Consider the following 144,179-nt stretch of genomic DNA (forward strand, 5'->3'; position numbering starts at 1 on the left):
ATCTTGTCTCTGACTGACAGGATACTGAAACATGAATGACCAGTCAGTGACAAGAGCTTAAAAGCTGGTAGGGAGAGAGGCAGGAGGGCAGAGGGGCTGGAGGGCAGAGAAGCAGGAGGGCAGGGCGGGCAGGGCCCACCCATCTGCACTTACAACTCATTAGCATACAGTTTAAATTATGGTTTTCTCTAAAACAGCAACACAAATGTCTACAACCTAGGTAAAGATTTACTCAGCATTGAATCGTCTTTACATAGGTGCAATTAGTATGGGGTGCAAAAGCCTGCTGACAGGTTCTAGTTAACTCCCAAGTTGCTGCAGCATTAGCATAACTCAGCATTCCTCATAGGCACACACATAAAACAAAAATGGACAGACATTTAAGACATACAAGTGCACTAGTAGCGCGGTGCAGTAGCACTGTCTTCTCCTGTCATGGAGCATGCTAGATGAAAGAGTGTGTCCTGGCTGGGTATGGATGCCCTGGATCTACTGCTCAGGGCCCTCACTAGTCCCATGCTCTCTGTCCTCTGTAGCGCCGTTACATTTGGTACTAGCAAGCTCTCTGGAGAGACCTTCTGGTAGGTCTCCCAATCTGGTCAGTAACTCTTTAGGATCTCACTATTCCTCGCTCCAGTTTCTTCTTACTGTGGATCATCACTTGGCAAAACACTCTATCCAAGAAGCACAGTCCTGTACCTATCAATAAGCCCTACCTCTTTGGGCTAGTCCCAACACTTAACTAATTCTGAGCCTGCTTTGTGTTGCTGTGCAGAACTTCCTTACATCACACACTATGGGTATTATATTAACAATACTTATCACACTCAATACATTACACAGGCAAACACCACGTTGCAATACAATTCACATGAGACAAAATATACAAAGACGCATGACCTAATACACAGAAAGCAATTGGTGTCTTCAGGGCCAGGAACAAGACTACACAGTCCATCAGCCTTACACACTGACCATAAGTTCATGTGTAGGCTGCAGACACAAAATTCCCAAGTCATCATATTCCTCTGACAGTGCTGTGGTATGGCAATAAAATACAACTGCATATCGAAACATACAGTGAAAAATTATAGGGGCAACATACCCAGCATATTAATCAAAACCTAACAGCCAAGAGGTTGGCTACAGTCCACCTTCACCCTCTTCCAGTATGACAAGTTTCTCACACAGGCCAGTTTTACCAAGGTCTAAGGGTCAGGAAAGACCAATGCTTCATAAAGTGCTGCCTGTTAGTGCAAACAAAATAAAATGGAAACATAACTATTACAAAATCTTTAAGCTCTCTTGGGACCATAGGTCTTTATCACATTAAAGTTATAAAAAATTGGTTTAACTGGGCCTCTTGTCCCAGGTTTTAAGGAACGTGAAAGTGTTAAGCAACACCTGAAATAGTTAAACCCCCTGAAAAAAAATAAATTGTGCATAACACTTAATTCTTAAAAACTATATAGGCTGTGGTTCCTCAATACCGGTGATTTTCACGCCAGTCTTGATGCTGGAGTCGGATGCTCCTGATTCACCTCTTAATGAATCGGGATCACCTGACAAGTGGCATGTGCCTGGACTACGATTTTAGGCATATGTTACACCACAGCTTGTCATCAATTAGACAAGCTGTGTCTTCATAACTGAGAGCACTGGTGTGAAAACGCTGAAAGTCAAAAAAAATGTTGCACAGCTCTGAGTTGCTAAAAAATATTATGAGTTGTCAAAGTTTTATTTACGCCAGTCTTCTGACGTAAAAGTTTTTATGAACTAGGGGCTATAGTCTTTTTTATTAAACAAGAGTAAATATCCAATAAAACCATAGTGTGTAGAGACCAAACAGAGAACAAGGGCGACATCTGCTGGTCAAACAAGGATATTACATATGTACATGAATCAAACATAGTAACATAGTTATTAAGGTTGAAGGAAGACTTTAAGTCCATCTAGTTCAACCCATAGCCTAACCTAACATGCCCTAACATGTTGATCCAGAAGAAGGCAAAAAAAAACCCATGTGGCAAGGAGTAAGCTCCACATTGGGGAAAAAAATTCCTTCCCGACTCCACATACGGCAATCAGACTAGTTCCCTGGATCAACACCCTATCAAGGAATCAAAAACACATGGGCTACTTGCATAGTGAACAAGTTTGTAGAAACCTGTTCACACCACCAAAGAACTTGAAAACACAAAAACGCACAGAGAGGTCAAAAATACTCTGTTGTAAAAAAGTCACAGTAAATAAGCAAGTGCTAGTCAAAAAATGAAAAAAATACAGGGTATTTAGTTAATACGTTTTTTTGCAAAAAAATGTATGTTAAGCTGCTCCACCAATCGCCAAGGTATACCCATAATGGAGCAGTCCTATGTAATGTATATAATCCCTATCTGATGTATTTAAAAACCGGATCATCTGTATAGTACCTGTATAACCAGGGTTCAGAGAGAAAAAATATACATGTGGACATGCAGGATGGAACAGCAACAATGCAAATGACCCACAGAGGAGTGGTGGACTCCCCAGTCTTGTAGAAACAAGAGAACAATTATAGAACCAAAAACACATGGGCTACTTGCACTGTGAACAAGTCTGTAGAAACCTGTTCACACCACCAAAGAACTTGAAAACACAAAAACGCACAGAGAGGTCAAAAATACTCTGTTGTAAAAAAGTCACAGTAAATAAGCAAGTGCTAGTCAAAATAACGTATTAACTAAATACCCTGTATTTTTTGACTAGCACTTTGCTTATTTACTGTGACTTTTTTACAACAGAGTATTTTTGACCTCTCTGTGCGTTTTTGTGTCCGGAGAGATGTAGAAAGATGGTCGGCTGTCATGATCCCAATGGCAGGGGATCACAAAAGGACAAGCGCAAAAACAAAACAAGCTCTAGGGTGATGGAACCTGAGCTGACCGCGATCCTGAACCTAAACACACAACTAGCAGTAGCCGGGGAACGTGCCTACGATGATTCCTAGACGTCTCGCGCCAGCCGAAGGATTAACTTCCCCTATTAGAAGAAACACAGACCTCACTTGCCTCCAGAGAAACACCCCACAGAAATAGCAGCCCCCCACATGTAATAACGGTGAAATGAGAGGAAAGCACATACGTAGTTATGAAAATAGAATCAGCAAAAATGAGGCCCGCTAAAGCTAGACAGCAGAGGATACAAAAGTGAACTGCGCGGTCAGCGAAAAACCCTTCAAAAAAAACCATCCTGAAATTACTTGAACTCATGTGCCAACTCATGGAACATGAGGAGTAATTTCAGCCCACTAGAGCCACCAGCAGCAAGGAATCACATATCTGCAAGCTGGACTAAGACAAAAATTAAGCAAAACGTGGAACAGGAAAATCAAAACTTAGCTTGTCCTGAAGATAACAGACGCAGGGAGCAGAGGTAAAAAGACACGCTGATTACATTGATAGCCGGCGAGGAAATGACAAAAAAGCCAGGTTAAATAGGAAACTCCCATAACCTGATGGAACAGGTGGACACCAGAGACCGCAGAGAACACAAGTCACCCAGTACCATCAGTAACCACCAGAGGGAGCCCAAAAACAGAACTCACAACAGTACCCCCCCCCCTTGAGGAGGGGTCACCGAACCCTCACGAAAACCACCAGGGCGACCAGGATGAGCCCTATGAAAAGCACGGACCAAATCGGCAGCATGAACATCAGAGGCAATCACCCAAGAATTATCCTCCTGACCATAACCCTTCCACTTGACCAAATACCGGAGTTTCCGTCTGGAAACACGAGAATCCAAGATCTTCTCCACAACATACTCCAATTCACCCTCCACCAGCACCGGAGCAGGAGGCTCAAGCGAAGGAACAACAGGTACCTCATACTTCCGCAACAACGACCGATGGAACACATTATGAATAGCAAACGATGCCGGGAGATCCAAACGAAACGACACAGGGTTAAGAATTTCCAAGATCCTATAGGGACCGATGAAACGAGGCTTGAACTTAGAAGAAGAGACCTTCATAGGAACAAAACGAGAAGACAACCACACCAAGTCCCCAACAAGAAGTCGAGGACCAACGCGGCGACGGCGATTAGCAAACTGCTGAGCCCTCTCCTGGGACAACTTCAAATTGTCCACCACATGACTCCAAATCCGATGCAACCTATCCACCACCATGTCCACTCCAGGACAATCAGAAGGCTCCACCTGACCAGAGGAAAAACGAGGATGAAACCCCGAAGTACAAAAGAAAGGAGAAACCAAGGTAGCAGAACTAGCCCGATTATTAAGGGCAAACTCGGCAAGCGGCAAAAAGGAAACCCAGTCATCTTGATCAGCAGAAACAAAACACCTTAAATAAGTTTCTAAAGTCTGATTAGTTCGTTCCGTCTGGCCATTCGTCTGGGGATGGAATGCAGACGAAAAGGACAAATCAATGCCCATCTTAGCACAGAACGTCCGCCAAAATCTAGACACAAACTGGGATCCCCTGTCAGAAATGATGTTCTCCGGAATGCCATGCAAACGGACCACGTTTTGAAAAAACAGAGGGACCAACTCAGAGGAGGAAGGTAACTTAGGCAAGGGTACCAGATGAACCATCTTAGAAAAGCGGTCACACACAACCCATATGACGGACATTTTTTGAGAGACAGGGAGATCCGAAATAAAGTCCATGGAAATGTGCGTCCAAGGCCTCTTCGGGATAGGCAAAGGTGACAACAATCCACTAGCCCGAGAACAGCAAGGCTTAGCCCGAGCGCAAACTCCACAAGACTGCACGAAAGAACGCACATCCCTCGACAAGGAAGGCCACCAAAAAGACCTGGTCACCAAGTCTCTAGTACCAAATATTCCAGGATGACCTGCCAACACAGAAGAATGGACCTCGGAGATGACTCTACTGGTCCAATTATCCGGAACAAACAGTCTTTCCGGCGGACAACGATCAGGTTTATCCGCCTGAAACTCCTGCAAAGCATGTCGCAAGTCTGGGGAGACAGCCGACAAAATCACCCCATCCCTAAGGATACCAGTGGGCTCGGAATTTCCAGGGGAGTCAGGCACAAAACTCCTAGAAAGAGCATCCGCCTTCACATTCTTTGAACCTGGCAGGTATGAAACCACAAAATTGAAACGGGAGAAAAACAGTGACCAACGAGCCTGTCTAGGATTCAGACGCTTGGCAGACTCAAGGTACATCAGATTTTTGTGATCAGTCAAGACCACCACACGATGTCTAGCACCCTAAAGCCAATGACGCCACTCCTCAAATGCCCACTTCATGGCCAAAAGCTCCCGATTACCAACATCATAATTCCGTTCAGCGGGCAAAAATTTTCTAGAAAAGAACGCACATGGCTTCATCACTGAGCCATCGGAGCTTCTCTGTGACAAAACCGCCCCCGCTCCGATCTCGGAAGCATCAACCTCAACCTGAAAAGGAAGCGACGTATCTGGCTGACGCAACACAGGAGCAGAAGAAAACTGGCGCTTAAGTTCCTGAAAGGCCTCCACAGCCGCAGGAGACCAATCAGTAACATCAGCACCCTTTTTAGTCAAATCCGTCAAAGGCTTACCAACACTAGAAAAATTAGTTATGAAGCGACGATAAAAATTAGCAAAGCCTAAGAACTTCTGTAGACACTTAAGAGATGTAGGCTGCGTCCAGTCACAAATAGCCTGAACCTTGACGGGATCCATCTCAATAGTAGAAGGGGAAAAAAATATACCCCAAAATAGAAATCTTCTGGACTCCAAAGAGACATTTAGAACCTTTTACAAACAAAGAATTGGCCCGCAGGACCTGAAACACCTTCCTGACCTGCTGAACATGAGACTCCCAGTCATCAGAAAAAACCAAAACATCATCCAAATACACGATAATAAATTTATCCAGATATTCACGGAAAATATCGTGCATAAAAGACTGGAAGACAGAAGGAGCATTAGAAAGTCCAAAAGGCATCACCAAATACTCGAAATGGCCCTCAGGCGTATTAAATGCGGTTTTCCACTCATCACCCTGCCTTATCCGCACATGATTATACGCACCCCGAAGATCAATCTTAGTGAACCATTTAGCCCCCTTAATGCGAGCGAACAAATCAGTCAACAATGGCAAAGGATACTGATATTTGACTGTAATCTTATTCAAAAGACGATAATCTATGCAAGGCCTCAAGGAACCATCTTTTTTGGCCACAAAAAAAAAACCTGCTCCCAAAGGGGACGAAGATGGACGGATATGTCCCTTTTCCAAGGACTCCTTAACATAATTCCGCATAGCAGTATGCTCTGGCACTGACAGATTGAACAAACGACCTTTAGGGAATTTACTGCCAGGAATCAAATCTATAGCACAATCGCAATCCCTGTGAGGAGGAAGCGAACTGAGCTTAGGCTCCTCAAAAACCTCCCGATAATCAGACAAAAATACCGGAACCTCAGAAGGAGTAGATGAAGCGATAGAAATCGGAGATGCATCATCATGAACCCCCTGACATCCCCAGCTTAACACAGACATTGTTTTCCAGTCCAGGACTGGGTTATGAGTTTGTAACCATGGCAGACCAAGCACTAAGACATCATGTAAATTATACAGTACCAGGAAGCGAATCACCTCCTGATGAACGGGAGTCATACGCATGGTCACTTGTGTCCAGTACTGAGGTTTATTCATAGTCAAAGGTGTAGAGTCAATTCCTTTCAAAGGAATAGGAACTTCCAGAGGTTCCAGACTAAACCCACAGCGATTGGCAAATGACCAATCCATAAGACTCAGGGCAGCGCCTGAATCCACATAGGCATCGACGGAAATGGATGATAATGAACAAATCAGCGTCACAGACAGAATGAACTTAGACTGTAAAGTACCAATGGCAACAGACTTATCAACCTTTTTTGTGCGTTTAGAGCATGCTGATATAACATGAGCTGAATCACCACAATAAAAACACAATCCATTTTTCCGCCTATAATTTTGCCGTTCACTTCTGGACTGAATTCTATCACATTGCATTATCTCAGGTGCCTGTTTAGAAGACACCGCCAAATGGTGCACAGGTTTGCGCTCCCGTAAACGCCGATCAATCTGAATAGCCATAGTCATGGACTCATTCAGACCTGTAGGCGCCGGGAACCCCACCATAACATCTCTAATGGCCTCAGAAAGGCCATCTCTGAATTTTGCAGCCAGAGCGCACTCATTCCACTGAGTAAGCACCGACCATTTCCGAAATTTCTGACAATATATTTCTGCTTCATCTTGTCCCTGAGAGAGAGCCAATAAAGCTTTTTCAGCCTGAATCTCTAGGTTAGGTTCCTCATAGAGCAAACCCAATGCCAGAAAAAACGCATCCACATTGAGCAACGCAGGATCCCCTGGTGCCAATGCAAATGCCCAATTCTGAGGGTCACCCCGCAGGAAAGATATAACAATCTTGACCTGCTGAGCAGGGTCTCCAGAGGAGCGAGATTTCAAGGAAAGAAACAACTTGCAATTGTTCCTAAAATTCAGAAAACTAGATCTATCTCCAGAAAAAAAACTCTGGGATAGGAATTCTAGGTTCAGACATAGGCGTATGTACAACAAAATCTTGTATATTTTGAACCTTAGCAGCAAGATTATTCAGGCTGGAAGCCAAACTCTGGACGTCCATGATAAACAGCTGAGGTCAGAGCCATTCAAGGATTAAGAGGAGGAAAGAAGCAGCCAAGCTGCAATTAAGGCTAGGCAGCAAACACTGAGGAGGGGAAAAAAAAAAAAAAAACTTCCTCAGACTACTTTTCCTCCTACTTCAGCCAAAACGATGACCAATTTTTTTTTTGGCCGGCTATACTGTCATGATCCCAATGGCAGGGGATCACAAAAGGACAAGCGCAAAAACAAAACAAGCTCTAGGGTGATGGAACCTGAGCTGACCGCGATCCTGAACCTAAACACACAACTAGCAGTAGCCGGGGAACGTGCCTACGATGATTCCTAGACGTCTCGCGCCAGCCGAAGGATTAACTTCCCCTATTAGAAGAAACACAGACCTCACTTGCCTCCAGAGAAACACCCCACAGAAATAGCAGCCCCCCACATGTAATAACGGTGAAATGAGAGGAAAGCACATACGTAGTTATGAAAATAGAATCAGCAAAAATGAGGCCCGCTAAAGCTAGATAGCAGAGGATACAAAAGTGAACTGCGCGGTCAGCGAAAAACCATTAAAAAAAAACCATCCTGATATTACTTGAACTCGTGCCAACTCATGGAACATGAGGAGTAATTTCAGCCCACTAGAGCCACCAGTAGCAAGGAATCACATATCTGCAAGCTGGACTAAGACAAAAATTAAGCAAAACGTGGAACAGGAAAATCAAAACTTAGCTTGTCCTGAAGATAACAGACGCAGGGAGCAGAGGTAAAAAGACACACTGATTACATTGATAGCCGGCGAGGAAATGACAAAAAAGCCAGGTTAAATAGGAAACTCCCATAACCTGATGGAACAGGTGGACACCAGAGACCGCAGAGAACACAAGTCACCCAGTACCATCAGTAACCACCAGAGGGAGCCCAAAAACAGAACTCACAACAGTCGGCACAATGGCAGTAGGCTCAGCCAAGGAGCTAGGCGGTACTGCACTGGTGAAGTTGGAGCGGAAAGAGAAGTTGAGTTATATAGCATTTTATGATGGGCCTTTAGTGGGTTCAGTGTGTACGCCCTTAAAGGAAAAGTTAACTTATTGTTCAGAGTTTGCACTTAGTAGAATACCCGGCTGGGTACTGAGAGTTATTTATAGTCAAAAATGTTATTTAACCCCTTAGCAACCGCCGATACGCCTTTTAACGGCGGCCGCTAAGGGTACTTAAACCACAGCGCCGTTAATTAACGGCGCTGTGGAAAAAGTGAATAGCGCCCCCCAGAGTCGGATTTTCTCCGGGGTCTCGGCTGCCAGGGGTAGCCGAGACCCCAGAGAACATGCTTCGGGGGGGTTTGTACCGACCCCGCATTTGCGATCGCCGGTAATTAACCGTTTACCGGCAATCGCAAAAAAAAAAAAATGCGATCTCTTTTTAATTTCTCTGTCCTCCGATGTGATCGCACATCAGAGGACAGAGAAAGGGGGTCCCAGATAGCCCCCCGATACTCACCTATCTCCCCCGGTGCTCCTCGTGGCTCCCGGTGGGCGCCGCCATCTTCAAAATGGCGGGCGCATGCGCAGTGCGCCCGCCGGCCGGCACGGGAGACTCTTTGGGGTCTCGGCTGCGGGGGGTAGCCGAGACCCCAAAGAACATGATCGGGGTCGGTTTTACCGACCCCTGTTTTGCGATCGCCGGTAATTAACTGTTTACCGGCGACCGCAAAAAAAAAAAAATCAAAGTGTAATTCTCTGTCCTCTGATGTGATCGCACATCAGAGGACAGAGAAATAGGGGGATTCGGGGACCCTATCATACTTGCCGGTGTCCCTGAGTCCTCCTGCTGCTCCTCCTGGCCGCCGGCATCTTCTGGGGAAAAGAAAATGGCGGGCGCATGCGCAGTGCACCCGCCATCTGTCTCCATCTGCCGGCTGGCAGGACAAGAGCAGTTGGGGCTAAAATTAGGGTTAGGGCTAGGGTTAGGGTTAGGGGTAGGGCTATGGTTAGGGCTAGGGTTAGGGTTAGGGTTAGGGCTAGGGTTAGGGTTAGGGCTAGGGTTAGGGTTAGGGCTAGGGTTGGGGTTGGGGCTAAATTCAGGGTTAGGGTTCTTTCACACTTACATCGGTACTGGGCCGTCGCAATGCGTCGGCCCGACATACCGACGCACGTTGTGAAAATTGTGCACAATGTGGGCAGCGGATGTAGTTTTTCAATGCATCCGCTGCCCAATCTATGAATCTATGTCCTGGGGAGGAGGGGGCGGAGTTACGGCCACGCATGTGCGGTCAGAAATGGCGGACGCGACGTACAAAAAACGTTACATTGAACGTTTTTTGTGCCGACAGTCCGCCAAAACACAACTGATCCAGTGCACGACGGACGCGACGTGTGGCCATCCGTCACGATCCGTCGGCAATACAAGTCTATGGGCAAAAAAAACGCATCCTGCGGGCACATTTGGAGGATCCATTTTTTGTCCAAAACGACGGATTGCGACGGATGCCAAACGACGCAAGTGTGAAAGTAGCCTTAGGGCTAGGGTTAGGGTTGAGGCTAAAGTTAGGGCTAGGGTTGGGGCTAAAGTTAGGGATAGATTTGGGGTTAGGGTTTGGATTAGAGTTGGTATTAGGGTTAGGGTTGGCATTAGGGTTACGCTTGGGATTAGGGTTAGGTCTGGGATTAGGGTTAAGGTTAGGGTTGTGATAAGGGGTGTATTGGGATTAGGGTTAGGTTTGAGGTTAGGGTTGAGATTAGGATTAGGGGTGTTTTGGATTTAGGGTTTTGATTAGGGTTATGGTTAGGGTTGACATTAGGGTTGTTTTGGGGTAAGGGTTGTGATTATCGTTAGGGTTAGTGATTAGGATTATTGATCGGATTGGGATTAGGGTTAGGGGTGTGTTGGGGTTAGGGTTGGAGCTAGAATTGGGGGGTTTCCACTGTTTAGTTACATCAGGGGGTCTCCAAACACGACAGCCAATTTTGCGCTCAAAAAGTCAAATGGTGCTCCCTCCCTTCTGAGCTCTGCCGTGCGCCCAAACAGTGGGTCACCCCCACATATGGGGCATCAGCGTTTTCGGGATAAATTGGACAACAACGTTTGGGGTCCAATTTCTCCTGTTACCCTTGTGAAAATAAAAACTAGGGGGCTACAAAATCTTTTTTGTGGAAAAAAAAATATTTTTTAATTTTCACGACTTTGCATTCTAAACTTCTGTGAAGCACTTGGGCATTCAAAGTTCTCACCACACATCTAGATAAGTTCCTTGGGGGGTCTAGTTTCCAAAATGGGGTCACTTGTGGAGGGTTTCTACTGTTTAGGTACATCAGGGGCTCTGCAAACGCAACATAACGCCCGCAGACCATTCTATCAAAGTCTGCATTCCAAAACGGCGCCCCTTCCTTCCGAGCTCTGCCGTGCGCCCAAACAGTGGTTTACCCCCACATAAGGGGTACCAGCGTACTCAGGACAAATTGGACAACAACTTTTGGGGTCCAATTTCTCTTGTTACTCTTGTGAAAATAAAAACTTGGGGGCTAAAAAATCTTTTTTGTGGAAAAAAAAATATTTTTTATTTTCACGACTCTGCATTCTAAACTTCTGTGAAGCACTTGGGCATATAAAGTTCTCACCACACATCTAAAATGGGGTCACTTGTGGGGGATTTCTACTGTTTAGGCACATCAGGGGCTCTCCAAACGCGACATGGCGTCCGATCTCAATTCCAGACAATTCTACATTGAAAAAGTAAAACGGCACTCCTTCTCTTCCAAGCTCTGCGGTGCGCCCAAAAGTGGTTTACCCCAACATATTGGGTATTGACGTACTCAGGAGAAATTGCACTACAACTTTTGTGGTCTAATTTCTCCTGTTACCCTTGTGAAAATAAAAATTTGGGGGCAAAAAGATCATTTTTGTAGAAAAAATGCGATTTTTTTATTTTCATGGCTCAACGTTATAAACTTCTGTGAAGCACATGGGGGTTTAAAGTGCTCACCACACATCTAGATAAGTTCCTTAAGGGGTCTAGTTTCCAAAATGGTGTCATTTGTCTGGGGTTTCCACTGTTTAGGCACATCAGGGGCTCTCCAAACGCGACATGGCGTCCAAGCTCAATTCCTGCCAATTCTACATTGAAAAAGTAAAACGGCGCTCCTTCACTTCCAAGTTCTGCGGTGCGCCCAAACAGTGGTTTACCCCCACATATGGGGTATTGGCGTATTCAGGAGAAATTGCATAACAAAATTTATGGTTACATTTCTGTTTTTACACTTGTGAAAATAAAAAAAATGGTTCTGAATTAAGATGTTTGCAAAAAAAAGTTAAATGTTCATTTTTTCCTTCCACATTGTTTCAGTTCCTGTGCAGCACGTAAAGGGTTAATAAACTTCTTGAATGTGGTTTTGAGAACCTTGAGGGGTGTAGTTTTTAGAATGGTGTCACACTTCATTATTTTCTATCGTATAGACCCCTCAAAATGACTTCAAATGTGATGTGTTCCCTAAAAAAAAGGTGTTGTAAAAATGAGAAATTGCTGGTCAACTTTTAACCCTTATAACTCCCTAACTAAAAAAATTTTTTTTCCAAAATTGTGCTGATGTAAAGTAGACATGTGGGAAATGTTATTTGTTAACTATTTTTTGTGATATATCTCTCTGATTTAAGGGCATAAAAATACAAAGTTTGAAAATTGCAAAATTTTAAAAATTTTCGCCATATTTCCGTTTTTTTCATAAATAATCGCAAGTAATATCGAAGAAATGTTACCACTAACATGAAGTACAATATGTCATGAAAAAAAAAATCTCAGAATCAGCGGGATCCGTTGAAGCGTTCCAGAGTTATAACCTCTGACAGTGGTCAGAATTGCAAAAATTGGCCTGGTCATTAAGTACCAAATTGGCTCTGTCACTAATGGGTTAAAAATATTTAATCTTGTTTTTGTTTGCAACGTTCAAGTGTCCTCACCTCCCTTTTCTATTTACTTGTTCTAAGCATTCCAAAAATTTGTATGTCTTTTGCTGTATTATATTGTTGTTCTTCTTCCTAGTCCAGGAGTACTGGATTTAACCAAGGGGGGGGGGGGGGAGTGCAGCGCCCCAGAGACCTGGTCGTTGCAGTATAGCGCTCTGCCGCTAAGGGGAGCAGCGGTACGTCTGATGGCACTAAGGAGTTCTCCTGACCAGGTATCACTAGAACACATTACACTTCACACTCTGGCCACTAGGGGGAGAAAAAGGCTTTATTTATTGGGCCACTCCTCACACTGGTAAAGCTAGGGGCTGGGGAGGAAGTTAGTCAGAAGCTGACTGGGTTGGAACCATGCAACATCCCGTGGCAGTGGGTGTTGCAGGGAGAAGGCACAGGGGGGCCCCTGTCGGGCGTGGGAACCTGGCAGGTGCCTAGCGAACAGAACAGAATGTAACGGAACCGCGCCTGCACACCCTGCGGCGGTATCCTAAGAAAGAGACACGAAGGGAAGGATATTGTGGAAACGTGTAAACGAGATCAAGCACAAAGGAGAGCCAGTAAGAGTCGTGCCGTGAGAGAGAGAGAGGCAACATCTTACTGAGGCGCGTAGTCGGTGGCCGGAACACCGTAGGAGTAACTGACTTCAGGCCTTACTTCAAATTCTGCTGGACAGTTAGTCATAGGCTGGCTGTCTACCTTACTACACCTACGAAGACATAGGGGGCAACATTGGGAGAGGGGCGTCTCTAGGGTCCCGGAAGACCTCCAAGCCTTCCCGTCATACGGGTGGCGTCCTAGCCAAAACATACCTGGGGGACGTTAGAAACTAGTAACATCTGGAACCAAAGAACGAGAGAGAGAGCTGTAGAGAACGAACGAACGAGAACAGAAGTTGTGAGGACTATTCCGAATGCTCAGCAGGATAGGACTACAACACACAGGCGCTATTGGTAGGCAACGATTTCCATCTGTGAGGGAAACTCTGGATGTGCCCATTGGACCGGCCGGTCTCTGAGAGCCCTGTTAAACGTACTCTGGATTGAGGATCCTGAAGCCTTCAGTAAAGAGGTAAAGAGACTGCAACCTTGTGTCCTCGTTATTGACTGCACCTCACACCATAAACATCCACCTTACTGGGAAGCCCTGGGGACATACTTCACCTGTGGGAAGGTATACCATCTGGCTGCCATTCCATCACCCCAGCGGATCCCATAGCAGCGTCGGTCACCCTGACTGAACACCACAGGTGGCGTCACGAACTCCTGACAGACTGTTTCACTATCTTCATTGGACGCCCCTTAGCAGGGTCGCGGACCGGGTTTAGCCACCGTGACAGCCTCAGAACCGAACGAGAGAGGCCCGGTACCGAAACGCGTGGCCCTGTGTCTGGGGGCGCTCCAATAGGACTGCTCTATTATGGGTATACCTTGGCGATTGGTGGAGCAGCTTAACATACATTTTTTTGCAAAAAAACATATTAACTAAATACCCTGTATTTTTTTCATTTTTTGACTAGCACTTGCTTATTTACTGTGACTTTTTTACAACAGAGTGTTTTTGACCTCTCTGTGCGTTTTTGTGTTTTCACAAGGAATCTAGTATATATAACCTATAACATTATACTTTTCAAGAAAGGCATCCAGTCCCCTCTTAAATTTAAGTAATGAATCACTCATTACAACATCATACGGCAGAGAGTTCCACAGTCTCACTTCTCTTAGGGTATGTGTCCACCTTCAGGATGGCCGGCGGTTTTCACGGAGCGGCGAACTAGCTCCGCCCAAAGCTCCACCCCCTTCTGGGGACGCGATGATGCCGGATGTGTTCATTGCACACATCCGGAATCATCGCACCCCCACACATAGGGCCCTGTGTTATACCTTGCGGCGGCGCAGCGTCGCCGCAAGATATACGGACATGCTGCGATCTTAAAAGACGCACCCGCTCTAGTTCAGCTATGTCTTTCTTATACACCAGAGACCAGAACTGTGCACAGTATTCTAAGTGTGGTCAAACTAGTGGCTTGTATAGAGGTAAAATTATGTTCTCCTCATGAGCATCTATGCCTCTTTTAATGCATCCCATTATTTTATTTGCCTTTGTAGCAACTGCCTGACACTGGCCACTAAATGTGAGTTTGTCATCCACCCATACACCCAGGTCTTTTTCATTGACGGTTTTGCCCAAAGTTTTAGAATTAAGCACATAGTTATACATCTTATTACTTCTACCCAAGTGCATGACCTTACATTTATCCCCATTAAAGCTCATTTGCCATTTATCAGCCCAAGCTTCTAGTTTACATAAATCATCATGTAATATAAAATTGTCCTCCTCTGTATTGATAACCCTGCAGAGTTTAGTGTCAAATGCAAATATTGAAATTCCACTCTGTATGCCCCCTACAAGATCATTAATAAATATGTTTAAAAGAAGAGGGCCCAATATTGACCCCTGTGGTACCACACTGCTAACCGCGACCCAGTGCAAGTGTGCTCCATTAATAACCACCCTTTGTTTCCTATCCCTGAGCCAGCTCTTAACCCACTTACACATCTTTTCCCCTATCCCCATTATTCTCATTTTATGTATCAACCTTTTGTGTGGCACCGTATCAAAAGCTTATGAAAAGTCCATATACACTACATCCACTGGGTTCCCTTGGTCCAGTCCGGAACTTACCTCTTCATAGAAGCTGATCAGATTAGTCTGCCATGAACGGTCCCTAGTAAACCCGTGCTGATACTGGGTCATGAGGTTATTCCTCTTCATATACTCCAGTATAGCATCCCTTAGAATACCCTCCAGGATTTTACCCACAATAGAGGTTAAGCTTACTGGCCTATAATTTCCGAGTTCAGTTTTTGTCCCTTTTTTGAATATTGGCACCACATTTGCTATATGCCTCATCACTACCTACTTCATTTAATTCTCTAAATGCTTTCTTTTCGTCACTTATTGCACCACTTAAAGCTCTATTTAGCCATATTGGTTTCCTCCTATTTCTAGTATGTTTATTCCCATACGGTATATACTGTGCACAGGTCCTATCCAGGATGCTAATAAATGTCTCCCATTTTCTTTGTGTATTTTTATGTCTCAGGATATCATCCCAGTTAATTGCACCAAGATCATCTCTCATCCGTTGAAAATTTGCCCTCCTGAAGTTTAGTGTCCTTGTAACCCCTCTACTGCACATCTTATTAAAGGATACATGAAAACTTATTATTTTGTGATCACTATTCCCCAAGTGACCCCCAACCCTTATATTTGATATGCGGTCTGGCCTGTTGGTTAATATTAGGTCTAGCAGTGCCCCCCTTCTTGTTGGGTCCTGAACCAATTGTGAAAGGTAATTGTCTCTCATAGTTGTCAAAAACCGATTACCTTTGCTGGAACTGCAGATTTCCATTCCCCAATCTATTTCAGGGTAGTTGAAGTCCCCCATAATAATGACTTCTCCTTGAGTCGCAGCTACATCTATTTGCTTTATGAGGATATTCTCCGTTGCTTCCATTATTTTTGGAGACTTATAACAAACCCCTATCAGTAATTTATTATTTTTTCCCCCTCCCCTTATCTCCACCCACAGGGACTCTATATTTTCATTAGATTCACCTATATTATCACGCAGGATGGGTTTTAAGGACGATTTTACATATGGACACACTCCTCCCCCTCGCCTATCCATTCGGTCATTTCTGAACAGACAATAACCCTGCAAGTTAACAGCCCAGTCATGGCTCTCATTCAGCCACGTTTCAGATATCCCCACCATGAGATAATTATGCTCCAATAACATTAATTCTAATTCGTCCATTTTGTTGGCAAGGCTTCTGGCATTAGTATACATACATTTTATCTATCTCTCTGCACCTCTATTCTTTCTTAAATTAATAATTGATCTAACCCCACCCCCCATGCCACCGCCACCCCCAACTACCTTATTAATTCCCAGGTCTCTATCTGCACTATCCTATATCTCTATCTTCCCCTCCTATAAATTGAACACCTCCCCATTCCCTAGTTTAAACACTCCTCCAACCTTCTAGCCATTCTCTCCCCCAGCACAGCTGCACCTTCCCCATTGAGGTGCAGCCCGTCCCTAGCGTAGAACCTGTAGCCAACTGAGAAGTCGGCCCAGTTCTGCAGGAACCCAAACCCCTCCTTCCTACACCAATTCTTGAGCCACTTATTAACCTCCCTAATCTAGAATATCCAACAAATGGATCCAACCCAGACCTGAGAATAAGAATATACAAGAAACAAAAGAAAAAGCACAGGCCATATATAATGGGGATCACCAAACGGCACAGATTTGTACAAAAAACACAGCTTTATTAAGGTATAACACGGGAAAAAGACCTTAAAAACATTTAAAAACACATAGAAACTCATGCCTGAAATAGGGCATATGCCTGTGAACAGGTAAAGGGTGATCTCCTAAATTTATAGCTCTGTCCTAAACAACCCTGGCTTCAGTATCCCGACGCCTGTGTGAGTCAAGCCGTTGAAAGGAATATGTCACTGCATGACCGCTTATACTTTCCTGTGCGGGCTCAGCCTATTTGTATTTATATTTGTGTCTACTTTTGCTGTGAGTGCGACCTTACAGCATTTTGTTGTTAGGCACCGGTCATTTCTGGTGTCTATATATTTGTTTTTGTGAGAGGGGCACTGTAGTGTCCAGACTGGTGCTTTATGCCTGTGGCTTTTCCCCAGACATTTCTTGGCTTTGGTATGCCGATGCCTGCTACAACTAATTCTCGCCGCTTAATATGATACCTCTTGCTGGGTTGATCTATGTGTGGACTCGGCCCCTTCATTTCTATTCTTATGGGTATTGCCGCTATTTGCCTGGGTTCCCCGGCTATCTGATTACATCTGCTGTTGCTAGGTACCTACTACTTCCGGTTTCAGTATGTCGGCGCCTGCACGGTGGACAGTGAGAACTTGAGACTGCATCTTCATTGCTGTGTGCTTGTTACTACTCTGTTTTAGCATACTGACGCCTGCGCAGATCTGACCGCTGGGATTATTATGCCATCAGACTCCGCCGGTCTGTCTGTGCGGGCATGGTGCAGTACTGTTCATTGTTGTGTATTGTTGCTTAGCACCAGTGGCTTCCGGTTCTCGGGGCGCCGACGCATGCGCAATGGATCATGCTGGACGCCTTCTGATTGTCTCTGTTTCGCCATTCCCTGTTAGACTTTCACAGCTGCGTCCACTTATATGTCACACTATAAGGTATTTATGCATGGGTATTTGGAGCAAAAACCATACCCCTGATGAAGCCACCGTAGTGGCGACACGCGTCGGGTACTTGCTCTTTCTATGCCTGTCAGCACATTTGGGTTACTATACCCGCTGTTTTCCTGGGGGAATGATTCATGTGCATGATTTGTTAGCCCTGTATGTAGGTAGTATGTTCACTCGGAGTGCCTTATTTCGGTAGTGTGTTGGTATGTCCAAAATCTTGGGGCATGTAGGGCTATTGTGCTTGTTTTATTTTGCACTATCTGAGGAATAGGAGTGTGATAGAGGTTTACTTCTGTGCCTTATCCGTCTGCATATATCTGAAGTGACGATATTGTGTATACACTACCTTAAGCTTTAGAGCTTTATATCCAGCTCATCCAGAGCTCCTGTACTATACTGCATGTATTGTCACCATAGTATTTCTATATGTGTCTTATAGGATGTACAAGCGTTTATTTTGACGCTTTACACATTGGGAAATATGCTGTCCATATAGTGTCTTTAGGAGTATCTGTTTATTCATGCCCTGTATTTTTTCCCCCTTTACCTGTTCACAGGCATATGCCCTATTTCAGGCATCAGTTTCTATGTGTTTTTAAATGTTTTTAAGGTCTTTTTCCCGTGTTATACCTTAATAAAGCTGTGTTTTTTGTACAAATCTGTGCCGTTTGGTGATCCCCATTATATATGGCCTGTGCTTTTTCTTTTGTTTCTTGTAACCTCCCTAATCTCCCATTGCCTTTCTGGTGTGGCATGTGGTACTGGCAGTATTTCGAAAAATACCACGTTGGAGGTCCTTGCTTTCAGCTTGAAGCCTAATTCCCTGAAATCATCTTTAAGGACCTTCCACCTACCTCTAACTTTGTCATTTGTGCCAATGTGCACCATGACCGCTGGGTCCTCACCAGCCCCTCCCAGTAATCTGTCCACCCGATCAGCGATGTGTCGGACTCGAGCGCCAGGTAGGCAGCACACCGTTCGACGATCCCTGTCTTTGTCCTTTGTGTGACAGATTGCTCTATCTGTTCCCCTAATAATTGAGTCCCCACCTACCAGCACCTGTCTGGCCTGCCCTGCTCTCCTATTTCCCTCCTTACTGTAGCAGTCACTCCTCCGGCTTTCAGAGGACATGCCTGGCTGCAGCAGTGCTACCCCTGTACTGGCACCAGGGTCAGCGTCAGCACCCGGCGCACCCGGGCAAGTGCCGGGGCCCTGGCGAGACGGGGGGCCCACTCACGCTGTCATAGATACATCTGGCCGCTTGCCCGCTGATTTCCCAGCCGCCGACCCTTTAATTCTGCGGGTACGGCGGTTTTACAGGAGCGGACAGCGGGAGCTGGCACAAGCATCTTCTCACACAATCAGTGCAAGCAGGCAGACACATAGGGGTTAAGAACGCAGCCAGCGTGACTGTTTGTGAGCAGAGAGAGCACGTTCTCCTGCTCTTCTCTCCCGCCCCTGGCTGCACTGCTGAACTTATCAGACAGATTCCGGAGGAGCTCCTACCCACGCCTGAGTGAGTGCAATGATATCGCTGTATTCTGGGGTTCTGGGTGAGCTGGGCGGCTGCAGGTTGCAGCTGAGCTGCTGAAGTATATACACTGTACAGTACCTCTCCCCCTGTATATATATACTGTACAGTACCTCTCCCCCTGTATATATACACTGCACAGTCCCTTTCCCCTGTATATATACACTGTACAGTACCTCTCCCCCTGTATATACACTGTACGGTACCTCTCCCCCTGTATATATACACTGTACAGTACCTCTACCCCTGTATATATACACTGCACAGCACATCTCCCCCTGTATATATACACTGCACAGTACCTCTCCCCCTGTATATATACACTGTACAGTACCACTCCCCCTGTATATGTACACTGTACAGTACCACTCCCCCTGTATATATACACTGTACAGTACCTCTCCCCCTGCATATATATACACTGTACAGTACCTCTCCCCCTGTATATATACACTGCACAGTACCTCTCCCCCTGTATATATACTGTACACTGCACAGTACCACTCCTCCTGTATATATACACTGCACAGTACCACTCCCCCTGTATATATACACTGCACAGCACCACTCCTCCTGTGCTGTATATATACACTGCACAGTACCACTCCTCCTGTCCTGTATATATACACTGCACAGCACCACTCCTTCTGTCCTGTATATAAACACTGCACAGTACCACTCCTCCTGTCCTGCATATATACACTGCACAGTACCACTCCTCCTGTCCTGTATATATACACTGCACACTACCACTCCTCCTGTCCTGTATATATACACTGCACAGTACCACTCCTCCTGTCCTGTATATATACACTGCACAGCACCACTCCTCCTGTCCTGTATATATATATATTGTAGGGGTTCCACTCACTCAGCTGCGACGGCTGACACTCAGGAGGCAGGTTCCTTTAAAGTTCACTGGGTTTATTACTCCATAAACCATATGACAAAACAACAGAAAGCAAATAGCCTTTGGTTCAGGCAAAGAAAAAACAAGTGTCCAGTTCATCCGGCTCAGTCCTGAAGCCGTAACACACTCAGGAGGGTTTCACCTCCACACATATCTACCTGTGTTAAGCATTAGGCTTTCTTTTATATGTCTAACCACACCCAGAACCCATCACATGACCAGACATGTGGTTATGACATCACCACAGGTCCTGAAACACATATAGGTAGCTATGGTTACATCACAGTAGCAAGCCATCTATAAGGGACATATCTCCCATCGATTAGACATCCTTTAGCCACGCTACATACCTCCCCCCTCTGCCTAAAGCCGTGGGGCTTGGCACTTTCTCCCACTAGACAAGGGATTCTTGACAGGGCATCAGCATTACCGTGCAGCTTTCCGGCCCTATGTTCCACATGGAAACAGAAGTCCTGCAGGGCTAAGAACCAACGGGTGACCCTAGCATTTCTACCCTTCGTTTCCCTCATCCACCTAAGTGGGGCATGGTCGGATATCAGTCTAAATTTACGTCCCAGCAAATAGTACCGTAATGTGTCGACTGCCCATTTTATGGCCAAGCACTCCTTTTCAACGACGAGTAGTTCTTTTCAGACGAGGACAGCTTCCTACTCAGATAGAGAACAGGATGCTCCTCTCCATGTAGTTCTTGGGAAAGGACTGCTCCCACCCCAACATCTGAGGCATCTGTTTGAAGAATAAACTCTTTCTTGAAGTTTGGGGCCATCAGAACGGGTTGCTTACATAAAGCCTCTTTCATTTCTTGGAAGGCTGAATCTGTTTCTTCGGACCACTTAACCATTACTGATTTTGTCCCTTTTAGCAGGTCAGTCAGAGGCGCCGCCATTGTGGCGAAGTTTGGGATGAACCTCCTGTAATATCCCACGATTCCCAGGAAGGCTTTAACTTGCTTCTTGGAAACTGGTTTTGGCCATGTTTGAATTGCCTCCACTTTACTGATTTGGGGTTTTATTTCTCCATGACCCACTATGTATCCAAGGTACTTAGCTTCTTCTTTACCCAATGCACACTTCTTCGGGTTTATTGTAAATCCGGCCTCTCTTATAGCATCAAACACCGCTTGGACTTTCTCCAGATGACTCTCCCAGTCCGGGCTAAAGATGACGATATCATCTAGGTACGCAGCAGCGTATGCCTTGTGGGGTGCAAGGACTCTATCCATAGCCCTTTGGAAGGTGGCCGGAGCTCCCTGTAGGCCAAATGGCATCCGGACATACTGGAAGCACCCATCTGGTGTAGAAAATGCCGTCTTCTCCTTGGCTTCCTGTGCCATGGGGATCTGCCAATACCCCTTCGTCAAATCCAAGGTGGTTATGTACCTGGCGGGCCCAAGCCTTTCGATGAGCTCATCAACGCGGGGCATGGGATATGCGTCGAACTTAGAGACCTCATTCAACTTCCTATAGTCGTTGCAAAATCTCCACTCCCCATCAGGTTTTGGGACCAGGACAATTGGGCTCGACCAACCGCTCTTGGATTCCTCAATGACTCCAAGCTTCAACATACGCTCCACTTCCTTGGAGACTATTTCTCGACGGGCCTCAGGAATTCTATAGGGCTTCACGTTCACGCGCACATGGGGCTCTGTCAGGACCTCATGCTCTATGACCTTCGTGTACCCAGGCAACTCGGAAAACAGGTCCCTGTTTTTCTGGAGTAACTCCCGGCATTGCTGTTTCTGGGACTCCGATAGCGTCTCCGCTATAGTAACCGCTCCAACCTCATCTTCTGGGTTGCTTAACAACGATGGAGTTACTGTCGGCTCTCTATCTTGCCACGGCTTGATAAGGTTGACATGGTATACTTGGAATGGTTTCCGTCTTCCTGGTTGGTGAATTTTATAGTTTACTTCACCAAGTTTCTCGACAACCTCATATGGCCCTTGCCATTTGGCCAAGAACTTGCTTTCCACTGTCGGAACTAACACAAGAACTCGGTCTCCCGGATTGAATTGCCTCACTCTTGCAGACCGGTTGTAGACCCTGGCCTGAGCTTCTTGTGCTTGGAGAAGGTGCTCTTTCACGATAGGCATCACCTTTGCAATCCTCTGCTGCATCAGGGCCACATGCTCAATGACGCTTCTGTGGGGCGTGACTTCGGCTTCCCAGGTTTCCTTGGCTATATCCAGGAGTCCTCGTGGATGTCGGCCATACAGAAGCTCAAACGGTGAGAAACCTGTGGAGGCCTGTGGAACTTCACGAATGGAAAACATCAAATAGGGTAAGAGACAATCCCAGTCTCTACCGTCTTTCTCTATAGCTTTTCTCAGCATGCTCTTCAGTGTCTTGTTAAATCTCTCAACAAGGCCATCTGACTGGGGATGGTACACCGAGGTCCTCAACTGGGAGATTTTCAGGGCTTTGCATAGTTCCCTCATCACCTTGCTCATGAAAGGTGTCCCCTGGTCAGTCAGGATCTCCTTCGGCAGACCTGTCCGGGAAAAGACATGGACCAACTCGCGAGCTATACTCTTTGAAGAAGAATTTCTCAAGGGAATTGCCTCAGGATAGCGTGTGGCATAGTCCAGGATGACTAATATATACTGATGGCCCCGGGCTGATTTAACTAAGGGACCGACCAAGTCCATGGCAATTCTCTCGAATGGCACCTCAATAATGGGCAGTGACACAAGGGGGTTTCGGAAATGAGGAGTGGGAGCAGTTAGCTGACATGTAGGGCAGGACCTGCAATAGTTCACTATTTCCCGGTGGCACCCAGGCCAATAGAACCTCTGCACAACCCGTTCCTGCGTTTTTTCCACCCCTAGGTGTCCACCCAAGATGTGTGAATGGGCCATGTCCAACACCTTCCGTCTATATGGACCCGGCACTACCAACTGCTCTACCAACTCCTCCCTTATTTTCGTGACCTGGTACAACAACTCCCTGCTCATTAGAAAATGGGGAAATCTTGTGTCTGCCCCCGGCTCCTGTACCACCCCGTCAATAACTGTGACATTATTAAAGGCTTCCCTCAGAGTGGGGTCCCTATGTTGGGCAGTCCCAAAATTTTCACCGGATACCTCTAACTCCAGAATGTCAGATGCAGGGGACACTTCCTCCTCATCTCCAGCCAGGACACAAAAAGGAAACCTGTCTGACTCTGGGTGTGGCACCACCCTTCCAGGGTTCACTGGTTCCCTACTCTTGCTAGGGAGCTCAGAACCTTTCCCCCACAAATCCCAAAACAAACAGAAATCCCGGCCAATAATTATAGGGTGCAACAAGTCCTGAACGACGCCGACTATGTGGGACTCCGTGCCACATGTCGTTTCAATGTTCACACTGGCCACAGGGTAGTCCTTTGCATCACCATGTATGCACCGCACTCCGACCTTCTTTCCCGGGAGCAGGTGGAGAGGAAAAGTGGCCCTCACCAGGGTCACTAGGCTCCCCGAGTCTAACAGTGCCGTTACTGCTCGACCGTTCACCTTTACGGGACACGCTTGAGGTCCCTCGTTGGGCGGAGAGTTCACACTGCAGGCTGGATACGCATAGTATGAACAACGGCGTCCCATGCTACAGTCCATCTGCTCAGTGGTCTGGGAACATCGGGCAGCTATATGTCCTGGCTTGTGGCACCTCCAACAAACAATATCACCCGTAGGGACCTTGGGCACCACCTCCCCCGCCCTTGGTGACCTTGGACGCGCCACCCCTTTTTGGGGCTCAGCTTCCTTCTGGGACCCCCAGTATGGCATGGGCTGCCTCCTGAAGGAGCCTTCCAACCCTTGGTATCTCTCAACCAGTCCGATCAGCTCGTCGGCATTCTGGGGATCACCCTGGGCAACCCAAGTCTGTATAGGCCTCGGGAGGGAATGGACAAACCGATCCATCATCACCCGTTCTACCATTTGAGCAGGCGTAGATGACTCTGGCTGCAGCCATTTCTGGACCAGGTGCAACAGATCAAACATTTGGGAACGAGGTGGTTTGTGCCGGTGATAGCCCCAGGAGTGAACTCGCTGTGCCCTGACAGTCAGTGTCACCCCCAAACGTGCGAGAATCTCGGCTTTCAATTTGTGATACTCTTTGGCATCCTGCAAGGTCAAATCATAGTACGCCTTCTGGGGTACTCCTGTCAGGTATGGCGCAAGTACCTCTGCCCACTGCTCTGGCGGAAGTTTTTCCCTCTCAGCGACCCTCTCAAACACCGTCAGGAAGGCCTCAACATCATCCCCGGGAGTCATTTTCTGCAATGCGCGTCTTACCGTCTTTCGGACGTGGGTGTCATCAGCCAAACCTGGGGTTGGGGCGCTCGCCTTGCCCTGGATGGCGGTTGCCAGAAGCTGCATCTGCTGCTGGCTCTGTTGTAACTGCTGCCGTTGCTCCTGCTGGCTCTGTTGTATCTGCTGCATCAACAGCCTGTTGGTCTCTTGCTGCCTTTGCTCCTGCTGGACCAAGTGTTTCAGCAAGTCCTCCATTTTCTCCGGCAATGCTTGCTGGCTTGCAACAGCCTTGACCCAGGACATTCAAAAATAAACTCACTTCTCCGCTGGGAACGCTGCTCGCATGTCTACCACCAATTGTAGGGGTTCCACTCACTCAGCTGCGACGGCTGACACTCAGGAGGCAGGTTCCTTTAAAGTTCACTGGGTTTATTACTCCATAAACCATATGACAAAACAACAGAAAGCAAATAGCCTTTGGTTCAGGCAAAGAAAAAACAAGTGTCCAGTTCATCCGGCTCAGTCCTGAAGCCGTAACACACTCAGGAGGGTTTCACCTCCACACATATCTACCTGTGTTAAGCATTAGGCTTTCTTTTATATGTCTAACCACACCCAGAACCCATCACATGACCAGACATGTGGTTGTGACATCACCACAGGTCCTGAAACACATATAGGTAGCTATGGTTACATCACAGTAGCAAGCCATCTATAAGGGACATATCTCCCATCGATTAGACATCCTTTAGCCACGCTACAATATATATATATATATATATATACACACTGCACAGTACCATTTCTCCTGTCCTGTATATATACACTGCACAGCACCACTCCTCCTGTCCTGTATATATATATATATATTCACTGCACAGCACCACTCCTCCTGTCCTGTATATATACACTGCACAGTACCACTTCTCCTGTCCTGTATATATACACTGCACAGCACCACTCCTCCTGTCCTGTATATATATACACTGCACAGCACCACTCCTCCTGTCCTGTATATATACACTGCACAGCACCACTCCTCCTGTCCTGTATATATATACACTGCACAGCACCACTCCTCCTGTCCTGTATATATACACTGCACAGCACCACTCCTCCTATCCTGTATATATATACACTGCACAGTACCACTTCTCCTGTCCTGTATATATACACTGTACAGTACCACTCCTCCTGTCCTGTATATATACATTGCACAGTACCACTCCTCCTGTCCTGTATATATACACTGCACAGCGCCACTCCTCCTGTCCTGTATATATACACTGCACAGTACCACTCCTCCTGTCCTATATATATACATTGCACAGTACCACTCCTCCTGTCCTGTATATATACACTGCACAGCACCACTCCTCCTGTCCTGTATATATACACTGCACAGTACCACTCCTCCTGTCCTGTATATATACACTGCACAGTACCACTCCTCCTGTCCTGTATATATACACTGCACAGTGCCACTCCTCCTGTCCTGTATATATACACTGCACAGTGCCACTCCTCCTGTCCTGTATATATACATTGCACAGTACCACTCCTCCTGTCCTGTATATATACACTGCACAGCACCACTCCTCCTGTCCAGTATATATACACTGCACAGTACCACGTCTCCTGTATATATGCACTGCACAGTACCGCTCCTCCTGTCCTGTATATACAGTTAGGGCCAGAAATATTTGGACAGTGACACAAGTTTTGTTATTTTAGCTGTTTACAAAAACATGTTCAGAAATACAATTATATATATAATATGGGCTGAAAGTGCACACTCCCAGCTGCAATATGATAGTTTCCACATCCAAATCGGAGAAAGGGTTTAGGAATCATAGCTCTGTAATGCATAGCGTCCTCTTTTTCAAGGGACCAAAAGTAATTGGACAATGGACTCTAAGGGCTGCAATTAACTCTGAAGGCGTCTCCCTCGTTAACCTGTAATCAATGAAGTAGTTAAAAGGTCAGGGGTGGATTCCAGGTGTGTGGTTTTGCATTTGGAAGCTGTTGCTGTGAGCAGACAACATGCGGTCAAAGGAACTCTCAATTGAGGTGAAGCAGAACATCCTGAGGCTGAAAAAAAAAGAAAAAATCCATCAGAGAGATAGCAGACATGCTTGGAGTAGCAAAATCAACAGTTGGGTACATTCTGAGAAAAAATGAATTGACTGGTGAGCTTGGGAACTCAAAAAGGCCTGGGCGTCCACGGATGACAACAGTGGTGGATGATCGCCGCATACTTAATTTGGTGAAGAAGAACCCGTTCACAACATCAACTGAAGTCCAGAACACTCTCAGTGAAGTAGGTGTATCTGTCTCTAAGTCAACAGTAAAGAGAAGACTCCATGACAGTAAATACAAAGGGTTCACATCTAGATGCAAACCATTCATCAATACCAAAAATAGACAGGCCAGAGTTAAATTTGCAGAAAAACACCTCAAGAAGCCAGCTCAGTTCTGGAAAAGTATTCTATGGACAGATGAGACAAAGATCAACCTGTACCAGAATGATGGGAAGAAAAAAGTTTGGAGAAGAAAGGGAACGGCACATGATCCAAGGCACACCACATCCTCTGTAAAACATGGTGGAGGCAACGTGATGGCATGGGCATGCATGGCTTTCAATGGCACTGGGTCACTTGTGTTTATTGATGACACTAGATTGTGGCCCGATTCTAACGCATCAGGTATTCTAGAATATGCATGTCCCCGTAGTATATGGACAATGACGATTCCAGAATTCGCGGCAGACGGTGCCCGTCGCTGATTGGTCGAGGCAACCTTTATGACATCATCGTCGCCATGGCAACCATTATGACATCATCGTCGCTGTGCCCGTTGCTGATTGGTCGAGGCCGAATCAGAGACGCGGGATGTCTACGTCCTTTATGACATCATCGTCGCTGTGCCCGTTGCTGATTGGTCGAGGCCTGGCGGCCTCGACCAATCAGAGAGCCGGGATTTCCAGGACAGACAGACAGACAGACGGAAAAACCCTTAGGCAATTATATATATAGATAAGAGCAGACAAGAGTAGCCAGATGAATTCTGAAGTGTACCGGGATATACTTTCAGCCCAGATTCAGCCAAATGCTGCAAAGTTGATTGGACGGCGCTTCATAGTACAGATGGACAATGACCCCAAGCATACAGCCAAAGCTACCCAGGAGTTCATGAGTGCCAAAAAGTGGAACATTCTGCAATGGCCAAGTCAATCTCCATATCTAAACCCAATTGAGCATGCATTTCACTTGCTCAAATCCAGACTTAAGACGGAAAGACCCAAAAACAAGCAAGACCTGAAGGCTGCGGCTGTAAAGGCCTGGCAAAGCATTAAGAAGGAGGAAACCCAGCGTTTGGTGATGTCCATGGGTTCCAGACTTAAGGCAGTGATTGCCTCCAAAGGATTTGCAACAAAATATTGAAAATAAAAATATTTTGTTTGGGTTATGTTTATTTGTCCAATTACTTTTGACCTCCTAAAATGTGGAGTGTTTGTAAAGAAATGTGTACAATTCCTACATTTTCTATCAGATATTTTTGTTCAACCCTTCAAATTAAACGTTACAATCTGCACTTGAATTCTGTTGTAGAGGTTTCATTTCAAATCCAATGTGGTGGCATGCAGAGCCCAACTCGCGAAAATTGTGTCACTGTCCAAATATTTCTGGCCCTAACTGTATACACTGCAGAATTTACAATAGCTGTCACTCATGTAAGAAGTGAAATATGGCATTTTACTATACCTATATTTCTCTGCCATATCTGTGCATCATAAATCGTGGTATGTGTTAAAGGGGCCCACTGAGACTCTTTGGCCCGGGGCCCTCAAAAACCTGGAGCCGGCCCTGACTGGCACCCCCCTCATCTGCCAACTTAGCAAACTTATTGGGGTGTGCCAGATCAGGACTAGCCAAACAAAATAGAATATATAGGTTAGGGGTGTAATTGCAGTTGATATCAGGCCCTGGGGCCTTCAAGGGGATGGGGTGGGATAACTTTGACTTCTATAAGAAGATTAAAGACCTATGATTGCTGGGGGTCCTGATGCATATAAGCTTCAAATTACACCACTGTAGAACAAGTAGTACAGTATATAAACAACGCAGAGTACTATTACAAAACTGTCATGGGAGCAAGCAAAGTAAGTAGTGCAAGTTTAAATGCACCGTAAAACCTAGCAAAATACAAGTATGTACAGCAAATAAAGTCTACAAACCCATAAATTCCAAGAAACCCAGACCTGATGGCGTCGTTACTGAAGACCATTTAATTTGTTAGTAACTATTTAACCCCCAAGGGTGGTTTGCACGTTATGGACTGGGCCAATTTTTACAATTCTGACCACTGTCCCTTTATGAGGTTATAACTCTGGAACGCTTCAACGGATCCCGGTGATTCTGACATTTTTTTCTTGTGACATATTGTACTTCATGATAGTGGTAAAATTTCTTTGATATTTCCTGCATTTATTTGTGAAAAAAAACAGAAATTTGGCGAAAATTTTGAAAATTTTGAAATTTTCCAACTTTGAATTTTTATGCAATTAAATCACAGAGATATGTCACACAAAATACTTAATAAGTAACATTTCCCACATGTCTACTTTACATCAGCACAATTTGGGAACCACAATTTTTTTTTGTTAGGGAGTTATAAGGGTTAAAATTGACCAGCAATTTCTCATTTTTACAACACCATTTTTTTTTGGGGACCACATCTTATTTGAAGTCATTTTGAGGGGTCTATATGATAGAAAATACCCAAGTGTGACACCATTCTAAAAACTGTACCCCCCAAGGTGCTCAAAACCATATTCAAGAAGTTTATTAACCCTTCAGGTGCTTCACAGGAATTTTTGGAATGTTTAAATAAAAATGAACATTTAACTTTTTTTCACAAAAAATTTACTTCAGCTCCAATTTTTTTTATTTTACCAAGGGTAACAGGAGAAAATGGATACCACAAGTTGTTGTACAATTTGTCCTGAGTACACCAATACCCCATATGTGGGGGTAAACCACTGTTTGGGCGCATAACAGAGCTCGGAAGCGAAGGAGCGCCATTTGACTTTTCAATGCAAAATTGACAGGAATTGAGATGGGACGCCATGTTGCGTTTGGAGAGCCACTGATGTGTCTCAACATTGAAACCCCCCCACAAGTGACACCATTTTGGAAAGTAGACCCCCTGAGGAACTTATCTAGAGGTGTGGTGAGCACTTTGACCCACCAAGTGCTTTACAGAAGTTTATAATGCAGAACCGTAAAAATAAAAAATCATATTTTTTCACAAAAATTATCTTTTCACCCCCAATTTTTTATTTTCCCAAGAGTAAGAGAAGAAATTGGACCCCAAAAGTTGTTGTACAATTTGTCCTGAGTACGCTGATACCCCATTTGTGGGGGTAAACCACTGTTTGGGCGCATGGGAGAGCTCGGAAGCGAAGGAGTGTCATTTGACTTTTCAATGGAAAATTGACAGGAATTGAGATGGGACGCCATGTTGCGTTTGGAGAACCACTGATGTGCCTAAACATTGAAACCCTCCACAAGTGACACCATTTTGGAAAGTAGACCCACTAAGGAACTTATCTAGAGGTGTGGTGAGCACTTTGACCCACCAAGTGCTTCACAGAAGTTTATAATGCAGAGCCGTAAAAATAAAACAAAACTTTTTTCCCACAAAAATGATTTTTTAGCCCCCAGTTTTGTATTTTCCCGAGGGTATCCGGAGAAAATGGACCCCAAGATTTGTTGTCCAATTTGTCCTGAGTACGCTGATACCCCATATGTGGGGGGGAACCACCGTTTGGGCGCATGGGAGGGCTCGGAAGGGAAGGAGCGCCATTTGGAATGCAGACTTAGATGGAATGGTCTGCAGGCGTCACATTGCGTTTGCAGAGCCCCTAATGTACCTAAACAGTGGAAACCCCCCACAAGTGACCCCATATTGGAAACTGGACCCCCCAAGAAACTTATCTAGATGTGTTGTGAGAACTTTGAACCCCCAAGTGTTTCACTACAGTTTATAACGCAGAGCCGTGAAAATAAAAAATCCTTTTTTTTCCCACAAAAATTATTTTTTAGCCCCCAGTTTTGTATTTTCCCAAGGGTAACAGGAGAAATTGGACCCCAAAAGTTGTTGTCCTATTTGTCCTGAGTACGCTGATACCCAATATGTTGGGGTAAACCCCTGTTTGGGCACACGGGAGAGCTTGGAAGGGAAGGAGCACTGTTTTACTTTTTCAACGCAGAATTGGCTGGAATTGAGATCGGACGCCATGTCGCGTTTGGAGAGCCCCTGATGTGCCTAAACAGTAGAAACCCCCCAATTATAACTGAAACCCTAATCCAAACACACCCCTAACTCTAATCCCAACAGTAACCCTAACCACACCTTTAACCCTGACACACCCCTAACCCTAATCCCAACGCTATTCCCAACCGTAAATATAATCTAAACCCTAACCGTAACTTTAGCCCCAACCCTAACCCTAACTTTAGCCCCAACCCTAACTGTAACCTTAACCCTAGCCCCAACCCCAACCCTAGCCCTAACTCTAGCCCTAACCCTAGCCCTAACCCTAGCCCTAACCCTAGCCCTAACCGTAACCCTAACCCTAGCCCTAACCCTAACCCTAGCCCTAATGGGAAAGTGGAAATAAATACATTTTTTTAATTTTTCCTTAACTAACATTACCACATTTTGAGAGCTATAATTTTTCCATATTTTGGTCCACAGAGTCATGTGAGGTCTTGTTTTTTGCGGGACGAGTTTACGTTTTTATTGGTAACATTTTCGGGCATGTGACATTTTTTGATCGCTTTTTATTCCGATTTTTGTGAGGCAGAATGACTAAAAACCAGCTATTCATAAATTTCTTTTGGGGGAGGTGTTTATACCGTTCTGCATATGGTAAAATTGATAAAGCAGTTTTATTCTTCAGGTCAGTACGATTACAGTGATACCTCATTTATATCTTTTTTTATGTTTTGGCGCTTTTGTACGATATAAACCATTTTATAGAAAAAATAATTATTTTTGCATTGCTTTATTCTGAGGACTATAACTTTTATTTTTTGCTGATGATGCTGTATGGTGGCTCATTTTTTGCAGGACAAGATGATGTTTTCAGCGCTAACATGGTTATTTATATCCGTCTTTTTGATCGCGTGTTATTCCACTTTTTGTTCGGCGGTATGATAATAAAGCGTTGTTTTTTGCCTCGTTTTTTTTTTTGTCTTAGGGTGTTTACTGAAGGGGTTAACTAGTGGGCCAGTTTTATAGGTCGGGTCGTTACGGACGTGGCGATACTAAATATGTGAACTTTTATTGTTTTTTTTAATTTAGATAAAGAAATGTATTTATGGGAATAATATATATTTTTTTTTCATTATTTAGGAATTTTTATTTTATTTATTTTTTTTACACATTTGGAATTTTTTTTCCGTGTGCTCTTAACCACCAGGTCCATTATTGTCCTGACCACCAGGTCATAACACCAGGTATCACCAGCACACATTACACTTCACACTCCGGCCACTAAGGGGAGCAAAAGGCTTTATTTATTGGGCCCCTCCTCACACTGGTAAAACTAGGGGTTGGATAGAAAGTTAGTCAGAAGCTGACTGGGTTGGATTCAGGCAACATCCCGTGGCAGGGGGTGTTGCAGGGAGAAGACACAGGGGGGTCCCTGTCAGGCGTGGGAACCTGGCAGGTACCTAGCGACCAGAACAGAACGTTACGGAACCGCGCCTGCACACCCCGCGGCGGTATCCTAAGAAAGAGACACGAAGGGAAGGATACTGTGAGACAGTGAGAAACAAGTTCAAGCACAAAGGAGAGCCACTAGAAGTCGTGCCGTGAGACCGAGGCAACATCCTACTGAGGCGCGTAGCCGGTGGCCGGAACACCGAGGGAGTAACTGACTCTACGCCTTACTTCAAACTCCGCAGGACAGTTAATCATAGGTTGGCAGTCTAACCTAAACACCTACGAAGACATAGGGGGCAACAGTGGGAGAGAGGTGACTCTAGGGTCCCGGAAGACCTCCACGCCTTCCCGTCATACGGGTTCGTCCTAGCCATAACATACCTGGGGGACGTTGAACTAGAAACATCTGGAACATATTAGAAAGAACGAACGAATGAGAACAGAAGTTGTGAGGACTATTCCGAATGCTCAGCAGGGTAGCACTACAACACACAGGCGCTATTGGTAGGCAACGATTTCCACCTGCAAAGGGAATTCTGGAAGTACCCATCGGACCGGCCGGTCTCAGATAGCCCTGTTAAGCGTGCTCTGGATTGCGGATCCTGAAGTCTTCAGTAAAGAGGTAAAGAGACTGCAACCTTGTGTCCTCATTATTGACTGCACCTCACACCATCACCATCCACCTTACTGGGAAGCCCTGGGGACATACTTCACCTGTGGGAAGGTATACCATCCAGCTGCCATCACATCACCCCAGCGGACCCCACAGCAGCTTCGGTCGCCCTGACCGAACACCACAGGTGGCATCACGAATCCCTGACAGACTGTACCACCTTTATAGGACGCCCCTTAGCAGGGTCATGGACCGGGTAAAGCCACCGTGACAGCTTCAGAACCGAACCAGAGAGGCCCGGTACCAAGAACGCGTGGCCCTGTGTGTGGGGGTGCTCCACTTCCAGGAAAGGAATGTTTTTTGTTATCATTTTTTCCCAATTATCTAGTTTGCCAACGGTAAAAAATTTTCTGGTCATAATCTTATAAGTCCCTTTGCAACTTTTTCATTTTTGTTGTACTAATTTGCTGCTCCCATTTTTCCAAGTCTTCACCGACCCCCTGATAAAATTTATCTAATTGTTTTGTGCCCATTTTGGCAGCCATAGTAAAAAATAAAGCCAAAATGCTCTGTGTGAACATATGCTAAAAGGGAGGTATAATTTTCTTTTCATTTTTATTTTGCATTATATACATGTAATTATGAAGGAAATAATGTTTCTTAGCATTTTTCCCTTTAAAATTTTTAGTTTGGTTTGGTAGTCCGTGCTGTTCCCATTTAATTTTAGCTTTTTTCATCCATTTCAGCTTTTCTCTCATGCCCCCAGACCTGTTTGTTGGGTCCAGCAGAAAAATATTCGTTTTTCCCATTGACTTGCATTGGATTTGCTATTTGGTACAAATACACGGATATTAGAAATTATTCGTGACGATTTTCCCGAATCCAAATATTTCACTATTCGATCATCACTAATCCCCACCTATCAAACAAGTAATCTAATCTCTTCACAATCTTCAGCTCTTAAAAAGCTTTTAGGAATCAATAAACGCTCAGTATAAACTCCTACCACTCTCCCTACACTACTTTCACTTTCCCTGCTCTCAAACTACTCTCTCCCTACGCTGTTTCCGACTGCAATGTGCGCAAAATGGTGCCGGCAGCCTTTAAATATTCCCTATGACTCTGGAAGGCCAGCCAATCACAATATTGCCACACCAAAGATGGCGCCGGCATCCCAGCATGTTTATTGGCTGCAAATAAAGCTCCAAACATGCTGGGCGGGTCACTCAAATATACTGAGGCGATTACCTAATTACTCGCTGAGTAACGAATAGCCCATATGCCGCACTATTCGTGCGAGTAACAAATAGTGCCGAATGTCTTCGCTCATCACTATCTACAAAGTACTGACTTTAGGGGTCTGAATAGTTATGCACACTGAAGTTTTCAGTCATTTTGCCCTATATGTTGTTGCTTCACAAAAAAAGAAAATAAAATGTTCACAGTTGTAGGCATGTTCTTTACATGAACTGATGCAAACCCTAAAAAAAACAAACTAAAATTTTAGGTTATAAGGTAGCAAAACACGAAAAATGCCAAGGGGGTTGAATACTTTCTCAAGAAACTGTATATATTTTAATTGTGGATGTCTATATTTGTTTTTATTCAGTGAATTAATTTTAATATTTACCTCCCCGTTGTACATCCCCTGTCAGAAGAGGTAAAACTAAACTTATACCTCACACGACACGAGTCTTTGCGGCACTGCAAGCAATCTCCGCCAATATCAATACCAATACCTCTCCGCTGCACTACACTTTGTATTGTCAAAGGATCCAAGTAGTGATTGTCCACAGTGGTAAACTCCCTGGGATGTTTATTAAATGGACTCGGCCTAAAATGACAGTATGAACTAAACACTTTGCTTGGGAAATCAAATGAAAGTATTGCACTTTTTTGAGGTGTGGCAAAAAGCATACCTCTTGTATTATTTTACTGGGAATATTTTAGGGGGTTTCTTATATTCTGGTATTGCTCAGCCTCTGCATACTTTGCCTGGAGCATGAAAATAAAAATACTTGGAAATGTTTAAAATTTCCATTAGTATTTCCAGCTCTTATAAAACGTTTAAAAAACATACCGTAATTTATTTTCAACCGTTTAATATTGGGACATTTACCCCAGTTCCAGACTAGGTATATTTTCAGATTTTTTTGTACAAGGAGTTTAAAAAGCTGTAACATTTTTTCTCGTTCAGATGTTCAATTCATTTTTGCATCATTTTTTGTGATACGTGGGGCTTCAATTTCATTTTCCTGGCATGTTCTTTTTTTTGTTCTTTGCTGATATTGGGCATTATTTGTTCGAAAATAAGGGAAATTAGTGTTTTCCCATGATTTTTATTATTTGTAGGACCACAAAGGACCAATAAAATACATTTAAAATCGTGTTTTACATTTTGTAATAATTATATTTAAACACTGGACACATTTTTTATAGGGGCAGAGCTAGCAACAGCAATTTGGATTGGCAGTGACATTTTCGTTAATTTTTTAATGTATTTTTTACTTATTTTTTTGCTTATTTAACTTCTCATTTATTTTATGTATTGCACCTCCTATAAGGTAATAAAAGACCTTTCAGGGGTATTTCAATAATCAAATATTTTTATTTCCCTGAGACTGATGTATTGGCCCCAGTTAGAAGGTAAATGCAGCTTGCTGACTGGATAGCAGAGCTGTCTCCTGTAGCTCAGCAGCTCCTGCTCCCTCCCTATACACAGTACTCACATGACCTCTGTGTACAGGGGAGGAAGTGCCATCAGCGCTTCCTATTACTTCATACACAGCGCTTGTTTAGCATTGTGAATATAGTGATTGAGAAGACACAGATGGTAATACACTGTCTGTGCCTTTTCTACGGGACTTCGGCTGGTATAGATAGTTCCCAAAGCTTTGCAATCTCATGTAGCTGTGCTCCTGTGCAGTGACATTTTAGAAGAGCCGGTCAGCCCAGACGTTTAACCCCTTTACCCCCAAGGGTGGTTTGCACGTTAATGACCGGGCCAATTTTTACAATTCTGACCACTGTCCCTTTGTGAGGTTATAACTCTGGAACGCTTCAACGGATCCCAGTGATTCTGACATTGTTTTCTCGTGACATATTGTCCTTCATGACAATGGTAAAATTTCTTTGATATTACCTGCGTTTATTTGTGAAAAAAACGGAAATATGGCGAAAATTTTGAAAATTTTGCAATTTTCCAACTTTGAATTTTTATGCAATTAAATCACAGAGATATGTCACACAAAATACTTAATAAGTAACATTTCCCACATGTCTACTTTACATCAGCACAATTTTGGAACCAAAATTTTTTTTTGTTAGGGAGTTATAAGGGTTAAAAGTTGACCAGCAATTTCTCATTTCTACAACACCATTTTATTTTAGGGACCACATCTCATTTGAAGTCATTTTAAGGGGTCTATATGATAGAAAATACCCAAGTGTGACACCATTCTAAAAACTACACCCCTCAAGGTGCTCAAAACCATATTCCAGAAGTTTATTAACCCTTCTGGTGCTTCACAGGAATTTTTTGAATGTTTAAATAAAAATGAACATTTAACTTTTTTTCACAAAAAATTTAATTCAGCTCCAATTTGTTTAATTTTACCAAGGGTAACAGGAGAAAATAGACCCCAAACATTGTTGTACAATTTGTCCTGAGCACGACAATACCCCACATGTGGGGGTAAACCACTGTTTGGGCGCATGGCAGAGCTCGGAAGCGAAGGAGCGCCATTTGACTTTTCAATGCAAAATTGACTGGAATTGACATGGGACGCCATGTTTCGTTTGGAGAGCCCCTGATGTGCCTAAACATTGAAACCCCCCCACAAGTGACACCATTTTGGAAAGTAGACCCCTTAAGGAACTTATCTAGATGTGTGGTGAGCACTTTGACCCACCAAGTGCTTCACAGAAGTTTAGAATGTAGAACCGTAAAAATAAAAAATCATATTTTTTCACAAAAATTAAATTTCCGCCCCCAATTTTTTATTTTCCCAAGGGTAAGAGAAGAAATTGGACCCCAAAAGTTGTTATACAATTTGTCCTGAGTACGCTGATACCCCATATGTGGGGGTAAACCACTGTTTGGGCGGATGGGAGAGCTCGGAAGGGAAGGAGCGCCGTTTGACTTTTCAATGCAAAATTGACAGGAATTGAAATGGGACGCCATGTTGCGTTTGGAGAGCCCCTGATGTGCCTAAACATTGAAACCCCCCACAAGTGACACCATTTTGGAAAGTAGACCCCTTAAGGAACTTATCTAGATGTGTGGTGAGCACTTTGACCCACCAAGTGCTTCACAGAAGTTTATAATGTAGAACCGTAAAAATAAAAAATCATATTTTTTCACAAAAATTAACTTTCCACCCTCAATTTTTTATTTTCCCAAGGGTAAGAGAAGAAATTGGACCCCAAAAGTTGTTGTACAATTTGTCCTGAGTACGCTCATACCCCATATGTGGGGGTAAACCACTGTTTGGGCGGATGGGAGAGCTCGGAAGGGAAGGAGCGCCGTTTGACTTTTCAATGGAAAATTGACAGGAATTGAGATGGGACGCCATGTTGCGTTTGGAGAGCCACTGATGTGCCTAAACATTGAAACCCCCCACAAGTGACACCATTTTGGAAAGTAGACCCCCTAAGGAACTTATCTAGATGTGTGGTGAGCACTTTGACCCACCAAGTGCTTCACAGAAGTTTATAATGCAGAGCTGTAAAAATAAAACAAATACTTTTTCCCACAAAAATTATTTTTTTAGCCCCCAGTTTTGTATTTTCCCGAGGGTAACAGGAGAAAGTGGACCCCAAAATTTGTTGCCCAATTTGTCCTGAGTGCGATGATACACCATATGTGGGGGAAACCACTGTTTGGGCGCATGGGAGGGTTCGGAAGGGAAGGAGTGCCATTTGAATGCAGACTTAGATGGAATGGTCTGCAGGTGTCACATTGCGTTTGCAGAGCCCCTAATGTACCTAAACAGTAGAAACCCCCCACAAGTGACACCATTTTGGAAAGTAGACCCCCTAAGGAACTTATCTACATGTGTGGTGAGCACTTTGACCCACCAAGGGCTTCACAGAAGTTTATAATGGAGAGCCGTAAAAATAAAACAAAAATTTTTTCCCACAAAAATTATTTTTTAGCCCCCAGTTTTGTATTTTCCCGAAGGTAACAGGAGAAATTGGACCCCAAAATTTGTTGTCCAATTTGTTCTGAGTGCGCTGATACCCCATATGTGGGGGGGAACCACTGTTTGGGCGCATGGGAGGGCTCGGAAGGGAAGGAGCGCTGTTTGACTTTTCAATGGAAAATTGACAGGAATTGAGATGGGACGCCATGTTGCGTTTGGAGAGCCACTGATGTGCCTAAACATTGAAACCCCCACAAGTGACACCATTTTGGAAAGTAGACCCCCTAAGGAACTTATCTAGATGTGTGGTGAGCACTTTGACCCACCAAGTGCTTCACAGAAGTTTATAATGCAGAGCCGTAAAAATAAAACAAAAACTTTTTTCCACAAAAATTATTTTTTTAGCCCCCAGTTTTGTATTTTCCCGAGGGTAACAGGAGAAAGTGGACCCCAAAATTTGTTGCCCAATTTGTCCTGAGTGCGATGATACACCATATGTGGGGGAAACCACTGTTTGGGCGCATGGGAGGGTTCGGAAGGGAAGGAGTGCCATTTAAATGCAGACTTAGATGGAATGGTCTGCAGGTGTCACATTGCGTTTGCAGAGCCCCTAATGTACCTAAACAGTAGAAACCCCCCACAAGTGACACCATTTTGGAAAGTAGACCCCCTAAGGAACTTATCTACATGTGTGGTGAGCACTTTGACCCACCAAGGGCTTCACAGAAGTTTATAATGGAGAGCCGTAAAAATAAAACAAAAATTTTTTCCCACAAAAATTATTTTTTAGCCCCCAGTTTTGTATTTTCCCGAAGGTAACAGGAGAAATTGGACCCCAAAATTTGTTGTTCAATTTGTTCTGAGTGCGCTGATACCCCATATGTGGGGGGGAACCACTGTTTGGGCGCATGGGAGGGCTCGGAAGGGAAGGAGCTCCATTTGGAATGCAGGCTTAGATGGAATGGTCTGCAGGTGTCACATTGCATTTGCAGAGTCCTTAATGTACCGAAACAGTAGAAACCCCCCACAAGTGACACCATTTTGGAAACTAGACCCCCCAAGGAACTCATCTAGATGTGTTGTGAGAGCTTTGAACCCCCAAGTGTTTCACTACAGTTTATAACGCAGAGCCGTGAAAATAAAAAATCTTTTTTTTTCCCACAAAAATTATTTTTTAGCCCCCAGTTTTGTATTTTCCCAAGGGTAACAGGAGAAATTGGACCCCAAAAGTTGTTGTCCTATTTGTCCTGAGTACGCTGATACCCCATATGTTGGGGTAAACCCCTGTTTGGGCACACGGGAGAGCTCGGAAGGGAAGGAGCACTGTTTTACTTTTTCAACGCAGAATTGGCTGGAATTGAGATCGGACGCCATGTCGCGTTTGGAGAGCCCCTGATGTGCCTAAACAGTGGAAACCCCCCAATTATAACTGAAACCCTAATCCAAACACACCCCTAACCCTAATCCCAACAGCAACCCTAACCACACCTCTAACCCTGACACACACCTAACCCTAATCCCAACCCTATTCCCAACTGTAAATGTAATCTAAACCCTAACCCTAACTTTAGCCCCAACCCTAACCGTAACTTTAGCCCCAACCCTAACTGTAGCCTTAACCCTAGCCCCAACCCTAACTTTAGCCCCAACCCAAACTGTAGCCCTAACCCTAGCCCTAACCATAGCCCTAACCCTAACTTTAGCCCCAACCCTAGCTGTAGCCTTAACCCTAGCCCTAACCCTAGCCCTAACCCTAGCCCTAACCCTAGCCCTAACCCTAGCCCTAGCCCAAACCCTAACCCTAGCCCTAGCCCTAATGGAAAAATGGAAATAAATACATTTTTTAAATTTTTCCCTAACTAAGGGGGTGATGAAGGGGGGTTTGATTTACTTTTAGAGCGGGTTTTTTAGCGGATTTTTATGATTGGCAGCCGTCACACACTGAAAGACGCTTTTTATTGCAAAAAATATTTTTTGCGTTACCACATTTTGAGAGCTATAATTTTTCCATATTTTGGTTCACAGAGTCATGTGAGGTCTTGTTTTTTGCGGGACAAGTTGACGTTTTTATTGGTAACATTTTCGGGCACGTTACATTTTTTGATCGCTTTTTATTCCGATTTTTGCGAGGCAGAATGACCAAAAACCAGCTATTCATGAATTTCTTTTGGGGGAGGCGTTTATACCGTTCCGCGTTTGGTGAAATTGATAAAGCAGTTTTATTCTTCGGGTCAGTACGATTACAGCGACACCTCATTTATATCATTTTTTATGTTTTGGCGCTTTTATACGATAAAAACTATTTTATAGAAAAAATAATTATTTTTGCATCGCTTTATTCTCAGGACTATAACTTTTTTTTTTTTTGCTGATGATGCTGTATGGCGGCTCGTTTTTTGCGGGACAAGATGACGTTTTCAGTGGTATCATGGTTATTTATATCTGTCTTTTTGATCGCGTGTTATTCCACTTTTTGTATGGCGGTATGATAATAAAGCGTTGTTTTTTGCCTCGTTTTTTTTTTTTTTTTCTTACGGTGTTTACTGAAGGGGTTAACTAGTGGGCCAGTTTTATAGGTCGGGCCGTTACGGACACGGCGATACTAAATATGTGTACTTTTATTGTTTTTTTTTTATTTAGATAAAGAAATGTATTTAGGGGAATAATATATATTTTTTTTTTCATTATTTAGGAATATTTTTTTTTTTTTTTTTTTTTACACATTTTGAAATTTTTTTTTTAACTTTTTTACATTGTCCCGGGGGGGACATCACAGATCAGTGATCTGACAGTGTGCACAGCACTCTGTCAGATCACTGATCTGACATGCAGCGCTGCAGCCTTCACAGTGCCTGCTCTGAGCAGGCTCTGTGAAGCCACCTCCCTCCCTGCAGGACCCGGATCCGCGGCCATCTTGGATCCGGGGCTGGAGGAAGCAGGGAGGGAGGTGAGACCCTCGCAGCAACGCGATCACATCGCGTTGCTGCGGGGGGCTCAGGGAAGCCCGCAGGGAGCCCCCTTCCTGCGGGAAGCTTCCCTATACCGCCGGCACATCGCGATCATCTTTGATCACGGTGTGCCAGGGGTTAATGTGCCGGGGGCGGTCCGTGACCGCTCCTGGCACATAGTGCCGGATGTCAGCTGCGATAAACTCCTCCGTGAGCGCCGCCGATCGCGCTGGACGTACTATCCCGTCCGTGGTCATGGGGGCCCACCCCACCTCGACGGGATAGTACGTCCCATGTCAGAAAGGGGTTAAATTCTATGGGCAGTAGGGATGAGTGAACCCAAACGGTATAGTTCGGTGTCCGTATGTCCGGTTTCCTCTTCGGATACGCGAGTATAATAAAGTTTGTTGAAAGGCTGCAGCTTTAATTAGAGTGTTGTGCCAAAAAGCCACTGTGTGTACCCTGTAACCCCCACCCCTGCCCCTGAGAGTACAGGCTTAACTCTGTGCGTACTCTGCACCCTCTGCCTGTGGGAGTATTGTGTCTTTAATCCTTCAAAGTGCAGGAGCGGTGGACTGGGATCAAACAGGAGACAGATGAGTAGTTTGTGCCGTGAACCTCAAACCCGGTGAACTTCCAGTAGTGTGCGATAACAGACAAAATCTCGAAGCAGCTCTGGGCCTAGCCAGTTTATCACACATCCCTTGCCCGGCGCATGTGCTGGATTTGGTGTTGCAGAGTTTCCTGAAAAACTACTCACACATGTTGGAGCTGCTGCTGAAAGTGCAGGCAGTTTGTGCGCACTTTTGGCGTCCTCACCTGTTCTGTCCCCACATGAGGCGAATGGAGGTGTGGTTGATTAATAAGTGTTGTGAGAGAGAAACGTACCTCCGCATTTCTTCGATGTGAGGCAGACAGGACCAATGCTGCTCAGCGTCCAGAGAGATGATGCACTCCAGGGATTGTGTAATCCAGACTTGTTTATTTTGTAGATCTGGACATACAGCGTATAACTGGTAATACAGAACTTCTCCAGAAATGCAGGGTAGACCAGGTACAGTAAGATGTAGCACCAAGTGTGTCTGCAAGTGTGAGCAGCATGAGAGAGTGGTCAAAAGACTGATGCCTTCCTAAGCCCAGTTCAAAAGCACGTCCTCTCACAACAGAAAGTAAACTGGAAATGGCTGCCAGAGGAAGAGAAGATTTGACCCCTGAACCGGATGTAAGACATGCCCACAAGAAATACATGAAAAACAAGCTGCCATACAGAAAAAGGCCATTGAGTGGCAGCAGAGTAAAATATAACAACATACATGGAAACTGAGGAATATACATGGAACAGCACACTCCCCGTCTGAAATTCCGTAAGGGATTTCACTATATCAATGTCCTTAAAAAGTCCAACAACCTAGAAAGTGAAACCAAACATGCATGTAATGCAATAATAACTTTAAACAAGACATTAAGTCAGTTCCTGAGATAATCCAATGGAAAACCCATCTTCGGATCAGAGAAGCCGCACTAGGCCAAACTATCTCTGACCCACTGTAATCCAATGGGCAAATAGTAGTGCAGTGTTCTGTTGGTAGTTTATCCTACCGGAATGTCCTCGATAGTGAGTATTTTTTGCAGACGTGCCAACCTTGACAGTCTTTGTCTCCATGTGGCTTGTGATAAGATCTCGCAATGTGGACTAACCTTGCAATAGTCTTAATGAGTTTCATCCAATTGGAGAAGCGTTTGAAGCACTGGCAACCGAGGGAGGAGGTTCATTTAGCGTTCGTGGCCAGAGCACTGACCTCGGAGCGGACTTCTGGATCATCGTCCGGATCCTGGATGCTGAAGAATTCCTGAACACATTCACTTCCCTTCTGTTCCAGCAGAAACTTTGGACCTGAAAGCCAAGAAGAGTTAGCAAAGGAATTTATAGACATAGGTCTAGTGGCATGGTCGGCTGGATTAAGTTCAGATGGGATATAGTGCCACTGTTCAGGTTTGGAAGACCTTCTTATTCTCTCAATGCGGTTACTGACGTACACGTAGAAGCGCCTTGTTTGGTTGTAGATGTAACCTAAGACAACTTTACTGTCACTGTAGTATTGTACGTCATCTATGTGAGTGTCCAGCTCATGCTGAATAAAGTCTGCGAGTTCTACTGCAAGCACAGCCCCACAGAGTTCCAGCCTGGGAATAGTGTGGTCAGGCTTGGGAGCCAACTTAGCTTTGCCGAAAACGAACCCAACATGATCTTGATTGTCAGATCCCGTTACCTTCAGGTAGACAACAGCTGCAATGGCCTCCGTGGATGCATCCGAGAACACATGGAGTTCCGTCCTAGTGCTAGCAGCAAGTGAGATTCCAGCGTAGCATCTCGTTATATGGATTTTATCCAAGGCACACAAAGACTGCTTCCAGGTTTCCCATTTTGGTTCCTTATCAGGAGGTAGAGGGGTATCCCAGTCCTTGACAGTTTCGGACAGCTGTCTCAGAAGGGATTTATCTTGTATAGTAATTGATGCTACGAATCCCAGTGGGTCATACAGGCTATTTACCACTGACAGGACACCACGTTTAGTGAATGGTTTGTCTGCACAGTTGATTTGGAATCCGAAGGTGTCGGCTGACAGGTTCCACCTCAGGCCTAAGCTTCTCTGCACAGGCGGACGGTCTGGTCCCAGGTCTATGTCCTTGAATCCAGGTGCGTGGTCGCTTGACTCAAAGGCTCTCATGACAGCCGGGCTGTTTGAAGCAATTTTGTGCAGTCTAAGCTTAGCTCGGTACAGCATATGTTGGGTCCTTTTGAGTAGGTCGATTGCAGCTTCTTCTGTAGGTAGAGATTTTAGTCCATCATCTACGTAGAAGTCTTTCTCTACAAAGTCTCTGGCGTCTGTTCCATACTTGGACTCTCCTTCTTGTGCGGTTCTCCGCAGGCCATATGTTGCCACAGCGGGTGAAGGGCTGTTCCCGAATACGTGCACCCGCATGCGATACTCCACCATCTCTTTGCTGGGGTCATTGTCCTTGTACCACAGGAACCTGAGGAAATTCCTATGGTCCTCTTGGACTATGAAACAGTGGAACATCTGTTCAATGTTGGCGGTGATGGCAATGGGCTCTTTCCTGAACCTCATCAACACTCCTACTAAGTTGTTTGTCAGATTAGGACCTGTGAGGAGGACATCATTGAGAGATACGCCTTGATGTTTGGCGCTTGAATCAAAGACAACTCTAATTTGTTTAGGTTTCTTCGGGTGATATACTCCAAATGAGGGTAGGTACCAGCACTCCTCATTTTCCTTTAAGGGAGACGCTGGCTCCGCATGGTTGTTATGGAATATTTTGCCCATAAAGGTGACAATGTGTTCTTTCATCTCCGGTTTATTGCTTAGCGTGCGCTGGAGAGAGTTAAATCTGGACAAGGCTTGTTCACGATTGTTCGGGAGCCTTACCCTGGTAGCTCGGAAGGGTAAGGGGAAAACCCAGTGATTGGTTTCGTCCTTAAGGAACTCATTGTCCATTATCCTGACAAATTCCTTGTCTTCCATAGATGGGGCTACTTTGTTGTCATCCTTAGTGGTATGAAACACCAATTTTCCCAAGTCGTCTGCATAGGGAGAAGGGATAACATCAGGCAGCTCTACGGAATCTGGAAGCTTTTCCTTCACCTCATAGTGATGAGGACATGGTTTGCAGAAGGTAGTGCGCCCGTCTCGGCGTACGTACGTCTTAAAGGAGTGGACTCCTGTTTGGTCCAGGCATACATTTCCTATGACTACCCACCCCAAGTCAAGTCTCTGGGCGTAGGGGGCGTAGTCAGGACCATTACACTGTTGGCGGACCTTATGTATCCTCAAATTGTCTCTGCCGAGCAGAAGTAGGATTTCAGCATCTGTGTCCAAAGGTGGGATAACGCTGGCTAGGTGCCTTAAGTGTGGTTGGTGGAAAGCAGCTTCCGGGGTAGGGATCTCATCCCTTTGGTCTGGTATTTGATCGCATTCAATTAGCGTAGGTAGGGGTATTTCTACGTCTTCATTGACAGGAGAAGCGATGAAACCTTGTGCTCTTCTGCCGCTAGTCTCTATGCGCCCCGAGCAAGTATTCAGAGTGTAGGGCGTTGCTGGTCCCTTGATTCTAAAGGCTTCAAAGAACTTAGGTCCAGCTAGGGATCGATTGCTCTGATCGTCAATGATGGCATACATTTTTACAGCCTTCTCTGGTTGCCCTTCTGGATAGACTCTGATTAGGCATATCCTGGCACAGCATTTAGCACTTTGATTCTCCCCACATACCTCTGAGCATGAGCAGGACACAGCTGTGGTGGACTTGGCGTGATTCTGTGGCTCCCCGCCATGGTTTGTAGCGGGACCAGAGGTAACTGCGACTGCTGGATCGCTGGTGGCTGAGCCTGGGTGCAAGGCTGATGGGTGTCTGTCGCTATGACACTCTTCACACTTAGTGGCAGATTTACAGTCCTTGGCCATGTGTTCTGATGAAGCGCAGCACTTGAAACATACCCCAAGTTCGTTGAGGATTTTCTTGCGCTCCTGCATGGTTTTGGACCTGAAGCCTCTACATTTGTTCAGTGAGTGTGGTTTTTTGTGAATGGGACACTCACGATTGAAAGACTTATCCCTCGACGGAATAGTGTACTGCTTGTCGGCAGGTACTGCAGGTGATGGCAGGTTAGTCTTTCTGGCGCTTACACTGTTCCTTGAGTCCTTGCGTCTATGTGTGACGCTTTCATACCTTGATGAAGGTGTTGCTGGAGCTGCAGTGTTAGACTCCAGGAAGTCGAGGCTAGGGTCGTTCCTCATTTGGCCTTGTTCGTCAATGAACTTGCAGAACTGAATGAACGGAGGAAAGGTGACGTCATGTGACCTTTTATACCTGGAGACGCACACTGCCCACTTCTCTTGCAGACTGTGTGGCAGCTTTGAGATGATCGGGTTCACCCCGTGGGCAGTGTCCAGGTAGCACAGTCCAGACAGACGAGGGTCTCTTTTAGCAAGTTCCAGCTCCATAAGCAGGTCACTTAAATCCAGAAGCTTGTGGGCTTCCTTAAGGTTGATCCTTGGAACGTTCTGCAGTCTCTTGAATAGGGACTTTTCTATGGCTTCAGCGCTGCCGTAGGTTCTTTCGAGTCTCTGCCAGGCAGCAGCGAGACCTGCTTCAGCTTGCCCCACATAGACGGTCCTAAGACTCTTGATACGGTTTGTGGATTCAGGACCCAACCATTTTACCATGAGGTCGAGCTCCTGCTCCGCGGATAGGTTGAGATCAGCAATGGCGGCCTTGAAGGTTGCTTTCCAGGCTCTGTAGTTCTCTGCACGGTCGTCGAATTTTGAGAGGCTAGTGCTGATTAGCTCCCTGCTCACCATGAACCTGGCAAACTCGGACATGTCTGATCCTTCACTCCTTGTTACCATATTAGCTTGTGGTGCCCCTCGGGCATATAAGCTGTGTGGCGTGGAAGGGTGAATTGTTCCCGGGTAGAATGATGTCGCTGCAGGGTTGAGCTGTGGTTTATCCTCTAGAGATTCCGATGACTGCTGCTTGAACTGTGGAGGCGGGCTGGAGTGTGCCTTGTGGTCGTCTTGCGATGATGATTGCTCCTGAGGGGGTACATCACGGCGTTGGTCTTGGGTCTCTGTAGGGGCTGTGGGCGATACTGGCACCATAGGTTGGGCTGACTTGGACGTTTCCGCAATGTTGGGTTGAACGTCACTGGAGAAGGTGTGCGCTGCAGGTATCTGTTTCTGCACGTAGTCTCTGGTACGAACAGCTGGGTCGTCTTCTTCCTGTGGTGGCAGGCAAATTGGGTCGAGGTTTTGCTTCAATGCTTGCTCGAGTATTTTTACTTCGGCTAATGCAATTTCTTCCTCCAGTTCTGTTTGAAGAATCCTTGCTTGAGCCTCTGCTTCTGTTTGAAGAATCTTTGCTCGAGCCTCTGCTTCTGCTCTCTTCGCTTCTGCTTCTGTTTGAAGAATCTTTGCTCGAGCCTCTGCTTCTGCTCTCTTCGCTTCTGCTTCTGTTTGAAGAATCTTTGCTCGAGCCTCTGCTTCTGCTCTCTTCGCTTCTGCTTCTGTTTGAAGAATCTTTGCTCGAGCCTCTGCTTCTGCTTTCTTTTCGGTGTATGAACGTCTTAGTTTGGACCGCTCTGCATTTAAACGGGCCTCTAGGATTCTGTCGCTGAGGGCTGAAGTTCTTGAGCAGGATGATTTGTATGACCGAGCAGAGTGTTTAGACGAGGCTGACCTGTGCGATCTAGTTTCTTGCAGATGGGTGATACGAAGCTCCGCTTTATCTTTGGCGTCTTGCACGGCGGCCTCCCTTTCTCTGTCTGTGGAATCTGCCTTGCTTAACTCTGATAGGGCTTCGTCGATTTTAGATTCTTTTAGGAAGGCAGCATACTTCGCGGACAGTCTCTTGTATCTGCCGTGGGCCACGTCTAGCTGTCTTATAGTGTCCTGTAAACCCGCTGCATCATTTTTGTGGCGTTGGACGCTTAACATAAGGGAGGTGACTCGTTCCCATAGGTCATTAAGGTTGTCATTGAACTCATCCCTTGTGGAATGGTAATTCTCGAGGACCTTTAATGTTGGCTTGATGGAACGTACTGGTCGTGCATCTGGGTCTGCTGCAGAAGCAGGCTCTGCGTCCTGATCTTCATAATGGACAGTATCAGGTTGTATTTGCTCTGTTTCAGCATTGGGGAACTGCGTAAGGTCCTTTTTGGCCATTTTGATTTAAGGTGCGCTGTCCCTTTAAGAAACTGAACCTTTGAATTGGGGGCTGGAAATTGCGGTGCAGCTTAGTTGCGACCCCCTGATAAGATTCCCAAGGTGTTGTTGGAAAATTGTGGGGTTCTGCGGTCCGACGATCTGCAGCAGTGTGGTATAATACACAGAGAGTCTTTATGTACAATGCAGTCTGAGGTGATGCTGCAGGAGATTTCTTAGCAGAGCAGGGCTGCAGTATGTGAGCGGGCAGAGAGCGGGCACGTGAATAGTGATATAAGGGTGATTCTGGCCGGGCTTCAAGGCAGTCTTTCGACTGTTCTGTCCCCACATGAGGCGAATGGAGGTGTGGTTGATTAATAAGTGTTGTGAGAGAGAAACGTACCTCCGTATTTCTTCGATGTGAGGCAGACAGGACCAATGCTGCTCAGCATCTGAAGAGATGATGCACTCCAGGGATTGTGTAATCCAGACTTGTTTATTTTGTAGATCTGGACATACAGCGTATAACTGGTAATACAGAACTTCTCCAGAAATGCAGGGTAGACCAGGTACAGTAAGATGTAGCACCAAATGTGTCTGCAAGTGTGAGCAGAATGAGAGAGTGGTCGAAAGACTGATGCCTTCCTAAGCCCAGTTCAAAAGCACGTCCTAGTCACAACAGAAAGTAAACTGGAAATGGCTGCCAGAGGAAGAGAAGATTTGACCCCTGAACCGGATGTAAGACATGCCCACAAGAAATACATGAAAAACAAGCTGCCATACAGAAAAAGGCCATTGGGTGGCAGCAGAGTAAAATATAACAACATACATGGAAACTGAGGAATATACATGGAACAGCACATCACCCTGTTGCTGCTCGCCTGTCTGCGCAGCAGTGCCACTTCTGCCTACCCACTCACCGGCTGATATGCGACGTACCAACAAGTATTAGGTTTTGCGTGTGCACAGTTTCACTAAAACACTCTCTATGTGTACTCTGCGTTTTTATACAGAAAAGATATATATCTTTGTACCGTATTAGTTTTTATAATATTCAACTGTGTCCGTTAGACGGATGTGAATCTAAACTTATTTTTCTTCTGTTTTGCAACCATGTCTGTGATAGTACTGTGCCAAAAGCCACTCTGTGTATTCTTTAACCAATATCTATGAAAGTAGTGTGCCGAAAGCTACTGGTCCGGGTTCTGGGGTCAAGTTCGGATCCCGAACAGGACTTTTTAATAAGTCTGGCCAAAACCAAACATCCATGGGTCCGGATGTACATCCATTATTACAGGATGTACATAAATACACTCATCAACATGGAAATTGCGACACCAAGAAGGAAAAGTCATAGAATTGTGAAAGTTACAGGATTAGTAGAAACATTAATGATGCACAAATTATCAAAAAGATGGAAACCACATTTTCAATTTATTAAGGATTGAGTCCGAGCACGAAGCTCAGAAATACACGCATTTACACACCTTGGCTGCTAGCTATGGGATTATTAACCCCTTCATGACCAGATATATTTTCATTTTTGCATTTTTTTGCTTGCTGAGAATGATGTTTTTCAAGACACTATGTTTTGATCTCTCGTTATTACATTTTAATGGAATGTTGCGTCAAAACAACGTAATTCTGGCGTTTTGCCTTTTTTTCTCATTATGCCATTTATTGATTGGGTTCATTTTTTAATGAAGATGCAAATACATTTAACCCCTTCCCGACCTGTGACACAGCGTATGCATCATGAAAGTCGGTGCCAATCCGACCTGTGACGCATATGCTGTGTCACAGAAAGATCGCGTCCCTGCAGATCGGGTGAAAGGGTTAACTCCAATTTCACCCGGCCTGCAGGGACAGGGGGAGTGGTAGTTTAGCCCAGGGGGGGGTGGCTTCACCCCCCCCCCCCCCCCGTGGCTACGATCGCTCTGATTGGCTGTTGAAAGTGAAACTGCCAATCAGAGCGATTTGTAATATTTCACCTAAAAAACTGGTGAAATATTACAATCCAGCCATGGCCGATGCTGCAATATCATCGGCCATGGCTGGAAACACTTATGTGCACCCACCCCACCGATCGCCCCCCCAGCCCCCCGATCTGTGGTCCGCTCCCCTCCGTCCTGTGCTCCGCTCCCCCGTCCTCCTGTCCGCTCCCCCCGTGCTCCAATCACACCCCCCGTGCTCCAATCAAACCCCCCCACACTCCGATCCCCCTCGCACAGCGATCCCCCCCCCGTGCTCCGATCCACCCCCCCGCACAGCGATCCCCCACCCCGTGCTCCAATCCCTCACCCCGTGTTCCGATCCCTCCCCCCATGCTCCGATCCCCCCCCCCCGTGCTCCGACGCCCCCCCGTGCCCTGATCTTCCCCCCCCCTTATACTTACCTCCCGGGATCCGGCCGTCTTCTTTCCTGGGCGCCGCCATCTTCCAAAATGGCGGGCACATGTGCAGTGCGCCCGCCGAATCTGCCGGCCGGCAGATTCGTTCCAATGTGAGTTTTGATCACTGAGATATAACCTATCTCAGTGATCAAAATAAAAAAAATAGTAAATGACCCCCCCCTTTGTCACCCCCATAGGTAGGGACAATAAAAAAAAAAATATATATTTTTTTTCCACTAAGGTTGGGGTAAGAACTAGGGTTAGGGTTAGGGGTAGGGTTAGGGGTAGGGTTAGGGGTAGGGTTAGGGTTAGGGGTAGGGTTAGGGGTAGGGTTAGGGTTAGGGTTAGGGGTAGGGTTAGGGTTAGGGCTAGGGTTAGGGGTAGGGTTAGGGCTAGGGGTAGGGCTGGGGTAGGGTTAGGGTTTCGGTATGTGCACACGTATTCTGTTCCTCTGCGGATTTTTCTGCTGCGGATTTGATAAATCCGCAGTGCTAAACCGCTGTGGATTTATCGCGGATTTACCGTGGTTTTTCTGCGCATTTCACTGCGGTTTTACAACTGCGATTTTCTATTGGAGCAGTTGTTTAACCGCTGCGGAATCCGCAGAAAGAAGTGACATGCTGCAGAATGTAAACCACTGCGTTTCCGTGCAGTTTTTCTGCAGCATGTGTACAGCGATTTTTGTTTCCCATAGGTTTACATTGAACTGTAAACTCATGGGAAACTGCTGTGGATCCGCAGCTTTTTCCGCAGTGTGTGCACATACCTTTAGAATTAGGCTATGTGCACACGGTGCGGATTTGGCTGCGGATCCGCAGCGGATTGGCCGCTGCGGATTCGCAGCAGTGTTCCATCAGGTTTACAGTACCAAGTAAACCTATGGAGAACTAAATCCGCTGTGCCCATGGTGCGGAAAATACCATGCGGAAACGCTGCGTTGTATTTTCCGCAGCATGTCAATTCTTTGTGCGGATTCCGCAGCGTTTTACACCTGTTCCTCAATAGGAATCCACAGGTGAAATCCGCACAAAAAACACTGGAAATCCGCGGTAAATCCGCAGGTAAAACGCAGTGCCTTTTACCCGCGGATTTTTCAAAAATGATGCTGAAAAATCTCACACGAATCCGCAACGTGGGCACATAGCCTTAGGGTTAGGGTTGGAATTAGGGTTGTGGTTAGGGTTATGGCTACAGTTGGGATTAGGGTTAGGGGTGTGGGGGGGTTAGTGCTGGAGGTAGAATTGAGGGGTTTCCACTGTTTAGTCACATCAGGGGTCTCCAAACGCAACATGGCGCCACCATTGATTCCAGCCAATCTTGTATTCATAAAGTCAAATGGTGCTCCCTCAATTCCAAGCCCCGACGTGCGCCCAAACAGTGGTTTACCCCCACATATAGGGTACCAGCATACTCAGGACAAACTGCGCAACAATTACTGGGGTCCAATTTCTCCTGTTACCCTTGTGAAAATAAAAAAATGCTTGCTAAAACATCATTTTTGAGGAAAGAAAAATTATTTTTTATTTTCACGGCTCTGCGTTGTAAACGTCTGTGAAACACTTGGGAGTTCAAAGTGCTCACCACATATCTAGATAAGTTCCTTGGGGGGTCTAGTTTTTAAAATGGGGTCACTTGTGGGGGGTTTCTACTGTTTAGGCACACCAGGGGCTCTGCAAACGCAACGTGACGCCCGCAGACCATTCCATCAAAGTCTGCATTTCAAAAGTCACTACTTCCCTTCTGAGCCCCGACGTGTGCCCAAACAGTGGTTTACCCCCACACATGGGGTATCAGCATACTCAGGAGAAACTGGACAACAACTTTTGTGGTCCAATTTCTCCTGTAACCCTTGGGAAAATAAAAAATTCTGGGCTAAAAAATTATTTTTGAGGAAAGAAAACGTATTTATTATTTTCACGGCTCTGTGTTATAAACTTCTGTAAAGCACTTGGGGGTTGAAAGTGCTCACCACATATCTAGATAAGTTCCTTTGGGGGTCTAGTTTCCAAAATGGGGTCACTTGTGGGGGGTTTCTACTGTTTAGGCACACCAGGGGCTCTGCAAACGCAACATGACGCCCGCAGACCATTCCATCAAAGTCTGCATTTCAAAAGTCACTACTTCCCTTCTGAGCCCCGACGTGTGCCCAAACAGTGGTTTACCCCCACACATGGGGTATCAGCGTACTCAGGACAAACTGGACAACAACTTTTGTGGTCCAATTTCTCCTGTAACCCTTGGGAAAATAAAAAAATCTGGGCTAAATAATTATTTTTGAGGAAAGAAAACGTATTTATTATTTTCACTGCTCTGTGTTATGAACTTCTGTGAAGCACTTGGGGGTTCAAAGTGCTCACCTCACATCTAGATAAGTTCCTTTCGGGGTCTAGTTTCCAAAATGGGGTCACTTGTGGGGGGTTTCTACTGTTTAGCCACATCAGGGGCTCTGCAAACGCAATGTGACGCCCGCAGAGCATTCCATCAAAGTCTGCATTTCAAAACGTCACTACTTCACTTCCGAGCCCCAGCATGTGCCTAAACAGTGGTTTACCCCCACATATGGGGTATCAGCGTACTCAGGAGAAACTGGACAACAACTTTTGGGGTCAAATTTCTCCTGTTACCCTTGGGAAAATAAGAAATAGCGGGCTAAAAATCATTTTTGAGAAAATAAATTTTTTTTAAAATTTTCATGGCTCTGCGTTATAAACTTCTGTAAAGCACTTGAGGGTTCAAAGTGCTCACCACACATCTAGATTAGTTCCTTTGGTGGACTAGTTTCCAAAATGGGGTCATTTGTGGGGGATCTCCAATGTTTAGGCACACAGGGGCTCTCCAAACGCGACATGGTGTCCGCTAATGATTGGAGCTAATTTTCCATTTAAAAAGCCAAATGGCGTGCCTTCCCTTCTGAGCCCTGCCGTGCACCCAAACAGTGGTTTACCCCCACATATGGGGTATCTGCGTACTCAGGACAAACTGGACAACAACATTTGTGGTCCAATTTCTCCTATTACCATTGGCAAAATAGGAAATTCCAGGCTAAAAAATCATTTTTGAGAAAAGAAAAATTATTTTTTATTTTCATGGCTCTGCATTATAAACTTCTGTGAAGCACCGGGGGGTTTAAAGTGCTCAGTATGCATCTAGATAAGTTCCTTTGGGGGTCTAGTTTCCAAAATTGGGTCACTTGTGGGGGAGCTCCAATGCATAGGCACACAGGGGCTCTCCAAACGCGACATGGTGTCCGCTAAAAATTGGAGCTAATTTTCCATTCAAAAAGTCAAATGGCGCGCCTTCCCTTCCGAGCCCTGCCGTGTGCCCAAACAGTGGTTTACCCCCACATATGAGGTATCGGCGTACTCGGGAGAAATTGCTCAACAAATTTTAGGATCCATTTTATCCTACTTCCGGACCGCGTGCAGCGTCTGTACTTCTCGCTGCCCACGCCTATCATTGGCATCCCCTGATGAGCCCCGCAGGATCTCCTCCGGGGTGAAACGCATCGGGATGAGACATTGTCTCTTAAGATAAGTGTATCGCTTATGTACACATATGCTGTTATGCTGGCGGTCTATTATGATTTTTTTCACTTTTTTTTGCTGCATTACATTAATCATGCAGCATCATGGTGTCATTTCCCCTGATTATACATATTAATGCTTTGGGGCTTTGCCTGCATTGATAGTGATGCGATTGGCACAGGTGGTTTGTGACAGCCTTTGGTGATGCTTGTGCATATGCGATGATCCTAATAACATCTTTTTGGCAGTGACGCTATGTATGGATCAGTTCACTGAGGGCTCTGCTCTGGCAATGATGCCAATATCCGTTGATATCTATAGAGCATCATATCTCTGGCGATGATGCCCTCACATATATCTGAATAGACTGACTTTTTTCTGGCGTCGATATCACTGTATATGATATCTGGATCATGATACGCTCTGGCAACGATGCCCTCGCATATGCTATGACTCTGTTTTAATTTTTCTGGTGGTGATGCCATTAAGCTTTGATCAGCTTATTATTTATGCTCTATTTTTGAGACACGATGCACTTATAAATATTCATATAATAGAATAAACCTATTATCTGTCTAGCACCGATGCCAGTGTGCACCAAAAAAAAGGGACTGAACATTGTCCATCATTTACGTTCAGATGTTTGAATGAATTTATCTTTTTCTTGTGCTGATGCCATTGTGCACTATAAGGGATTGACCTAAATATCATTAATAGCCATGTCCCTATATATATATTTTGTCTGGCATCGACACCATAAGATGTATCAAGACTCTTCTGTTTACTAATAGATGACTACTTGAGAATTTTTCTTATACTCCACCTGTATCTACCTCTGAGAAGAGTAAAGTGTGTTATCAAACAGTGTTTATACCTTATCTTTGTAAATCACCTTATCTTCTAGTGATTCACATTAGTAAGAGTCTTGGTAATCTCTTAGAGTCTATTATAATAAGCTCACCATCACTATCAGCAGTCAGTACCAGCTACAGCATTTTAGTGTACATTTACACTTTTTTCTGTTTTTTTTTTTGTGGTGTTTGTTTGGGTGGTGGCTTGTGGTAGGGACACCTACTAGGGTTATCAGGGTCAGTCGACGTTGAGCGGGGGCGCCATTTCGTATCCCAGGGTGCCAACCTCCGCTGCAAGGAAGGGTACAGCTTAGGGTGAGGCACCACTATCATCCCTAGTCCTTTCCTTATTATCATATATATTTTTTCTGCTCTATTTTTTTTTATGAGCTTATCCTGACCCTAGGATCCCTACTTTTTGTCTATAGGTTATAAGTGGTTCTTTATTTATATTTAATTTTTATTTATTTACAATAAAAATATATTTTTTAGGTCTTTTTTGTATTTTTTGGGTTTTTTCTATTTTATCCTATTGCCCATGTGAAAATGAAAAAATTGAGGCGAAAATAAAATTTTTGTGAAAAAAAAGTACTTTTTCATTTTTACGGATCAATTTGTGAAGCACCTGAGGGTTTAAAGTGCTCACTAGGCATCTAGATAAGTTCCTTGGGGGGTCCAGTTTCCAAAATGGGGTCACTTGTGGGGGAGCTCCAATGTTTAGGCACACAGGGTCTCTCCAAACGCGACATGGTGTCCGCTAACTATGGAGATAATTTTTCATTCAAAAAGTGAAATGGCACTCCTTCCCTTCCGAGCCTTACCATGTGCCCAAACAGTGGTTTACCTCCACCTGTGAGGTATCAGTGTACTCAGGAGAAATTGCCCAACAAATTTTAGGATCCATTTTATCCTGTTGTCCATGTGAAAATGAAAAAATTGAGGCTAAAAGAATTTTTTTGTGAAAAAAAAGTACTTTTTCATTTTTACGGATCAATTTGTGAAGCACCTGGGGGTTTAAAGGGCTCACTATGCATGTAGATAAGTTCCTTGGGGCGTCTAGTTTCCAAAATGGGGTCACTTGTGGGGGAGCTCCAATTTTTAGGCACACGGGGGCTCTCCAAACGTGACATGGTGTCCGCTAAAGAGTGCAGCCAATTTTTCATTCAAAAAGTCAAATGGCGCTCCTTCCATTCCAAGCCCTGCCGTGCGCCCAAACAGTGGTTTACCCCCACATATGAGGTATCAGCGTACTTAGGACAAATTGGACAACAACTTTCGTGGTTCAGTTTCTCCTTTTACCATTGGGAAAATAAAAAAATTGTTGCTGAAAAATCATTTTTGTGACTAAAAAGTTAAATGTTCATTTTTTCCTTCCATGTTGCTTCTGCTGCTGTGAAGCACCTGAAGGGTTAATAAACTTCTTGAATGTGGTTTTGAGCACCTTGAGGGGTGCAGTTTTTAGAATGGTGTCACTTTTGGGTATTTTCAGCCATATAGACCCCTCAAACTGACTTCAAATGTGAGGTGGTCCCTAAAAAAATGGTTTTGTAAATTTCGTTGTAAAAATGAGAAATCGCTGGTCAAATTTTAACCCTTCTAACTTCCTAGCAAAAAAAAATTTTGTTTCCAAAATTGTGCTGATGTAAAGTAGACGTGTGGGAAATGTTATTTATTAACTATTTTGTGTCACATAACTCTCTGGTTTAACAGAATAAAAATTCAAAATGTGAAAATTGCGAAATTTTCAAAATTTTCGCCAAATTTCTGTTTTTATCACAAATAAACACAGAATTTATTGACCTAAATTTACCACTAACATGAAGCCCAATATGTCACGAAAAAACAATCTCAGAACCGCTAGGATCCATTGAAGCGTTCCTGAGTGTTCTAAAGGGACACTGGTCAGAATTGCAAAAAACGGCAAGGTCTTTAAGGTCAAAATAGGCTGGGTCATGAAGGGGTTAAATATCAGAAAGGAGTGGTGTGGCACGAGTGCAATAGGTTTGCCATCACTGATATCTATCTATATAATCATCTAGGAGTCAGTTCCGTCTGTTTGTCTGTCTGTCACGGAAATCCATAGTAAATATAGGTAAACTGACTGAACAGCAATCTAGTCTGAACTGGTGCATAACCAAAAAAGACTTACATAGCAAATAGATCAATGGCTGCACTCAACTGTACTAATGCAAGGAAATGTGCAATACATGAAATGTGAATAGCATAATGGCTTGTGAAATCTATGAAAAACACATGACATGAGATGCTTAGCACAAGATTTACATAGTTACATAGTTATTAAGGTTGAAGGAAGACTTTAAGTTCATCTAGTTCAACCCATAGCCTAACCTAACATGCCCTAACATGTTGATCCAGAGGAAGGCAAAAAAAACCATATGGCAAAGAGTAAGCTCCACATTGGGGAAAAAAATTCCTTCCCGACTCCACATACGGCAATCAGACTAGTTCCCTGGATCAACGCCCTATCAAGGAATCTAGTGTATATACCCTGTAACATTATACTTTTCCAGAAAGGTATCCAGTCCCCTCTTAAATTTAAGTAATGAATCACTCATTACAACATCATATGGCAGAGAGTTCCATAATCTCACTGCTCTTACAGTAAAGAATCCGAGTCGAACTAGTGACTTGTATAGAGGTAAAATTATGTTCTCCTCATGTGCATCTATGCCTCTTTTAATGCATCCCATTATTTTATTTGCCTTAGTAGCAGCTGCCTGACACTGGCCACTGAATATGAGTTTGTCATCCACCCATACACTCAGGTCTTTTTCATTGACGGTTTTGCCCAGAGTTTTAGAATTAAGCACATAGTTATACATCTTATTACTTCTACCAAAGTGCATGACCTTACATTTATCCCCATTAAAGCTCATTTGCCTTTTATCAGCCCAAACTTCGAGTTTACATAAATCATCCTGTAATATTAACTTGTCCTCCCCTGTATTGATTACCCTGCAGAGTTTAGTGTCATCTGCAAATATTGAAATTCTACTCTGAATGCCCCCTACAAGGTCATTAATAAATACAGTTAGGGCCAGAAATATTTGGACAGTGACACAATTTTCGCGAGTTGGGCTCTGCATGCCACCACATTGGATTTGAAATGAAACCTCTACAACAGAATTCAAGTGCAGATTGTAACGTTTAATTTGAAGAGTTGAACAAAAATATCTGATAGAAAATGTAGGAATTGTACACATTTCTTTACAAACACTCCACATTTTAGGAGGTCAAAAGTAATTGGACAAATAAACATAACCCAAACAAAATATTTTTATTTTCAATATTTTGTTGCAAATCCTTTGGAGGCAATCACTGCCTTAAGTCTGGAACCCATGGACATCACCAAACGCTGGGTTTCCTCCTTCTTAATGCTTTGCCAGGCCTTTACAGCCGCAGCCTTCAGGTCTTGCTTGTTTGTGGGTCTTTCCGTCTTAAGTCTGGATTTGAGCAAGTGAAATGCATGCTCAATTGGGTTTAGATCTGGAGATTGACTTGGCCATTGCAGAATGTTCCACTTTTTGGCACTCATGAACTCCTGGGTAGCTTTGGCTGTATGCTTGGGGTCATTGTCCATCTGTACTATGAAGCGCCGTCCAATTAACTTTGCAGCATTTGGCTGAATCTGGGCTGAAAGTATATCCCGGTACACTTCAGAATTCATCCGGCTACTCTTGTCTGCTCTTATGGCATCAATAAACACAAGTGACCCAGTGCCATTGAAAGCCATGCATGCCCATGCCATCACGTTGCCTCCACCATGTTTTACAGAGGATGTGGTGTGCCTTGGATCATGTGCCGTTCCCTTTCTTCTCCAAACTTTTTTCTTCCCATCATTCTGGTACAGGTTGATCTTTGTCTCATCTGTCCATAGAATACTTTTCCAGAACTGAGCTGGCTTCTTGAGGTGTTTTTCTGCAAATTTAACTCTGGCCTGTCTATTTTTGGTATTGATGAATGGTTTGCATCTAGATGTGAACCCTTTGTATTTACTGTCATGGAGTCTTCTCTTTACTGTTGACTTAGAGACAGATACACCTACTTCACTGAGAGTGTTCTGGACTTCAGTTGATGTTGTGAACGGGTTCTTCTTCACCAAATTAAGTATGCGGCGATCATCCACCACTGTTGTCATCCGTGGACGCCCAGGCCTTTTTGAGTTCCCAAGCTCACCAGTCAATTCATTTTTTCTCAGAATGTACCCAACTGTTGATTTTGCTACTCCAAGCATGTCTGCTATCTCTCTGATGGATTTTTTCTTTTTTTTCAGCCTCAGGATGTTCTGCTTCACCTCAATTGAGAGTTCCTTTGACCGCATGTTGTCTGCTCACTACAACAGCTTCCAAATGCAAAACCACACACCTGGAATCCACCCCTGACCTTTTAACTACTTCATTGATTACAGGTTAACGAGGGAGACGCCTTCAGAGTTAATTGCAGCCCTTAGAGTCCATTGTCCAATTACTTTTGGTCCCTTGAAAAAGAGGACGCTATGCATTACAGAGCTATGATTCCTAAACCCTTTCTCCGATTTGGATGTGGAAACTATCATATTGCAGCTGGGAGTGTGCACTTTCAGCCCATATTATATATAAAATTGTATTTCTGAACATGTTTTTGTAAACAGCTAAAATAACAAAACTTGTGTCACTGTCCAAATATTTCTGGCCCTAACTGTATGTTAAAAAGAAGAGGGCCCAATACTGACCCTTGTGGTACCCCACTGCTAACCGCGACCCAGTCCGAGTGTGTTCCATTAATTACCACCCTTTGTTTCCTATCCCTGAGCCAGCTCTCAACCCACTTACACATATTTTCCCCTATCCCCATTATTTTCATTTAATGTATCAACCTTTTGTGCGGCACCGTATCAAAAGCTTTTGAAAAGTCCATATACACTACATCTACTGGGTTCCCTAGGTCCAGTCCGGAACTTACCTCTTCATAGAAGTTGATCAAATTAGTCTGACATGAACGGTCCCTAGTAAACCCATGCTGATACTGGGTCATGAGGTTATTCCTCTTCAGATACTCCAGCATAGCATCCCTTAGAATGCCCTCCAGGATTTTACCCACAGTAGAGGTTAAGCTTACTGGCCTATAATTACCGAGTTCAGTTTTTGTCCCCTTTTTGAATATTGGCACCACATTTGCTATACGCCAGTCCTGTGGCAGAGACTCTATTATTATGGACTCTTTGAAGATTAAAAATAATGATCTATCAATGACTGTACTTAATTGCTGCAGTACTCGGGGGTGTATCCCATCCTGGCCAAAAAATGTGAGCCCATCCACCAAACGTCAAGGTAATCTCAGATCGGATGGGTCCCTGACCTGACTGCCTAGTGTGAACACTTACCTCTGGCTAATAACATGGTAAAGCCTGCATTTATAGGAAGGTCAGAACCAACTATGTACTATTTTTTCTGACTTGAATGCCCCGCCCTTCACCATGCTGTGATTTAAATTACATCCAAACACAGTTGGTTCCGACCTTCCTATAAATGCCGCAAAGCATTCTTGGGACAGGAGCGTCGCGAGGGGTATCGCTAAACGCCTGGGCTGGATCCGGGGGCCGCCAGAAGGTGAGTATATAACTATATTTTATTTTAGTTCTTTTTTTAACAGGGATATGGTGCCCACATTGCTATATACTGCATGGGCTGTGTTATATACTGCGTGGCCTGTATTATATACTATGTCTCTGTGCTATATACTACATGGGCTGTGCTATATACTACGTGTCTGTGCAATATACTATATGGCTGGGCAATATACTACGTGGCTGTGCTATATACTACGTGGTTGTGTTATATGCTACGTGGGCTGTGTTATATACTGCATGGCCTATGTTATATACTGTGTGGCCTGTGCTATATACTACGTCTGTGCTATATACTATGTGGGCTGTGCTATATACTACATGGCTGTGCAATATACTACGTGGCTGTGCAATATACTGCATGGGCTGTGTTATATACTGCATGATCTGTGTTATATACTGCGTGGCTTGTGTTATATACTACATGGGCTGTGCTATATACTACGTGGCTGTGTTATATTCTACATGGCTGTGCTATATACTATATGGCTGTGCTATATACTACGTCGCTGTGCTATATACTACGTGGCTGTGCTATATACTACGTGGCTATACAATATACTACGTGGCTGGGCAATATACTATGTGGCTGTGCTATATACTATGTGGGCTTTGCTCTATACTAGGTGGCTGGGCAATATACTACGTGGCTGTGCTATATACTACTTGGCTGTGTAATATACTATGTGGGCTGTGTTATATACTACTTGGGCTGTGTTATATACTTCATGGGCTGTGCTATATACTACTATACATATTCCAGAATACCAGATGCGTTAGAATCGAGCCACCAACTAGTATGAGATATAATTTTGGATATTGATATTAAGTTTATTGAAAGAACGGTAACCATTTAATCTATATGTCATTTAATGCTATGGCTGGTTGATATAAACTCAAGAATGATGCAGGACCCTAGAACATTTTTGCATTACAATTTTTACTGGCCCCAACATTGGAAATACAATTTGCATCATATTGCTTTTAATTTTTTCTGTGTCCAAAAACTTTTTTCCTTCTACTTTTGAAATGTGCTATTTAACTATTTATATTTGTGGATTTAATTTTCTCTGCTTTGGTTACCTTACGGATATTATGCATGATATCACATAACTGTATGCGGCTATTTTGTCTTCTGTTGTATAGTTTATTGTATATCTACTATATAATTGTCTAAGGGTCACTTCCGTCTTTCTGTCTGTCCTTCTGTCTGTCTGTCTGTCACGGATATTCATTGGTCGCAGCCTCTGTCTGTAATGGAAATCCAAGTCGCTGATTGGTCGTGGCAAAACGGCCACGACCAATCAGCGACGGGCACAGTCTGGAAGAAAATGGCCGCTCCTTACTCTCCGCAGTCAGTGCCCAGCGCCCGCATACTCCCCTCCAGTCACCGTTCACACAGGGTTAATGCTGGCGGTAACGGACCGCGTTATGCCGCGGGTAACGCACTCCGTAACCGCTGCTATTAACCCTGTTTGTCCCCAAATTTTTACTATTGATGCTGCCTATGTGGGCTGTGTTATGTACTGCGTGGGCTGTGCTATATATTACGTGGCCACTGTTATATACTGCGTGGGCAGTGTTATATACTACGTGGCTGCTATATACTGCGTGGGCAGTGTTATATACTACGTGGGTGCTATATACTACATAAGCAGTGTTATATACTATGTGGGCTGTGTGATATACTCCGTGGGCTGTGCAAAATATTATGTAGCCACTGTTATATACTGTGTGGGCAGTGTTATATACTATGTGGCTGCTATATACTGCATGGGCAGTGTTATATACTACGTGGCTGTTATATACTGTGTGGGCAGTGTTACATACTATGTGGCTGCTATATACTGCGTGGGCTGTGCTATATATTACGTGGCCAGTGTTATATACTGCATGGCCTGTGTTATATACTATGTTGACTGTGTTATATACTGCGTGGCCTCTATATACTGCGTGGGCTGTGTTATATAGTACGTAGCTGTTATATACTGCGTGGCCACTGTTATATATTGCGTGTCCTGTATTAACGCATCGGGTATTCTACAATATGTATGTATATAGCAGCCACATGGTATATAGCACAGGCCACGTAGTATTTGTCTTCTATATACTACATGGCTCCTATATACTACGTATACTCCGCAATCCCGGGCGGGACATTAGTTGTCCGGCAGTGGTTGGGAGGTGTGCTGCAATATCAGCCGGTCAGCCTCATCCCGTACCCACAGAGCAGCCTGAGCACAGCACACCACATATTGGCTGCTCCGTGCGCACAGGACCTGTGAGAAGGTCACAGGGGGGAGGAGTCAGGGGTCACATGATCGGGACCTCCGTGGATTGCAGGACTCGGCTGTGCTGGTTGCCAACTTGCCATCTATGGTGCTGCTGGATGAGGTAAGTAAGCTGCCTGTTATGTGTGAGGTCAGGAGGTGTTTACAGTGTGGATGTAGCAGAGCCATGTGTGTACGAGGTGTACGGAGCAGAGCCGTGTGTGAATGAAGTGTATGGAGCGGAGCTGTGTGTGTATGAAGTGTATGGAGCAGAGCTGAATGTCTACGAGGTGTATGAAGCGGAGCTAAATGTGTACGAGGTGTATGGAGCGGAGCCACATGTGTATGAGGTGTACGGAGCAGAGCCATGTGTGCAAAGTGTACGGAGCACAGCCGCGTGTGTAGGAGTAGCTATGTGTGGTCATTATACGGTACGAAGTATCATGTGCGGCCAATATACAGTATGGAGCATCATGTGTGGTCATTATACAGTATGGAGCATCATGTGCAGTCATTATACAGTATGGAGCATCATGTGTGGCTATTATACAGTATGGAGCATCATGTGCAGTCATTATACAGTATGGAGCATCATGTGTGGCCATTATACAGTATTGAGCATCATGTGTGGCCATTATACAGTATGGAGCACTGTGTGGCCATATTTTGTTGTTTATAATTATTCTTTATGAAACAGTGTGATCAGCAGTGCTAAATGGGTGTGGTTGGGCCGTGGATATGGGTGTGACTAGTTATGAATGGGTGTGGTCACAGGCGTGGCCTAAAATTTGCCGCGGCGTGCTGCGCGCCACAAACTTTGGCCCTCTTTCCCATCTTCAAAAGTTGGGAGGTATGTATATACTATGTGGCTGCTATATGCATACATAAATACATATTCTAGAATACCCGATGCGTTAGAATCAGGCCACCATCTAGTTGGTTAATAATAATTAAAAATCACTAGTACAGTAGATGCTGTACAAGCACTTGAGAACTTCCTATAATCCATGGAGGCTTTCAGTTTCATTTCTCGGTGAACACTCAGCCTAGGGAGGGGCACAGATTTTTAGAGGAAAGAAAGACAAACACGTTTTGCAGCATTCACATATTTAGGGGAAAGACACTAGAAATGGACGGCAGACGACAATCAGATCAACACAAAGAAATGGTGACACGACCAAAAGAGCCAAGAAGCAGGGGAGGTTCTGCTCGTAGTTCAGTTCAGTCAGGAAATGCTGCAAAAATGAAGAGAGATTCAGAGAAACCTGAAAAATATCCATCATCCGAAGTGGACAACAGAGGTGATGGACATTCAGGTGGTAGGAAAACCCTACAGAAGTCACCAACGGAAGAAAGGAGAAAGAAATATCCTACAGAAGAAAGCAATCATCCAACTATAAAATCAACCAGAAAACAAAGAGACACACCAGCAAAGAAAGAGAAAGACAGGGAAACATCACCAGAAGGTAGTAACATGATAGACCAACTTACAGACCATGTCAAGAATTCTCCAAAAGAATATAACGGATTTAGTGAAACTACACATGATAGAGCTAAGGATAAATCCTCTAAACCACTAGACAGGCCACAAAAATCAAGATATCCTAAATGTAAATCCCTTGATGAAATATGTGACAATGGACAAGTAAAAGTGGTTTCGGGAAAAAAAGTATGCGATAAAAGAAGTAAAGAAGAAACAAATGATGTTTCAATTTTAGATAAGGGAAATACAGAGCCCAAAGAAAATGATCTGAAAACTGCTAGCTCCAGAACTCCGAGGAGAATGAAGGATTTAGTTCATGGAAAATTGAGAATGAAAATGGAAGATATTTCAAAAGCAGCAGAGAAAGTCAATAAGGTTGTGAGCATTATACTGAAATCTAATGAATTCCAAGGTGATCCTCTGTTTAAGGATATAAAGAAATTATCCACTGGAAGCTACTATGAGCGCGTCAAGGTAAGATGGGACCTATTTTTAAAAGTCAGATGCAACCTGTTTCTAGCGGGAAACATATAACATGATGCTGGATTTCTGCATTGTATAAATAGTTTGCTACATAACTATGCTGTTCCACCATTAGACCATATATATCACAAATGCGGTAAATACAGAAATCAAAATAAGTCCTTATGTTAAAATGTAGATTTACCAAAAATAAATATAATTGTAAATGTAATGTAGCATTTTATGGCAGGATTAACAAAATACATTTTTTTTAAAAACTTTTAAAAAGGTATAGTGTGTGAATATTTAACCCCCTCATCCCAGCCCCTTACATGTAGTATACAATAAAAGCAGGGGTATAACTATAGTGGGTGCAGGTGTTGCAGTAGCACTCTGACACTTTATTATTATTATTATTATACATTTTTATAGCGCCATTTATTCCATGGCGCTTTACATGTGAATACGGGGCAAATATAGACAAATACATTAAACATGAGCAGATAACAAGGCACACGAGTACATAAGGAGGGAGGACCCTGCCCGCGAGGGCTCACAGTCTGCAGGGAGATTGCCTTGTGCAGGCATGTACTATGGAGGACAGAGAGTGAACTTCAATCCAATATTGCAGCCAGCATGCAGCCAGCGGGTAAGGAAAGGGTGAATCAAAAACCCAAAAACCCCGCCTCCATGGCTGAAGATTGTTCCCTCCAAATTCAGGTGACAGTGTCCCTTTAAAGACCCTTGATAGTTGGGGGCGCTGTTGGAGATTGTCAATTGGAGCCCACAGGCGTCAAGTTATGCTACTGCATGGAAGCTATGAAGCTGTGTGGTGCATAGGCTATAGCGTCAGATTTAGGTGGGGGGATTAAGGGAGTATTGGTGGAGCAGTGATCAGGGAAGTCTATGGCTGAATCAAAAGCAGGTAGTGGGGGGAAGGGACCGTGGGCTGAATGAGCAGCAGTTAGGTATAGTAATCAAATGTCAGGAGAGAATCACAGTCAAGGGAACGGCCATCTTGAGGTTAGCAGCTGAACGTGCTGTATTCTAATGTGACATGTTCCCAGATTCCAGGCTGGTTGCTAGGCAGTGACTGAGGCTACAGAGTAAAGCACAACATGTAAGGCTACTTTCACACTAGCGTCGGTACGGGCCCGTCGCAGTGCGTCGGGCCGACATACCGACCCATGCTGTGAAGTAAAAGCACAACGGAGGTAGCGGATGCAGTTTTACAACGCATCCGCTGCCCCATTGTAAGGTCCGGGGAGGAGGGGGCGGAGTTCCGGCCGCACATGCGCGGTTGGAAAAAGCGGACCTGACGGACAAAAAACGTTGCAAGCAACATTTTTTGTCCCGACGGACTGCAAAAACACGTTGCATCCATCGCACAACAGATGCAACGTATGGCAAACCGTCGAAATGCGTCGTTAATGAAAGTCTATGGAGAAAAAAACGCATCCTGCAGGCAACTTTGCAGGATGCGTTTTTTCTCCAAAACGACGCATTGTGACGTGCGTCGAACGACGCTAGTGTGAAAGTAGCCTAAGACCGATATCAGCTTACTCTCTGGCAATCTGGTAAACCAGTTTACATGAGAGTGGTCGTTTATAAAAGGTCACATTTATAGTAACACATAGTGTATATAGATGAATATGTTATATAAGACCTTCTGGCTAACACAGTGCAAGTGTGTTTTTATATACCGGTATTTATATACTAGCTATTGAATCCGTTCTACGCCCGGGTGGCGAGCATTTATATTGGTATATGGTCTCCATCCTGGCATGTGCTGCTCCATCCTGCGTCCCCATCCTGTCATGCACTGCTCCCATCCTGCGTCCCCATCCTGTCTTGTGCTGCTCCATCCTGCGTCCCCATCCTGTCATGCGCTGCTCCCATCCTGCGTCCCCATCCTGTCTTGTGCTGCTCCCATCCTGCGTCCCCATCCTGTCATGCGCTGCTCCCATCCTGCGTCCCCATCCTGTCATGTGCTGCTCCATCCTGCGTCCCCATATGGTCATGTGCTGCATCCATCCTGCGCCCCCATCCTGTCATGTGCTGCTCCCATCCTGCGTCCCCATCCTGTCATGCGCTGCTCCCATCCTGCGTCCCCATCCTGTCATGCGCTGCTCCCATCCTGCGTCCCCATCCTGTCATGCGCTGCTCCCATCATGCGTCCCCATCCTGTCATGCGCTGCTCCATCCTGCGCCCTCATTCTGACATGGGCTGCTCCCATCCTGCCACACTCAGCTCTGCTACATCTGCCACACTCTGCTCTACTACTTCTGCCACACTCTGCTCTACTACTTCTGCCACACTCAGCTCTGCTACATCTGCCACATTCTGCTCTGCTACATCTGCCACATTCTGGTCTGCTACGTTTGCCACACTCTGCTCTGCTACATCTGCCACACCCTGCCTGCTACATCTGCCACACTCTGCTCTGACCCGCTCGGCCCCACTGCCTCTGACCCGCTCGGCGCCGAGTGCTGGGGGGCCTGAGCAGGCGGGACACCGGCGCGCTGTGGGGGTCAGGTGCCGGTATCGCCGCCAGCTCAGGCCCCTCAGCACTTACTATATTCACCTGTCCTCCGTTCCACCGCTGCGCGCCGCTATCTTCCCGGTCCTCTGGCTGTGACTGTTCAGTCAGAGGGCGGCGCCGGCACGCATTAAGCGCGTCATCGCGCCCTCTGAACTGAAGGTCACAGGCCGAGGACCGGGAAGATGGCGGCGCGCAGCGGTGGAACGGGACAGGTGAATATAGCTCATACTCACCCTCCTGGTGGTCCCTGACTCTCCGGTGGAGATCGCGGTGTGCGTTCAGTGTTAACGCATACCGCGATCTCCCGGGAGCGTCACTCTGTGAGGCCCAGACTGCGCCGGCGCTTGCGCAGTCTATAAAGGCTTCGTACAGAGTGACGCTCCCAGCGGTATATTATAGATATATTTGCATATATTTTTATTTTTGTGCCGGGGGAGTACAAAGATATCATAGGATTCTAAAGCCAAAGTTCTAATTGTCCCTCCCCCTACATCCTCTATAAAAATATTAAAAAATGGTGTGGTCAAAGCACATAGGTGCATTTGCAGGGCATACCTGACTACTTTAACCCCTTCACTCCCAAGCCCGTTTTCACCTTCCTGACCAGGCCAATTTTTTTCAATTCTGACCACTGTCATTTTATGTGATAATAACTCTAGAACGCTTCAATGGATCCTGCTGATTCTGAGACTGTTTTTTTCCATGACATATTGTACTTCATAATAGTGGTAAAATTTGTTCAATATGACTTGCGCTTATTTGTGAAAATATTGTGACCCCCGGCTTCAGCCGTCTCTGATGTCTGGTGATGTCACGTCAACTTCCGGAATTGTTAGCTGACTCGGCATCACCGAGGCGGGACACAGTCTCCCTGAGTAACTGGGCTGTGGGCAGAGCTTCACCACATGTCACAGCTCAGCATCGTGCAGGTTCTCTCCCCCACTGCTTTGATTAACAGAGCTAAGTAAGCCCTCTATGATATATTATACATACTGAACAAAAGTATAAACAACACTTGTTTCTGCTCCTATTTTTCATGAGCTGAACTCAGAGATCTAAGACTTTTTCTATGTACTGTATACAAAAGGCTTTTTTCTCTCAAATACTGTTCACAAACTTGTGTAAATCTTTGTTAGGGCTCATACTCAATTGTGCGAGAAACGGACGAGTGCAATCCGATAAAAAAAAAATCGGATTGCACTCGGACCAATGTTATTCAATGGGTTACATCTCCTCTATGATTTTTTTTGCATGCTGCGATTTTCTGCGTATCTTGGACGAGACTCGCCAATGCAAGTCAATGGGTGCGAGAAAAAAATTGCACGGCATATGGATCATCCGTATGCCGTCCCTTTTATACAGATACCTTACCATTCTGTGGCATAGAACACTGTAAATGGTCCTGTAAATGATTGTAGAAAAATAGTTGCAGAGAAAAAAACACATTGTATACGCATGTCATACGGATGTCATACAGATGCTATGTGAGAAAAATCGCATTGTACTCACATGACACTTGCATGACACTCGTCCGTTTTCTTTGGTCCAGATTACGAACCATTTTTTTTCTCGCAAGTGGGTATGAGCCCTTAGTGAACACTTCTCATTTGCCGAGATAATCCATCCACCTCACTGGTCTGACATATCCAGATGTTGGTCAGACAGCATGATTATTGCACAGGTGTGCCTTAGGCTGGCCACAATAAAAGGCCGCTCTAAATGTACTGGTACAGTACCTGAGGCCGCTCCACATGACCCCTGGTTAAAGGGGTTGTCTCAACAACATTTTTAGTTACAACTGTTATTTTATTTACATTTTTCTCAAGAACAAGTGGTTTTCAAATTATGTTTTTTTATAGTAATAATAATTTTTATTTATATAGCGCCAACATATTTTGCAGCGCTTTACAGTTTTGCACACATTATCACTGTCCCCGATGGGGCTCACAATCTAAATTCCTTATCGGTATGTCTTTGGAATGTGGGAGGAAACCGGAGAACCCGGAGGAAACCTACACAAACACGGGGAGAACATACAAACTCCTTGCAGAGGTTGTCCTTGGTGGAATTTGAACCCAGGACTCCAGCGCTGCAGTGCTAACCACTGAGCCACCATGATGCCCCTTGTGTGTATTCATGCGGTACAGAAGAGTGGCTGAGCATGCACAGTGTTAATGATTTCCTATTGCAAGTGTGGCGCCCCAGGGTCTTGGTCGTCACAGTAACATTGCTTTCCTTATGGGGAGAGTGATGTTACGCTTGAAGGCAAGGAAGGATAACTTTCACCAGGTAAACACAAGCATGCAACATGTTCACACTCCAGGCCACCAGGGGGAGCTTTTGATCCTATTTACTAGGTGACTCCCCATATATATGGTAGTTTTGGAGGGACAGTTAGTCAGTTAGTGCCTGACAGCAGGCTGGAGCAGTCTGAGGCAGGAAGAACGCATGAGGGGCCGTGCAGCCACGACATAGTGCTGCAGCTCCTGGACAGAGACAACACTGAAAGCAGAACATATTACAGTGAGCGTGTAGGAGAGCGAAGCACAGGTGTGGACACCAGGGGGAGGACAGCAGTGAGCAGACTGTCTCCCTGGCAAAGTGCAGACATCGGTAGCTGGACCACCGAGGTTGTAAGGGACTCTAAGACTTACAGCAGAGACCGGCAGGACAGCTGAACTGCAAGTTACCTGTCCGCCACACACACCTGAGACACAGTAACACATAGAGCCCGAGGCGTGCTAGAGTCGCTGTAAAAAGGCTTGAGTCCTATCCTATATGGGGGACAGAGAGAAGAACTGTGAGGACCTTATCTGAAGCCATAGGCAGTAAGGGACTACAACACCACCGCGCTAGAGGAAGGCTTTTAACTCCACCTGGTAAAGGGAACTCTGAATTCACTTCCAAGCCGGCCGGACCCTGCCTGCCCTGTGATCTGGTACCCTTGGCTGTGGCTGCCTGAAGTCTTCAGTAAACCAGGTAAAGAGACTGCAAATCTGTGTCCTCGTTCCTTACTGCACCATTCACCATCTTCCATCTACACGCCGGGAGCCCTGGGGATATACTTCACCTGTGGGAAGGTATACCATCTAGCTGCCATAACAATACCCCGGAGGACCCCTTAAAGCAGCGTCGGTTACCTTGACCGAATACCACAGGTGGCATCACGAGCATAAACTTTATTCAATCTCCCCTTTTACATGGGCGCCCAGAGCCACGGACTGGGTCGCCACTGTGACATCCCCCTGTGAACACCAGACCCGGTACCGGGTACCCCATGGCCCTGGCGGGCGACTCACAAGTACTGTCTAAAGCTGGCACGATGGCCGGAGCACACACAATCACGTTTTTAGTGTCCCTGCGCTTTTCCAATGTTGATGCAGAATTAGAGAGAGCTGAGTTTGGTCCATACAGTTTCCTATGTTACAGAATTGTAATGTATCCATAATAATCAGATGCCATACTAATGTTCCGTATGGCATCTGATTTCTTTCTCACACCCATCCGATTACAGATGCAATTTTTTCTCATGCTGAATACAGCTGAGAAAAAATATCTGCAGTGCCTCAATAATTAACATTGGTCCGAGTGCAATACCTTTTGTAATCAGATTGCACCCATCCGGTCATGTGAATGAACCCTAAAGACATCTAAAAATAGGGCGTGCTAAAACACATCAGCAACAAAACCAGGCATTCTTGCACAGGCTTTAGGAATCAAACAAATCCTTTGATGAGTAGTCAAACTTTTTTTTTAATGTGCCAGTCAATTTATTCTTTATTAACATAAGTGGAAAAAAACAGCATTAAAATATAGCAACAATTTTCCAGGTGTATGGCTACCTGATCCCGTTACTGTACAGTACTGTTTGCAATTGGAGAGGGTCATTGATAAAACAATAATGAAGCTAAAAGGAAACAACTGCAATCAGTGCATTGCTATCATCCCACCATAGATGCACAAGGCAAATGTAAAGAGACATAAGTATGATGATCTCAGTGCTCTGTTATTGAGGTAATCTTGTTACAATATTTCAAGAAAAACATGATTTTATTATTATAACTTTTCCAGGAGAAGTAGTTACCACGTTGAAGAGAGTATTGTAGGGCATCATTTTAATGACTGTTTATGCCTTAGACTGCCTTCAAAAATCTGACATTGATGGTCTGGTCTCCTGACTTAGGCCGGCTTCACACTTGCGAGTTTTACGGACGTAAGAGCGCAGAAACTACGTCCGTAAAACTCGCAAAAAATACGGCACAATTATTCTCTATGCCCCTGCTCCTATCTGCCGTATTTTACTGATCAGTATTATACGGCTTTCTACGGCCGTACAAAATCGCAGCATGCTGCGTTTGTCACCGTACTGCGCAAGAAATACGCCAATGAAAGTCTATGGAAGCGTGAAAAATACGGATTTCACACGGACAAGCAGTGTGACTTGCGAGAAATACGCAGCGCTGTTAGAGAGAAAAGCCGGTAATTCAGTGCGGTGTACAGTAAAATCACACTGACAGCTTACAGTAGAATAGGTAGAATAAATGTGTACACATAGAATAGGTATATATATATATATATGTCAGTGAGACACATATATGTATATATATTAATATTTATTCCAGCGCTATACAGCTTGAAAGCCGGTAATTCAATTACCGGCTTTTTCTTTCTCCTTCCTAAAACCCGACATGATTTGAGACATGGTTTACATACAGTAAACCATGTCTTCTCTCCATTTTTTTTGCAGATTCCACACTACTAATGTCAGTAGTGTGTATCTGCAAAATTTGGCCGTTCTAGCTCTTAAAATAAAGGGTTAAATGGCGGAAAAAATTGGCGTGGGCTCCCGCGCAATTTTCTCCGCCAGAGTAGTAAAGCCAGTGACTGAGGGCAGATATTAATAGCCTGGAGAGGGTCCATGGTTATTGGCCCCCCCCTGGCTAAAAATATCTGCCCCCAGCCACCCCAGAAAAGGCACATCTGGAAGATGCGCCTATTCTGGCACTTGGCCACTCTCTTCCCATTCCCGTGTAGCGGTGGGATATGGGGTAATGAAGGGTTAATGCCACCTTGCTATTGTAAGGTGACATTAAGCCTAATTAATAATGGAGAGGCGTCAATTATGACACCTATCCATTATTAATCCAACTGAATGAAAGGGTTAAATAAAACACAAACACATTATTTAAAATTATTTTAATGAAATAAAAACAATGGTTGTTGGAGTATTTTATTCTACGGCCAATCCAGTCACTGAAGACCCTCGTTCTGTGAAAGAAAAAACATAATAAACCAACAATATACTTACCCTCCGCAGATCTGTAACGTCCAACGATGTAAATCCTTCTGAAGGGGTTAAAACATTTTGCAGCAAGGAGCTTTGCTAATGCAGGCTGCTCCTCGCTGCAAAACCCCGGGGAATGAGTCTAAATATAGATCAATGAGCTATATTTAGCTTCATTTGCGGTGAGGCGCCCTCTGCTGGATGTTCATAGATCGTGGGAAATTTCCTAGAAAGCTCCCAGGCTTTCTAGGCAAGTTCCCACGATCTATGAACATCCAGCAGAGGGCGCCTCACCGCAAATGAAGCTAAATATAGCTCATTGATCTATATTTAGACTCATTCCCCGGGGTTTTGCAGCGAGGAGCAGCCTGCATTAGCAAAGCTCCTTGCTGCAAAATGTTTTAACCCCTTCAGAAGGATTTACATCGTTGGACGTTACAGATCTGCGGAGGATAAGTATATTGTTGGTTTATTATGTTTTTTCTTTCACAGAACGAGGGTCTTCAGTGACTGGATTGGCCGTAGAATAAAATACTCCAACAACCATTGTTTTTATTTCATTAAAATAATTTTAAATAATGTGTTTGTGTTTTATTTAACCCTTTCATTCAGTTGGATTAATAATGGATAGGTGTCATAATTGACGCCTCTCCATTATTAATTAGGCTTAATGTCACCTTACAATAGCAAGGTGGCATTAACCCTTCATTACCCCATATCCCACCGCTACACGGGAATGGGAAGAGAGTGGCCAAGTGCCAGAATAGGCGCATCTTCCAGATGTGCCTTTTCTGGGGTGGCTGGGGGCAGATATTTTTAGCCAGGGGGGGGCCAATAACCATGGACCCTCTCCAGGCTATTAATATCTGCCCTCAGTCACTGGCTTTACTACTCTGGCGGAGAAAATTGCGCGGGAGCCCACGCCAATTTTTTCCGCCATTTAACCCTTTATTTTAAGAGCTAGAACGGCCAAATTTTGCAGATACACTCTACTGACATTAGTAGTGTGGAATCTGCAAAAAAAAAGGAGAGAAGACATGGTTTACTGTATGTAAACCATGTCTCAAATCATGTCGGGTTTTAGGAAGGAGAAAGTTAAAGCTGGTAATTGAATTACCGGCTTTCAAGCTGTATAGCGCTGGAAAAAATATTAATATATATACATATATGTGTCTAATGACATATATATATATTTATATATATAGACAGTATATATATATATTTTTTTCTTTTTGGGACACATGGATCATTTCTATAGCGGTATGTTGGTTTTGCAAGCCTGCGAGAAAACCACGCAGTACGGATGCCATACGGATTACATACGGAGGATGCCATGCGCAAAAAACGCTGACACACCCTGCCTACGGAGGAGCTACGGACCACTATTTTCGGGACATTTCAGCGTATTACGGCCGTAATATACGGACCGTATTTTCATACGCTGAGTGTGAAGCCGGCCTAATATTCAACAGTTTCATAGGCATACATGTGGCTGCTCAGTTCAGGTCAGGAGACACACGGCCATTTTGGGCATCCCAGTGATGTATTCGGTCCATAAATATCAGGTGTGTGAAATCAGTCTTGGGCCGGGGTCAAACTTGCGAGAAAATCGCACGAGTCTCTTGCATCAATACCCGGCACAGCTGCCGGCACTCGGACCAGAGCGCTCATCTGCATAGAAATACATGCAGCTGCACGCTCCAGTCCCGAGTACTGCCGGGTATTGAGACGCGAGACTCGTGCAATTTTCTCACATGTGTGACTCCTGCCTTAGTGTACTTTCACACTTCCGTTGGTACGGGGCCGTCGCAAACCATCGGCCCGATGTACCGACGGACGTTGTGAAAATAAATGCACAACATGGGCAGTTTTTCAATGCATCCGCTGCCCATTCTGTAGTCCGGGGAGAAGGAGGTCGAGTTTTGGCCGCGCATGCGCAGTCGAAAATGGCGGACGCGACGCACAAAAAAAGTTACATGGAACATTTTTTTGTGCCGATGGTCCGCCAAAACACGACGCATCCGTCGCACGACGGATGCAACGTGTGGCCATGCGTCGCAATGTGTCGCTAATGCAAGTCTATGGAGAAAAAACGCATCCTGCGGGCAACTTTGCAGGAAGCGTTTTTTCTCCAAAATGACAAATTGCGACGGCCGTCACACGACGCAAGTGTGAAAGTAGCCTAACTCAGATTTTGCTTTTTCCTATGACCTGACAATAATCATTATTTCATTCACAGATATCAAAGCCAAATGAATTTGATATAATGTTAGAAATCTCCGTACCATCTTACAATACAATTCTTCTGACAAACCTTGACAAGAAAGGGTCTTTCTACACATTAGCCTTTAAAGGTCGAAGTCCGCCAGCCATGGAAGAATATATCGAGGAAGGAAATATTTCAGCCAATGAAATAATGAAAAAATTTAGAGGTCTTATTAAGCAAATAATTGGCAAGGCCGGTAAGTCAAGTCTCTGTAATGTATTCCTGTATAGTCACTGTTAATCACATGATGTACATCTTTACAATATATAGTCGCAAAGAAGTTAAGAGCAAATTTATATTAGCTGTTTTTTCAGAGGTTTTTTTTTTTAAATGCATGTTTTCCTTAATTTTTCTTGCATTTTTTATGGCGGTTTTGGCATTCTAGATTTGTTTCTTGTGCATTCTGATAAAATTTAGTGTTGAAAAAAGTCCTATTTCATAGAATCAGGTTTTGGCATTAAAAAATGCAGCAAAACATGATACCTGCGTTTTTGGTGCATTTTTTTTCAGTGTTTTTATCACCACCCATTCAAGTCAATGGCTGAAAAACACTGAGAGAAGTGACATGCTTTATGTCCAAAAAATCATGCAAAGCAGAAAGTACTGGTGACAAAAAAACAATGTATGTGTGTGAGATTTCTGAAACATCATACGCTTGGCTGGTATTGTAAAAAGCAGATGAAAATTAGCATAAAAAATGCATTAAAAACGCAGCAAAATCTCCTAGTGTGAACTTAGCCTAAAATGTTTTCAGATCCTCCGAAGTTACTATACATATACTGTATGTGCATAAGTACTCACCATGTTATGTGGCATTCTGGCCACATCAGTTACAGCATGACATTGACACTTTATTATTGCATTCTTAGGCCATGTTCACACTATGCGTTTTTAACTGCGGAACCGCCGCGATTTTGCCGCTGCGGGTCCGCAGCTGTTTTCCATGCAGGGTACAGTACAATGTACCCTATGGAAAACAGGAACCGCTGTGCCCACATTGCGGAAATGCACTAAAAAAGCCGCGCTGAATAGCTGCGGTAAAAAAGAAGTACCATGTCACTTCTTTGTGCGGAACTGCAGCGGTTCTGCACCCATAGACCTCCATTGTGTGGTCAAACCCGCAGTAAAACCCGCAGACGAAAAAAATATCTGCGGGTTTTCTGCGGTTTGTGGTGCAGAACCGCTGCAGCAGGAAGTGCGTGGGCGGAGTGTGGCTGCCCCCCCGTGCCCCAATCCCACCCCCCCATGCTCCGATGCCACCCCCCGTGCTCTGACGCCCCCCCGTGCCCTCATCTCCCCCCCTTATACTTACCGGGCCTCCCGGTGTCCGTCCGGCCGTCTTCTCCCTGGGCGCCGCCATCTTCCAAAATGGCGGGCGCATGCGCAGTGCGCCCGCCGAATCTGCCGGCCGGCAGATTCGTTCCAGGCACATTTTGATCACTGTGATAACCTCACAGTGATCAAAATAAAAAAAAAGGTAAATGACTCCCCCCCCCCCCTTTATCACCCCCATAGGTAGTAACAATAATAAAATAAAGAATTTGTTTTTTTTTTCCCCACTACAGTTAGAGCTAGGGTTAGGGTTAGGGTATTTTCAGCCATTTTAACCCTAAAAAAACTTCCTAGAAAACACACAGACTCTGCAGAGAAAACTGCATAAAAAACCACACTAAAAACCGCATCAAAAAACGCATCAAAAAACGCACCAAAAACGCACCAAAAAACGCACCTGCGTTTTCTGCCAAGAGCTGTGGTTTTTAGTGCAGAAAAAACAGCAGGGAAATCAGGAACATGTGAACATGGCCTTAGTCAGTGCAGACATTCCTGAATTTAACAAATCTTAACTATGTCCTGGAAGTATTTTGCTGTGTTCCGGGACATAGTGCACCGGTGCATGCGCACTAATGGTTTTCGGCTTTGCCCACAGTTGGGCAAAGCATACTGCGCATGCGCAAGGCAAGATTGCTTTGCAAACGCGTTAACTAGGGAGGAAAGCCAATCAACGGCAAGTCAATTTCACCACCAGAATGCGGCCAGCGGGAAAAAAAGGAATACTTTTGAGAAGTATAATTTTAACCCCTTCATGACATATGACGTAAACTTACGTCATATGTCAATTCCTTGACCTTGTTGCAGGCTTGCACGCCAATCCTGGATCTTTCTCCGCACATGATGGCTGATTTAATCAGCCATCATGTGCCTCTAATAGCCGTGGTTGGAGCATAGGTCCACCCTTGGCTATTGCCCTTTTAAATCCCACTGTCAGTTTCTGACAGTACCATATATGATGCACCAGCAAGGAGGCACGTCGTTCCACGCTCACATCAGCGCATCCTTGACATGATCTTGGGGCGTCAATAGGATGTCTTGACAGCAGGGAGTCTGCTGATGAAACCCTTGCCTGTCATTACGATCCTCCTGTGAACGTTAGCCCGTGGCTGGTATTCATATGAAATCATGATTTTTGCTATACGTAGCAGTGCAGATGCACTGTTGTGTCTAGCACAGGCAATAAGACAATTGCAGCTTTCCCTAAGAGGACTAACAAATAAAGTGGAAAAAAAAGTTAAAAAAAATAAAAAAACATAACAGTTCAAATCATCCCTCTTTTGCCCCATTAAAAATACAACAATATAAAAAAAGACACATATTTGGTATCGCTGCATTTGTGAAAGTCCTATCTATCAAAATCTAGACTAAATTAATCCAATCAGTAAACAGCATAAAGAGAAAAAAATGAAAATGTCAAAATTATGGTTTTTGGGTTGCGACAACATTGCAAGGAAATGTGATCAAAACATTGTATCTACCCCAAAATTATATCTGTAAAAAGAAAAGCTCAAGGCGCAAAAAATAAGCCATCACCAAGCCCGATATCACCAATAATGAAAACATTAGAAGTCTCAGAAGATGGCAGCAAAAAAGAAAAACATTTTGCTTTCCAAATTTCCCCTAAAAATTTAATGACTTAAATAAAAGAAACTATACATCTTTGATATCTGAGTACTCATACTGACCTGGAGAATCATATTGCCAGGTCATTTTTACCATATAGTGAACATGGTAAATGTAAAAACCCAAAATCAATTTCTGAAGTTGCACTTTTTCTGCACTTTCAATGCACTTGGAAAATTTTTTTCTATTTTCCAGCACACTATGCAGAGAATGAATGGTGTTATTCAAAAGTACAACTCATCCTGCAAAATATCAATCCCTCAATACATACGGCTATGTAGATGAAAAAATAAAACAGTTATGGCTCTTGAAAGCAAAAACAACAGAAAATGACCATGTCTTGAAGGGGTTAATCAATATCTCACTGAATGAAAGAACAATTGACAACATTTCCATAAGACTGTTTCAATAAACATTTTTTTTAAGTATTGTTAATTATATAACTTTCATTACAAAATCTTTGTTTTTTCTTAAATTAGTTAATTCAAAAATGAATACATCTCACAACAGAACAACTAGATCTAGCATTCTGTATGACCTCCATGATATTTTAAGGACGGCATGCAATTAGCAAGTTGACAACATAGTGCAACACCTATATTTTTACATTCTTCAAGAACAACCTCTTTTAGATCCTGGATTCTGAATGGAGAAAGATGCTTAACTTGTCTCTTCAGAGGGCACGTGCCTAGGGCACCGGGCTGCAGGGGGCGGCACCAAGACGGGGAAGAACTTTTTTTCTTCAACCTCCCCTCCATTAGACAATCCAGGAAATCTGTTGTCTTTTTGGAGGGGTCGAGGGTCGGGCTCAGGAGCGCCCTTCCATATTCATTCAGGAAGTGGTGCTGCAACTTCCGGGGTCATAGAGGTCTCTGCATCCGAGGCAGAGCCAGCGTTAGTGGCAGGCAGACAAGGGAACTGCCTAGGGCACCCGCTCCCCCAGGGGCCCCTAGCCAGTCGCCTGCCACCAGTGCCAACTCCCCCCTGCCTGTGCCAACTGTTGCCCCCAGCCAGTGCCAACGCATTCAACTATACCGGCATCTTTGACACTGGTACAGGTCAATGCAATGATGGAGGAGAGCGTGTCAGCTGATGCTCCCTCTCCCATCATTCGCCTCTGACACTGTGGGTGTGCGATGACGTCACATCATCGCGTACCTGCTGTGTTGCTGGGCAGACTGCAGCTGCCGAGACCTGAGCAGGGAGCAGCGCGGGGCACGAGGAGAAGTGAGGTTTGTTTTTTTGTTTTTTTTATCTATCAATGAGTGCTGGACTGTGGGGCCAATCTCAGGGGGGGCTGTATTACATTCTATGGGGCGCTGTATTATATTTTATGGGGGGGCTGTATTACATTCTATGGGGTGCTGTATTATATACAGTACAGACCAAAAGTTTGGACACACCTTCTCATTTAAAGATTTTTCTCTATTTTCATGACTATGAAAATTGTACATTCACACTGAAGGCATCAAAACTATGAATTAACACATGTGGAATTATATACTTAACAAAAAGGTGTGAAACAACTGAAATTATGTCTTATATTCTACGTTCTTCAAAGTAGCCACCTTTTGCTTTGATGACTGCTTTGCACACTCTTGGCATTCTCTTGAAGAGCTTCAAGAGGTAGTCACCGGGAATGGTCTTCCAACAATTTTGAAGGAGTTCCCAGAGATGCTTAGCACTTGTTGGCCCTTTTGCCTTCACTCTGTGGTCCAGCTCACCCCAAACCATCTCAATTGGGTTCTGGTCTGGAGGCCAGGTCATCTGGCGTAGCACCCCACTACTCTCCCTCTTGGTCAAATAGCCCTTACACAGCCTGGAGGTGTGTTTGGGGTTATTGTCCTGTTGAAAAATATATGATGGTCCAACCAAACGCAAACCGGATGGAATAGCATGCTGCTGCAAGATGCTGTGGTAACCATCCTGGTTCAGTATGCCTTCAATTTTTAATAAATCCCCCAACAGTGTCACCAGCAAAGCACACCCACACCATCACACCTCCTCCTCCATGCTTCACGGTGGGAACCAGGCATGTAGAGTCCATCCGTTCACCTTTTCTGCATTGCACAAAGATATGGTGGTTGGAACCAAATATCTCAAATTTGGACTCATCAGACCAAAGCACAGATTTCCAGTGGTCTAATGTCCATTCCTTGTGTTCTTTAGCTCAAACAAGTCTCTTCTGCTTGCTGCCTGTCCTTAGCAGTGGTTTCCTAGCAGCTGTTTTACCATGAAGGCCTGCTGCACAAAGTCTCCTCTTAACAGTTGTTGTAGAGATGTGTGTGCTGCTAGAACTCTGTGTGGCATTGACCTGGTCTCTAATCTGAGCTGCTGTTAACCTCAAAAGCAGAGGTGACTCTTGGTCTACTTTTCCTGGGGCGGTCCTCATGTGAGCCAGTTTCTTTGTAGCACTTGATGGTTTTTGCCACTGCACTTGGGGACACTTTCAAAGTTTTCCGAATTTTTCGGACTCACTGACCTTAATTTCTTAAAGTAATGATGGCCACTCGTTTTTCTTTACTTAGCTGCTTTTTTTCTTGCCATAGTACAAATTCAAATCAAGCACAACCCCTTTTGTAAATCCATTTGTCATGGTTTCGTAATTGACTGTGGCTGAGGGATGCTTGTATGACAGTCGAGTCATCCAATCTGATTCTAGGTTGTCAGCATTTTGATTGACAGTCCTGCTGCTCAATCTAGTCTAGTCTGCAGACATTTCCCAAGGTGCCTCCCACCATCCTTAATTATTAATAAGCTATTTAGCTGGCTAGCTGTTAGTAGTCAGTGTCAGTTGTAGCTTTGCTTAAGTTAGGCGTTTCTGGATACCATCATAAAAATTTAAAATGGTTCAATCCAGGCATCGGTGTATCGGAAACCAATTGACCCTCCCACATACCTCAGATGGAACAGCTTCCATACAAAACACATTAAAAAGTCCGTCGTGTACAGCTTGACCCTCAGATATAATCATATCTGTTACAGCCCAACTGACAAGGATGAGTACAACCTATCTTAGAAATAAATTTTTAAACCAAGGCTACCATCCAACCTCCATTGATGATCAGATCATTAGAGCCACAAGGATCCCAAAAAGTCAATTACTTCAATATGGAGAAAAAGAGGAAAATAATTGTGTACCTCTGGTGGTGACATACAACCCACAGCTTGATGTACTGAGAAAAACTGCTAAAAAACACCACATTCTACACAAGGATGACAGGCTAAAAACAATATTCAAAGACCCTCCCTTGCTGTGCCACATGCAACCACTAAATTTAAGAAACATCATGATCCCAAGTTCAATGCCCTCAAATACACCAAGAGGAATTTTTCAAAAAGAAAAAAAAAGGTGAAGTCAGCTTACCAGACCCAGTTTAGGCTTAATGTTTGCAGTCTAGCGCCTCTCACAGAGAAGGGTGAAACAACCGCAGCAGAATCCAGATATAGAAGATACATACCTTCAACCATTAGTACAAGACACTCCAAGCTATGTCCGAGACTCTAAATATATTACTACTGTTTTCAATAATTTTTCATGGTCAAAAAGTTTTTTTTATGGTTGTCTTGTGATATAGTGGGGCTATATCCTTCAATCCCAAATTCTATTGCGTTGTCATATTATTTAGATACTTTCAGTAATTATGAGGTTGGAATTAAGGATTTTCTGATCACAGCTGCATTATAGCAGAGCTCCTGCCTGTAAAATATTTTAACCCCTTCAGATGGATTTAAATCGTGGGACGTTACAGATCTTCGGAAGGTATGTATATTGTTGGTTTATTATTTTTCCTTTGTTACAGAGCGAGGGTCTTCAGGTGGATTGAGAGAACAATAAAATATTAAAACAACCTGTGTGTTCATTTCATTAAAATAATTTTTAATAATGTGTGTGTGTTTTTTTTAACCATTTCATACAATTGGATTAACCCTGCTGTTCTGTTCGGTCTGGGGAGACCTATTTTGAACTTTGGTATTTTTTGGGGTGTTCAAGATGCGGTTCTGAAACTTGTGGTTGATTGACTTAAATGAGGATGGGTCGGTCGGCCACGGGTTTCAGAGCCGCATCTTGAATATTTTAAAGAATATTGAAGTTCAAAGTCGGTCATTTTTGACCAACAGAACAGCAGGGTTAATAATGGATAGGTGTCATAATTGACGCCTCTCCATTATTAACCTGGCTTAATGTCACCTTACAATAGCAAGGTGGCATTAACCCTTCATTACCCCATATCCCACCGATACACGGGAATGGGAAGAGAGTGGCCAAGTGCCAGAATAGGCGCATCTTCCAGATGTGCCTTTTCTGGGGTGGCTGGAGGCAGATGTTTTTAGCCAGGGGGGGGGGGGGGGTGCAATAACCATGGACCCTCTCCAGGCTATTACTATCTGCCCTCAGTCACTGGCTTTACTACTCTGGCGGAGAAAATTGCGTGAGAGCCCACGCCAATTTTTTCCGCCATTTAACACTTTAATTTAATAGCTAGAGAGCCCAAATTTTGCACATACACACTACTAACATTACTAGTGTGGAATATGCAAAAAAAATGGGGATATGAGATGGTTTACTGTATGTAAGCCATGTCTCATATCATGTCGGGTTTAGGAAGGAGATAGCAAAAGCCGGCAATTGAATTACCGGCTTTAAAGCTGTCTCGCGCTGGATGAAATATTAATATATATACATATATGTGTCTACTGACTACTATGTGTCTATATATATATATAAATATATATATATATATAGACAGTATATATGTTTTTATGATTTCCTGAGCCCATGGATCCATTGTATATCCGTATGTCGGTTTTGCAAGCCTGCGAGAAAAACACGCAGTACGGATGCCATACGGATTACATACGGAGGATGCCATGCGCAAAATACGCTGACACACCCTGCCTACGGAGGAGATACGGATCACTATTTTGGGGACATTTCTGCGTATTACGGCCATAATATACGGACCGTATTGTTTTACGCTGAGTGTGAGGCCGGCCTAACGCTCGCACCTTGGCTGGTTGGCATGAGCGTGGGGGATGTGGCCGCTGGACCAGACTACCCTGGAAGGAGCATGACTAAGTAGCTGGTGTTCACTGGAGCCTCTGATGGTGAGGTCAGGCTTGTGCGGCAGGTAGCTACCAGGTACCACTTCAGGGTGGTGTCTGGTTGTAGCTGCTGATTCCACCGGGGAACGGAACACTGGCAAGCAGGTTGGCATGACTGTGACACTGGCAGACAGTCGGGTACGGCAGAGACATTGGGGGGCAGGCGGCACGGCTGAGACACAGGCAAGCAGGCACGGCTGGCACTCTGGTGAGCAGAGAAGTGCAGAGCCACTGGTTGTGGTGAGCAGAGAGAGAGGTGCAGAGCCACTGGTTGTGGTGAGCAGAGCAGAGAGGTGCAGAGCCACTGGTTGTGGTGAGCAGAGCAGAGAGGTGTAGAGCCACTGGTTGTGGCGAGTAGAGCAGAGAGGTGCAGAGCCACTGGTTGTGGTGAGCAGAGCAGAGAGGTGTAGAGCCACTGGTTGTGGCGAGTAGAGCAGAGAGGTGCAGAGCCACTGGTTGTGGTGAGCAGAGCAGAGAGGTGTAGAGCCACTGGTTGTTGCGAGCAGAGCAGAGAGGTGCAGAGCCACTGGTTGTGGTGAGCAGAGTAGAGCGAATGAACACAGAGATACGCACAGCAGAGTGGGAATGGCAAACAAGCACAGAACAACAGGAATGGACTTAGACCAGAGCACAGACACAAGAACTGGACATGGATATAGGTCTGGGTATTGTAGCCCCTAGAGGCAGAGACAGGACATGACCTGGCAGCTCAGTAGCAAGATACTGAGGGAAATAGTTTTCTCAGGCATCCTCCAATGGGTGAGGATGCCTTAAGTATCAGAGGCCTCTAGGCAATTGGCCGGGGACACCTTATGGAGGTGCACACAGTCTCAATAAGAATCTGGATTTGCCAGCACCGCCCCCCTATGCACACAGCCAGGAAGGGTAGACAGGGCAGGCAGGCATGAGGCACACAGCGTGGAGCCGGCAGCAGACAGAACTCACAGCATGGCCCAGAGTGAGTAAGTTGATGTAACATGCAGGTGGGGGATGAGAGGTCATGTAGTGATGCCAACAGGTTTGTTACATATACCTTCATAATATTGTGTAAAGTGTTTCCTTTTTTGTACACATATATGATAGAGTCGTCAATGTAAAGTTCTCTTTATTTTTATAGTTTAAGAGTTTTTTTGTTTTAAAACTTTGTTTCACAGCATATGCATACACTTAAAGTAGTGAACAAAGAAGCTAGTCTGTTAATTAATCACCTGAAGAAAACACACTAGTAAGATTCCTAGGTAAGACTATATACCGTATATACTCGAGTATAAGCCGAGATTTTCAGCCCAAATTTTTGGGCTGAAAGTGCCCCCCTCGGCTTATACTCGAGTCACGGTAGCGGTGGGGTCGGCGGGTGAGGGGGTGAGGGCGCTGAGGTATACTTACCTAGTCCCAGCGATCCTCGCGCTGTCCCTGCCGTCCCACGGTCTTCGGCGCTGCAGTTTCTTCCGCTCTTCAGCGGTCACGTGGGACCGCTCATTACAGAAATGAATAAGCGGCTCCACCTCCCATAGGGGCGGAGCCGCTTATTCATTTCTCTAATCAGCGGTGCCGGTGACCGCTGATAGAGAAAGAAGCTGCAGCGCCGAAGACAGGAGGGGACAGCGCGAGGATCGCCAGGACTAGGTGAGTATGTTATATTCACCTGTCCTCGTTCCAGCCGCCGGGCGCCGATCCATCTTCCCGGCCGGCGCCTCCATCTTCCCGGCGTCTCTGCTCTCTGACTGTTCAGGCAGAGGGCGCGATGACGCATATAGTGTGCGCGGCGCCCTCTGCCTGATCAGTCAGAGCAGAGACGCCGGGAAGATGGAGGCGCCGGAACGAGACGCCGGGAGCTGCAATCAAGGGAGGTGAGTATGTGTTTTTTTTTCTTTATTGCGGCAGCGGCGGCACAAATTTATGTGGAACATCTATGGGGCACAGTGAACGGTGCAGAGCACCGTATATGGCACAGCACAGCTATGGGGTACAGTGAACGGTGCAGAGCACCGTATATGGCACAGCACAGCTATGGGGCACAGTGAACGGTGCAGAGCACCGTATATGGAGCACATCTATGGGGCACAGTGAACGGTGCAGAGCACCGTATATGGCACAGCACAGCTATGGGGCACAGTGAACGGTGCAGAGCACCGTATATGGCACAGCACAGCTATGGGGCACAGTGAACGGTGCAGAGCACCGTATATGGCACAGCACAGCTATGGGGCACAGTGAACGGTGCAGAGCACCGTATATGGCACAGCACAGCTATGGGGCACAGTGAACGGTGCAGAGCACCGTATATGGCACAGCACAGCTATGGGGCACAGTGAACGGTGCAGAGCACCGTATATGGCACAGCACAGCTATGGGGCACAGTGAACGGTGCAGAGCACCGTATATGGCACGGCACAGCTATGGGGTACAGTGAACGGTGCAGAGCACCGTATATGGCACAGCACAGCTATGGGGCACAGTGAACGGTGCAGAGCACCGTATATGGCACAGCTATGGGGCACAGTGAACGGTGCAGAGCACCGTATATGGCACAGCACAGCTATGGGGCACAGTGAACGGTGCAGAGCACCGTATATGGCACAGCTATGGGGCACAGTGAACGGTGCAGAGCACCGTATATGGCACATCTATGGGGCACAATGAACGGTGCAGAGCACCGTATATGGCACAGCTAGGGGGCACAATGAACGGTGCAGAGCACTATATGGTTCACACCTATGGGGAAATATGAACGGTGCAGAGCACTATATGGCACAGCTATGGGGAAATAATGATCTATTTTTATTTTTGAAATTCACCGGTAAATGCTGCATTTCCACCCTAGGCTTATACTCGAGTCAATAAGTTTTCCCAGTTTTTTGTGGCAAAATTAGGGGGGGTCGGCTTATACTCGGGTCGGCTTATACTCGAGTATATACGGTAATTAAGGAAAATCGGTGTTTCAACTAGATCATGACTAAGACTGAATGTCGAAACGCGTTGATCGCTGAACTGTTGTGCTAAAGTGTAAAAGCTGGATGCCATATGTTGGTTTATTTTATTCAAAACAAATAACAGTTATATTTTATATACCAATGCCAACTCGCTGGATTTCTCTTCAATAAGAGGAACTTCTCCTTGCAATGTGAAGAGTTGCAAAACCTGCACTCATGTAGAGACCAAAGACAGGATACAGATTTCCCGGGACATTCACATGTCCCTCTTCCAATGTGGTGTACTTTATTCTGTGCACTATATGTCCTATTGGGGGTCTCTATGTGGGAGAAACAGGACAAAAACTGAGAGCATGGATGAAGTGTCATTGCCAAACGATTACAGATAATAAAAAAATATTTACCGCTGGCCATTTCTGTGGTCCAGGATACAACATAAGCAATAGGAAAGTTGCCATATTAAAAGGTGACTTTAACCCTTTAACGGCGGCAGTTAAGGGTACTTAAACCACAGTGCCGTTAATTAACGGCGCTGTGGAAAAAGTGAATAGCGCCCCCCAGTGTCAGATTTTCTCTGGGGTCTCGGTTGCCGGAGGTAGCCAAGACCCCAGAGAACATGATTCGGGGGGTTTTTACCGACCCCCGGGTTGCGATCGCCGGTAATTAACAGTTTACCGGCGGTCGCAAAAAAAACAAACGCGATTTCCCATTTAATGTCTCTGTCCTCCGATGTGATCGCACATCAGAGGGCAGAGAAATGGGGTGCCTTTTCTGGGGTGGCTGGGGGCAGATGTTTTTAGCCAGGGGGGGCAATAACCGTGGACCCTCTCCAGGCTATTAATATCTGCCCTCAGTCACTGGCTTTACTACTCTGGCGGAGGAAATTGTGCGGGAGCCCACGCCAATTTTTTCCGCCATTTAACCCTTTAATTTAGTAGAAAGAACGGCCAAATTTTGCATATACACACTACTAACATTAGTAGCGTGGAATATGCAAAAAAAAATGGGGATATGACATGGTTTACTGTACGTAAACCATGTCACATATCATGTCGGGTTTAGGAAGGAGATAGCAAAAGCCGGTAATTGAATTACCGGCTTTAAAGCTATATAGCGCTGGATGAAATATTAATATATATACATATATGTGTCTCACTGACATATATATATATATATATATATATATATATATATATATATATACCTATTCTATGTGTACACATTTATTCTACCTATTCTATTGTAAGCTGTCAGTGTGATTTTACTGTACACCGCAATGAATTACCGGCTTTTCTCTCTAACACCGCTGCGTATTTCTCGCAAGTTACACTGCTGGTCCGTGTGTGATCCGTATTTTTCTGGCTTCCATAGACTTTCATTGGCGTATTTTTTGCGCAGTACGGTGACAAACGCAGCATGCTGCGATTTTCTACGGCCGTAGAAGCCAGTATAATACGGATCAGTAAAATACGGCTGATAGGAGCTGGGGCATAGAGAATAATTGTGCCGTTTGTTTGGCGAGTTTTACGGATGTATTTTCTGCGCTCTTACGTCCGTAAAACTCGCTAGTGTGACGGCAGCCTAAAAAATCATTTTTGAGGGAAAAAAAAGGATTTTTTATTTTCACGGCTCTACTTTATACATTTCTGTGAAGCACTTGGAGGTTCAAAGTGCTCACCACACATTTAGATTAGTTCCTTAGTGGGTCTAGTTTCCAAAATGGTGTCACTTGTGGGGGGTTTCCACTGTTTAGGCACATCAGGGGCTCTCCAAACGCGACATGGCGTCCTATCTCAATTCCAGCCAATTCTGCATTGAAAAAGTCAAACGGCGCTCCTTCTCTTCCAAGCTCTGCTGTGCGCCCAAACAGTGGTTTACCCCCACATATGGGGTATCGACGTACTCAGGACAAATTGCACAACAACTTTTGTGGTCTAATTTCTCCTGTTACCCTTGTGAAAATAAAAATTTGGGGGCAAATGATCATTTTGTAGAAAAAATGTGATTTTTTTATTTTCACGGCTCTACGTTATAAACTTCTGTGAAGCACTTGGGGGTTCAAAGTGCTCACCACACATCTAAGTAAGTTCCTTAAGGGGTCTAGTTTCCAAAATGGTGTCATTTGTGGAGCGTTTCCACTGTTTTGGCACATCAGGGGCTCTCTAAACGTGACATGTGTCCGATCTCAATTCCAGCCAATTCTGCATTGAAAAAGTCACTCCTTCTCTTCCAAACAGTGGTTACCCCCACATATGGGGTATCGGCGTATTTAGGAGAAATTGCACAACAAAATTTATGGTTAAATTTCTGTTTTTACACTTGTGAAAATAAAAAAAATGGTTCTGAAGTAAAATGTTTGCAAAAAAAAGTTAAATGTTCATTTTTTCCTTCCACATTGTTTCAGTTCCTGTGAAGCACGTAAAGGGTTAATAAACTTCTTGAATGTGGTTTTGAGCACCTTGAGGGGTGCAGTTTTTAGGCTAGGTTCACATTGCGTTAGGGCAATCCGTTTAGCGCATAGCGCTAGCGGATTGCGCTAACGCAATGTCTTTATAGGGGTTGCGTTTGTAGTTCCCGCTGCAAGCAGCGTCCGAGGTCCTTCACAAAATAGCGGCACATCGCTAGCGCGTGCCGAAAATGGCATGCGCTAGCGATGCGCTAGAGAGAAAATTCACATTGCTGTCAATGGGTGCGCTAACGGACTCATTGCACGGCGTTAATTGCGACAATTTCGCCGTGCAACGCAGTCCGTTAGCGTTAACCCATTAACGCAATGTGAACCTAGCCTACTGGTGTCACGCTTGGTTATTTTCTATAATGTAGACCCCTCAAAATGACTTCAAATGTGATGTGGTCCCTAAAAAAAAAATGGTGTTGTAAAAATGAGAAATTGCTGGTCAACTTTTAACCCTTATAACTCCCTAACTAAAAAAAATTTTGTTTCCAAAATTGTGCTGATGTAAAGTAGACATGTGGGAAATGTTATTTATTAACTATTTTTTGTGACATACTGTATCTCTCTGATTTAAGGTCATAAATATACAAAGTTTGAAAATTGCAAAATTTTACAAATTTTCGCCATATTTCCAATTTTTTTCATAAATAATCGCAAGTAATATCGAAGAAATGTTACCACTAACATGAAGTACAACATGTTACAAAAAACAATCTCTGAATCAGTGTGATCTGTTGAAGCGTTCCAGAGTTATAATCTCATAGAGTGACAGTGGTCAGAATTGTAAAAATTGGCCCGGTCATTAAGTACCAAATTGGCTCTGTCATTAAGAGGTTAAAGAACAAAAACATTAAAGGGTTTGGAAATACAAACTTAATATAGCCTTTGATTACCTTCACACAGGACTACATTTTTCAGGTGGATTTATGGCTTACTATAAGGCTGCCGTCACACTAGCAGTATTTGGTCAGTATTTTACATCAGTATTTGTAAGCCAAAACCAGGAGTAGAACAAATAGAGGAAAAGTATAACAGAAACATATGCACCACTTCTGCATTTATCACCCACTCCTGGTTTTGGCTTACAAATACTGATGTGAAATACTGACGAAATACTGCTAGTGTGATGGCAGCCTAAGATCTAAAGAATCTGCTCCAGAGACAGTGAGGGCACAAAGCCTCTGATCTTACTTTGATATTACCACTAGTGTTGAGCATTCCGATACTGCAAGTATCGGGTATCGGCCGATACTTGCTGTATCGGAATTCCGATACCGAGTTCCGATATTTTTGTGATATCAGAAATCGGTATCGGTGCGTGTGGTTCCAAGGGTCTGAAGGAGAGGAAACTCTCCTTCAGGCCCTGGGATCCATATTAATGTAAAAAATAAAGAATAAAAATAAAAAATATGGCTATACTCACCCCTCCAAAGGACCCTGGCTGTCACCGCTGCGAGCGTCTGCCTCCGTTCCTGAGACTGTAGTGAGTGAAGGACCTTCGGTGATGTCACGGTCAGGTGAGCGGTCAGGTGAGTGGTCACCTGACCGCGACGTCATCGAAGGTCCTTCACTCTCTGCAATTCTCAGGAACGGAGGCGGACGCTTGCAGCGGTGACAGCCAGGGTTCTTCGGAGGGGTGAGTATAGCCATATTTTTTTTTATTCTTTATTTTTTACATTAATATGGATCCCAGGGCCTGAAGGAGAGTTTCCTCTCCTTCAGACCCTGGGAACCATCGAGGATACATTCCGATATTTGTGTCCCATTGACTTGCATTGGTATCGGAACTCGGAATCAGCGAGATCCGATATTTTGCCGGTATCGGCCGATACCATCCGATACCGATACTTTCAAATATCGGAAAGTATCGCTCAACACTAATTACCACTAATCCAATTAAAGATTCTTACTTGGAGATCAGATTGTTTGTTCATTTAAATGCCCATTTATTATGTCATGCCTCTGTTTTCTTGTGTGCATATATTTGTGTTTCTTCACAAACTTTGTTATACCATGCTTGAGGAAGAGACCTAAGAAGTCTGGAAAGCTTGCTTTATAACAATTTATTTTACTTTTGTTAGCCATGAAAAGGTATCATATCTACAAGATTATCTTGTTTTTCCAACCTAGAGCATTCTTAACCCCTTCATGATCTTGGGATTTTTCATTTTTCCGTGTTCGTTTTTCACTCCCCCCCTTCCCAGAGCCATAACTTTTTAATTTTTCCATCAATTTGTCCATGTGAGGGCTTATTTTTTGTGGGACGAGTTGTACTTTTGAACAACATCATTGGTTTTAGCATGTCGTGTACTAGAAAACGGGAAAAAAATTCCAAGTGCGGTGAAATTGCAAAAAAAAGTGCAATCCCACACTTGTTTTTTGTTTGGCTTTTTTGCTAGGTTCACTAAATGCTAAAACTGACCTGCCATTATGATTCTCCAGGTCAGTACGAGTTCATAGACACCTAACATGACTAGGTTATTTTTTATCTAAGTGGTGAAAAAAAATTCCAAACTTTGCTAAAAAAAAAAAAAAAAAATTGCGCCATTTTCTGATACTCGTAGCGTCTCCATTTTTCGTGATCTGGGGTGGGTTGAGGGCTTATTTTTTGCGTGCCGAGATGATGTTTTTAATGATAGCATTTTGGTGCAGATACGTTCTTTTGATCGCCCGTTATTGCATTTTAATGCAATGTCGCGGCGACCTAAAAAACGTAATTCTGGCATTTCGAATTTTTTTCTCGCTACGCTGTTTAGCGATCAGGTTAATGCTTTTTTTAAATTGATAGATCGGGCGATTCTGAGCGCGGCGATACCAAATATGTGTAGATTTGATTTTTTTTTTATTGATTTATTTTGATTGGGGCGAAAGGGGGGCGCAGGGCCGCGCTTAGTAACCCGATGTTTACCCTGGTTACCATTGTAAATGTAAAAAAAAAACAAACAGTACATACTTACATTCCGGTGTCTGTCCTCTCGCAGTCAGCTTCCCGCACTGACTGTGAGCGCCGGCCAGCAGTAAAGCACAGCGGTGACGTCACCGCACTGCTTTACGGCTGCCCGGCCGGCGCTCACAGTCAGTGCAGGAAGCTGAGGCCGGGGAACAGACACCGGAATGTAAGTATGTACTGTTTGTTTTTTTTAACATTTACAATGGTAACCAGGGTAATCATCGGGTTACTAAGCGCGGCCCTGCGCTTAGTAACCTGATGTTTACCCTGGTTACCAGGGGACTTCGGCATCGTTGGTCGCTGGAGAGCTGTCTGTGTGACAGCTCTCCAGCGACCACACAGCGACGAAACAGCGACGCTGCAGCGATCGGCATCGTTGCCTATATCGCTGCAGCGTCGCTTAATGTGACGGTACCTTAAGAGGCACACGCTTCGTAATGAGTTAGGTGTATCTTAAGCTGGAGTCACACATAACGATATCGTTAACGATATTGTTGCAACGTCACGCTTTTTGTGACGTAGCAACGATCCCGCTAACGATCTCGTTAGGTGTGACAGCGACCAATGATCAGGCCCCTGCTGGGAGATCGTTGGTCATTGGGGAATGATCAGGACCATTTTTTGGTCGCTGATCACCCGCTGTCATCGCTGGATCGGCTTGTGTGACACCAATCCAGCGATGTGTTCACTTGTAACCAGGGTAAATATCGGGTTACTAAGCGCAGGGCCGCGCTTAGTAACCCGATATTTACCCTGGTTACCATTGTAAAAGTTAAAAAAAAAAAAACAGTACATACTCACATTCTGATGTCTGTCACGTCCCCTGGCGTCCACAGGGTTAAAACTGCTTTCGGCAGGAGCGCTGCTAATGCAAGCGCTCCGGCCGAGAGCTTCCCTGCACTGACTGTGTCAGCACCGGCCGTAAAGCAGAGCACACGCTGTTACTGCCGGCGCTGACAGTGCAGGGAAGCTCTCGGCAGCAGCGCTTGCATTAGCAGCGCTCTTGCTTAGAGCTGGAGAGTGCTTCAGACAAAATGTTACTCTCAGGAACTGGAGCACATTTCTGGCACAATTCAAGCCACCAAAGTGGCCTCAGCATGTCCTGTCCACTCCAGGTTCCATTAACTTTGGAAAAGTTTACCCGAACTATCATAAAAAAAGAAAAGGTTTGCAAAACTTTTGGTCAACTCCGAGTTCTGCCAATACCTGTTTCATACTATCCAAGATTTTGGCAGAATGAATCTGATGAAGCATATAGATTTATAGAGACGTCACCCATTTTTTTTTTTCATTTTCTTTTGAATAATTACAGATTCAATGAATGTTGTTGTGCACACAACATTGCCCACTGTGGTAAATCTATTAGGGTGGTTTCACACTTGCGTTTTAGTCTGCAGCGTTTTTTGCACAAATAAAGCATGCGTTTTTTTTCCTATATTTGACATTGAAAACGCATGCGTTTTTTGTTGTACGCGTTTGGTCGAGTTTTGAAACGCATGCGTTTTTTTGCTGCATGCGTTCTTTTTCAGAAATGCAACTTGTAGTATTTTTGAGAGGCGTTTTTTTGACACATAAAAACGCATGCGTTTTCATGCGTTTTTTTTGTGTAAAAAAATACATTGGAGTCAATGGAAACGCATGCGTTTTTAAGCACATGCGTTTGTTTGCTTTAAAAACGCATGCGTTTTTATAAAAAAAAACAGAAAACACACTGATATGCCACCCCCCACCATAAAGGTGATAAAGGGATCCTAACCCTAACCCTAAAGGGATCCTAACCCTAACCCTAAAGGGATCCTAACCCTAACCCTAAAGGGATCCTAACCCTACCCCTAACCCTAACCCTAAAGGGATCCTACCCCTACCCCTAACCCTAATCCCTTTAGGGTTAGGGTTAGGATCCCTTTAGGGTTAGGGGTAGGGTTAGGGTTAGGATCCCTTTAGGGTTAGGGTTATGATCCCTACCGCTAACCCTACCCCTAACCCTAACTATTTCTGTTTATAGTGGGTTTTTTACTTTATTTTGATGATTGGCAGCTGTCACACATTTCTCAGCATGCGTTTAAAAAACGCAAACGCAGGAAAAAACGCATGTAAACGCGTCAAAACGCTGCGTTTTTTCACCACATGCAAAAACGCATGCGTCAAAAAAACGCAGCGTTTGCACGCGTTTACATGCGTTTTTCACCATGCGTTTTTTTTTTAAAACGCATGCGTTTTGAAATGCAAGTGTGAAACCAGCCTTAGATTACCGTATGTATTATGTGTGCAAGTTTAATAGTATTATGTTTATAATATCAAAGTGAATTTCTTAGGCCTAAATAAATAAATACTGTATAATAAAACACAGTCTCAGTTTGCGCATTTCATAGTTCTACCTTAGTATGACTACATATGCATAAATCGATGGAGATTAAATAACCAAAAAAAACAATATAAAAGTAACAATTTTGAACAAAACATAATTGTCACAATAATTCTGAATCCTATTACCATTACTAACTACATGTGATCATAATTAATATAGAAATGGAAGATGTAACCCTACAGAGGAAAGATCCTGGGAGCCCTGCAGTTACTATTTCCATTAGAAATGAACCTCAGGACATTTCAGTGGATCTTGTCATTGCCCTGAAAATAATTAACAGATGGCCCGAAGAAACTAAAGGTGGAATGAAAATTGATGATTGGCTTGGTATGAAAGTAAAACTGGATTATAAAAGAAGTCACTTCTACATGGTGCCCAAACGAGCAATGATTGGAAACAGAACACTGAACGCAGGTAACATATACTTATTTACTTACTACAAGGTATATGCTCATTTTGATTTTTTTCTTGGGTTTTGTATGTGAAATGACCACAGTATGAACATGCTCTTATACATTGCACGCATGCTAACTTATGCTCCTGCTAATTTTTTTGGCTAGACTATAATATTGTAGTAGCAAGTCCTCTTGGTAACGAGTAGCAAACAAGAAAATTAAAAATAAAATATTTTTTGAATAGAGTAAAATTTAAACAATAAATTCAATTGCAAAGATGATTGTTTTATAAGCACATAGCAAATTTACCCATTGGAAATAAACCTTTAATATCAGGTTTCACATGACGATCTTGGTTGCAGAGATTGCGACTGGGCCCGGCAGGGTTGGGGGATTGGGGCCCACCCTTCAGAAAAGCAGCTGGTTCCTCTCAATGATACACTGCGCTGTATATGTACTTTCAGTGGAAACGTCTGTCAGCATTAGGCTACTTTCACACCAGCGTCGGTACGGGGCCGTCGCCATGCGTCGGCCCGACGTACCGACGCAAACTGTGAAGAAAATGAACAACGGGGGCAGCGGATGCAGTTTTACAACGCATCCGCTGCCCCATTGTTAGATCCAGGGAGGAGGGGGCAGAGTTCCGGCCGCGCATGCGCGGTCGGAAAAAGCAGAACCGACGGACAAAAAAACGTTGCATGCAACTTTTTTTGTCCCGACGGACTGCAAAAACACAACGCATCCGTCGCACGACCGATGCAACGTGTGGCAATGCGTCGCTAATGAAAGTCTATGGAGAAAAAAAAACGCATCCTGCGGGCAACTTTGCAGGATGCGTTTTTTCTCCAAAACGACGCATTGCGACGAAGGCCAAACGACGCTAGTGTGAAAGTAGCCTTAGGCTCCACAACCTCCTGCCTCTGCCTGTGACTTTGGTTTCTGTGCATGTGTGACAGTGTGCTGGCATATAAAGTATGTGTGCCTCATCCCAGCACTGCTCTATGTTTGCTCTTCCTCCCAGCTCTCTTCAGTAACCGCGAGTTAAGATTTTTGATGTGAGATGTTTTGTGGACAAGGACAATATTAAATTATGCTTCAAAATAGATTGCCAGCATTCGGGCTGCGCAGCTGGCGGCATTTTCTGCAATATATCTTATCTTAAAGTAAACTGTGAAACCATGATATGTCACTGTTACAAGCTGCCTGGAACACATTGGAAGCCGTGTAGGGAGGATGAGGAGAGGAGAACCAGGGACTAGAGGATGATAGATCAGGTAGTGGAGGGTCGCCATCCCAAAGAATCAGTCACATACAATGTGAGCAGTGGAGGGAACATTTGGAAACGTTTAGGTTTGTTGAAGGCAGTGCAGGTTCTGTTTATTGTGCTATTGGTGTAATGCTGAGATGCACTACTATGCCATAGATTGCACGCCACGTGGTGTGCGCCTGTTACTACTTCACTATGGCGGGGACAAAATATAAAATAAAACAAAGTTTGTGACACAATGGTGCTCTTAATTAACCTCTCTTTTCTGGTAATATGATGTAATGTGGTGCACTTCAAATAGTCCAGAAAACAGGGAGGTCAGACAGGCTATTGATAAACTTTACTTGTTGCGTGAATACACAGGTATATTGAGACAGCTGACGGTTTATCAGAGGTTCAGTTCCAATGCGGCAATCACATTACTTTCCGGTATAGTCATGCAGATACAACAATCGTGCAGTGATTCCTGGGTCTCAACTTCTGCTCCAGTGCACAGTAATTGTCTCACCGTTATCTGGGCTAAAGCTGTGATTTCTCTGTTACAGGAGTTTCTGGCTGTTTCTAACCTGCTCCTTCACTTCTCAAGAGGACTCACTGATGCACACAAAATGTCTCCTTCTCTAAGGTCGGGTGCCCAGGATCCAGAAGTAGCCCTTTGGACGCAGCATGTTTGCTGCATCCAAAGCGCTGCTGTCTATTGAATGCAGGAAAATCCGTATGTGTTCACTGAACCGTGCGATTTACCTCATCCAATATATTATATATATATAAATTTCTATTGCGGGGACTAGCATCTCTGCAAGAGAAAATGACATGCTGCGAACTGTGGATGCATAGTGGGCATGGGATTTCTTGAAATCCCATCCACTAGGCTGTTACATCTGGCCGCTGCAGCTTTGACGCTGCATAAATACGCAGCGTCAAACTTTCAGCAGTTCTTGATCATGGGCACATACCCTAAGGGTATGTGCACACGTAGAGAGCTCCTCTGCGGATTTTTCCGCAGCGGATTTCATAAATCCGCAGTGCAAAACCGCTGCGGTTTTTCCTGCGGATTTATCACGTTTTCTATTGCGGATTTCGCTGCGGTTTTACATCTGCAGTTTTCTATTGGAGCAGGTGTAAAAACGCTGCGGATTCCGCGCAAAGAATCGACATGTTGCGGAAAATAAAAAGCTGCGTTTACGCGTGTTTTTTTTCCGCAGCATGGGCACAGCGTTTTTGGCTTCCCATAGGTTTACATTGTACTGTAAACTCATGGGAAACTGCTGCGGAAACGCTGCGGATCCGCAGCAAAATCCGCAACGTGTGCACATACCCTTACAGTGGTACCAGGACCTGGTCATGTGGTCTAACCATGTGACACTATGGCCATATATGGACAATAAGGCTGAGTTTACTCTCAACAACCTCGTAGTAGCAGAACATAATAAGTACATCACTGTATGCATATGTAAACCACTTCTATGTACTGAATTCTTAGGTACATTATCTGCAAAGAGAAATGTGAACAGACAGAGAATACGCTACATTTTACAGTAATATACTCAAACTCACAGAGAGAATATGGGTCCCACATAACAAGTACTATCCCAGTGATTTTATATTTCTATCCATAGGGTGTCTAGATAGTAAGTGTATACTCCCAATACACATTTAGAGACAAACAAATCTGAGTTCCATATACATAAATTAGGTAAAAAGATATATAAATTTTATTATATATACTGTCGCATGATATATCACAAAATAACATAATCAAAAAAACAAAAGAACAAAAAAAGGAGACCCTAGTAGCAAACAAGTGACACCCGGGCATAAAGAGCAATTATGTGTGTCACCATGGTGCTGGTACTATATCACTATTGATCATGCAGACGATAGATGCATCCAGCATCAAATGTAAACATAGTTCACGTAACCAAAGTGTTACTCCTGAAGCTAAATATCCCAAATATAAAGAGTGCCCCTCATGCTATTACATAGACCAGTGCTATCACTGAGGGGAAAGAAAGTAACAATGCATCTGACAGCAACGGAGCTTACCCATGGTGAGTGTAACACAGTGCTCGGGGACCGGATCCACCCCTGACGCGCGTTTTGAGTAATCTTTATCAAAAGCTTTAAATAATTACATTCTACAGTAGTAGTAAAGTGGAAATTTCTAGAAACATAATGCTACAAAAATTATCTCATAGATAACATTGCATAATTAACCCTTAACAATGCAAAGCATGAAATGTGCAGCATATGTGCACCTGGAGAGTAACGACCATGGTGAGGAGCCAGCCAATGACAGTAGATGTGTGTCCTCAGACGTACATTCAGCTGAAGTGTACTACAGTGCAGAGACCCGTTGGGTCCATGCACAGCGATACATGCTACCAGTGAATCAGAGGTCAGCAGCTAACGTCGGCGTGCATGTGGCATCAAGCACTACAGTTGTTTGCATGCTGAAGTCAGCACCTGGCTTCAGAAGAGGATGCCACATGGCGGGAGAGCGGATGAATGGAGAGTATAATTGTTTATTTTTTTCTATGCATTAAAAAAGTGGCCAAATGGGGGAAATATGAGGATGGGGGATATATATATATATCAGGATGGGGGATAAATATACCAGGATGGGAAACATGTATACCAAGATGGGGGATATATATATACCAGGATGAGGGACATACGAAGGGAGTTCATTAAAGATTTCCCCAGACCGCTTCTTGTAGACTGAGAGCAGTGAAACTTGGCACAGTTATTAGTCCTTCTCTACAAGGAGGATATTAGCGAAGGGAATGAGGATGTCGAGTCCATATGGGTCGAAATCATGGAGGGAAAAATGGTAACAAAATTCTCATTGGGGTCTGTTACAAACTCCCAAATATAACAGAAACCATGGAAAGTCTACTTCTAAAGCAGATGGATGAAGCTGCAACCCATAATGAGGTCCTGGTTATGGGGGACTTTAACTACCCGGATATTAACTGGGAAACAGAAACCTGTGAAACCCATAAAGGCAACAGGTTTCTGCTAATAACCAAGAAAAATTATCTTTCACAATTGGTGCAGAATCCAACCAGAGGAGCAGCACTTTTAGACCTAATACTATCTAATAGACCTGACAGAATAACAAATCTGCAGGTGGTCGGGCATCTAGGAAATAGCGACCACAATATTGTACAGTTTCACCTGTCTTTCACTAGGGGGACTTGTCAGAGAGTCACAAAAACACTGAACTTTAGGAAGGCAAAGTTTGACCTGCTTAGAGATGCCCTTAATCTGGTAGACTGGGTCAATATCCTCAGAAATAAGAATACAGATAATAAATGGAACATTTTTAAGAACATCCTAAATAGGCACTGTAAGCGGTTTATACCTTGTGGGAATAAAAGGACTAGAAATAGGAAAAACCCAATGTGGCTAAAGAAAGAAGTAAGACAGGCAATTAACAGTAAAAAGAAAGCATTTGCACTACTAAAGCAGGATGGCACCATTGAAGCTCTAAAAAACTATAGGGAGAAAAATACTTTATCTAAAAAACTAAATAAAGCTGCCAAAAAGGAAACAGAGAAGCACATTGCTTAGGAGAGTAAAACTAATCCCAAACTGTTCTTCAACTATATCAATAGTAAAAGAATAAAAACTGAAAATGTAGGCCCCTTAAAAAATAGTGAGGAAAGAATGGTTGTAGATGACGAGGAAAAAGCTAACATATTAAACACCTTCTTCTCCACGGTATTCACGGTGGAAAATGAAATGCTAGGTGAAATCCCAAGAAACAATGAAAACCCTATATTAAGGGTCACCAATCTAACCCAAGAAGAGGTGCGAAACCGGCTAAATAAGATTAAAATAGATAAATCTCCGGGTCCGGATGGCATACACCCACGAGTACTAAGAGAACTAAGTAATGTAATAGATAAACCATTATTTCTTATTTCTAGGGACTCTATAGCGACGGGGTCTGTTCCGCAGGACTGGCGCATAGCAAATGTGGTGCCAATATTCAAAAAGGGCTCTAAAAGTGAACCTGGAAATTATAGGCCAGTAAGTCTAACCTCTATTGTTGGTAAAATATTTGAAGGGTTTCTGAGGGATGTTATTCTGGATTATCTCAATGAGAATAACTTTTTAACTCCATATCAGCATGGGTTTATGAGAAATCGCTCCTGTCAAACCAATCTAATCAGTTTTTATGAAGAGGTAAGCTATAGGCTGGACCACGGTGACTCATTGGACGTGGTATATCTCGATTTTTCCAAACCGTTTGATACCGTGCCGCACAAGAGGTTGGTACACAAAATGAGAATGCTTGGTCTGGGGGAAAATGTGTGTAAATAAGTTAGTAACTGGCTTAGTGATAGAAAGCAGAGGGTGGTTATAAATGGTATAGTCTCTAACTGGGTCGCTGTGACCAGTGGGGTACCGCAGGGGTCGGTATTGGGACCTGTTCTCTTCAACATATTCATTAATGATCTGGTAGAAGGTTTACACAGTAAAATATCGATATTTGCAGATGATACAAAATTATGTAAAGCAGTTAATACAAGAGAAGATAGTATTCTGCTACAGATGGATCTGGATAAGTTGGAAACTTGGGCTGAAAGGTGGCAGATGAGGTTTAACAATGATAAATGTAAGGTTATACACATGGGAAGAAGGAATCAATATCACCATTACACACTGAACGGGAAACCACTGGGTAAATCTGACAGGGAGAAGGACTTGGGGATCCTAGTTAATGATAAACTTACCTGGAGCAGCCAGTGCCAGGCAGCAGCTGCCAAGGCAAACAGGATCATGGGGTGCATTAAAAGAGGTCTGGATACACATGATGAGAGCATTATACTGCCTCTGTACAAATCCCTAGTTAGACCGCACATAGAGTACTGTGTCCAGTTTTGGGCACCGGTGCTCAGGAAGGATATAATGGAACTAGAGAGAGTACAAAGGAGGGCAACAAAATTAATAAAGGGGATGGGAGAACTACAATACCCAGATAGATTAGCGAAATTAGAATTATTTAGTCTAGAAAAAAGATGACTGAGGGGCGATCTAATAACCATGTATAAGTATATAAGGGGAAAATACAAATATCTCGCTGAGCATGACCTTGCTTGCCGAGGGTTTTGCAAGTGCCTTCTTTGGAGGCTATGAGTCATGATGCTTCCACTACATAGACTGGACTTTAGCCTCAGGATCATAGTGATGGACCCAGCTTTCATCCTGTGTGATCAGTCTATTGAAAACATCCTCCTGGTTTCCATGGCACATTGTCAATAGAGCTTGAGAGCATTTGACTCGTTTCTGCTTCTGGAATGTTGTGAGCAGCCGGGGAACCCAGTGAGCGGATACCTTATGCATGTGAAGATGATCTTGGATGAATTTTTTCCCAGGACCCCACACTAATCTTGACATTTTGGGCTAGGAGGCGAATGGTTACGCAGCGATTTTCCAAAATGGCGACCTCCACTTGCTGGATAGTGTGTTCATCAATAGCAGAGTGGGGTCGCCCTGGAATTGGAGCTGTTCCGCAGCATCAAACACCTGCAGCGGCACGCCGCACATCCGAACACCCCCTCATCCCAGCCTGTAGACTGCAGATACGCTCCACTATTGCTTCCTCATGCAGCGACCCTGGGACCCCGCTTCACCACAGCCACCACCCCCAGTAAGCAATAAGACGCATGAATTATAAGAAGCACCACCATTTTATTAAAAAAAAAAATTTCTCCTATTTTTCTCCTCAAAATTTGGGGTGCATTTTATAATCTGGTGCGTTTTATAATCCGCAAAATACGGTACACCAAGATTGAATATATATACCACGATGGAGTGTGTATATACATATATCTATATATATAATTGTCTAAGGGTTTTTCCGTCTGTCTGTCCTGGAAATCCCGCGTCTCTGATTGGTCGAGGCCACCAGGCCTCGACCAATCAGCGACGGGCACAGTATCGACGTAGAAATCCCGCGTCTCTGATTGGTCGAGGTCGCCAGGCCTTGACCAATCAGCAACGGGCACAGCGACGATGATGTCATAAAGGACGTAGAAATCCCACGTTTCTGATTCAGCGACGGGCACAGTATCAACGTAGATGTCATAATGGTTGCCATGGTGATGATGATGTCATAAAGGTTGCCTCGACCAATCAGCGACGGGCACAGTCTGCCGCGAATTCTGGAATCATCATTGTCCATATACTACGGGGACATGCATATTCTAGAATACCCGATGCGTTAGAATCGGGCCACAATCTAGTATATATATATATATATATATATATATATATACACAGTGCCTACAAGTAGTATTCAACCCCCTGCAGATTTAATAAGATGCAAATAAGTTAGAGCCTTCAAACTTCAAACAAGAGCAGGATTTATTAACAGATGCATAAATCTTACAAACCAAAAAGTTTTGTTGCTCAGTTAAATTTTTATAAATTTTAAACATAAAAGTGTGGGTCAATTATTATTCAACCCCTAGGTTTAATATTTTGTGGAATAACCTTTGTTTGCAATTACAGCTAATATTCGTCTTTTATAAGACCTGATCAGGCCGACACAGGTCTCTGGAGTTATCTTGGCCCACTCCTCCATGCAGATCTTCTCCAAGTTATCTAGGTTCTTTGGGTGTCTCATGTGGACTTTAATCTTGAGCTCCTTCCACAAGTTTTCAATTGGGTTAAGGTCAGGAGACTGACTAGGACACTGCAACACCTTGATTTTTTGCCTCTTGAACCAGGCCTTGGTTTTCTTGGCTGTGTGCTTTGGGTCGTTGTCTTGTTGGAAGATGAAATGACGACCCATCTTAAGATCCTTGATGGAGGAGCGGAGGTTCTTGGCCAAAATCTCCAGGTAGGCCGTGCTATCCATATTCTCATGGATGCGGACCAGATGGCCAGGCCCCTTGGCTGAGAAACAGCTCCACAGCATGATGCTGCCACCACCATGCTTGACTGTAGGGATGGTATTCTTGGGGTCGTATGCAGTGCCATCCAGTCTCCAAACGTCACGTGTGTGGTTGGCACCAAAGATCTCGATCTTGGCTCATCAGACCAGAGAACCTTGAACCAGTCAGGCTCAGAGTCCTCCAAGTGATCATGAGCAAACTGTAGACGAGCCTTGACATGACGCTTTGAAAGTAAAGGTACCTTACGGGCTCGTCTGGAACGGAGACCATTGCGGTGGAGTACGTTACTTATGGTATTGACTGAAACCAATGTCCCCACTGGCATGAGATCTTCCCGGAGCTCCTTCCTTGTTGTCCTTGGGTTAGCCTTGACTCTTCGGACAAGCCTGGCCTTGGCACGGGAGGAAACTTTCAAAGGCTGTCCAGGCCGTGGAAGGCTAACAGTAGTTCCATAAGCCTTCCACTTCCGGATGATGCTCCCAACAGTGGAGATAGGTAGGCCCAACTCCTTGGAAAGGGTTTTGTACCCCTTGTCAGCCTTGTGACCCTCCACGATCTTGTCTCTGATGGCCTTGGAATGCTCCTTTGTCTTTCCCATGTTGACCATGTATGAGTGCTGTTCACAAGTTTGGGGAGGGTCTTAAATAGTCAGAAAAGACTGGAAAAAGAGATAATTAATCCAAACATGTGAAGCTCATTGTTCTTTGTGCCTGAACTACTTCTTAATACTTTAGGGGAACCAAACAGAATTCTGGTGGGTTGAGGGGTTGAATAATAAATGACCCTCTGAAAAGACTTTTCACAATTTAAAAAAAAAAATAAACAAAGAAATAACATTCTTTTTTGCTGCAGTGCATTTCACACTTCCAGGCTGATCTACAGTCCAAATGTCACAATGCCAAGTTAATTCCAAATGTGTAAACCTGCTAAATCTGCAGGGGGTTGAATACTACTTGCAGGCACTGTACATACACACACACACATACCAGGGTGGAGCCCTGAGTCCAAATCTTGCACCTGGGGCCCATCAGACTCTAGTTATGCCACTGGGTTACACCACAGATTATAGGTGATAGCTGATCATCACATCAGGAGAATGCTTTATGATCAGCTTACTGTCAATGAAGCCATCAAGTAGGGATAGTTCTACTTGGAGACCCCTCATTTAAAAGGGAAAGCATTGTGTATTCAATTTTGCTTTATTTATACGAAATATGAATATTGAAGATGTATAATATTTTTTTTTAAATATTGATGTTATATAGGAACATCTTTCATCCATTGTATATGTTGTTTGCAATGATATTAACTTTTTCCATAAAACATTGGTTGCATATACCATAGTGAAGTAGCCGGAAGCTTTTATTTTCACAGATACATGGCGAATTTCATTTTCAAATATTGAGAAGGAAATATTATCCAATCATGGAAATGGAAAAACTTGTTGTGAAAGTGGAGGGAGCAAAAAAGAAATGTGCTGCAGGCAAGTGGCAAGTTTTGTGCTGATATACCCCTTATAGACATGTGCACAGATGCTGGATGGAGTGGTAGATGTATTCTGTACCATAGCACCATATGCTGTAACATGCTCCACAAAATGCTGTATTATGGAGAAATACTGGACGTCTATCACACAACATTTTGTGGAGCACGCTATTTTCTTTTTCTTTTGAATCGTTTGTTACATTTGAAGGATGCAGTATGCAATGCAGCCGTTAGAGAGGGACCGATAGGGACTTTTTAGTTAAAGTATGTTAAAAAGGAGATTAGAATATTGCATTCAATAGATACATTTAGGATTAAAATCCATGTTCGTTTCGGACCATCTCTTTTAAATATAACTAATATTAATGGGAAATTGTAGGCTCCCAATATTATTACTTTTTGTAAATTTGGAATTTCTTGCACACCTGTGATCAGATGTTTCTGAATCCCCTTAATTTCCTTCTGTCATAGTCACATATAGACTTGTGTGCTGCACCCATAATTAACAGTTCATATTCCAAGTGTAACACCCGACAAGTCAATCTAGAAGTGTTCAATAATTGTTATATTATTGTTGGTTCTCAGAAAACAGTGTCTGAAACTGCTGAAGTTCCTGCTGGAGCTGTTTAAAGAGAATGGAAAGCAAAGAAAAATGGATCAGTTCTGCTCATACCATGCCAAGACTGCACTACTGCATCTCTGTGCGAAACATCCAAAAGATGATGATTGGAAATTAGAAGATTTGGAATCATGCTTTGACAGATATGTTCGTTTCTTCCAAGATCGTCTTAAGAATTACAAGTTGGATAACTTTTTTCTACCTTCTCATAATCTTTTCAGTTCTGAATCTGTAGACAAATCAAATTGTGACTATCTTTATAGGGAAATCGAAAAACAACAAACACATGATTACCCTATTTTTAATGACTAGGACTTTTGTCAAGCGGCTTATGAGAAGCCACATATAGTTTGAAATGTTGAATAAATCAATTGTTAAAGGGGTTTTTCATGGCATATTTTTAATTTTACAGGCATCCTCCTAGTAAAAAATAACAAAATGAGCTGTCCCCCCACCCTGTTTATGCAGCGTGATTTTGTTATCATGCTGAATACATTGACTGCCGCTGTCAGATGTAGTTGTGAGATCACTGATGCAGCCGTATCAAAGACTGGAGGCACAGGAGGACAATTAAAGGGAACCTGTCACCCCGTTTTTTGAGATTGAGATATAAATACTGTTAAATAGGGCCTGCGCTGTGTGTTACTATAGTGTATGTAGTGTACCCCGATTCCCCACCTATGCTGAGAAATAACTTACCAAAGTCGCCGTTTTCGCCTGTCAATCAGGCTGGTCAGGTCGGGAGGGCGTGTTCACAGCGCTGGTTCTTCCTCAGCTTTACGTTGGTGGCGTAGTGGTGTCCGCATGTTGAGGTGACTAATCCACTGTGGGCACGTGAACAAGCAGCGCGCGATCTGCGCTGTCATCCCTTTTGTCGGTGGGGGCGGCCATCTTCCTGGGGCCGCGCGTGCGCAGATCGAGTGCTCTGCTGCACGGGGCTTCAGGAAAATGGCCGCGAGATGCAAACTCGGCCTTGGGAAAATGGCCGCCGCGATCTCTAATGCGCACGCGCGGCATCCCGCGGCCATTTTCCTGAAGCCCCATGCAGCAGAGCACTCGATCTGTGCACGCGCGGCCCCAGGAAGATGGCCGCCCCCACCAACGAAAGGGATGACAGCGCAGATCGCGCGCTGCTTGTTCATGTGCCCACAGTGGATTAGTCACTTCAACAGGCGCACACCACTACGCCACCAACGTAAAGCTGAGGAAGAACCAGCGCTGTGAACACGCCCTCCCGACCTGACCAGCCTGATTGACAGGCGAAAACGGCGACTTTGGTAAGTTATTTCTCAGCATAGGTGGGGAATCGGGGTACACTACATACACTATAGTAACACACAGCGCAGGCCCTATTTAACAGTATTTATATCTCAATCTCAAAAAACGGGGTGACAGGTTCCCTTTAAGTACAGCTCATTTTGTTATATTTAACCTGAAAAAAAAAAACCTTTAACTCTGCCTATATTATTTTCCATAATATATAAATTGTTAGTCAGCAATGAAATATAGAATTTGTGGCTTTATTTTATAATAAAGACAGCTGCTATATTATCATTAGATAATGTGATGCATTTCATTAATGTTTAATATTTAGATTTTTCTTTCATATTCGAAATTCTGAATTTATGAAAATAAATTGATCTTGCAACATGGTTTGAGATGGTGGGACAGGTTTCTAACAAAAATCTATTTTTTGCCAAGTTTACCCAGTTCTGAAAAATGAAATAAACTGGTGAAAAACATTCCTAATGCCTCAATTTCGTTTTGCATATTTAGAGACTATCAGACACTAATGTACCGTGATCATAACAAATGTTCATCAGGTACAGCACTCCACTATCTCTATCAGTACAACATGGGCAATGAATAGAATAAAGGTGAGCATATGTGACCATTATTAGATTCAAAGATAGGACTTTAGACCCCTTTCTCAAGATCAGTGTTGTCCCCATGGGTGGCATCCAAGGGATCATACATTTATCACTTCTGATGTGGATAGGTGATATACAGTGTTTATGGTCAGTGCATGCATGTTGTGCTCCATATTAACTTAGGGATGGTAAGATTGTCATTTTTATTTATTTATGGTGTTATGTTAGCTAAAATGGGTATTTTAATAGTAGAAAGTAGAAATAACATTCATCAGTAATCAATTTTCCTTGAGCCCATGACACTACTCAAGGAGAGAAAGCCCCTGTTGTTCAACAGAACAGGAAACAGAACCTTTATTTCCCCATGAACCAAAATAAAACCAATTACTGATAAGTACAAGATCGATCTTCCTACAGATCGTTCATCCATCAAGTCGTGAAGCCTCGGGATTGAGCTGAAGTTTGATAGAAAAAAAAAAACAATGAAGATGAGACAAAAAAGCAGTTGTATCTGAGCGTAATATTAGACAGAGGTAATGAGTGAAATGCACAATATATGATGAGACTCTCACCTTCTGAAGTTGTGCACCATAGGGCGCAAATCCATGTAGCGCTTACATTAAATTGGTCTTTCATCTGCTAGTGTAACAATTACACCCCCCCTCCCAACCCCCCCCCCCCCCCCCCCCAGCGTAGTAATGGGACAAATGAATGGAACAGCCAGTAAGAAATATCCATGGTGTGGCAGATCCTACACACAAGGCGTATCTGGAGCTAGAAGTAACTACGTTTGAAAGGTGTAAGAATGGAGAGCAAGGGTTACATAACTAAGCGCTCACCTACAAACACCTCTGTAATGGTACAATGTTAAAAAATAAACTCACATGTCACTTAGATTCTATGCTAAACATATCCACATATTATATATATATATATATATATATATATTTATTTATATATATATATATATATATATATATAAATTATATGAATTAGTCATTAAATATGTTGCACCAAATAAGGCTCTTAAAAACTAACCGCAAAAGATTAAACCCTATCTTCTAGGAAGGTTGACCAACCGTTTTGCGTTTAATAGCATGGATGAGGAAACTACAGATAATTCCGTTGTGGACATTTCCAAAGACGGAAGCATGATGATGAGCAACACGGACAAAGCAAATATTTAGACCACATTTCATTAATTCAGTCAAATCATTTAACCCATCAGGACACAGGCTTTGCAATCTATAGATCCAATAGGATTCTCTTATATTAAAGGTAAAGGGCTCATGCCGACATTTGTGCAAATCGGTCCGATCTCAGACTGCAATGCACAGACTGGCAGCAGGTGTCCTGACCGGAGCATGACTGCTTCATATATTTCTATGAGGCTGTGATGCTTGAATCATAGAAGGGTAGAGTTGAAAGGGACCTCCTGGGTCATCTGGTCCAACCCCATGCTCAAAGCAGGATTCACTAAATCATCCCAGTCAGATGTCTGTCCAACCTCTGTTTTAAAACTTCCATGGAAGGAGAACTCGCCACCTCTCGTGGCAGCCTGTTCCACTCATTGATCACCCTAACTGTGAAAAAGTTTTTTTTATTATCTAATCTATCCTCCCATTCAGTTTCATCCCATTGCTTCTAGTCTTTCCTCGTGCAAATGAGAATAATATGAGAATAAAGATGATCCTTCTTGGGTCGGGCCAGTCTGTGCATTGCGATCTGAGATCGGACCAATTTGTATGGACATCTATATGAGACCTAAGGGTACTTTGTGTGGGCTTTCAACAGGAATCTGTCCTAGTGGTGAAACTGTGATGCATTCAAGCTTGCCTCCATGTGTAATGAATAATTGTTGATAAACTTTGTTGTAAGAAGTTATTTTTTGTTCTGTGCTGTTGACCATTCATTCGGAATCGTAAAGTCTGTCTCGTACAACCCAGAAACTGCAAACCACACTTACAATTTACTGTATAGATGATGAAATCAGAATTACATGATTTATCACAATGCTTTCCCTCTGCTGTATGAAGTGGCGCATTTTACATTGTGCACGACAGTAGTACTATTTAGAGCTCCATAAACATAGACACTTGTTATATTCCCCGGTCTGTAATCGGATTAATTTTTGTTTATGATTTCATATTTTGTATGCTTATTCTCCTTTGAATTTTGATCTCCAGTACTATGGGGATGAGGCCTTTTAATATGAGATTCTTTCTCAAAACATGCCAGGCCTTATTCAAAATCTTCTTAATTTCTAAATTCTCATTTGATAAATGTTGTGATAAAATTATATCTGCAACAATAATCATTAAAATTCCCTTTTTTTCCCACCCTTGATCTTATTCTCCAAACATTTATCCTGGGTGAACCATAGGCTCTTATTTAATGCAGAACAAATTGCGGTAGATCTTCCGGGAAACTCTTTTCTAAAACCCTTTTTCAATTATATTTGATTGCTTGTTCAAGTCTTTAGCATGGCTACAGTTTATCCTTACCTGAAATAAACATGTGCTGGATATGCCACGCTGTTAATGCTTATTTTTTGGCAGTTTCAATTATTGATCAGTTTAACCTCAAATTTTGCTCATTGATGTGTGACAGCACCCCTCAAGACTCAACTAGAAAACATCGAGAGGGATCACTGACTGTAAAAGCATTCTACAAAAAGATGGACACTCATGGTAAAGAAATTATTGCCTGTAGTATGTAAGAAATCTATGAGGAAAGCTGTAGATGGCTGCCTTACAAATTTGATCAATCGAGGCATTAACTCTCTCAACCCAAGTAGTAAACACATTGGCCCTTATTTTCAGGACTGGCAATTTTCTTACAGGTCTTGATGAGGGGGCGTGGTGGAGTCACGCTCCTTCATGAATCCAAAGTATCTGATGAGCGGCATGTGCCTCTGTCAGCCATACCAGTAAGTAATGCCACAGCTCATCATGTATTAGACAAGCCGTGGTGTCACACCCCTGCTGCACCCCTGTCACATTCAGGCTCAGGGAAGAACTGGGTTGAAAAACAAGCTCAAGCACACAAAGCCCAGCAGCCCACATACTTTTACCCTCCCCCTATTGAGGCACAATGCAAGGTTCAGCTAATTTTGCTTTACTTGGTCATATCCCTCATCACTCCTTTAAAGAAGTTGTTTGAAAAGCCACGAATGAATGGAGCTGCATTCACATAGGGCTCTCTTCAGAGCCCGGGTTCTTTTAGGGGATAACTTAAGTAAACAGATAACCACTTTAAACAGATTGTTCAGGATTCATTTTAATTGCTCATTGGATTGCAGACATAGAAAATAACCCATCAATAATGACCCTCCCTAAGACCAATCAACAGGACAGAAGAATTGGTACCGTGCAGTGTGTATATACAGAATAATACAGATACTGAAAATTATACCCAGTTTTCAAGAAAGGAGAAGTGGTAATGCGCAGTGTGTACAGTATATACAGAATAAGGGTTCACTCACATCTGCGTATAAAATGGGAGAGTGCAATATGAGAAAAAAAATGCATTGCACTCGCAACAATGTTAGGCAGTCTTCATCTGCATATTTTTTCCTTAATCTACCGTCACACAACGATATCGTTAACGATATCGTTGCTTTTTGTGACGTAGCAACGATATCGTTAACAAAATCGTTATGTGTGACAGCGACCAACGATCAGGCCCCTGCTGGGAGATCGCTGGTCGCTGGGGAAAGTCCAGCACTTTATTTTGTCGCTGGATCTCCCGCTGACATCGCTGAATCGGCGTGTGTGACGCCGATTCAGCGATGTCTTCACTGGTAACCAGGGTAAATATCGGGTTACTAAGCGCAGGGCTGCGCTTAGTAACCCGATGTTTACCCTGGTTACCGTTGTAAATGTAAAAAAACAAACACTAAATACTTACATTCCCGGTGTCTGGTCATGTCCCTCACCTTCAGCTTCCCACACTGACTGGTGAGCGATGGCCAGCCGTAAAGTACAGCACAGCGGTGACGTCACCGCTGTACTTTACGGCCGGCGCTCAGTCAGTGCGGGAAGCTGAAGGCGAGGGACATGACCAGACACCGGGAATGTAAGTATGTAGTGTTTGTTTTTTTACATTTACAACGGTAACCAGGGTAAACATCGGGTTACTAGGCGCGGCCCTGCGCTTAGTAACCCGATGTTTACCCTGTTTACCCGGGGACTTCGGGATCGTTGGTCGCTGGAGAGCTGTCTGTGTGACAGCTCTCCAGCGACCAAACAGCGACGCTGCAGCGATCGACATAGTTGTCGGTATCGCTGAAGCGTCGCTTAGTGTGACGGTACCTTTACCTGGAATTAGGGTGAGGAAAAAATCGTAGCGTGCTGTGTATGGCCGTTAAAAATGGCTGAGACTCACCAACGCAAGTCAATGGATGTGAGTGTGCCCTTATTTTTATTAACCAGCTGAGGGAAAGCAGAAAGCAAAGAGCTGGTCTTAATAGTCTGGGAAGTGGACAATAAGCATGGAGCTTTCCAGCCTATTCATATCAGCTCACAGCTGTCTACATAGCCTTTGCAGGTTATTAAAAAGGGGGACCCAAAAACCATTACGTGTGGTCCCCCTAATCTTGGAGTTGATGTCAGCTTTGTAATGTCAGCTGACATTATGCCCATGGGGTTAGAAATGGAGAGGTATCCAAGACACCCCCATTACTAACCCCGTAAGTTTAAAGCAAAAAAACACATATTTAAAAGGGGTCCACCATAAACCCATCCCACGATGATCTACAACTCTGCTACATTTGGATGGTGTGTTGAGCGGTGACATGAGTAACGTGACTGCTCAGCATGCCAGCCGGAACAGTAGTGTGTGAATTCAGCTGCTGCGACAAGAGCTGATGTCACTAAGGTTATCGTAGTTCATAGTCGATTTCACTTCTTACATTACATAAGTAATATCTATTGTAAATTCTACAATACCATACAGCAGAGGGGATTTATGCAAGTCAATCCCTTATGTGCCAATTCTTGTGCCCACCCCCCCCCCCATTTCTTCAGAGAACCCGTCAGCAGGATTTTGCTAAGTAAACTACAGACACTGTCATGTTGCTGCTGTTACACTGATTAAAATGATAGCTGTGGTGAATAAATCCGTCTTGTGGTTCTTGTGTAATCAGTGTCTAGCAACTTACAGCTGATGTCACACTACAACTCCCAGGATGCCGACCCTGCTTTAAATGAAAATAAAATTGGGATGGGTTATCATCATGTTGGTGTCACATGCTTTCTACGTCAGCAGACTGTGATTTCCACACACAGGGCATGGAGGTACTTGTAGTACGCCAGCACCAAACCAATTAGGAAAACAAAACATCCTGTGGGAACCATAGGCTATAAATTCAGGCCGCCAACACAATAAAATGACAGTTATGGACTTGTGGTGATGGCCAATTATTATGAACACCCAGAAAGAGTCCTTCTAAGAGGAGCTACAGCCCCCAACAGGCTGTTTGATGTCACTTATAGACTAGTAGTTCACAGACACAGGAGAAATAATGCCTGCTGCTCCATGGCAAGAGATGCCTGAACAGCACCTGCACCTAAAACTCCCAGCATTGTTATGTCAGGATATATAGTCCGTAGGGGGTTATGCTACCAGTGAGGGAACCAGGACCTGCCTTTTTATTAATGGCGGGGAGTGGGCCCCCATTTGACCAGGGCCCTGGCACTTGCCTTGTGCGCTGTATGGTGACGCTGACCCTGGATGTGTGGGTCATGTCACCTGACCCTCTATCTGTGACCACTTTCTGGCAGGATACAGTATGTTATCAGCGGGAAAAGAAAAACCAGGGATAGTGGTTTCAAGTAATAAAACAGTGTAACTCTACTAATGAGTATACAGGTCCTTCTCAAAAAATTAGCATATAGTGTTAAATTTCATTATTTACCATAATGTAATGATTACAATTAAACTTTCATATATTATAGATTCATTATCCACCAACTGAAATTTGTCAGGTCTTTTATTGTTTTAATACTGATGATTTTGGCATACAACTCCTGATAACCCAAAAAACCTGTCTCAATAAATTAGCATATTTCACCCATCCAATCAAATAAAAGTGTTTTTTAATAACAAACAAAAAAACAATCAAATAATAATGTTCAGTTATGCACTCAATACTTGGTCGGGAATCCTTTGGCAGAAATGACTGCTTCAATGCGGCGTGGCATGGAGGCAATCAGCCTGTGACACTGCTGAGATGTTATGGAGGCCCAGGATGCTTCAATAGCGGCCTTAAGCTCATCCAGAGTGTTGGGTCTTGCGTCTCTCAACTTTCTCTTCACAATATCCCACAGATTCTCTATGGGGTTCAGGTCAGGAGAGTTGGCAAGCCAATTGAGCACAGTAATACCATGGTCAGTAAACCATTTACCAGTGGTTTTGGCACTGTGAGCAGGTGCCAGGTCGTGCTGAAAAATGAAATCTTCATCTCCATAAAGCATTTCAGCCGATGGAAGCATGAAGTGCTCCAAAATCTCCTGATAGCTAGCTGCATTGACCCTGCCCTTGATGAAACACAGTGGACCAACACCAGCAGCTGACATGGCACCCCACACCATCACTGACTGTGGGTACTTGACACTGGACTTCAGGCATTTTGGCATTTCCTTCTCCCCAGTCTTCCTCCAGACTCTGGCACCTTGATTTCCGAATGACATGCAAAATTTGCTTTCATCAGAAAAAAGTACTTGCGACCACTTAGCAACAGTCCAGTGCTGTTTCTCTGTAGCCCAGGTCAGGCTTTACCTGGGGAATGCGGCACCTGTAGCCCATTTCCTGCACACGCCTGTGCACGGTGGCTCTGGATGTTTCCACACCAGACTCAGTCCACTGCTTCCTCAGGTTCCCCAAGGTCTGGAATCGGTCCTTCTCCACAATCTTCCTCAGGGTCCGGTCTCCTCTTCTCGTTGTACAGCGTTTTCTGCCACATTGTTTCCTTCCAACAGACTTACCATTGAGGTGCCTTGATACAGCACTCTGGGAACAGCCTATTTGTTGAGAAATTTCTTTCTGGGTCTTACCCTCTTGCTTGAGGGTGTCAATGATGGCCTTCTTGACATCTGTCAGGTCACTAGTCTTACCCATGATGGGGGTTTTGAGTAATGAACCAGGCAGGGAGTTTATAAAAGCCTCAGGTATCTTTTGCATGTGTTTAGAGTTAATTAGTTGATTCAGAAGATTAGGGTAATAGGTCGTTTAGAGAACCTTTTCTTGATATGCTAATTTATTGAGACAGGTTTTTTGGGTTATCAGGAGTTGTATGCCAAAATCATCAGTATTAAAACAATAAAAGACCTGACAAATTTCAGTTGGTGGATAATGAATCTATAATATATGAAAGTTTAATTGTAATCATTACATTATGGTAAATAATGAAATTTAACACTATATGCTAATTTTTTTAGAAGGACCTGTATAGGTGCTTCCAACAAAAAAAGACAAGCAAAGGACGGCACTAGAGTATATAAAATCACACAGATTCTTCTGGACTTGGACTTTGCAACTTTTGATAAACAGGTGTCACGTAAGCTTAGGGTTTTTGGTGCTCTGCATCGGTAGCATATAGCTGTATTATCCACACGGCAGAAGAAGAAAAAATAAATAAATAAATAAATAAAAAATAATAAAAAAAAATATATGCGCCACTCACCCGTTTGAAGCTGTATAAACGTGCTCTTTATTGGAAAGAAAATGTGCATACATCCATTAGGACATCAGGTGTACAGGAGGGTGCGGTGATGGAGTCTGGACGACGGCCGTTTCGCACTGAATGTGCTTCAACGGGTCCACACCGCACCCTCCTGTACACCTGATGTCCTAATGGATGTATGCACATTTTCTTTCCAATAAAGAGCACGTTTATACAGCTTCAAACGGGTGAGTGCCGCATATATATATATATAATTTTTTTTTTCTTCTTCTGCAGTGTGGTATATAGGTGCTTTTCACAAAATTGGAATATCATCAAAAAGTTAATTTATTTAAGTTCTTCTATGCAAAAAGTGAACTCATAGAGTCAATACAAACAGAGTGATCTATTTCAAGTGTTTATTTCTGTTAACCCCTTAGCGACCGCCGATACGCCTTTTAACGGCGGCCGCTAAGGGTACTTAATTAACGGCGATGTGGAAAAAGTAAATAGCGCCCCCCAGAGGCCGATTTACTCCGGGGTCTCGGCTGCCGGGGGTAGCCGAGACCCCAGAGAACATGATTCGGGGGTTTTTTAACCCACCCTGCATTTGCGATCGCCGGTAATTAACCATTTACCAGCGATCGCAAAAAAAAAACGTGATCTTTTTAATTTCTCTGTCCTCCGATGTGATCGCACATCGGAGGACAGAGAAAAGGGGTCCCAGGTGGCCCCCCAATACTCACCTAGCTCCCCCGATGCTCCTCGTGTCTCCCGGTGGGCCCCGCCATCTTCAAAATGGCGGGCGCATGCGCAGTGTGCCCGCCGGCTGGCACCGGGAGAATCTTTGGGGTCTCGGCTGCCGGAGGTAGCCGAGACCCCAAAGAGCATGATCAGGGTCGGTATTACCGACCCCTGTTTTGCGATCGCCGGTAATTAACTGTTTACCGGCGACCGCAAAAAAAAAAAAAAAGTAAATTGTAATTCTCTGTCCTCTGATGTGATCGCACATCAGAGGACAGAGAAAAAGGGGGATTCGGGGACCCTAGCATACTCACCTAGGTCCCTGGATCCTCTTGGCCGCCGGCAGAAGAAAATGGCGGGCGCATGCCCAGTGCGCCCGCCATCTGTCTCCATCTGCCGGCCGGCAGGAGAACAGCAGTTGGGGCTAAAATTAGGGTTAGGGGTAGGGTTAGGGGTAGGGGTAGGGGTAGGGTTAGGGCTAGGGTTGGGGCTAAATTTAGGGTTAGGGTTGGGGCTAAATTTAGGGTTAGGGTTGCGGCTAAATTTAGGGTTAGGCTTCTTTCACACTTATGTCGGTACGGGGCCGTCGCAATGCGTCGGCCCGACATACCGACGCACGTTGTGAAAATTGTGCACAACGTGGGCAGCAGCTGTAGTTTTTCAACGCATCCGCTGCCCAATCTATGTCCTGGGGAGGAGGGGGCGGAGTTACGGCCACGCATGCGCGGTCAGAAATGGCGGATGCGACGTACAAAAAAACGTTTCATTGAACGTTTTTTTGTGCCGACGCTCCGCCAAAACACAACTGATCCAGTGCACGACGGACGCGACGTGTGGCCATCCGTCATGATCCGTCGGCAATACAAGTCTATGGGCAAAAAACGCATCCTGCGGGCACATTTGTAGGATCCGTTTCTTGTCCAAAACAACGGAATGCGACGGAATGCCAAACGACGCAAGTGTGAAAGTAGCCTTAGGGCTAGGGTTAGGGTTGGGGCTAAAGTTAGGGCTAGGGTTGGGGCTAAAGTTAGGCTTAGAGCTGGGATTAGGGTTTGGGTTTGGATTAGGGTTGGTATTAGGGTTAGGGTTGGCATTAGGGTTACGCTTGGGATTAGGGTTAGGTTTGGGATTAGGGTTAAGGTTAGGGTTGTGATTAGGGGTGTATTGGGATTAGGGTTAGGTTTGAGGTTAGGGTTGAGATTAGGATTAGGGGTGTGTTGGATTTAGGGTTTTGATTAGGGTTATGGTTAGGGTTGACATTAGGGTTGTTTTGGGGTAAGGGTTGTGATTATGGTTAGGGTTAGTGATTAGGATTATGGATCAGGTTGGGATTAGGGTTAGGGGTGTGTTGGGGTTAGGGTTGGAGCTAGAATTGGGGGGTTTCCACTGTTTAGGTACATCAGGGGGTCTCCAAACACGACAGCCAATTTTGCGCTCAAAAAGTCAAATGGTGCTCCCTCCCTTCTGAGCTCTGCCATGCGCCCAAACAGTGGGTTACCCCCACATATGGGGCATCAGCGTACTCGGGATAAATTGGACAACAACTATTGCAGTCCAATTTCTCCTGTTACTACTTGTGAAAATAAAAACTTGGGGGCTACAATATCTTTTTTGTGGAAAAAAAATATTTTTTATTTTCACGACTCTGCATTCTAAACTTCTGTGAAGCACTTGGGCATTCAAAGTTCTCACCACACATCTAGATAAGTTCCTTTGGGGGGTCTAGTTTCCAAAATGGGGTCACTTGTGGGGGGTTACTACAGTTTAGGTACATCAGGGGCTCTGCAATCGCAACATAATGCCCACAGACCATTCTATCAAAGTCTGCATTCCAAAAAGGCGCTCCTTCCCTTCCGAGCTCTGCCGTGCGCCCAAACAGTGGTTTACCCCCACATATGGCGCATCAGCGTACTCGGGATAAATTGGACAACAACTATTGCAGTCCAATTTCTCCTGTTACCCTTGTGAAAATAAAAACTTGGGGGCTACAATATCTTTTTTGTGGAAAAAAAAATATTTTTTATTTTCACGACTCTGCATTCTAAACTTCTGTGAAGCACTTGGGCATTCAAAGTTCTCACCACACATCTAGATAAGTTCCTTGGGGGGTCTAGTTTCCAAAATGGGGTCACTTGTGGAGGGTTTCTACTGGTTAGGTACATCAAGGGCTCTGCAAACGCAACATAATACCCGCAGACCATTCTATCAAAGTCTGCATTCCAAAACGGCGCTCCTTCCTTCCGAGCTCTGCCGTGCGCCCAAACAGTGGTGTACCCCCACATATGGGGTACCAGCATACTCAGGACAAATTGGACAACAACTTTTGGGGTCCAATTTCTCTTGTTACCCTTGTAAAAATAAAAACTTGGGGGCTAAAAAATCTTTTTTGTGGAAAAAAAAAATATTTTTTATTTTCACGGCTCTGCATTATAAACTTCTGTGAAGCACTTGGGCAATCAAGGTTCTCACCACACATCTAGATAAGTTCCATGGGGGGTCTAGTTTCCAAAATGGGGTCACTTGTGGGGGATTTCTACTGTTTAGGCACATCAGGGGCTCTCCAAACGCGACATGGCGTCCGATCTCAATTCCAGCCAATTCTACATTGAAAAAGTAAAACGGCACTCTTTCTCTTCCAAGCTCTGCGGTGCGCCCAAACAGTGGTTTACCGCCACATATTGGGTATCGACGTACTCAGGAGAAATTGCACAACAACTTTAGTGGTCTAATTTCTCCTGTTACCCTTGTGAAAATAAAAATTTGTGGGCAAATAGATCATTTTTGTAGAAAAAATGCAATTTTTATTTCACGACTCTACGTTATAAACTTCTGTGAAGCACATGGGGGTTCAAAGTGCTCGCCACACATCTAGATAAGTTCCTTATGGGGTCTAGTTTCCAAAATGGTGTCACTTGTGGGGGGTTTCCACTGTTTAGGCACATCAGGGGCTCTCCAAACGCGAAATGGCGTCCAATCTCAATTCCAGCCAATTCTACATTGAAAAAGTAAAACGGCGCTCCTTCACTTCCAAGCTCTGCGGTGCGCCCAATCAGTGGTTTACCCTCACATATGGGGTATCGACGTATTCAGGAGAAATCGCACAACAACTTTTGTGGTCTAATTTCTCCTGTTACCCTTGTGAAAATAAGAATTTGTGGGCGAAAATATCATTTTTGTGTAAACAAAAGCGATTTTTTATTTTCACGGCTCTACGTTATAAACTTCTGTGAAGCACTTGGGGGTTCAAAGTGCTCACCACACATCTAGATAAGTTCCTTAAGGGGTCTGGTTTCCAAAATGGTGTCACTTGTGGGGAGTTTCCACTGTTTAGGCACATCAGGGGCTCTCTAAACGTGACATGGCGTCCGATCTCAATTCCAGCCAATTCTGCATTGAAAAAGTCAAACGGCGCTCCTTCACTTCTAAGTTCTGCGGTGCGCCCTAACAGTGGTTTACCCCCACATATGGGGTATTGGCGTATTCAGGAGAAATTGCATAACAAAATTTATGGTTACATTTGTGTTTTTCCACTTGTGAAAATAAAAAAAATGGTTCTGAATTAAGATGTTTGCAAAAAAAAGTTAAATGTTCATTTTTTCCTTCCACATTGTTTCAGTTCCTCTGAAGCACGTAAAGGGTTAATAAAGTTCTTGAATGTGGTTTTAAGAACCTTGAGGGGTGTAGTTTTTAGAATGGTGTCACACTTCATTATTTTCTATCATAAAGACCCCTCAAAATGACTTCAAATGTGATGTGGTCCCTAAAAAAAAAATGGTGTTGTAAAAATGAGAAATTGCTGGTCAACTTTTAACCCTTATAACTCCCTAGCAAAAAAAAATGTTGTTTCCAAAATTGTGCTGATGTAAAGTAGACATGTGGGAAATGTTATTTATTAACTATTTTTCGTGACATATCTCTCTGATTTAAGGGCATAAAAATACAAAGTTTGAAAATTGCAAAATTTTAAAAATTTTCGCCATATTTCCGTTTTTTTCATAAATAATCACAAGTAATATCGAAGAAATGTTACCACTAACATGAAGTACAATATGTCACGAAAAAACAATCTCAGAATCAGCGGGATCCGTTGAAGCGTTCCAGAGTTATAACCTCATAAAGTGACAGTGGTCAGAATTGCAAAAATTGGCCTGGTCATTAAGTACCAAATTGGCTCTGTCACTAAGGGGTTAATGTTGATGATTATGGCTTACAGCCAATGAAAATCCAAGAGTCATTATCTTAGTAAATTAGAATAATTAACAAAAAAACGCCTGCAAAGGCTTCCTAAGAATTTAGAAAGGTCCCTTAGTCTGTTTCAGTAGGCTCCACAATCATGGGGAAGACTGCTGACTTGACAGATGTGCAGTAGGCAGTCATTGACACACTCCACAAGGAGGGTAAGCCACAAAAGGTCATTGCTAAAGAAGCTGGCTGTTCACTGATTGCTGTACCCAAGCATATTAATGGAAAGTTGAGTGGAAGGAAAAAGTGAGGTAGAAAAAGATGCACAAGCAATAGAGATAACCGCAACCTTTAAAGGATTGTTAAGAAAAGGCCATTCAAAAATTTGGGGGATATTCACAAGGAGTGGACTACTTGTGGAGTCATTGTTTCAAGAGCCACCACACACAGATGTATCCAGGACATGGGCTACAAGTTTTGCATTCCTTGTGTTAGGCCACTCATGGCCAATTGACAACGGCAGAAGCATCTTACCTGGGCCAAGGAGAAAAAAAACTGGACTGTTGCCCATTGGCCAAGGTGTTGTTTTCAGCTGAAAGTAAATTTTGCATTTCATTTGGAGATCAAGGTCCTAGAGTCTGGAGAAAGAGTGGAGAGGCCACAATACAAGCTGCTTGAGGTCTAGTGTGAAGTTTCCACACTCAGTGAAGGTTTGGGGAACCATGTCATCTGCTGGTGTAGGTCCACTGTGTGTTATCAAGAACAAAGTTAGCGCAGCCATCTACCAGGAAATTTTAGAGCAATTCAGTCTTTCCTCTGACAAGTTTTTTGGATATGGAAATTTCAATCTCCAGCAGACTTGACACCCGTCCACACTGTCAAACGTACCAGTACCTGGTTTAAAAACAACAGTTTCACTGTACTTAAAACAAAAACACATGAGTAGTGTTGAGCATTCTGATATTGCAATATTGGGTATCGGCGGTCATGTGCCTTTAACAGCCGTGGGTGGATCGAAGCTTCACCAGCGAGTGTTAACCGGTTAAATACTATTGTCAATGACAGCGCATCACATATCCCACCCATCGGTACCCCTGCTATGTGATCGGGGAGCCAATGGATTGTCATGACAGCCAGGGGTCTGCTGATAACCCGCAGTGCCTGTCATTAATATACACCATGGCCGGCATTCATAAGAAATTGTCATTTTTGCTAAGGGGGCTATTATATACAGTAAAAAAAATGAGGAAAAAATAAAAATTAAATATGAAAAAAAAAATCACAAACAATCAAATCAACCCCCTTTTGCCCCATTGAAAATAAAATAATAAAAAAACACATATTTGGTATTTCTGCATTCAGAAATGTCCGATCTATTAAAATATAAAGTAAATTAATCAGATTAGTAAACAGCATAATGAGAAAAATTGAAAAGACGGAATTACATTTTTTTGCCATCGCAACATAGCAATAAAATGCATTAAGAGGCGATCAAAACAATCAACAAATAATAAAAAAGTCAGCTCAGGACACAAAAAATAAGTTATTACCCAGTCCCTAATCCCAAAAACTGGAAACGCTGCGGGTCTCTGAAAATGATGACAAATGTCCCCCCAAAAAAATGTATACAAATTTTGGAATTTTTTTGCACCACTTAAAATAAAAAATAAACTATACATGTTGGGTATCTGCGCACTCTTACTGACATGGAGAATCATATTGCCTGGTCAGTTTTACCATATAGTAGACCTGGTACATAAAAACATCCAATAAACAGTTTTGGAATTGCATTGTTTTGCAATTTCGCTGCACTTGGAATTATTTTCCCCATTTTCCAGTACAGTATATGGTAAAATCAATGGTGCCATTCAAAAGTACAACTCGCCCTTCAAAAAAATAGGCCTCATACAGCTATATGCACACATCCCATCACCCTCACTCCCCATACTCTGTCCACATATATTTTTCACATTGCTACTCATACTGTGTCCGTATACATTCCCCCGTTCGCTCCTCATACTGTCTGCACCCATCCCCCATACTGTTTCCTCAGATATGCCCCCCATTCTCCTGTACTGTTTCCTCATACATGCCCCCATTTCCCCAGTACTGTTTCCTCATACATGCCCCCCATTCTCCTGTACTGTTTCCTCATATATGCCCATTATTTTTTTCTACCCCTCCCCATCATTACTCTCTTCACCTCCTCCACCACCACTATCATTGCTTTCTCCCCCACCACCCCATAATTTCCCATTCCACCACCTCCATCATTTCTTCCTTTGCCTTTTCCACCATATCCATCATTTTCTCTTCCCCCCACCATCCCCATCATTGCCCTTTCCGCCGCCATCACCATACTTGCCCATTCCACCACCTCCACCATTTTCTCCCCCTCCAATATCATCACTGTGCTTTCCACCACCACCATCCTTGTCCATTCTACCACCTCCATCATTTCTTCCCCCCCCTCATTAATGCCCTTTCCACCACCTCCATGATTTCCTCCTCCCCACCATCATTGCATTCTCCTCCCACCACCATCATTGCCCATTCCACCTCCATCATTGCCCATTCCACCACATCCATCATTTCCTCCTCCCCCTCATCCCAATTATTGCCCTCTCCCCGTCAGCCCCATCATTGCCCTCGCCTCTTCTCCCCGTACACACACACAGAAAACCATTTACGTCTCTGCACATACACCTGCAGCGCTACGCATGCACGCACAAACACATATATTGCGTACAGTATAATGGCCACACCTAGTTACTCCTACACACGCGGTTGTGCTCCGTACACCTTGCACACGCGGCTCCACTCCGTACAACTTGTACACACGCGGCTCCACTCCGTACAGCTTGTACACACGCGGCTCCACTCCGTGCAGCTTGTACACACGCGGCTCCACTCCGTACAGCTTGTACACACGCGGCTCCACTCCGTACACACGCGGCTCCGCTCCGTACACCTTGTACACACGCGGCTCTGCTCCTTACACCTCGTACACTTGCGGCTTCACTTCATACACCTCATAGACACACACAACTCCGCTCCATACACCTTGCACACACGGCTCCACTCCGTACACACCTAGCTCCGCTACGTAAACCTCATACACACACGGCTCCGCTCTGTACACCTTGTACGCACACGGCTCCGCTCCATAAACCTCATACACACACGGCTCCGCTCCGTAAACCTTGCACACACCCAGTTCCGCTCTGTACACCTCGTACACACACGGCTCCGCTCCGTACACACCCAGCTCCGCTCCATACAGCTTGCACACACAGCTTTCGCTCTGTACACCTCGTACACACACGGCTCTGCTACATCCACACAAACCACTCCTGACCCCACACAAAAGCTTACCCTCATCCAGCACCATGACAACCAGAAGAGCCCTGCACTACACGGAGGCCCTTGATCATGTGACTCCTCCCCTCCTGTGACCTCATCACAGGTCAGTGCGCACAGAGCAGCCGCAGCAATAGCTGTGGTGTGCGGCTCTCTGCTGTGGGACAAGTGCAGTCCTGCCGCCGCCGAGGAACTTCTTTGGACCGCTGCATCATCAGGCGGCCCGCTGGCGCCCCCCTGTCGGTTGCGCTGGGGGCACATGCCACGGCTGCCCCCCCCCCGATACGCCACTGGTAGCACCCCGGCACTTTATAACATACATGGTAACATACACCCATCACCTCATATACATGTTAGCAGCAGACGCTTATTATAGCCCTCACCCAGCCCACCACAGTACACAGTATTGCACAAATGGACACCTGCTACCACACAGACACCTCAGTAACACACCACCTGCCCTCACTGGCAGTATGGGGCCCAGAGGTCAGGAGGAAAGAGGAGGGCCCGGAAATGCTGGCTGCTCGGGCCCCGCCCCCCTTTGCTTCAGCTCACCGGGAACCAGAGGCACGGGCCCGTCCCTGTCACTTACCAACAGTATCACGACTATGTACAGCATCTCCCATCTTCTTCCTGCTCCTCCCGGCTCGTGTGTCTGGCCTCCTGCACCCCTGGGGTGGCAGGAGGTAAGCTGTGTGCAGGACCTCAATCACCCCCTGAATAGGAGGTAAAGAACGGCCTGAATGCGTCCGATTTGAGTGTAGAGGGGAGGCAGGGGCTGCAGTCAGAGATTAGAGGCAGTGATTTACTGACTGTGACCGCAGGGGCTGCAGTCAGAGATTAGAAGCAGTGATTTACTGACTGTGACCGCAGGGGCTGCAGTCAGAGATTAGAGGCAGTGATTTACTGACTGTGACCGCAGGGGCTGCAGTCAGAGATTAGAGGCAGTGATTTACTGACTGTGACCGCAGGGGCTGCAGTCAGAGATTAGAGGCAGTGATTTACTGACTGTGACCGCAGGGGCTGCAGTCAGAGATTAGAGGCAGTGATTTACTGACTGTGACCGCAGGGGCTGCAGTCAGAGATTAGAGGCAGTGATTTACTGACTGTGACCGCAGGGGCTGCAGTCAGAGATTAGAGGCAGTGATTTACTGACTGTGACCGCAGGGGCTGCAGTCAGAGATTAGAGGCAGTGATTTACTGACTGTGACCGCAGGGGCTGCAGTCAGAGATTAGAGGCAGTGATTTACTGACTGTGACCGCAGGGGCTGCAGTCAGAGATTAGAGGCATCTGGTTGGTGTAGGATTCTCATCCACACACAGCACCGACCAGAGAGCTCAGAGCTGGGGAACACTGTGGCTAAATCACTAGCTGGATTCTCTGACAGGCTGCCTCATGTCACTGATACTGAGCCCATCCCATTAACACACAGGTACAATACATAGACACATAATACATAGATGTATAGTATATCACCAGGGCTGCCCTCAGGGCATTACTGACATGAGGGAGCATCGCCGCAGGAGCATGGCAAGGTAAGAGGAAAGATTTTTTTTATTTTTATTGAAAGTGGCAGGCCCGGGGCAGAATGGGAGACATGGGGGGAACAATGGAGACACATGGGGATGTATGGAGACACAAGGGGAAGTATGGAGACACGGGAAAGTATGGAGACACGGGGAAAGAATGGAAACACGGGGAAATATGGAGACACGGGGCAGAATGGAGACGCAGGGGGAAGTATGGAGACGCAGGGTGAAGTATGGAGACGCAAGGTGAAGTATGGAGACGCATGGTGAAGTATGGAGACGGAGGGTGAAGTATGGAGACGCAGGGGGAAGTATGGAGACAGGGGGCAGAATGGAAAAAAGGGGCAGAATGGAGATGCAGGGGGAAGTATGGAGACACGGGGAAGTATGGAGACACGGGGAAGTATGGAGATACGGGGAAGTATGGAGACGGGGCAGAATGGAGATGCAGGGGGAAGTATGGAGATGCAGGGGGAAGTATGGAGACACGGGGCAGAATGGAGACACGGGGCAGAATGGAGACACTGAAGTATGGAGGCACAGGGAGCAGAATGGAGACACAAAAGAATGGAGACACGGGGGAAGTATGGAGACACGGGCAGGATGCAAGACATGGCAGGATGGGAGACACAGGGAAAAGGATGGGAGACACGGGGGCAGGTTGGGAGACATGGGGCAGGTTGGGAGATGTGTTGTGAGAGCTTTGAACCCCCAAGTGTTTCACTGCAGTTTATAACGCAGAGCCGTGCAAATAAAAAATATTGTTTTTCCACAAAAATTTATTTTTAGCCCCCAGTTTTGTATTTTTCCAAGGATAACAGTTGAAATTGGACCCTAAAAGTTGTTGTCCAATTTGTCCTGAGTACGCTGATACCCGACATGTGGGGGGGAACCACCGTTTGAGCGCATGGCAGAGCTCGGAAGGGAAGGAGCATCATTTGGAATGCAGACTTAAATGGATTGGTCTGCAGGCGTCACATTGCGTTTGCAGAGCCCCTAATGTACCTAAACAGTAGAAACCCCCATAAGTGACCCCATATTGGAAACTAGACCCCCCAAGGAACTTATCTAGATGTGTTGTGAGAACTTTGAACCCCCAAGTGTTTCACTACAGTTTATAACGCAGAGCTGTGAAAAAAAAAAAAACAACTTCCCACAAAAATTATTTTTTAGCCCCGAGTTTTGTATTTTCCCAAGGGTAACAGGAGAAATTGGACCCCAAAAGTTGTTGTACAATTTGTCCTGAGTACGCGGATACCCCATATGTTGGGGTAAACCCCTGTTTGGGCACACGGGAGAGCTCGGAAGGGAAGGAGCACTGTTTTACTTTTTCAACGCAGAATTGGCTGGAATTGAGATCGGACGCCATGTTGCGTTTGGAGAGCCCCTGATGTGCCTAAACAGTGGAAACCCCCCAATTATAACTGAAACCCTAATCCAAACACACCCCTAACCCTAATCCCAACGGTAACCCTAACCACACCTCTAACCCTGACACACCCCTAACCCTAATCCCAACCGTATTCCCAACCCTAACTGTAGCCTTAACCCTAGCCCCAACCCTAGCCCTAACCCTAATGGGAAAATGGAAATAAATACATTTTTTTAATTTTTCCCTTACTAAGGGGGTGATGAAGGGGGGTTTGTTTTACTTTTATAGCGTTTTTTTTGCGGATTTTTATGATTGGCAGCCGTCACACACTGAAAGATGCTTTTTATTGCAAAAAATATTTTTTGCGTTACCACATTTTGAGAGCTATAATTTTTCCATATTTGGGTCCACAGAGTCATGTGAGGTCTTGTTTTTTGCGGGACGAGTTGACATTGTTATTGAAAACACAAAAGCGCACAGAAAGGTCAAAAAATATGTTGTAAAAAAGTCACAGTAAATAAGCAAGTGCTAGTCAAAAAATGAAAAAATACAGGGTATTTAGTTAATACTTTTTTTTGCAAAAAAAGTATGTTAAGCTGCTCCACCAATTGCCAAGGTATACCCATAATAGAGCAGTCCTGTCTAATGTATATAATCCCTATCTGATGTATTTAAAAACCTGATCATCTGTATAGTACCTGTATGAACAGGGCTCAGAGAGAAAATATCCACGTTGAACATGCGAGATGGAACAGCTACAATGCAAATGACCCACAAAGGAGTGGTGAACTCCCCAGTCTTGTAGAAACAAGAGAACAATTATAAAACCAAAAACACATGGGCCACCTGCATAGCGAACAAGTCCTTAGGAACCTGTTCACACCACCAAAGAACTTGAAAACACAAAAGCGCACAGAGAGGTAAAAAAATACTTTGTTGTAAAAAATTCACAGTAAATAAGCAAGTGCTAGTCAAAAAATGAAAAAATATAGGGTATTTAGTTAATACGTTTTTTCGCTATGCAGGTGGCCCATGTGTTTTTGGTTTTATAATTGTTCTCTTGTTTCTACAAGACTGGGGAGTTCACCACTCCTTTGTGGATATTTTCTCTCTGAGCTCTGTTCATACAGGTACTATACAGATGATCAGGTTTTTAAATACATCAGATAGGGATTATATACATTAGACAGGACTGCTCTATTATGGGTATACCTTGGCGATTGGTGGAGCAGCTTAACATACTTTTTTTTGCAAAAAAACGTATTAACTAAATACCCTGTATTTTTTCATTTTTTGACTAGCACTTGCTTATTTACTGTGACTTTTTTACAACAGAGTATTTTTTGACCTCTCTGTGCGCTTTTGTGTTTTCAAGTTCTTTGGTGGTGTGAACAGGTTCCTACAGACTTGTTCGCTATGCAGGTGGCCCATGTGTTTTTGGTTTTATTATTGACGTTGTTATTGGTAACATTTTCGGGCACGTGACATTTTTTGATCGCTTTTTATTCCGATTTTTGTGAGGCAGAATGACCAAAAACCAGCTATTCATGAATTTCTTTTGGGGGTTTATACCGTTCCGCGTTTGGTAAAATTGATAAAGCAGTTTATTCTTCGGGTCAGTACGATTACAGCGATACCTCATTTATATAATTTTTTTTTATGTTTTGGCGCTTTTATACGATAAAAACTATTTTATAGAAAAAATAATTATTTTTGCATCGCTTTATTCTGAGGACTATAACTTTTTTATTTTTTTGCTGATGATGCTGTATGGTGGCTCGTTTTTTGCGGGACAAGATGATGTTTTCAGCTGTACCATGATTATTTATATCTGTCTTTTTGATCGCGTGTTATTCCACTTTATGTTTGGCGGTATGAGAATAAAGCGTTGTTTTTTGCCTCTTTTTTTTTTTTTACGGTGTTCACTGAAGGGGTTAAGTAGTGATATAGTTTTATAGGTGGGGTCATTACGGATGCGTCAATATTAAATATGCGTACTTTTATTGTTTTTTTTATTATTTAGATAAAGAAATGTATTTATAGGAAGAATATATTTTTTTTTTTGGAATTTAAATAAATTTTTTTTTACACATGTGAATTTTTTTTTTTTACACTATTACATTGCCTCAGCGGGGGGCATCATGTTATAGTGTAAGATCGCTGATCTGACACTTTGCTGTGCACTGTGTCAGATCAGCGATCTGTCGTGCACTTCTCCTGGCTTCCCGGCGCCTGCTCTGAGCAGGCGCAGTGAAGCCACCTCCCTGCAGGACCCGGATGCCGTGGCCATCTTGGATCCGGGCCTGCTGCAGGGAGGAGGAGGTAAGAGACTCTCGCAGCAACGCGATCCCATCGCGTTGCTCCGGGGTTCTCAGGGAAGCCCGCAGGGAGCCCCCTCCCTGCGCGATGCTTCCCTATACCGCCGGCACACCGCGATCATGTTTGATCACGGTGTGCCGGGGGCGGTCCGTGACCGCTCCTGGCACATAGTGCCAGATGTCAGCTACGATAGTCAGCTGACACCCGGCCGCGCTCCTCCCGTGAGCGCGGCCGATTGCGTATGACGTACTATCCCGTCAGTGGTCATACGGGCCCACCCCACCTCGACGGAATAGTACGTTATACGTCAGAAAGGGGTTAAAGGAGTTGTCTACTACAATAAATGTTTTTTGTTTTTTTCTTCATAAATCTTGCTATTATGTGCCACTGAAAACATCCACTGTGTTTATTTTAGCAATATTACCTTTTATCATGCTGTAGCAGCACATCTTCAATGCTGGATCCAGCTCTCATGGGGTTAATCGACAACTTCCTTTCTCCTGAGTTATTGTGCTCTAATACTACAAGTTCCATGATGCATTGCACTGGCCAGAAGCCCGAACTTCAAAACACACCCAAACCCCTCCCTCCTCTCTCTTCAAAAAGATTTGTAATGTCATTTCTGTCCAACTCCTCTTTTACATTTGTCCAACCCACACTCCATTACACACGGATGGATGGATAGATGATAGATAGATAGATATGTATCTATATATCTATGTCTATTTGCATAGATATGGCCATATCCATGTTTCTAAACCCCTTCACCCCTGGAGCTTTTTTCGTTTATCGCTCCCCTTCTTTCCAGAGCCATAATCTTTCCATCAATATGGCCATGTGAGGGCTTATCTTTTGCGGGACAAGTTCTACTTTTGTACGACACCATTGGTTTTACCATGTCGTGTAACAGAAAATGTGAAAAAAAATCAAAGTGCAATGAAATTGCAAAAAAAGTGCAATCCCACACTTGTTTTTTGCTAGGTTCACTAAATGCTAACGCTGTGTGTGCACACGTTGTGGCTTTGATTGCAGATCCGCAGGGTTTTTTGCTGCACAGAATTGCATGAAATTCGCAGTGTAGTGCACAACCAATGTAAGTCTATGGGAGCCGCAGACTTGTTGTGCACATGCTACGGAAAAAGCCGCACCGAAACGCAGCTTTTTTTTCCCGCAGCATGTCACTACTTTTCTGCGGAACTGCATCGTTTCTGCACCCATAGACTTGCATTGAGTCGGGCACATCCGCAGCAAAACCGCAGATGTAAAAAAGATGTGCAGTTTTGCTGCGGATGTGGGTCCGAGAAACGCTGCAGTTCGGGAGGAGGGAAGTGTGTGGACAGTGACTGTGTGTGTGCGGTGCTGTTCGGGTGTTTGCGGGGTCTGTGGGCTGTTCGGGTGTGTGCAGAACTGTTCGGGTGTGTGCGGGGGTCTATTGGGGTGTGTGTGCAGGCATCATCCGATGGGGCTACAAGTATGCAGCATCCAATCTGCAGCTAATTCGGATGTAATCCGGACAGTGGACACACACCCTACACTTTCCATACATTTATCAATAGATATATCTATCCAGATATATCTATAGATAGATATATAAATAGATAGATGTATGCATCTATAGATCTATCTATATGTAGATCTGTGTTATGAACTGGTGATTCAGAACCACAATGGACCTGGTGATTAAGAGCACACAAAATGACCTGATAGTTACTAATAACATAGGACGAGCTCTGAGACGTGGGAACTCTGCTGACCGCAATCCCTAATCCTATCACACCACACTAGAGGTAGCCGTGGAGCGCTCCTGACCAGACTTAGGCGCCTCGGGCACAGCCTGAGAAACTAGCTAGCCCTGAAGATAGAAAAATAAGCCTACCTTGCCTCAGAGAAATTCCCCAAAGGAAAAGGCAGCCCCCCACATATAATGACTGTGAGTAAAGATGAAAATACAAACACAGAGATGAAATAGATTTTAGCAAAGTGAGGCCCGACTTACTGAATAGACAGAGGATAGGAAAGATAGCTTTGCGGTCAACACAAAAACCTACAAACAACCACGCAGAGGGCGCAAAAAGACCCCCCGCACCGACTAACGGTATGGAGGTGCCCTGTCTGCGTCCCAGAGCTTCCAGCAAGCAAGAAAAACCAATACAACAAGCTGGACAGAAAAAATAGCAAACAAAAGTAACACAAGCAAAACTTAGCTTATGCAGGGCAGACAGGCCACAAGAACGATCCAGGAGAGAGCAAGACCCATACTGGAACATTGACTGGGGGCCAGGAACAAAGAACTAGGTGGAGTTAAATAGAGCAGCACCTAACGACTTAACCTCGTCACCTGAGGAAGGAAACTCAGAAGCCGCAGCCCCACTCACATCCACCAGAGGAAGCTCATAGACAGAACCAGCCGAAGTACCACTCATGACCACAGGAGGGAGCTTGACCACAGAATTCACAACAGTACCCCCCCCCTTGAGGAGGGGTCACCGAACCCTCACCAAAGCCCTCAGGCCGACCAGGATGAGCCAAATGAAAGGCACGAACCAGATCGGCAGCATGAACATCAGAGGCAAAGACCCAGGAATTATCTTCCTGACCATAACCCTTCCACTTAACCAGGTACTGGAGTTTCCGTCTCGAAACACGGGAATCCAAAATCTTCTCCACTATATACTCCAACTCCCCCTCAACCAAAACCGGGGCAGGAGGATCAACGGATGGAACCACAGGTGCCACGTATCTCCGCAACAATGACCTATGGAATACATTATGGATGGAAAAAGAAGCTGGAAGGGTCAAACGAAAAGACACAGGATTAAGAACCTCAGAAATCCTATACGGACCAATGAAACGAGGCTTAAACTTAGGAGAGGAAACTTTCATAGGAATATAACGAGACGACAACCAAACCAAATCCCCAACACGAAGTCTGGGACCCACACAGCGCCTGCGGTTAGCGAAACGTTGAGCCTTCTCCTGGGACAATGTCAAATTGTCCACTACATGAGTCCAAATCTGCTGCAACCTATCCACCACAGTATCCATACCAGGACAGTCTGGAGACTCAACCTGCCCTGAAGAGAAACGAGGATGGAAACCAGAATTGCAGAAAAACGGAGAAACCAAAGTAGCTGAGCTGGCCCGATTATTAAGGGCAAACTCAGCCAAAGGCAAAAAGGACACCCAATCATCCTGATCAGCAGAAACAAAACATCTCAGATATGTTTCCAAGGTCTGATTGGTTCGTTCAGTTTGGCCATTTGTCTGAGGATGGAAAGCCGAGGAAAAAGATAAATCAAAGCCCATCCTAGCACAAAAGGCTCGCCAAAACCTCGAAACAAACTGGGAACCTCTGTCAGAAACGATGTTCTCCGGAATGCCATGTAAACGAACCACATGCTGGAAAAACAATGGCACCAAATCAGAGGAGGAAGGCAATTTAGACAAGGGTACCAAATGGACCATCTTAGAGAAACGATCACAAACCACCCAAATGACTGACATCTTTTGAGAGACGGGGAGATCCGAAATAAAATCCATAGAGATATGTGTACAGGGCCTCTTCGGGACCGGCAAGGGCAAAAGCAACCCACTGGCACAAGAACAGCAGGGCTTAGCCCGAGCACAAATCCCACAGGACTGCACAAACGAACGCACATCCCGCGACAGAGATGGCCACCAAAAGGATCTAGCCACCAAATCTCTGGTACCAAAGATTCCAGGATGACCAGCCAACACCGAACAATGAACCTCGGAGATGACTCTACTCGTCCATTTATCAGGGACAAACAGTTTCTCCGCTGGGCAACGGTCAGGTCTATTAGCCTGAAATTTTTGCAGCACCCGCCGCAAATCAGGGGAGATGGCAGACAAAATTACCCCCTCTTTGAGAATACCCGCCGGCTCAGGCAAACCCGGAGAGTCGGGCACAAAACTCCTAGACAGGGCATCCGCCTTCACATTTTTAGAGCCCGGAAGGTACGAAACCACAAAGTCAAAACGGGAGAAAAACAGTGACCAACGAGCCTGTCTAGGATTCAACCGTTTGGCAGACTCGAGATAAGTCAAGTTCTTGTGATCAGTCAAGACCACCACGCGATGCTTAGCTCCTTCAAGCCAATGACGCCACTCCTCGAATGCCCACTTCATGGCCAGCAACTCTCGATTGCCAACATCATAATTACGCTCAGCAGGCGAAAACTTCCTGGAAAAGAAGGCACGTGGTTTCATCACCGAGCCATCAGAACTTCTTTGCGACAAAACAGCCCCTGCTCCAATCTCAGAAGCATCAACCTCGACCTCGAACGGGAGCGAAACATCTGGTTGGCACAACACAGGGGCTGAAGAAAAACGACGCTTCAACTCCTGAAAAGCTTCCACAGCGCAGAAGACCAATTGACCACATCAGCACCCTTCTTGGTTAAATCAGTCAACGGTTTAGCAATACTAGAAAAATTATTGATGAAGCGACGATAAAAATTAGCAAAGCCCAGGAACTTTTGCAGACTCTTCAGAGATGTCGGCTGAGTCCAATCATAAATGGCCTGAACTTTAACAGGGTCCATCTCGATAGTAGAAGGGGAAAAAACGAACCCCAAAAATGAAACCTTCTGAACACCAAAGAGACACTTTGACCCCTTCACAAACAAAGAATTCGCACGCAGGACCTGGAACACCATTCTAACCTGCTTCACGTGAGACTCCCAATCATCCGAGAAGACCAAAATATCATCCAAGTATACAATCAGGAATTTATCCAGGTACTCTCGGAAGATGTCATGCATAAAGGACTGAAATACTGATGGAGCATTAGAAAGCCCGAATGGCATAACCAGGTACTCAAAATGGCCCTCGGGCGTATTAAATGCTGTTTTCCATTCATCGCCCTGTTTAATACGCACAAGATTATACGCACCACGAAGATCTATCTTGGTGAACCAACTAGCCCCCTTAATCCGAGCAAACAAATCAGACAGCAGCGGCAAGGGGTACTGAAATTTGACTGTGATTTTATTTAGAAGGCGGTAATCAATACAAGGTCTCAGCGAACCATTCTTCTTGGCCACAAAAAAGAACCCTGCTCCCAATGGCGACGACGACGGGCGAATATGACCCTTCTCCAAGGATTCCTTTACGTAACTCCGCATAGCGGCGTGCTCAGGCACAGACAAATTAAACAGTCGACCTTTAGGAAACTTACTACCAGGAATCAAATCGATAGCACAATCGCAATCCCTATGCGGAGGTAGGGCACTGGACTTGGGCTCATCAAATACATCCCGGTAATCCGACAAGAACTCTGGGACCTCAGAAGGGGTGGATGATGAAATAGACAGAAATGGAACATCACCATGTACCCCCTGACAACCCCAGCTGGACACAGACATTGATTTCCAATCCAATACTGGGTTATGGACTTGTAGCCATGGCAACCCCAACACGACCACATCATGCAGATTATGCAACACCAAAAAGCGAATATCCTCCTGATGCGCAGGAGCCATGCACATGGTCAGATGGGTCCAGTACTGAGGCTTATTCCTGGCCAAAGGCGTAGCATCAATTCCTCTCAATGGAATAGGATACTGCAAGGGCTCCAAGAAAAACCCACAGCGCCTAGCAAACTCCAAGTCCATCAAATTCAGGGCAGCGCCTGAATCCACAAATGCCATGACAGAATAGGATGACAAAGAGCAGATCAAAGTAACGGACAAAAGAAATTTCGACTGTACCGTACCAATGGTGGCAGACCTAGCGAACCGCTTAGTGCGCTTAGGACAATCGGAGATAGCATGAGTGGAATCACCACAGTAAAAACACAGCCCATTCCGACGTCTGTGTTCTTGCCGTTCAGCTCTGGTCAAAGTCCTATCGCATTGCATAGGCTCAGGTTTATGCTCAGATAATACCGCCAAATGGTGCACAGTTTTACGCTCACGCAAGCGTCGATCGATCTGAATGGCCAAAGACATAGACTCATTCAGACCAGCAGGCATAGGAAATCCCACCATGACATCCTTAAGGGCTTCAGAGAGACCCTTTCTGAAAATTGCTGCCAGCGCACATTTATTCCATTGAGTGAGCACAGACCACTTCCTAAACTTCTGACAATATATCTCTACCTCATCCTGACCCTGACACAGAGCCAGCAAATTTTTCTCTGCCTGATCCACTGAATTAGGTTCATCATAAAGCAATCCGAGCGCCAGAAAAAACGCATCAATATTACATAATGCAGGATCTCCTGGCGCAAGGGAAAATGCCTACTCTTGAGGGTCGCCACGTAATAAAGAAATAATGATCTTAACTTGTTGAACTGGGTCACCAGAGGAGCGGTGTTTCAAAGCCAGAAACAGTTTACAATTATTTTTAAAACTCAGAAACTTAGCTCTATCTCCAGAAAACAAATCAGGAATAGGAATTCCTGGTTCTAACATAGAATTCTGAACCACAAAGTCTTGAATATTTTGTACTCTTGCAGTGAGATGATCCACACAAGAAGACCGACCTTTAATGTCCATCACTACACCTGTATCCTGAACCACCCAAATGTCTAGGGAAAAAGAAAGACAAAACACAGTGCAGAGAAAAAAAAATGGTCTCAGAACTTCTCTTTTCCCTCTATTGAGAAGCATTAGTACTTTGGGCCTCCAGTACTGTTATGAACTGGTGATTCAGAACCACAATGGACCTGGTGATTAAGAGCACACAAAATGACCTGATAGTTACTAATAACATAGGACGAGCTCTGAGACGTTGGAACTCTGCTGACCGCAATCCCTAATCCTATCACACCACACTAGAGGTAGCCGTGGAGCGCTCCTGACCAGACCTAGGCGCCTCGGGCACAGCCTGAGAAACTAGCTAGCCCTGAAGATAGAAAAATAAGCCTACCTTGCCTCAGAGAAATTCCCCAAAGGAAAAGGCAGCCCCCCACATATAATGACTGTGAGTAAAGATGAAAATACAAACACAGAGATGAAATAGATTTTAGCAAAGTGAGGCCCGACTTACTGAATAGACAGAGGATAGGAAAGATAGCTTTGCGGTCAACACAAAAACCTACAAACAACCACGCAGAGGGCGCAAAAAGACCCCCCGCACCGACTAACGGTACGGAGGTGCTCCCTCTGCATCCCAGAGCTTCCAGCAAGCAAGAAAAACCAATACAACAAGCTGGACAGAAAAAATAGCAAATAAAAGTAACACAAGCAAAACTTAGCTTATGCAGGGCAGACAGGCCACAAGAACGATCCAGGAGAGAGCAAGACCAATACTGGAACATTGACTGGAGTCCAGGAACAAAGAACTAGGTGGAGTTAAATAGAGCAGCACCTAACGACTTAACCTCGTCACCTGAGGAAGGAAACTCAGAAGCCGCAGCCCCACTCACATCCACCAGAAGAAGCTCATAGACAGAACCAGCCGAAGTACCACTCATGACCACAGGAGGGAGCTTGACCACAGAATTCACAACAGATCTGTCTATCCATTTCATCTATCATCTATCTGTCTATCTGTGTGTAATTGAGTGTGGGTTGGACAAATGTAAAAGAGGAGGTTGGACAATAATGACATCATAAATCTTTTTTTTTTTGTTCAATAATACATCTTTATTTAGCTTTCAAAAACGCACTAAAACTGCACAGAATTTTTTTAAAAATGCATCAAAACCGTGCAAAAATGCACCAAAAACGCATCAAAACTGCATCAAAAACGCATCAAACCCGCACCAAAAACTGCATCAAAACCGCACCAAAAACTGCATCAAAACTGCACCAAAAACCTGAATCAAAACCACGCCAAAAAACGCACCAAATACTGCAGCAAAATCTGAATCAAAACAGTGCAAAAAATGCATCAAAACCGCACAAAAAACCTGAAAAAACCTGAAAAAAATACATCAAAAACGCAGCTGCGTTTTCTGCCAAGAGATGCAGATTTTGTGCAGAAAATTCTGCGCCCAAATCTGCAATGTGTGCACACAGCATAAAACTGACCTGCCATTATGATTCTCCAGGTCAGTAAGAGTTCATAGACACTAAACACGTCTAGGTTATTTTTTATGCTAAAAATAAATAAAATAATTGCGCCATTTTCCGATACCCGTAGCGTCTAAATTTTCTGAGATATCGGGTCGGGTGAGGGCTAATTTTTTGTGTGCAGAGCTGTCGTTTTTAATGATACCACTCTTGTGCAGATAAGTTCTTTTGATCGCCCGTTATTGCATTTTAATGCAATGTCGCGGCGACCAAAAAAACATAATTTTGGCTTTTGTTTTTTTTTCTCGCTACGCCGTTTAGCGATCATGTAAATTTTTTTTTTGTACTGAAAACAGCTGACATGTTGCGGCTTTGAAGTGGGCTCACCGCCGAAGCCCACCTCAAAGCGGGGGATACTGCCAGAGGACGTACTAGTCCGTCAGCTGGCAGAAAGGGGTTAATGAACAATATGTTGCAGTTAAAAAAGAAACGGGAAAAAAAAATGGCGTGGGCTCCCGCGCAATTTTCTGCGCCAGAGGGGGAATGGAGCCTGCCGGAGGGCCAATACCCATGGCCCCTCCGAGGCTATGAATATCAGCCAGCAGCTGTTTGCGTAGCTTTTACTAGCTATTAAAATAGGGGGATCCCCCCAAAAAATGATGTGGGGTCCCCCTATATTGTATAGCCAAAAAGGCTACGCAGACAGCTGCGGGCTGATATTCATAGCCTAGAGAGGGGCCATGGATATCGCCCCCCCCAGAAATGGCGCATCTGTTAGACGCGCCGATTCCGGCACTTAGCCCCTCTCTTCCCACTCCCATGTAGCGGTGGGATATGGGGTAATAAGGAGTTAATGTCACCTTGCTATTGTAGGGTGACATTAAGCCGGGTTAATAACGGAGAGGCGTCAATAAGACGCCTATCCATTATTAATCCAATACTAGTAAATGGTTAATAAAACACACACACATTAGGAAAAAGGTATTTTAATATTCTTCATTTAACCATACTTACCATACTTCAGCGCCTGCAAAAACGTAAAATAATAAACCGTATACTACCTGTCCGCCGTAGTCCTATTAATAACGAGTGTCCCACAACGATCTCCCCTATAGAACAGTGACATTGGGTGATGTCACTGCTCTATAGGACCCTCAGTGACACACTGACAGGAGACAATGGCTCCTGCAGTGCATCACTGAGAGGTTACCTTAGGACAAAGTCTCACTTTATGGCAATTGCTGCATGGGAAAATTTCTCATACAGCAATGCCAAAAGTGAGACTAGGGACTATTTTCTCACAGGGGCGTAGGAATACATTGTGGTGAAAACATTGTGGAAGGATACCTTCCATAATTGTATTTCTGGAGCCCCTGGAGAGCAGTCACATCAGCTGATGCTGCTGCTCTCCACGGGAGATCGTCATAGGACACTCGTTTTAATTGGATATGTGCGGATCAGGGAGTATAGTGTTTGTTTATTATTTTAATATTTTTTACAGGTGACACTGGCTTCGGGGATCAAAGTGACAAGTGATGGTGAGTATGTACTCTGTTATATGTACTGTATGTCCATATGTATGTACTGTATGTGGCATGTTGCATGTCATATGTTGCATGTCGCATGATATCGCATGATGTCACATGTAGCATGGTGCACGTCGCATGGTGCATGTTGTCGCACGGTGCATGCCGTTGCTTGGTGCATGTTGTTGCATGGTGCATGTCGCATGTTGTCGCATGGTGCATGTCATCGCATGGTGCATGTCGCATGTCATCGCATGGCGCATGGCGGCGCATGGCGGCGCATGGTGCATGTCGTCGCATGGTGCATGTCGCAGCATGGTGCATGTCGCAGCATGGTGCATGTCGTCGCATGGTGCAAGTCACATGTCGCATGGTACATGTTCTGTATGTTGTATGTCTGTATATATGTACTGTATATGTGTGGTTTTTTTTTCTTACATTCAACACATTAGCCGGATGATGGGACTACTACTGTCCCATCATTGGCTAATGTGTCACTCACTGTCACTGTAGCAGGCAGAGCCCGATGGGACTTGTAGTCCCATCGGACGATGCCTGCACACAGAGACACACACACCAATGACCCCACAGCACAGCCCCACAGACCCCCCGCCCGCACACTCCAGCACCTTTGGCAGATTCACCGCGCAGACCCTCACCCCCTGCCGCCGCCACCACCGCACCGGCTGCCGCCGCCACAACCGCACCTGCCACCGCAGCGGCCACACATACACCAACACCGCACGGGCCACCGCCGCCACAACCACAGCTGCCGCCACCAACACCGCACGGGCCGCTGCCACCCCCACCACCGCTATTAGGAGCATAGGTGTTTTTCCTTTTTGGATGCTTCCCTTCCCATGGTTGTTCCTTCCCGGTGAAAGACCTGGCTATTTATTGCTTGCGTCGAGAAACACGTGATGGTGTCTCCGCGGCTTTTCTACATGCATATTTCCCATAAGGGATGGGAACAGTGTTCTGGACCACTGCGTTGAGAAACATGTGATGGTGTCTCCGCGGTGTTGGATGTTTTGATCTCCCCGAGGTCATTCATCCTTATATTTATAGTCCTTGTACCAGGCACTGTTCCTAATAGCCAGTTTCCTACTCCACACTGAGGGGCAAATACCCCGAAACAGCTGTCTGTGGATGGATACCATGTTTTGGCATAGGTGGTTTTCCTTTTTGGATGCTGCCGTTCCCATGGTTGTTCCTTCCCGGTGAAAGACCTGGCTATTTATTGCTTGCGTTGAGAAACACTTGATGGTGTCCCTGCGGCTTTTCTACATGCAAGAGTTTTACCTGTAGACTGGCACTGTACATTGAATACTATATACAGCAGTCCTGTGTACAGTTTCACCAGTGATCACTGTATTACCTTTACACTGATACTATATATAGAGCTCCTGTGTATAATGTCATTGATCAAAGTATAACCTGTACAATATATACAGTTCTCGTGTCTATAATGTCACTGTTGATCATTGTATTACCTGTACACTAATACTGTATACAGAGCTCCTGTGTATAATGTAATCTGGATCACTGTATTACCCATACACTGTACATTATATACAGCGCTCCTGTGTATAATGTCACCGGTCAAAACTGTATTACCTATACACTGACCCTATACACAGAGCTCTTGTGTATAATGTCACCGATCACTGTATTACCTCTGGTGTGGTGGTAATATGGTGTCTGGTCATGGTGAGGTGGTATTTGTCCCTTGTATGTGATATTATTGGACATTTTAAAAATTGAAAAATAAATAGAAATATACCTAGATTGTATTGCTTATTTTAACAAATGATTAATAGGTTACGGTAGAGTAGGGCCCGACCAAAAGAGTCTACCTTGTCGTGGTGGTGGCTTAAACAATTTTTGGGGCAAAACAAAAGCTGCCGGCTATTTGTGTGATCTGGTGATGGGAACTGTTAATGTGTGATTGGTGAGAAGTGGAGTTTTTCCAAGAGAGCGGTGAGGCTGTGGCCAGTTCGATGGGTGGAGGCGGGGCTGGGGTGGAGCCTGGGCGGAGTCTCGGTGTGTGTGTGGGGGGGGGGGGTTGGCCTGAAAATTTTGCCAGTATGGGGCCTCAAAATTCCTAGTGGCAGCCCTGCTGACTGCACACAGACTATTAGATGCTTTTTGCATCTTACCATTATTTCCCATCCAGGGGCTGCTGTGTGCAGCAGGAGGAGGAGAGAAGCCCTGACGGCAGCCCAGCAGGTGGCAGAGCGAGCACCGCGCATGTCCTGGCTGCAGGGTTCCAGGGAAGGGAAGGAGACCAGGAATCCTCCTCACCAACCGCTGCCTGATAGGAAGTGCCGGCGTCCTAGCTGCAGAATTTAGAGGTGCAGTGCTTCTAAGGCTACTTTCACACTTCCGTCTGTACGGGGCCGTCGCAAACCGTCGGCCCGACGTACCGACGGACGTTGTGCTAAATTTAGCACAACATGGGCAGCGGATGCAGTTTTACAACACATCCGCTGCCCATTGTGATGAGCAGGGAAGAGGGGGCGGAGTTTCAGCCGCGCATGCATGGTAGAAAATGTCGGACACGTCGCACAAAAAAAGCTACATTGAACTTTTTTTGTGCGTCGCGTCCTCCAAAACACGACGGATCCGTCGCACGACGGATGCGACGTGTGCCCATCCGTCGCGATCCGTCGCTAATAGAAGTCAATGGGCAAAAAATGCATCCTGCAAGCACATTTGCAGGATCTGTTTTTTGCCCATAACGACGGATTGCGACGGAGAACAAAAGACGGAAGTGTGAAAGTAGCCTAAAGCAGCAAGTGGTCAGGAGGCCCTAAATAGCTGCTCAGGGACTGGCCCGGGGGACATATGCCACCCTGCCCCCTGGCCCAGCCCGCCCCTGATAACTGGGATTTGATGTGGCGGTCCTTCATCCACACCTTGATTGACATAGCTGTGTGGCATGGTGCATTGTCCTGCTGGAAAAACCAGTCGTCAGAGTTGGGGAACATTGCCTGAGCAGAGGGAATCAATTGTTTTTCCAGGATAATCTTGTATGCGGCTTGATTCATTCGTCCTTCGCAATGATTAACCTGCACAATTCCAGCCTTGCTGAAACATCCCCAGATGAGGAACCTGTTACGAACAGTTCTTGCCGTGCACTTCACTCCAGCTACCATTTGACATGCCTTTTGTAGGTCACTTGATGTCATCCTGCAGTTGTTGAGTAACATTCGAATAAGATGATGGTCATCCCGATCAGTGGAGAGTCGTTTTCACCCTCTGCTGGTCTGTAGCTTTGTTGTCCCCAATGTCTGCTGCTTGACCTTATTGTAATGGACTGCCGTCAACAGTGTTTTTTTTATACTTTCCTGACATTGGTATTGTTGATGTTAGGTGGGTGACTTTGCTTGGCCCACCTTCCCCCTGAACTCAAGGGTCCCCTTCTTGACCCACAAAAGACACCAAAGCCAATGTTGGATAAAACTGGCCACAACAGCCTTTTATAATAACAAACAATATTTAACATTACATAAATAACCATAAATAAATAACTGGGGATGGGTCCTTGAAGCTTGAAATCTGGTGAATAAACATACCGTAATGCAGTGGACAAACCGGGTGCCATTGTCCACTCAACCCCAGAGGATCAGCCCAACACTAGACAAAATCCCCCCCAAAGTCACCAGACCAAAGAACCAAGACATAACACCAACTGAGGAGTTCACATACCCACGGACCCCCATAGCAATTTAGCACCAACTTCAAGGACCCCTCCCAACCGCCACAGCGAGGGGCTTTTGACCACCTCAAAAACCCGAGACCCCACCACACCAAACTGCCATGGCCCTCTCGATTCCCTGTTGTAAACCAAGTGCCCACAAATCAATGCCCACAGCATTCAAATGTATGCCATCTCCCAACAGAAAATCTTCACCCCTTCCTCCAGTTCAAAGTGTCAAACTGCCACACCACCATTCCGCAGGACAAAACCAGACACTGCCCGAATAAGTTTTATATGAGCCTTATTAATCCAGTCTACTGATCTTGCGTAGCGCCAACATCTGCGCGGCACAATGTCGGACCAAACCACCATCATGCCACTAAACGACAACCACAATCGTAACAAGTCATGTTTTATGTCCCTCACCAATTCTCGAAAAGGGCAAACTCCCAAGTCGTTACCTCCAACATGAAGTGCCAAAATATCTGGAGGCCTATCAAGCCGAGCACTGTTGTGAACCTCTTGGGTGACCCTGTTCCATTCCATGCTCCTGAAACCCAACCAGCGGACAGTCACCACATCCCAATGGAAACCAAGCTGCCGTCCGTCACGCCGCATATCCGCCCGCCGAGCGCCCCAATGGACATAGGAATGGCCCAAGATCCAGACCAAGAGGGGTTTGGCACCTACAACAAAAAGAGAAAACTTAAAAGCGTACACAGTAACAACAAAACACACTGTACCACCGGAAAAACCATACCCCTTAAGGACTAATGTAGCTCCTATAGTGCTTAGAATCCCACCTCCCAATTCTCTGCACCACTTCAGGAGCCAAACCACCCAAGGCCGCTTCGGTCGCCGCCCCCCCGATCCGAAATGAATGAGATGTGAACCGAGACCCGTCTAAACCCACTTCCGCTGGACTTTTCTTATGTGCCCTATTTGCACTGATTTCTATTTGACTCCCCTGATGATTCCCCGTTATTGGGGATGAAAAGCGTAGGGTGAGAGCGAACATTGGATATTTATATTTAATGGTGGTTGTCCATAATAGGATCCACTTGGGGCCTGTCCTTGTGAGGACAGGAGTACTGCAGGGGCACGACAGGGAAGAAAGGAAAATAACCCTACCCCCTACCCATACTTTTGGACCACCAATTTCCAGCTCAGGAGACTGAGGAGCAAACTGCTACGGCGAAACGTCCGTCCTCATTGGTGAGACCAAGCCAATTGTTACCTTTGAGCACTGATTCACATGAGCACTTTTTTTGTGTTATTGTTTGTGTGTTTTGTTGGGTGTCCAGGTTTTAATTAATATATTAAAAGTTACGTTTTATTATTGGGATATCTTCCAAGCTATACTCTGCTGTTAACCCTGAGGGTACTGGAATAGTGTAGATTATCTCACACTATAGCTGACCGTACTAATGTCTAGTACGTGGACCACACCTTCTCAATCCCTATGTTTTCCACTTGTAAAATAATAACACCTATATTCATCTCCAGTGCCATTCTAGAGGTGTCGGCACTGGCAATCACAATGTCCCGTGATCCCTGTGGCCAATCAACACTTGCTTCACTCTCCCCGCCTTCTAGCAAAATACATGCATCTGGAGGAAGTGAAAGAGCTGAAGGAGGAGAGAGTAAAGCCAGAGCTGATTGGCCATGTGCTTCTTAATGAATCCAGCACCTCTGACTCCAGCACACCCGCTCATCAAGCCCTGCATGAACAACTCTAATATTTATGAATTAAGGCCAGAGTAGCTACTGTCTGGCCTTGAAGGGGTTGCCCACTAGTCGTCAACCCCTTCCAATTCCCTATATTTCCCACCCAGTAAAATAATAACACTTAGGCCACGTTCACACGTTCAGTATTTGGCCAGTATTTTAGTTTCAAAAATTTTTATTGAAATTTCAACTTCATCAATTACAAAACGAAATTTAAATGTGAATGTGCTCCCTCGCAGGGGAGTCTATAACTGAGAAATATAAGAACACATACTTATTATGGACGCAAGGAGGGACAGTACAAAGACAACATAAGGGAGAAACATGAAGGGAAAGGGGAACTATATTTTCTTTTTAATTTGTATCAATCATTGTCCCCACAGGTTCGGACCACTATGGGGACAGACGCAGAGTCTGGCTCAGGAGTAAATTAGGCTGCAGGTCCATCCATGGGCTCCATATCTTAAAGAACTGATCCCACATATCATTTCTGGTAGCCTCAATGCATTCATAAAGCATTATATTATTCATCCTTTCCTTTACCAATTGTAGCGACAACGTGGGGGACCTCCACTTCGAAGCCATGTGTATTTTAGTAGCCAGAAAGAGAAAAGTAACCAACTTAAATAGACTTTTAGGAAGAGTTGGGTGCCTCGCCCCAAGGAGAAAAGCAGAGGCGTCCAAACTGGTTTTTCTCCCAGCCAATTGGTCTACTAGAAGATTTATCTTTTGCCATAAATTGGACACCACTGGGCAAGTCCACCAAATATGTTTCATATCCCCGGGTAAGTTACATCCCGAAAGCATAAGTTTGAGACATTCGGGAATATGCTATGGAGTTTAGTTGGCACCAGATAGGTCCTGTGAAGGACTTTGACCGAGGTCTCTACTAATGATGATTGGTGACTGCCCTTGGATAGTGTGTCGCAGCACCTTCTCCAAGCCTCCACCGGCAGCTCGACACCCAACTCCTCCCACCGTCTCATGAATCCCAATTTCTCCTGATCATGTGTTGGGTTTATAATTGAATAAAGCAGAGATATCGTCCCTCTTCCCATTGGATCGGAAAGACACTTTTGTTCATAGCTGGAAACAGGAACGGGACGTCTACTTTGGGATAGACTACCTGCAAAGTGTAAAACCTGATTGATGTGCATTGTTTCTCTAATCGGGGGTTCAAACTTCCTTATGAATTCTGCTCTATCCATCAGGACATTGAAAAGATTACATAGGTGTTTTATTGTGGTAATCCCCCTTAATATCCACCATGCGAACAAATGTGAATTGAGACCAGGAATGAACATCGGGTTACCTAATATAGAGGTCAAAGGTGAAGGATCAGATTGCAATGAGTGTTTGAATCTAACTCTTTTCTTCTCCATAAATTGAAAGAGTGAGCTGTATAAGGTGCTATTATAAAGAGTTCTTTGGGGATTTTTCCCGTAGACCACATTAGGCCTGGTAGTGAAAGCGGCTTAATAAGATGTGACTCTAAGTGAACCCACCTTGGTTTGTTATTTTGGGCGCAAATATTTGTTAGTTGTGCTATTTGTGCAGCTTTGTAGTATAGAGATAGATTTGGGAGCGAAACTCCACCATGTCTTCTGTGGAAGAACATTAATTTTTGGGGGATTCTAGCCCTTTTGTTCTGCCATACAAATTTAGAGATCATAGCATGAAGGCTGAAAACGTTTTAGCTGAAATCGGAGAGATCTAAAAAGGTATAGGAACCGTGGAAGAGTCACCATTTTTATTGTATGAATCCTACCTAGCCAAGATAGATTCAGTGATGTCCATCTAAATAAGTCAGTGTGGAGGTTCTGGATAAGTGGTGTGTAGTTCCACTTGTAAAGGGTCGCCCTATTTGTTGTAATATTTATTCCCAAGTAGGTTAGGTGATTGTCCCTCTTTGCGAATTTAAAATGGGAAGTGATAGTATCTTGTACAGCTTTACTTGTATTAATAAAGAGTGCTTCCGATTTATCTATATTAATTTTAAGTCCTGAGATGTCTTCAAATATATGGAGCAGTGAAAGGAGATTGGGAATCGTTGTATGAGGGTTGGTAATGGCCAAAAGGAGGTCGTCTGCGATCAAGCTTACTTTGTCTTGTTTGCCTAGTTTGGATAATCCAGTAATGTTCTGATTTGTTCTAATGGCTTCTGCCAAAGGCTCCATGGCTAGAGCGAATAGCGCTGGGGAGAGAGGGCATCCCTGTCTGGTACCACGTTGGATAGATATGGGTGAAGGGTTCAATGTTGGGAGTTTTAAATATGCTGTGGGGTAGTCATAAAGTATTTTAATACACTCTACAAACTCCTGAGTGAAGCCAAATTTAGATAGGACATGAATT

General features: G+C 44.5%; 1 protein-coding gene across 1 annotated transcript; it reads left to right on the top strand.

Annotated features, from left to right (window-relative positions):
* Positions 1 to 63,422: 63,422 nt before the first annotated feature.
* CGAS (cyclic GMP-AMP synthase) lies at positions 63,423 to 104,481 on the top strand. The gene is made up of 5 exons (XM_069726565.1): positions 63,423 to 64,322; positions 74,377 to 74,599; positions 93,330 to 93,584; positions 103,118 to 103,226; positions 103,814 to 104,481. Exons 1-5 carry the CDS (start codon positions 63,495 to 63,497, stop codon positions 104,157 to 104,159), a joined length of 1,761 nt encoding a protein of 586 aa, XP_069582666.1. The 5' UTR covers positions 63,423 to 63,494; the 3' UTR covers positions 104,160 to 104,481.
* The last annotated feature ends 39,698 nt before the right edge of the window (positions 104,482 to 144,179 follow it).

This window comes from Ranitomeya imitator, chromosome 5, assembly GCF_032444005.1.
Source record: "Ranitomeya imitator isolate aRanImi1 chromosome 5, aRanImi1.pri, whole genome shotgun sequence".
Classification (NCBI taxonomy): domain Eukaryota; kingdom Metazoa; phylum Chordata; class Amphibia; order Anura; family Dendrobatidae; genus Ranitomeya; species Ranitomeya imitator.

What these genes read in the sequence shown, in the direction of transcription:
- CGAS (XM_069726565.1), top strand. Translation starts at nt 63,495, where the DNA reads ATGGACGGCAGACGACAATCAGATCAACACAAAGAAATGGTGACACGA. An exon ending in AAACAGAACACTGAACGCAG is followed by an intron (nt 93,585 to 103,117) that starts GTAACATATACT and finishes TTATTTTCACAG; the next exon opens with ATACATGGCGAATTTCATTT. An exon ending in AAAAAAGAAATGTGCTGCAG is followed by an intron (nt 103,227 to 103,813) that starts GCAAGTGGCAAG and finishes GTTGGTTCTCAG; the next exon opens with AAAACAGTGTCTGAAACTGC.